This window comes from Saccopteryx bilineata, chromosome 11 (assembly GCF_036850765.1).
Source record: "Saccopteryx bilineata isolate mSacBil1 chromosome 11, mSacBil1_pri_phased_curated, whole genome shotgun sequence".
NCBI lineage: Eukaryota > Metazoa > Chordata > Mammalia > Chiroptera > Emballonuridae > Saccopteryx > Saccopteryx bilineata.
Window position 1 is genome coordinate 22,608,575 of NC_089500.1, and position 118,620 is coordinate 22,727,194.

At 40.5% G+C, this 118,620-nt stretch overlaps 1 protein-coding gene across 10 annotated transcripts; it reads left to right on the plus strand.

Annotated features, from left to right (window-relative positions):
- Positions 1-13,181: 13,181 nt before the first annotated feature.
- On the plus strand, positions 13,182-113,779 carry PIAS2 (protein inhibitor of activated STAT 2). 10 transcript variants are annotated; one of them, XM_066246423.1, is made up of 16 exons: positions 13,182-13,373; positions 26,612-26,749; positions 45,067-45,541; positions 54,868-54,952; positions 57,232-57,282; positions 57,409-57,499; positions 61,700-61,834; positions 63,608-63,713; positions 65,738-65,811; positions 67,757-67,917; positions 75,129-75,262; positions 76,777-76,945; positions 84,042-84,181; positions 90,394-90,431; positions 95,230-95,278; positions 100,916-100,995. In XM_066246423.1, exons 1-15 carry the CDS (start codon positions 13,350-13,352, stop codon positions 95,260-95,262), a joined length of 1,854 nt encoding a protein of 617 aa, XP_066102520.1. In that variant the 5' UTR covers positions 13,182-13,349; the 3' UTR covers positions 95,263-95,278; positions 100,916-100,995. The 10 variants fall into 10 exon arrangements, with proteins under 10 accessions (XP_066102520.1, XP_066102523.1, XP_066102516.1 ...); XM_066246426.1 differs by lacking the exons at positions 95,230-95,278; positions 100,916-100,995 and adding an exon at positions 113,637-113,779; XM_066246419.1 differs by lacking the exon at positions 95,230-95,278 and having other exon boundaries at positions 100,916-101,716.
- The last annotated feature ends 4,841 nt before the right edge of the window (positions 113,780-118,620 follow it).

Here is a 118,620-nt window from a genome sequence, read left to right on the forward strand (position 1 = left end):
TCCTAAACTTTTTCAGGTCATAGCACACAAAAAAAATGACAAATATATTGTGGCATGTTAATAAACTGGAGGGGATTTACAAATATCTGTATGCAGCTTGGTGAAAAAAGCATATTAATTATAGGAAAGACGGGAACACTGTAGTATTAAGGAAAATATAAAATACAGTGGTACCTTGAGATACGAGCAGACCAACACATGAATTTTTTAAGACACAAGCTGTGACTCAATCCCTATTTTTGTTCGCAATCCAAGCAAAATTCTGAGATATGAGTCGTGATTTCGGAAGCTGCTGCTAGTTGGCGCGTTGGCACAGGGTCCAGTATCGGCAGCACAACACCAGCATCTCGTTCTTTCTCATGTGTTACCCACAGAATTAAGTCGAATCTTATGCGCTGTACTCGTTCTTGCATCATTTTTGCATTTTTTATTAACTTTTTTTGTGTGCTATCATGGGGCCAAAGAACGTGAGTGTAAAGGATAGTGGTGAGAAGAAGAGAATGATGTTGATAGAAATAAAGCAAGAAATAATAGAAAAACATGAGCGTGGTGTACGGGTGATTAAACTGGCAACCACAATACATCTACAATTTGTACCATCCTTAAACAAAAGGATGCCATCAAAAGTGCAAATCCAGCGAAAGGAACTACAATTCTGTCCCAATTAAGGACAGATATCCATGAAAAAATGGAGAAGCTTCTGCTGGTGTGGGTGAAAGAGAAAGAGCTGGCAGGAGATACAGTGACGGAGACTGTAATATGCAAAAAGGCACATATTATTTATGGCAACTTGAAGAAAAAAGAACCATCAACCTCAAAAGAGGCAGCAGAAGATATGTTTAAGGCAAGTCACGGCTGGTTTGAAAATTTCAAGAAGAGATCTGCATCCACTGGGTGGTGAGGCATGGTGAAGCTGTGAGTGCTGACGTTAAGGCAGCTGATGAGTACATCGCAGGTTTTGCTGCGCTTATCGCAAAGGAAGGCTACATCCTTCAACAAGTGTTCAACTGTCACGAAACAAGATTGTTTTGGAAAAAAAATGCCCCGGAGGACTTTCATCACCGCAGAGGAGAAGAAGCTGCCAGGCCATAAACCCATGAAGGAACATCTGACCCTTGCATTGTGTGCAAATGCTAGCGGTGACTGTAAAGTAAAGCCACTGCTAGAGTATCATTCCAAAAATCCTCAAGCCTTTAAGACTCACAAGATTCTTAAAGAAAAACTTCAGGTTATGTGACGAGCCAATGCTAGGGCATGGGTTCTGCGGCAGTTTTTTATTGAATGGGTAAATCTCGTCTTTGGCCTGCAATGAAGCAATACCTTCAAGAAAAAAACTCCCAATGAAAGCATTACTAATCCTTGAAAATGCTCCAGCCCACCCACCTGGTCTTGAAGATGACATTCTTGATGAGTTCAAATTCGTGAAAATTCTCTACTTCCCACCCAACACAACTTCAATTTTGCAACCTATGGATCAGCAAGTCATTTCCAACTTTAAAAGCTATACACAAAGCACTTGTTCCACAGCTGCTTTGTGATGACTGAGAATACAAATCTAACCCTTCCAGAGTTTTGGAAAGATCACTACAGCATTGTGATATGTTTACACATTATTGACTTGGCATAGCAAGAGGTTACAAGAAGAACCTTGAACTCAGCATGGAAAAAGTTATGGCCTGATGTTGCAGACAGGGACTTTGAAGGATTCGAACCAGAGTCTGAGACCGAGGTAGAGCGTTAGAGGAGATTGTGTCCCTCAGAAAGTCGATGGGTCTGGAGGTAGATGAGGGTGATGTAAACGAGCTCCCCGAGGAACATGAGGAGGAACTCTCAGCTGAGGAGTTGAGGAACTACAGATGATGCAGCATACTGAGCTTCTGCAAGAGATTAGTAGTGAGAAGGAAGTAGAGTCTGAAAAAGCGATCTCTACAAGTGAAATTAAAGACATGCTGGCAATGTGGGAAAAGCTTTCAAGTTTCATTGAAAAGAAACACCCAGAAAAAGTTTCAACTGCTCATGCTTCAGCACTTTTTAAATGACACTTGTTTGTCACATTTCTGTAACAAAAGGTAGGCAAAAGTAAACCTCTTTGGATAGATTTTTATTCAAAAGTCCTGCGAGTGAAAGTGCCAAAAGTGCAGCCAAAGAGGCAAAAACAGGTGAACAGGTGATGATTAAGTGAAAAATACATAATGTTAAGCTTAGGTTAAGTTTAAAGTTAAGAAACTGCATTTTTTATTTTATTTATTTATTTATTTTTAATAATTTTTAAAATTTATTCATTTTAGAGGGGTGGAGAGAGAGAGAGAGAGAGAGAGAGAGAGAGAGAGAGAAGGGGGAGGAGCAGGAAGCATCTACTCCCATATGTACCTTGACCAGGCAAGCCATGGTTTTGAACCGGCAACCTCAGTGTTTCCAGGTTGATGCTTTATCCACTGCGCCACCACAGGTCAGGCGAAACTGCATTTTTTAAAAAATTGTTTCTTGTATTTTTCTGAAGCTGGAAACGGGGAGGCAGTCAGACAGACTCCCGCATGTGCCTGACCGGGTTCCACCCGGCACGCCCACCAAGGGGTGATGTTCTGCCCATCCAAGGTGTCGCTCTGTTGTGACCAGAGCCACTCTAGCGCCTGAGGCAGAAGCCACGGAGCCATCCCCAGCGCCCGGGGCCATCTTTGCTCCAATGGAGCCTCAGCTGCGGGAGGGGAAGAAAGAGACAGAGAGGAAGGAGAGGGGGAGGGGCCGAGAAGCAGATGGGTGCCTCTCCTGTGTGCCCTGGCTGGGAATCGAACCCAGGACTTCTGCACGCCAGGTCAACGCTCTACCACTGAGCCAACTAGCCAGGGCCCGAAACTGCATTTTTTTACAATTAAGTTTTTGTGGTTTCATTTTAAGTAAAGAAAGTACAGTTTTAGTTTAATTTTGTTTAAAGTAAAGAAAATGCCGTTTTAGTTTACATTTAGTGTTGAGAAAGTGCAGTTTTGGTTTACGTGTCTACAGTGCCTGCATCCCTTCTTCCCGCCCTCCTCCTCCGCCATTCACCTCCGTTAACTGAACTCGTCTGTCTCCAAGGTAAGAATACAGTACAGTACTAAATAATACTTTTTTCTTTTGTTTCACATATTTTGTTATGCATTGGTAAAGTATACATGTGTGTTCTTAATTAAAAATGTGTATTTTAGGCCCTGGCCGGTTGGCTCAGTGGTAGAGCGTCGGCCTGGCGTGTAGAAGTCCCGGGTTTGATTCCTCGCCAGGGCACACAGGAGAAGCGCCCATCTGCTTCTCCACCCCTCCCCCTCTCCTTCCTCTCTGTCTCTCTCTTCCCCTCCCGCAGCTGACGCTCCATTGGAGCAAAGATGGCCCCGGGCGCTGAGATGGCTCCATGGCCTCTGCCTCAGGCACTAGAATGGCTCTGGTCACAACAGAGCGACGCCCCGGATGGGCAGAGCATCGCCCCCTGGTGGGCATCCCTGGTGGATCCCGGTCGGGCGCATGTGGGAGTCTGTCTGACTGCCTCCCCATTTCCAGCTTCGGAAAAATAAAAAAATAAAAAATAAAAGTAAAAAACCATGTATTTTTTCGTAATTTAGGATGGTTTGGGGATGTTTCACAGGGCGGGAACGGATTAAATCTATTTCAGTTATTTTAAATGGGAGAAATTTGATATACGAGTTGACTGACTTACGAGCTCAGTTATAGAACGAATTAAACTCGTATCTTAAGATACCACTGAATTAAGTTTGTATAAAACTTCCAAATAAAATACTTCAAAAGTTTTCATGCCCTGGCCGGTTGGCTCAGCGGTAGAGCGTCGGCCTAGCGTGCAGAGGACCCGGGTTCGATTCCCGGCCAGGGCACACAGGAGAAGCGCCCATTTGCTTCTCCACCCCTCCGCCACGCTTTCCTCTCTGTCTCTCTCTTCCCCTCCCGCAGCCAAGGCTCCATTGGAGCAAAGATGGCCCGGGCGCTGGGGATGGCTCTGTGGCCTCTACCTCAGGCGCTAGAGTGGCTCTGGTCGCAACATGGCGACGCCCAGGATGGGCAGAGCATCGCCCCCTGGTGGGCAGAGCGTCGCCCCCTGGTGGGCGTGCTGGGTGGATCCTGGTCGGGCGCATGCGGGAGTCTGTCTAACTGTCTCTCTCTGTTTCCAGCTTCAGAAAAATGAAAAAAAATGAAAAAAAAAAGTTTTCATGCAAATCTTGAGAGCACTTTCATGAGTCGATCTGTTTGAAATAGCTATACCTACTGATTATGACATTTTTTTTTTTTTTTCCAAAGTTGGAAACGGGGAGGCAGTCAGACAGACACCTGCATGTGCCCAACCGGGATCCACCTGGCTTGCCCACCAGGGAGTGATGCTCTGCCCATCTGGGGCATCGCTCTGCCGCAATCAGAGCCATTCTAGCACCTGAGGCAGAGGCCACAAAGCCATCCTCAGCGCCCGGGCAAACCTTGCTCCAATGGAGCCTTGGCTGCGGGAGGGGAAGAGAGAGACAGAGAGGAAGGAGAGGGGGAGGGGTGGAGAAGCAGATGGGCGCTTCTCCTGTGTGCCCTGGCTGGGAATCAAACCTGGGACTCCTGCACACCAGGCCGACGCTCTATCACTGAGCCAACCGGCCAGGGCTCTGTTCTGTTTCTTAAAGTTGTTTAGGTCAAATAAGTGCTAGTCTTTTTTTCTTTTATAACATACATATTTAAAGGTTTTTCTTTTTTTTTTTTTTAACTACCATGATTTTATTTTTATTTTTTTTTAATTTTTTTTATTTTTTATTCATTTTAGAAAGGAGAGAGAGAGAGAGAGAAGGGGGGAGGAGCAGGAAGCATCAACTCCCATATGTGCCTTGACCAGGCAAGCCCAGGGTTTCGAACCGGCGACCTCAGCATTTCCAGGTCGACGCTTTATCCGCTGCGCCATCACAGGTCAGGCAAAGGTTTTTCTTTTTTAATTTAATTTAATTTATTTATTTTTTACAGACAGAGTGAGTCAGAGAGAGGGATAGACAAGGACAGACAGACAGGAACGGAGAGAGATGAGAAGCATCAATCATTAGTTTTTCATTGCACGTTGCAACACCTTAGTTGTTCATTGATTGCTTTCTCATATGTGCCTTGACTGCGGGCCTTCAGCAGACCTAGTAACCCTTTGCTGGAGCCAGCGACCTTGGGTCCAAGCTGGTGGGCTTTTGCTCAAATCAGATGAGCTCGTGCTCAAGCTGGCGACCTCGTGGTCTCGAACCTGGGTCCTCTGCATCCCAGTCCGACGCTCTATCCACTGTGCCACCACCTGGTCAGGCCATATTTAAAGTTTTAATTTTCTCAGTAACCATGGCTTTAGGTACAACCCACAAATTTTATTTTATTTTTTTTTAATTTTTTTTCTTTACAAGGACAGAGAGAGAGAGAGTCAGAGAAAGGGATAGACAGGGACAGACAGACAGGAACGGAGAGAGATAAGAAACATCAATCATCAGTTTTTTGTTGCAACACCTTAGTTGTTCATTGATTGCTTTCTCATATGTGCCTTGACCGCGGGCCTTCAGCAGACCGAATAACCCCTTGCTTGAGCCAGCGACCTTGGGTCTAAGCTGGTGAGCATTTTTTTTTATTTTGCTCAAGCCAGATGAGCCTGCGCTCAAGCTCGTGACCTTGGGGTCTCGAACCTTGGTCCTCGGCATCCCAGTCCAACGCTCTATCCACTGCGCCACGGCCTGGTCAGGCAACAAATTTTAAATTGTAGCATTTTTATTATTATTCAGGTAAATAGTTTTAAATTTTTCATTGTGATTTTTTTTTTAAGCCACAGATTATTTAGAAGGGCATTTCTTAATTTATAAAATTATAGTGATTTTCTAGTTATATTATTTATTTTTTGCTTAATTGTGCACAGAACATAATCTGTATGATTTTAGCCCTTTAAAATTTGTTGAAACTCAAAAACAAAACAACAAACTACTGATTAAAAAATGGGTAAAGGGCCTGACCAGGTGGTGGCTCAGTGGATAGAGCGTTGGACTGGGATGCTGAGGACCCAGGTTCGAGACCCCGAGGTTGCCAGCTTGAGCACGAGCTCATCTGGTTTGAGCAAAAGCCCACCAGCTTGAACCCAAGGTCGCTGGCTCCAGCAAGGGGTTACTCGATCTGCTGAAGGCCTGCGGTCAAGGCACATATGAGAAAGCAATCAATGAACAACTAAGGTGTTGCAACGCACAATGAAAAACTAATAATTGATGCTTCTCATCTCTCTTCGTTCTTGTCTGTCTGTCCCTGTCTATCCCTCTCTCTGACTCACTCTCTACCTCTGTAAAAAAGAGGAAAAAAATGGGTAAAGGACTTGAATAGACATTTCTTTAAAGGAGATATACGAATAGCAAATAAGCACATGAAAACATGTTCAGCATCACTAGTTTTTAAGGAAATGCAAATAAAAACCATGAGATACCACCTAACACCTATTAGGATAGCTACTGTTAAAACCAGAAAATAACAAGTGTTGATGAGGATGTGGAGAAATTGAAACTCTTGTGCTTTGTTAGTAGGACTGTCAAATAGTGCAGCCACTTTGGAAAACATTATGTTCCTGGCTTAGTGGATAGAGCATTGACCTGGCATTTAGACATCCTGGGTTTGATTCCTGGTCAGGACATACAGAGAAGCGACCATCTGCTTCTCTCCCCTCCCTATCCCCCTTCTCTCCTTCTTTCCCTCCCACAGCCAGTGGCTCGAGTGATGACTGGGGAACTGAGGATAGTTTAGTTGGTCCAAGCATGTCAGCCTCAGGCTCTAAAAATAGCTTGGTTAATTCAGGCATTGGCCCCAGACAGGGTTTGCTGGGTGGATCCCGGACAGGATGCATGTGGGAGTCTGTCTCACTATCTCCCCTCTTCTCACTTAAAAACAAAAAACAAAACAACATGAAACACTTTTCCTTAAAGAATTAAAAATGAAATAAATCAAAAATAGTATCACCATATGATCCAACAATTTTATTCCTAGGTATATACCTCAGATAATTGAAATCAGGGTCTTGAAGAGATATTTGTACACCCATGTTCATAGCAGCATTATTCACAATTGTTAAAAGGAGAAAGCAACTGTATCTCTGAGTCCCCTCAAAACCCATACAGTATTTTGAAGCCCTAATCTCCAGTGTGATGGTATTCGGAGATGGGGCTTTTGGGAGGTAATTGGGTTTAGCTGAGGTCATGAGGGTGGAAGCCCTATCAAGATTGTTTCTGTGGCCGGTTGGCTCAGCGGTAGAGCGTCGGCCTAGCGTGTGGAGGACCCGGGTTCGATTCCCGGCCAGGGCACACAGGAGAAGCGCACATTTGCTTCTCCACCCCTCCGCCGCGCCTTCCTCTCTGTCTCTCTCTTCCCCTCCCGCAGCCAAGGCTCCATTGGAGCAAAGATGGCCCGGGCGCTGGGGATGGCTCTGTGGCCTCTGCCCCAGGCGCTAGAGTGGCTCTGGTCGCAACATGGCGACACCCAGGAGGGTCGCAACATGGCGACGCCCAGGATGGGCAGAGCATCGCCCCCTGGTGGGCGTGCCGGGTGGATCCCGGTCGGGCGCATGCGGGAGTCTGTCTGACTGTCTCTCCCTGTTTCCAGCTTCAGAAAAATGCAAAAAAAAAAAAAAAAGATTGTTTCTGGCAGGAGGCTTGACTGGGAAAGAGCAGGAAGGAACTTTCTGGAGTAATGAAAGTGTTGTGTATCTTGATAAGCATTTTTCAATACAAATTGAAGAATTTACTTAAGATATGAGGATTTCACTAGATGTAAATTATGCCTTTGTAAAAATTATTGTTCAAATATTAAAATTATTGAATCTAATTGGAATGTATACTGTATAGATATGTTCATTGTATTATGCTTTCAACTTTTCTTTAAAAAACTGAAAATTTTAGAATAAAAAGTTGGGGATATAAAATTAAAAGTTAAATTCATCATTCAATTTCCTTGATATTAGTTTCAGTAAAGATTAAGTCAAACACTATCTGCAAAGTATAAAAAAGTGAAGAAATTTGATTAAAGTAGATTTCTGTTCATGCACATAGTGTGAGTGAAATATTTCTACAGAGCTTATTAAAGTCAGTTCCTTTCATTACCACTTAACCCCACTACTTCCAACCATTGTTTCCACACAAGGACAAGTACTTAAGACTTGCTTGTTTTTTTCTATTTCATTGAAAAATAATTGATATATATCACCATATAAATTTAAAATTTTTTTTAAAGATTATTATTTATTTATTTACAGAGACAGAGAGAAAGTCAGTGAGAGGGATAGACAGGGACAGACAGACAGGAACAGAGAGATGAGAAGCATCAATCATTAGTTTTTTGTTGCGCATTGCGACACTTTAGTTGTTCATTGAATGCTTTCTCATATGTGCCTTGACCGTGGGGCTACAGCAGACTGAGTAACCCCTTGCTCAAGCCAGCGACTTTGGGTCCAAGGTGGTGAGTTTTTGCTCTAACCAGATGAGCCTGCGCTCAAGTTGGTAACCTCAGGTCTTGAACCTGGGTCCTCCGCATCCCAGTCCGACGCTCTATCCACTGCGCCACTGCCTGGTCAGGCATCACCATATAAATTAAAGTACACCATGATGGTTTGATTTATATCATTGTGAAATGATTAGCACAATAGGTTTAGTTAACATTCATCATTCATACAGAAAGAAAAAAAGAGAAAAAAAATTCTCCTTGTGACAAGAACCCTTAGGATATGCCATCTTGGCCCTGGCTAGGTAGCTCTAAAATCAATTTTAAAAAAAGATATGCCCTCTTAATCCCTTTCTTTATATCATACAGCAGTGTTAACTATAATTATCATGTTGTACATTGAATCCCTAGTAGTTTTTTTGTACATTACATTCTTATGCCTTATTTATTTTATAAATGAAAGTTTGTACCTCTTGATCCCCTTTACCCATTTCTCCCACCTCCCAATCCTTCCACTGCCCCAGCAACTGTCTATTTTTTGTATCTGTGGGGGTTTTTTTTGTTTTTTTTTTTTTGTATTTTTCTGAAGCTGGAAATGGGGAGAGACAGTCAGACAGACTCCCGCATGCGCCCGACGGGGATCCACCCGGCACGCCCACCAGGGGCGACGCTCTGCCCACCAGGGGGCGATGCTCTGCCCCTCTGGGGCATCGCTCTGTTGCGACCAGAGCCACTCTAGTGCCTGGGGCAGAGGCCAAGGAGCCATCGCCAGCGCCCGGGTCATCTTTGCTCCAATGGAGCCTTCCTTGGCTGCGGGAGGGGAAGAGAGAGACAGAGAGGAAGGAGGGCGGGGGGGTGGGGGATGGAGAAGCAAATGGGCGCTTCTCCTATGTGCCCTGGCCGGGAATCGAACCCGGGTCCCCCGCATGCCAGGCCGACGCTCTACCACTGAGCCAACCGGCCAGGGCCTCTGTGTTGTTTTGATGTTCATTTGTTTTGTTTTTTAGATTCCACATGTTAGTGAAATCATATGATCCTGTCTTTCCCTGTCTGACTTGTTTCACTTAACTAATGCCCTCAAAGTTCATCCATGTTGTCATAAATTGCAGATTTCATTCTTTTTTATGGCTGAGTAGTATTCCATATATATATATGGAATATATATATATACACACACACACCCCACATTTTTATCTATTTATCCATAAAGGGAGACTGAAGTTATTTCCTTCTATTTCTTTTGGCACTTAAATTATATAATTCAATAACATATCTTTAGATTAAGCTCTTTTTTTTTTTTTTTTACAGAGACAGAGAGAGGGATATATAGGGACAGACAGGAATGGAGAGAGATGAGAAGTATTAATCATTAGTTTTCATTGCGACACCTTAGTTGTTCATTGATTGCTTTCTCATATGTGCCTTGACCGTGGGGCTACAGCAGACCCAGTAACCGCTTGCTCGAGCCAGCAACCTTGGGTCCAAGCTTGTGAGCTTTGCTCAAACCAGATGAGCCCGCGCTCAAGCTGGTGACCTCGGGTCTCAAACCTGGGTCCTCCGCATCCCAGTCCGACGCTCTATCTACTGCGCCACCACCTGGTCAGGCTTAACTTCTTGATTTTCTGTTTTCTGCATTGTCTACTGGCTTCTTTCTCTGGAAGGTGAGCAGTTAGCCTGCTCTCCCTTTTTCTGCCATCAGCCATGTTCCATCCCCAATTCTCTGTCCTCTCAATGTAGTTGTGTCATCTTTTGTCTGGATCAATATTCTGTGTTCACATTATTATGATTTAGTAAACGCTATTCACTGCTGAGGCATGGAATAAAACATGATGACTTTTCCTTGCACAACCCTTTGTGTTCTCTGGAGTTAGTAATTGTCTTGCTACTTTTCTTAGTTTTCTATATACTTATCACAGTTCCATCCCCAGATTGTCCCCAGTTGTTAAAATTTTCTGTTGATACACTCAAACACATCAGGTATTTTATCTTTTTGGATACTATTCTTTTTTTCTACTTTTTATTGAATTTATTGGGGTGACAATGGTTAACAAAACTATACAAGTTTCAGGTGCACAATTCTACAACACATTATCTGTACACTATATTGTGTGCTCACACTACAAGTCATTTTTCCTTCCATCACCATTTCCCCCCCTCCCCCTCTTCCATCCCGCCTCCCCTGTCAATCACCACACTGTTGTCTGTGTCCATAGGTTTGTTTTCCTCCTTTTTGTTTAATTTCTCCACTCTCTCACCCAGCCCCCTGGCCCCCCTCAACAGCTGTCAGCCTGCTCTCTATCTATGAGTCTGTCTCTGTTTTGTTAGTTCATTTTATTCATTAGATTCCACATATCAGTGAAATCATATGGTACTTGTCTTTCTCTGGCTGGCTTATTTCACTTAGCATAATGCTCTTCAGGTCTATCCATGCTGTCATAAAGAGTAAGATTTCCTTTCATGTGCATCAACACTTTTGATCAAAATTAAAATTAAGTTACAAAGAAAGCTTTCTAACCTGACCAGGTGGTGGCAGCGGTGCAGTGGATAGATATCGGCTTGGGACACAGAGGACCCAGGTTAGAATCCCCAAGGTCGCCGGCTTCGCTTGATTGCGGGCTCACTGGCATGAGCATGGGATCATGACAGGACCCCATGGTCACTGGGTTGAGTCCAAGGTCACTGGCTTGAGCAAGGGGTCACTCACTATGCCATAGCACCCTGATCAAGGCACATATGAGAAAGCAATCAATGAATAACTAAGGTGCTGCAACAAAAAAATGATGCTCTCATCTCTCTCCCTTCCTGTCTGTCCATCTGTTTCTCTCGCTAAAATAAAATAAAAAAATTATTCTTTAAGCAGAGTAAATCTTCATCTATCATAATAGATAAAAATCTAAAGGAATAACTATTATTTATCTAATAATATTATGAAGGAAAAATTCAGGTTCTGTGAGCAGTTATAGAGGATTTGAATTAAAATAGGGTATGTGGATTTAGGGTTTTTTTGTTTTTGTTTTTTTTTTTTTAAGAAGTAATACTTAAATTGAGACCTTAAGGATGAACAAATGTTCAAGAGGGGAAGAGGGAAAGAGTGGGAAGTTATTGTTGGCCCAGGGATCACCATTCAGAGGTCTTAACACCTGCTGCTGGTGGTGGGTCTGATGGAGGAACTGAAAGAAGTGCATTTTAGGTGGAGTGGTAAGAGGCAGTGGGTAGGAACCAGATTAAACAGGGCCTTATAGATTTTATCAAGTGTTTTAAAATCTTTTCGTGGGTGAGTTCCACCCACAACTTCAAGGAAATTTGAACTCTGTGTTCCATCCAGTGAATTTTCTGACTAGCTTGATTCAGCATCTTCTCTTATCCTTTATCAGCAAGTCAGGGATGCCATCAGACTTCCTTCCACCTTCTCAGCGCTCGCCGTCTCAGGCTTTTGGAGCTATCACATTTCCCTGACCCCTCCACTTTTTACCATCGCCCTCTAAGTGCTCTTAGTTCACTACTCCTCCAGCGTCCCCCACCCCAAAGCCTCTCAACTCTGCTGCCCGTGACTTTCAGTCTCCCTTCAAAGTCAGAATCAGCTAGGTTAGTACTGAGAATGTGGATGTAAAAGGGGCCACATACTAAACCTGACAAGCCCAGAGGAGGCCTGCATGGGGGCAGGGGGTGTGGCAGTGCTTACACACTGGAGACCCGACCACAGAGGATGGTCTGAAATTAAAGTTTACTAACTCAAAGCCAGTCCTGGTGGGCAGTCCCGGTCTAAACTGGTATCTTCCTTGACAAAGGTCAATTTTCACCTTAACTGGGCTTGTCCATTGTCTTTGCGTCCACTATAAAGTCAGGGTAACTTCCTTTTTCCACTTCAGGGCACACTCTTCCACCAGGGGAGACCACAGAACCACTCGTTGTTACCATGTTAATTGCTGTTAAGTATCCTACACCCCCCCCCCATATAAAAGAAGTATGTCAATTCCTTTTACTTTTCATCCAATCCCAGGGATATCCCCGTTTTGCTTTCTCTCGCCTCCCTAATCTATCACCAGTGGATTCCATGCAACCCCATTACATCTTCTTGGGTTTTGATGTATAAGGTGCAAAACTGTTCTTCTTCGGAGCATTTTCCCAGTCCCTTGAGACTGTCTGGCTGAAATGAACTCAAACTCTTATAGGTTTGGGGACGGTCCTACGTGGACAAGGATATTAGGAAACTCAGAGGTCCCACCAATCCTGCATCATGACATTGGAACAATAGCTTACCCAACACCCACATTCAGATTGTTCCCACACGACTACTCTGGGGGATGGTTTTATTTGCGGCTGCTTCCTCCATCCAAGCACCGTGTGGAAGGGCACCCTGAGAATATCCCGACATGTTCCTGTCAGGAGTCCCGACCAGCTCTTCCTGAGCCACTCCCCCGGGCCAGGCCTTCCTCCAGGCCCCACGGTAACGCCGCAGCGGCACGGCGCTTCGGGGGGGTCAGGCCCCGGCCTCCGCGCGGGAGGGTGGGGGAGAGGAGGCAGCGCGCGGAGCAGAGTAGAGTGGGGGCCTGGAACCGGAAAACGTGCGGGAGGCCGGCAACCCACGGAGACGATGGCAGCTGACGCGAGGATCACGCAGCGCAGGAGAGCGCGGCCGGAAGACTCACACCCAAATTGGTGGGCCAGTTGGGCGGGGGCGCCAGGTGGGCGGGGCCCCGCGTGTCTGGGGCGGGGCTTCCGTGTTAGTCACGTGAGGGGCCTAGTGGCGGCGGCGGCGGCGGCGGCTGTATCGGCCGCGGCGTCTTCGGCGGCGCCCAGTGCAGGATGGTGCTGGAGGAGGCGGCGGCGGCCCTGGTGGCGGCGGCGGCATCGTTGGCGGCGGCGGGAGGGGGTGCTGTGGCGGCAGCGGCGCCCGCGGGTGGTATAAAATGGCGGATTTCGAGGAGTTGAGGGTAAGCGGGGGCGCGGGAATGGAGAGCCGAGGCCGCGGGGGAGGGGAGAGAAGGCGGGGAAGCCGCAGCGTCGCAGCCGCCGCCACCTTCTTGCTACGCGGGGACGGGTTTGCGGAACTCCGAGTCTCGGCCCGCCTCCTAGCGGGCGCCCAGTGGTCGTGGGAGGGGAGCGAGGTGGCGGAGGGCGCAGGGGCCACGCGGAGGCGCAGGGCCCGGGGCCGGGGCGAGCGGCCGGTCCAGCCGGCCAGGGCTCCGCACACCTGACGCGGGGCGCCGGCGCGGTCTTCGGGGCAGCGGGAGGGCACGACTTCCCCGTTATTTTAGGGGCTGAGGTAAAAAGCAGGATGTGCTTTTCCACCGTCGTGAGGGGGGTCAGTGTTTATGGCGATTCAGAAGTCCACATGCTCCTCAGTCGGTGGGAGACTTGTTTTCTGAAACGTGAAGTTGCGTTTAGGAATTCTCTCACTTCTGTGGCTGATGCTCCAGTTTAGTCCGATGTGTCACGGGAAGGGTCCCTTCCTCCAGGGCTTCCTCAGCATCTTGGAGAAAAGCGTGGTCTTGGGGAAACCCTGCTTTTAGTAGTTGGCCTTGAACTTTGATATTTTCTTAGTGCCATGGTAAGAAATCTGCAAAAGTCGTGTTGTCTTGAGGGTTGTGAACTCGCCTTGCTCTTGAGGAAAAACATTTTTTCTCCTAGCCTTAGAACAGGGCCACAACTTTATTGCTGATACTTTTGTATCGTGGATGATTGAAATGGGGTCTGCTGGGGGTAGAATGGAATGGAAAGGCTATTTTCCCCGCGCTGATAACCTTCAGAGTCCTCAACGTAACGAAACTGTCATAAACGAGTCGAATATATTTTTTATAGCCCGCTAAATTGCCGGCGACATAATTGGAATACTTAAGAACGGAAACCCAACCCGGATTTTAAAAACAGTCAAAGTAGAGTTGAAAATATGAACTCGAAATTAACCGCAAAACTTTTTGCAAAACATAGACGTCTGATAGGGTTACTTAAAATAAGAAAGAAAAGGAATCAGGGAAAACATTCAGTTTTGTAAATGTTTGCTATTGCTTTTTGTTGGTCGCGAAGGATGTTGGTTGGTTACCTGGCCTATACGGTGGACATCAACTAAACAACCAATTGGTGATTCTGGTTTAAAGGGAGGTTGTTAGAGTTTGCATAATGCCTGCCAGTTTTCCTCCCTCTGTTCAAAAAGAATTATTTAATTCCCAATAAACTGAAAATTCATTAATGAATTATGCCCTGTAGTAGTTTTACAGAGAACCATGATAGTAGGTAAAAGGTGGGTCATAATGATAAAGTTTATCATTTAGTGTCTTAGAGCTTTTAACACCTGTGGAGCTTATGAAGCAACCAGGCCTGAGCCCCTCACCTGTGTAAATTCATGCGTTAGGTTTAGAAGGGGTTGAGAAGACTGAAGTTTGAGGTTACATTTATTTTTACCTGGAGGTTAAATTTATTTTTACCTGCAGTAGTGTCTTAATTTTTGTCTATAACAGATGTACATAACTTGGGCAGATGTTCGTAAAGTCTGTATTTTCTGGTTTTGCTCACTTTGTTAAAAATGGCTGCTGCTCACGTGATGGCGCCACCACGTGATACTGATAATTACCGTTCTGCGTGGGAAGTGGCTTGGTTATGCTTCTGTGTGTTGGAGGAGGGGCTTTCATGTGTTGGAGGAGGGGCTTTCATGTGTTGGAGGAGGGGCTTTCATGCAGAAAAGTTTTAAAGGAGGAGCTAGGAAGCCATTTTGGCAGAGACCATGTTGTTGCAGAGGAAGAGGCAGTCAAGATGGCGGGTGGCAGAAGGAGAAGCTAGTTTGTGCAGAGAGAAGGAGATGGGGAACAGAGGTGAATAAGGCTGGTGTGGCCTTGGATTCTAGGAAAACAGGGAGAAAGTCAGTGGCTTTGGGAACCCTGAATGGAAAGGGAAGTGTTTTCCCACTGTGTGTATGTACTCGCCTTCGGGTTGTGAACTAGAATAGATGGCTCACCAGTTCTTGGCTCCGCTATTTCATTACTGTCTGCCTGAATTCAGTGAGAACCTGTATGAATGGCCACGATGGCAGAGGCCCCTGGCCTTGCGGTAACTTTTCCTTTTTGGAGATTTTTTTGTTGATGAAAACTTTTCCATGTCTTGTATTACACTTGTATAAACGTTGTTGGTCAAAGTTTAGTAAAAAGCAGAGAATTTATTTACTGATACAGGGTAAAAGGGGTGGTCAGTCCCTAGCTTGGAGTAGAACCAGAAACTGCAAAGTGATTGGAAACCGAAGAAGCTTTTCTCTTTGTCTCCCTCCTACCCTCCTGCCTTTTGTTTTGTGGGTCAGCTTCATCATCTCTTTCTGTACATCACTTTGCTTCTCTGCGCACTGGAGCATTCTGGTGGGTTGAGGAAAAGGAAGGGGGCAAATTCTCTGTGAAGGGAAATTGTGGGTGGAACCATCAAAGATTATTATAACGCATCACGTATTAGAAGCTTCCAAGATGCTGGAGAAGAAACTATTCAGTTCATCATTTGCTTATTTACAACATTTATGTGGGTTCAACTTTGTAGATTAACTAGTTTCCAAATTAACCTGAGACAAGCTCTTAAGAGCTGATGGCCTGGACCACCCTGCTTTCTGTTCTTTAGCAGAGCCAAGCACAGAGGTGGAGAAGAGGCCGAATAGTTGGGGTTCTGACGGCTATGATCTCTAATTCAGTCAGAGTGCCTTTTTTACCCTTGTCTTTCTTCTCCAGTTGCTTAATTTCATGCCAGTGTGACCCTTCAGCTGTCCTTAAATAGGTTCCTGCTGCAATTTAACCTGGTTGATCCTCTCTTCCTACTTCTCTCCACTCAAGTGTAGGGGTGGATGGGGGATCTATTGTAAGTTTTTGTTTGTTTTTTTTTAAAGAATCTCTCTTCTGTATTCCTCACTCCTTTTGTGCATTGGAAGTTTTTATCTCTGTCAAAACAAGAACAAATGTGATGTCTGGGTGTGCATTTAGGCTAGTAAAGGAGCCAGTGATTATAACTTTCTCAATAGATAAACCAGGTACAGATAATCTTTTATACTAAGAGGCTTAAGCAATTTTATAACGGATTTCCTGTTCCAAAGGCTTTTTTTTTCTGTTTTTAAAATTTTTAAATTTATTATTTTTGTATATTTCTGAAGTGAGAAGCAGGAGGCAGAGAGACAGACTCCCACACATGCCCTACTGGGATCCACCTGGCAAACCCACTAGGGGGCAATGCTCCGGTTGCAACCGGAACCATTCTAGCGCCTGAGGTGGAGGCCATGGAGCCATCTCCAGTGCCTGGGCCAACTTTGCTCCAGTGGAGCCTTGGCTGTGGGAGGGGGAGAGAGAGAGAGAGAAATGAGAGGGGGAAGGGTGTAGAAGCAGATGGGTGCTTCTTCTGTGTGCCCTGACTGGGAATTGAACCCGGACTTCCACATGCCTGGCTGACGCTCTACCACTTAGCCAACTGGCTAGGGATGTTCGAAGGCTTAAGTGTTCAGTTCTTTACACCTACCAGGACTAGCCATCCTGGTAGCTGCAGGTGCTGTTGGGTTGCAGAGGGAGAATGAGAAGTTAAGGGGGGGAGGGTGGCAGTTAGAATTCCTTATTCTTCCTACCCCCAACTACTGGGAAAGAAAATAGTCTAATAGATATTATAGCTGTAACAGAATCTTCCATGTGATTCTGAACTGTTAGTGATGTTAAATGATAAACTGAAGCATTAAAATTTTAGTTTATTTGAGCAAAAATTAGTTTGAATCGAGCAGCAGCAAACCAGAAGTGGTTAGGACTGTGATGGTGAACCTTTTTATAAAAACCACCCACTTTTGCAGTGCTGGTCAACCTGGTCCCTGGGGTCCCAGGTTTTTATAAAAAGGTTCTCCATCATGGGGTTAGGAGCACTCAGTTGATAGTGTTATATCTGGAAAGTGAGAAAACAAACATTTTGCCACACAATTAAGTAGCCAAATTAAGGAGTCTTTATTTTAATGCCAGCATCCGCACAGGAACTATAGTTACCAAATCATGTGGCCCCGAACGAACTCAGGGGTTTGCTTTTGAAGGCAAAAAGAAGCGAAGGGAGGGGGTGAGCACCTAGCCAAAGCAGTTTTACAGAAGCGAAACAGGCTTTCGGTTATCATTGGAACAATCTAGGGAGAGAGTGTTCAGCAAAGCATTTTACAAAAAGCAAAAGAATGTGCTTGGTTATCTTGACCTTTTACAGAAGTTGTTAGGCAGCATCTTGAGGGCTCTTCCGGAATCTAGACATCAGGGAATAGTTACGGCCTTTACAGAACTAACATTATGGCTTTACACAACTCTTCATTTACTCATTGCAAATCTTGCAAAACTCATTCTGTGGTCAGGGATATGATGTTTTTACATTTCAAAAGGAGCTGGGGAAAGAGAAAAGGCAGAAGTCACCTATGGAGATCATTGGCTGTAGTTTAAACCCGAATTGGCTTAGATTTTGGTTTGCTTCTTTGGCACCACAGCATTAGAGCCACCTTAGTCTAATGGCCTCCTTGTTTAATTAATTTAACAATTTTTCCATTTTGGTTATCATGGCATACATGAGAGTTTGATTAGAAACTTGTTATTAGCACCACAGTTAGTTACTGTCAGAGTTAACTTGTAGGTTATGGTGTCATCCATGGAAGAATTGCTTTTGCTGTTTATCCCATTCTTCATCTTTCTGTTTCTGGATCATGAGGAGAACCTCGTATGGTTTAAGGCATTCATTAAAAGGCATTAATTCCTAGGTTAAAAGGCATTCATTCTTTTTTTTTTTTTAATTTTATTTATTCATTTTAGAGAGGAGAGAGAAAGGGAGAGAGAGAGACAGAGAGAGAAGGTAGGGAGGAGCTGGAAGCATCAACTCCCATATGTGCCTTGACCAGGAAAGCCCAGGGTTTCGAACCGGCAACCTCAGCATTTCCAGGTCGACGCTTTATCCACTGCGCCACCACAGGTCAGGCAAAAGGCATTCATTCTTAACTGTCGTTTCTAGAATACCTACTCTTCAGGTTCTAAGGTTTGACCATATGTTGGAGTAAGTTTTTTCATGGAAAGCTTCCTTTACCTGCTGGAAAGACACTTTGGTATAATGCATTAAAGCTTTACAGTATTGAGTTATATCATAATGAATGAGTACAGCAGATGTGGTTTTATCATCAAAGGTACAGGTCTTGTTACTATTTCATAAGGTGTCAATTTATACTTTTGTATAATTGTTGATTTAATTGCCGTCAAAACCAGTGGTAGAACTTTTGGCCAGGGCAGTCCAGTTGAGTCTGTTAATTTAGCTAGCTTTAGTTGTATGTTACCTTTTGCTTGTTGGACTTTACCAGGTGGCTGAGGACAGCAAGGACAATGGCAATGCCATTGTGTCACCAGTGTCGAATTTTTTAAAAAATTTTTTTGTATTTTTCCGAAGCTGGAAACGGGGAGAGACAGTCAGACAGACTCCCGCATGTGCCCGACCGGGATCCACCCGGCACGCCCACCAGGGGCGAAGCTCTGCCCACCAGGGGGCGATGCTCTGCCCCTCCGGGGCGTCCTTCTGCCGCAACCAGAGCCACTCCAGTACCTGGAGCAGAGGCCAAGGAGCCATCCCCAGCACCCGGGCCATCTTTGCTCCAGTGGAGCCTTGGTTGCGGGAGGGGAAGAGAGAGACAGAGAGGAAGGAGGGGGGGTGGAGAAGCAAATGGGCGCCTCTCCTATGTGCCCTGGCCGGGAACAGAACCCGGATCCTCCGCACGCCAGGCCGACGCTCTACCGCTGAGCCAACCGGCCAGGGCCCACAAGTGTCGTATTTAATTGTTTAATTATTTGTGCAGTGAAATGAGTTCCCCTATCACTAGAGAGTTCTCTGTGGATACTCCATAAAGAAAAGACATATTTTCTAAGTTTCTTAGCCACAGTTGTAGCGTCATCCTTTATCGATCCTGAGGCAATACAGTCACAAGAACATATTGATAACACATTGTGGAAAGCAGCTGAGCGAAATCCATTTGTGTGTTCAAATGGCCAAGTAGGTCACCAGTTGGAAATGCCTTTGCCTGATACCTTCGTGACCTTTCCAAGGTTATAGGCTTGAAAAATCAGACATTACTTGTAAACCAAATTTACGACCTTGAATCAGTCATCCCACTGATATTTTTTAATAAGGTCATCTTATCTGTGCCATGATGAGTTAATGAATGGAGAGCTTTTAGTAATGGCATTTTTTAAAGGACACAGGAAAAACCAGGTGGTTTTCTGGACTGTCAGTGAGTCCTTAATACTGAATTTGCACCCTAATATGAGTTTCGGCATTGTTACTCTAGCTTGGGTGCCTGATTTTGTCTTTTATATAAATTATTATAAATAATTTGGTTAGAGCTAATCATACAGAGTTTATTGCATATTGAAACAATTTAGTTCTAGTTGATATGACATCTGAGCATTTCCCTGAACTGAGTTTCTGTTTTTCTAGTATGAACTTCCAGTTTTAACAATTGCAATTTGGTTAGGCAGAAAAATGGCAGAGTTGTTCATTTACTTGGGACCTCTTTTTTTTTTGGTATTTTTTCTGAAGCTGGAAACAGGGAGAGACAGACAGACTCCCGCATGCGCCCGACCGGGATCCACCCGGCACGCCCACCAGGGGGCGACGCTCTGCCCACCAGGGGGCAATGCTCTGCCCCTCCAGGGCGTCGCTCTGTTGCGACCAGAGCCACTCTAGTGCCTGGGGCAGAGGCCAAGGAGCCATCCCCAGCGCCCGGGCCATCTTTGCTCCAATGGAGCCTCGGCTGCGGTAGGGGAAGAGAGAGACAGAGAGGAAGGAGAGGGGGAGGGGTGGAGAAGTAGATGGGTGCTTCTCCTGTGTGCCCTGGCCCGGGAATCGAACCTGAGACTTCTGCATGCCAGGCCGACACTCTACCACTGAGCCAACCGTCCAGGGCTGGGGCCTGTTTTTGATTGGCGTTCCACTAGAAGTGAGGAACCCTCCCTTTCCACCCCCCCGAAATTGGAAACGGGGAGGCAGTCAGACAGACTCCCGCAAGCGCCCAACCCCCAACCGGTATCCACCCGGCATGCCCACCGGGGGGCGATGCTCTGCTGTAACCAGAGCCATTCTAGCGCCTGAAGCAGAGGCCATGTAGAGCCGTCTCCATCGCCCAGACCAACCTTGCTCCAGTGGAGCCTTGGCTGTGGGAGGGGAAGATAGAGACAGAGAGGAAGGAGAGGGGGAGGCGTGAAGAAGCAGATGGGCGCTTACCCTGTGTGCCCTGGCTGGGAATCGGACCCGGGACTCCCGCACGCCAGGCCAACGCTCTACCACTGAGCCAACCGGCCAGGGCCCCTCTGTTTCTTTAAATTTTTTAATTTTTATTTTATTTATTTAGAAAGGAGAGAGAAGGGGGACGAGCAGGAAGCATCAACTCCCATATGTGCCTTGACCAGGCAAGCCCAGGGTTTTGAACCGGCGACCTCAGCGTTCCAGGTCGATGCTTTATCCACTGCGCCACCACAGGTCAGGCGCCTCTCTGTTTCTTTAACATTGCAAAGTCATGGACCACCCCAAAGGCATATCCACTAGCAATATAAATGTTTATTGATTTTGTCATTGGATAGCTAACAAGCTTCAGGGAGAGCGTGTAGTTCTGCTGGTTGAGCTGAGATAAACTGAGTTACAGCATATTGTGCTTGACATTTCCCTTCTGCCTTCTTAGCATAGGACGCCTGGAAGAAGAGCATTAAATCTGGGCTTTCTAATGGTATGTTTTGCAAGTCAGAGGGCTTAATAACCATGACATCACATCTACACAGTTATGGTGATTTGTTCCATAGGCAACAGTACCAGGGTTGAGCAAGTTGCAGTGCTCAAGATGGAGCTTAAGGGTGACAGGAGAAGGATCTCGAGATATTTGCTGAAAAATGTTGAGTCTAGTTGTAGCTTGATAGACTCTCAACATCATGAGGTACTTGTGAGGATATAAGTCATGTCTTAGTAACCATTCAGCTGAGGCTTCCACAAGTTCAGCGGCTGTGGCTACTGCTTTCAAACTGCTTGGATATGTTCTGATTACTGGGTCTAGTTGTTAGTATAATTTGGAAGCCCTAGGACAGGAATTTTTTGTAGGGCTAATTTTACTTGGCTCAAGTCTTGCTCGTGATTTTATTCCTAGAGTAAGGGGTCTGGAATTGAGTTCCGTGTGAGCTTATACAGAAGAGTTGCAATCTTGGAACCCAAAATCTGTAATACTCTAGATACAGGTCTGGTGAAATTTTGGATAGTGTTTGTTCTTTCAGGTGAGAGGGAAATGCCTTCAGTCAAATCATGTCCTAAGTAGTGAACCTTTTTAAAGAACTAAAGACCTTCTGACCTTTACATGCTAATTGTAATACGCAGATAATTTGAATCTATTTCTGAATCCTCTCTTGTAACAGAACATAACAAATCACCTATATATTGAATGCGTGTAGAGTTCTTAGGGAACTGTAAAGTTGCCAAGTCTTGTAAAACCTGCGTAAAATAGAATGGGGCTTCAGTGTACCCTGTGGCAGGCATTATAGTACAGGTATATGGTTAGTTTTTCTAAGTGAAGGTGAATAAATACTGATTCTTGTTGTCAACTTGGATACTAAAGAAAGAGCAGAGCAAAGATCCACCACTGTGAACCATTTTGAGTCTGTAGGTACATTAGACCAGTGTTTTTCAACCAGTGTGCCATGAGACATGGTCAGGTGTGCCGTGAGGAACATGGGTCCCCAAACTAAGGCCCGCGTGCCAGATACAGCCCGCTGCGGAGGCTATTTATCTGGCCCTCTGCCAGCCTCCAGCATCCGAACATAAACATTCCCCTCACAATCCCTCCAGCTATCAGTGACAGGAAGAGTGGAGGCACAGGGAACGCTCACTGACCAATCACCGGACCACTAGCGATGAACCAATAGTAGGCTGCCTCTCATCCACACCCAGGAAGGTCCCCGCTTGGGCTGCTATGCACTTGTCATTGTGTGGCTGCAGCAAGTGGTTGAAGCTGCTACTCCTCCCCGTGGTCCCGATTTCTAATCCTGGTCAGGACTGGAGGTAAATGTTGCCACCACTAGATGAAGCCTCAGCCTCAGCTGGTTATGTTTATCCTGATGGTGTATATAGATATTTGACTTTTTTCTTTTTAAAAGAGCCCCCCCCCCCCCCCAGAGGGGGATATACAATGCATCATGGTGCATCACAATGTTATTTAACTTTAAAGCTAGTTTGCTGATCTTCCCAAGGAGTTCCCCATTCTGGCCAACAAAGCTATTTTGACATTGCTGCTGTTTTCAACCACATATCTATGTGAGCTGAGCTTCTCAAGCTTGACTGCCATAAAAACTAAAAACAGAGAGAGACTGAGAACTGTTGAGGAAGAGCTTCGTGTGTGTGTGTGTGTGTGTGTGTGTGTGTGTGTGTGTGTGTCTACCATTTCTGCCAGGCTATCCCTTTTGTGTTCATTGAAACAGGCCCAGGTTTCACACTAAGTGAGTATAAATACATTTAGAAACTATATTACTAACTATATGTATAATATGTACTGTGTTAGAGTGTCATTTTGTGTCATTTTGGTCCTTGGTGTGCCCCAGGACTTTGTAAATGTAAAAAATGTGCCGCGGCTCAAAAAAGATTGAAAATCACTGCATTAGATAACAAGGTTTGGAATTTGGAACTACAGGGAGCCTTGGTATCACAGTTTTATTCATTGCATTCAGCAAATTACCAACCTCATCCATTTGGTTTTAAATGGGTAAAATTGGAGTGTTAGAGGGACTAGTGCGTGGAATTATAAGTCCTTGCTTAATTAAGTCTTCTACAGTTGGTGAGAGCCCTAGGATACCCTCTGGTGTTAGTTGGAATTGAGGGAATTTAGGCAAGGGTTTGGAATGATCCGTTTGGATTTTTATGGGTTCAGCTCTTAATATTACCTTTGTCAATTGAAGAAGCAGCTCATAGGCATTCAGGGACTTCTTGAGAAATTGGGGCTTTCAGACTTGCTCAATTTCCTCAGTTCCTTCTTATAGAGGAACAGAACAATTCAAGCTCAAGAAAGTTAGGAAAGTCTAAGATAATTTCTCCTTCTTAGTTAAATGTTAAATGCCTCCTCGATTTAGAAAGCATATCTCAACCTAACAGGTTAATGGGGAAGTGTCACACAGAAGAAAAGTATGTTTCCCCCAAAATGGCCCTAGTGTTTTCTGGACTGATTTAAACACAGGTACCCTTTGAATTAGTTTAGAAACTCCCACTACAGAAATATTCTCTTTACTCCTAAGAATTTGCTGTTTTATGAAAGTAGATAAAGTGGCTCTAATATCCACCAAACTGCAAGATTTTTCATTAGTTTTTATCTTAGTTTCCCCTTGCTCATTTGAGGTATCATGGGGAGCAGCTTTCTGAAGGATCCGTTGGTGCCCCATCAATGATTCTTAACTTCAGTAATCAAAATTTTTAATACCCCCCTAATGGAAGAGCAGTCTGGCAAAAGGTGGAAGTCTATTAAATGATGGGTTCAAGTAGGGGTGATTTCCTTTTCCTGTGCCCTGGTTGTTGACAATAAAGGCAGACTTTTCAGGGCACGGTATTTCTGACTGGAGAACTTTTAGGTTCTGGCTTGAAATGTGTATGTGGAAGTCCTCTCCTCTTGGCCTCTGGAGCTGTTGTAACTGCAGGGCCATACATTTACTGATTTTAAAATTTTACCTATGGCCCTGGCCGGTTTGCTCAGTGGTAGAGCATTGGCCTGGCGTGCAGCAGTCCCGGGTTCGATTCCCGGCCAGGGCACACAGGAGAAGCGCCCATCTGCTTCTCCACCCCTCTTCCTCTCTGTCTCTCTGTCTCTCTGTCTCTCTCTTCCCCTCCCACAGTGAGGCTCCATTGGAGCAAAGATGGCCCGGGCGCTGGGGATGGCTCCTTGGCCTCTGCCCCAGGCGCTGGAGTGGCTCTTGTCGCGACAGAGCGACGCCCCCTGGTGGGCGTGCCTGGTGGATCCTGGTTGGGCGCATGCGGGAGCCTGTCTATCTCCGTTTCCAGCTTCAGAAAAATACAAAAAAAAAATTTTTTTTTACCTACAAGGTTTTTTCAAAATGCTCAGCTGATTCATCAAGAGGGGCAACTTTCCAGCCCATCTGGGTCTCTCAGTCTACTTGGTTCAGACTGGAGCCTGCTAATGAATAAGGAAGTCAGGGCTTTTTTGCACTTGTGTTTAATAAAGAAAGCCCAGAATGTTCAAAGGGTTTTCAGTCTTGTGTTGTAGTCTGAGATTGGTTCTTTTTTTTGTTTGCAAGGTTGAATGATAGACTAATTAGTTTTTTTAAAGAAATACCTTGTCAATACTTTTAAGTAGGTCTTGGGCTATTTTTCTAGCAGGCTTTGGGCTACCCCTGGCAAAGTAACTTGAATGTGGGTCTTTAATATCGCTCTTGGGATCTTCCCATGTGATTTCAGCCATTCATTTCAGGTGTTGCCAGGTCCTAATGTTATATAGATAAATTGGTAGAGATCTGGGAGTTTCAGATTGTAAACTCTAATTAGAATTCTAAATATATATAATATCTAAATATATAATGTTTTTTTGTTTGTTTTACAGGGACAGAGAGAGAGTCAGAGAGAGGGACAGACAAACAGGGATGGAGAGAGATGAGAAGCATCAATCATCAGTTTTTCGCTGTGACACCTTAGTTGTTCATTGATTGCTTTTTCATATGTGCCTTGACCGTGGGCCTTCAGCAGACCGAGTAACCCCTTGCTCAAGCCAGCGACCTTGGGTCCAAGCTGGTGAGCTTTTTGCTCAAGCCAGATGAGCCCGCGCTCAAGCTGGCAACCTCGGGGTCTCGAACCTGGGTCCTCTGTATCCCAGTCCGATGCTCTATCCACTGCACCACCGCCTGGTCAGGCCTTATAATGTTTTTGAGGATTCTCTTTAGAGCTTGGAAATACAGTACTTTGAAGATGGCCCAAGTTCAATCTTTGACCATTGAGAAGCTGGTATTCCAAGCTCAGTGCAGGGCCTCATTTCAAAAGACAGTTAACTTCTGCCTCATCTTCAAAGTGAAAAGGCAATTAAGTAAAGGGATTAGTAGGTTGAGAATATTTAAGAAGAGGGTAAAATGAAGGAATCAGGGTCAAATTAGTTTATACTTCCTTTTAGATTTTGTCAGCTTGTTCCTTAAATTCTTCATTTGCCTTTTGTAAAGAATCTTTTAGAGGTAATTTTTGATTCATTTAGTTTCTTAGACATTTCTGTATACCAATAAAAAATACACTCCAATTCGGGACCCTTTTTTCTCTAGACCATTTGAGCCAGTGACCCCTTGCTCAAGCCAGTAACCATGGGGTCATGTTTATGACCCCACGCTCAAGCTGGTGAGCCTGCTCTCAAACCAGCAATCTTGGGGTTTCAAACCTGGGTTCTCAGAATCCCAGGTGGACTCTATCCTCTGCGCCACCCCTGGTCAGGTTGGGCTCATAATTCTTAAACATACTGTTAGCCAGGGGTCCCAGATGGAAGACTTGTGTGGACTCAGAGGAACCCATTTTTCTCTTTCTAAGGCCTTGCACTGGATCTTAAGTTGGACCCAGTCCAACCCTAGACCCAGTCTGGTTTCTTTTAAGTCTGCTAACCTCAGACCCATTCATGAAAAATTATCAAATAAATTTGAAGATCTCTTTTAAACACAAAAGTTGTGGAACTCTGATTTAAGAGGTACTTACTTACTACCTGTGACTTCTAGATGCGTCGAGAAAGCAGTGAATTCACCAGGTTGCTTTTGAGGGTTGTTGCGGGGGGGGGGGGTTCATTGGGTTCTGCATTTGACACCAGGTGTTAAAAGATAAACTGAGGCATATTAAAATTTTAGGAATTTATTTAAGCAAAAACCATGATGAAAATTGGGTAGTACCAAACTGGAAGTGGTTAGAAGCTGGGAAAAAACTTTCATAGAGAAAAGGTAAAAAGCAAAGTAAGGAAATTATTGCCTGGCTATAGTTTACGCCCTAGTTGGCTGTTTGTGATTGTTGTCCTTAGGTATTTACAGGCTTAGATTTTGATTTACTAACAATTAGATGCTGCAGCATTTGAGCCAGTCTAATGGATTCCTTGTTTAATTAATTTAACAGTAGATACTGGCTAAGTTAACAGATCTTTAAAAAAAAATTTTTTAAATTATTTATTTATTCATTTTAGAGAGGAGAGAGAGACAGAGAGAGGGAGGAGCAGAAGAAAGCATCAACTCCCATATGTGCCTTGAACAGGCAAGCCCAGGGTTTTGAACCAGCGACCTCAGCATTCCAGGTCGAGGCTTTATCCACTACGCCACCGCAGGTCAGGCTAAAAATTTTTTTTAAATTATTTGTTGATTTTAGAGAGAGAGGGCCAAGTGTCCCTACTAAGGATCAAACCTACAACCTTGGCATACTGGGACAGTGCTCTAACCAACTGAGCGACCTGGCCAGGGTAACAGAAGATCTGTTATATTAATTAAGAGTCTTAAGTAATTTGTAACAGGAGATTTTCTGACTAGAAGGCTTGAGTGTTCAGTTCCTTACACCTAGCAGGACTTTACATCCTGTTAGCTTCAGGTGCTGTTGGGTTACACAGGGAAATTGGGAAGGGGGGATTTGAGTTTAGAGGTCCTCGTCCCTCTTCCTGCCCACCCTCTCAAGGAAATAGTTTAATAGAAATGATAGATATAACAGAATCTACCATATGATTCAAAGCTATTAACATACAATTCAAATTTCCAGGAGGACTTCACTTGAGATTATCTCTATGAAAGCATATTCACAACGAAATACGTTTAACTCTTGAACAACACAGGGGTTAGGGGCTCTGACTCCTGCACAGTTGAAAATTTGTCTTTTTTTTGTGTTTTTTGTTTTTGTTTTTTGTATTTTTCTGAAGCTGGAAATGGGGAGGCAGTCAGACAGACTCCCACATGCACCCGACCAGGATCCACCCGGCATGCCCACCAGGGGGCAATGCTCTGCCCATCCGGGGTGTTGCTCTGTTGCGACCAGAGCCATTCTAGTGCCTGAGGCAGAGGCCATGGAGCCATCCTCAGCACCTGGGCCAACTTTGCTCCAGTGGAGCCTCGGCTGCGGGAGGGGAAGAGAGAGACCGAGAGGAAGGAGAGGGGGAGGGGTGGAGAAGCAGATGGGCGCTTTCCCTGTGTGCCTTGGCCGGAAATCGAACCCGGGACTCCTGCACGCCAGGCCGACGCTCTACCACTGAGCCAACCGGCCAGGGTGAAAATTTGTCTTTTGACTCTGCAATAGGCCCTTCAAATATACAACAGATTCAACCAACCACAGATCAAAAACAGTATTTCTTTTTTCATATATTCATTTAGTCCTTTTATCAATTAATTTTTTAACAAATATTTACTAAGCACTTTAAAATTTTATTTATTTTTTTAAGTGAAATGAGGGGAGATAGACTCCCATATGCACCCCAACCTTATTTTTAAATTACAGTTTACTTTCAATATTATTGTACAAGAAAGCCCGGCAGTCATACGAAATGACTGCTGTTCTAGAAATTAAAGTTTCTCCGTTTGAAACTGTTTTAATCTTTTTTGCGTTTTGGTCAGCATTACTGTCGTGTTTTTTTTTTGCATTTCTCTCCTGCCTTTGTTCAAGGGACTCATTTTGTCGAGACAGGCTTTTTTGTCTTGCATCTGAGGCAAGCCTTGTTTCTCTATGCTCATCAGTCTCATTTTGCCGAGAAAGACGCATTTGTTCTGTGACTGAAGCAAGCCTTGTCTTTCTCTGCTCAGTGGTTTCTTTTTGTCGAGAAAGCCGTTTTTGTGCAGCTTTAGCTCCTTTTCTCTCCTCTTCAGTGCTGTATTTTCTAGGAGCCATTCTTAAAAGAAATTACGTTAAGACGTAGTTTTTATGTAAAACAGATGATTGCCATTGCAAACAAATGTTCACCTTCCCCCGTCCCGCTCAATTTGCGTTCAGCCGTGGCAACTTCACCCCATTGGCTAGTACAGTTACGCAAGCAACCAATAAGCTATCGGCGACAAACAGACACTTAAGCCGCATATAATAAAGATACTGGTTTTAGGTGTATAGCTTAGTGGTTAGACAATCATATCTATACTTTACAGAATGTTCTTGATACTTTCAGTAGCCCAACCAGTACCATGCGTAGTTATCACATTATTATTGACTATATTCCCTAGGCTTTACTTGCATCCCCATGACTATTTTGTAATACCAGCTTGTGCTTCTTAATCCCTTTACCTCTTTCACCCAGTTCCCCCAGTCCTCCTCTCCTCTGACAACCACTAGTTTGCTCTGTGTCTGAGCGACTGTTTCAATTTTGTTTGTTCATTTATTTTGTTCTTTAGATCCCACATGTAAGTGAAATCCTATAGTATATGTCTTTCTCTGACTCACTTATTTTACTGAACATAATATTCTCTAGGTCCATCCATGTTGTCACAAATGGCCAATCAATATTTCATTTTATTTATGTACCACAGCTTTTTTATCCACTTCTATTGATTTGGCACTTGGGCTGCTTCTATATCTTGGCTATTGTAAATAATGCAATGAACATAGGGGTGCATGTATTCTTTTGAATTAGTGTTTTTGTTTCTTTTTTCTTTTTTTTTTTTTTTGAAGCTGGAAACAGGGAGAGACAGACAGACTCCCGCATGCGCCCGACCGGGATCCACCCGGCACGCCCACCAGGGGCGATGCTCTGCCCCTCCGGGGCGTCACTCTGTCGCGACCAGAGCCACTCTAGCGCCTGGGGCAGAGGCCAAGGAGCCATCCCCAGCGCCCAGGCCATCTTTGCTCCAATGGAGCCTTGGCTGCGGGAGGGGAAGAGAGAGACAGAGAGGAAGGAGGGGGGGTGGTGGAGAAGCAAATGGGTGCTTCTCCTATGTGCCCTGTCCGGGAATCGAACCCAGGTCCCCCGCACGCCAGGTCGACGCTCTACTGCTGAGCCAACTGGCCAGGGCCTTTGTTTCTTTTTTAATAATTCCCCAGAAGTGGAATCTCTGGGTCATAAGGCAGTTGCATTTTTAATTTTTTGAGGAAACTCCATACTGCAAAAACTTTTAAATCTGCATAGGAAACTGCAGTTGGGAATGAAAAAATACTGTTTTTGAACCGTGGTTGATTGAATCCACAGATGTGAAACCCATGGAAAAAAATCCATATATAAGTGGACTTGCACAGTTCAAACCTGCATTAGTCAAGGATCAACTGTATTTAAATTAAAATGAAGTAGATGATTTCTAATAGTTAACCAGATGATGTTGCTTATAGTTGACACTTTTGTGTTTGTTTGCTACTTAGGTCTGCACCTCACCTGCTATCTTTCCTATAAAACTGACATTTTTCTAAGTATATTACATTCTCGTGTTTCTTTTTTTCTCAGCATTTTTGCATTTGTATATCTGGATTGGAGCTTAGCCTTTATTTTTTTTTTTAATTTAGATATAATTTATATACCATAAAATTCAGCCTGTAAAAGTATGTATGTATGTATTTATTTATTTTGTATTTTTCTGAAGTTAGAAACGAGGAGGCAGTCAGACTCCCCGCATGTGCCCAATCAGGATCTACCCTGCATGCCCCACCAGGGGGCGATGCTCTGCTCATCTGGGGCATTGCTCCATTGTGGCTGGAGCCATTCTAGTGCCTGAGGCGGAGGCCATAGAGCCGTCCTCAGCACCTGGGCCAACTTTGCTCTAGTGAAGCCTCAGCTGTGGGAGGGGAAGAAAGAGCAAGAGAGGAAGGAAAGGGGGAAGGATGGTGAAGCAGATGGGCGCTTCTGTGTGGCTGTGCCGGGAATCAAACCCGGGACTCCACAGGGCGGGCCGACGCTCTATCGCTGAGCCAACCTGCCAGGGCTGTAAAAGTATTTAATTTGGTGATTCTGGTCCGTTCACGAAGTTGTGCAACCATCACCAATATCTGGTTCCAGAATATTTTTATCATCCCTAAAAAACGTTATGCCCATTAGCAGTGACTCCCTAGATCCTCTTTCCCTCAGCCCTCAGTATTCACTAATGTACTTTCTATCTCTTTGGATTTGCCTGTTCTGGACATTTCATGGAAATAGACTCATACAGGTGGCCTTTTGTGTCTGGCGTCTTTCATTTAACATAGCCTTTTCAAGATTAAATCATGTTGTAGCATGTATTAGTACTTGATTTCTTTATGGTTGAATAATATTCCACAAAATTTTGTTCATCCATATATGAATTTTTGTACATTTGGGTTGTTTCTACTTTTTGACTAGTATTCATCTACACAATTTTTTTTGGTGTTTTTTTTGTTTGTTTGTTTTACACAGACAGAGTCAGAGAGAGGGATAGATAGGGACAGACAGACAGGAACAGAGAGAAATGAGAGCATCAATCATCAGTGTTTCATTCCGACACTTTAGTTGTTCATTGATTGCTTTCTCATATGTGCCTTGAGTGTGGGCCTTCAGCCGACCAAGTAAACCCCTTGCTCAAGCCAGAGACCTTGAGTCCAAGCTGGTGAGCTTTGCTTAAACCAGATGAGCCCGCGGTCAAGCTGGCGACCTCGGGGTCTCGAACCTGGATCTTCCTCATCGTAGTTCAACACTCTGTCCACTGCGCCACCGCCTGGTCAGGCTCATCTACAAGTTTATAGTTTTGTGTGAACCTAGTTTTTAATTCTCTTGGGTAGTTATCTGGGAGTGGGATTCCTGGGTCATGTGGTAGCTATATGTTTAAGTTTTTGAAGAACTCCCATACTGTTTAACAAAACTGCTGCACCATTTTACATTCTCATAAACAGTATATAAGTGTTCTAATGTTTCCACATCTTTAATTCATGGGTGTGAAGTAGTGTCTCAATTGCAGTTTTGATTTGCATTTCTGTGATGACTAATGATAGTGTGCATCTTCTCATGTGCTTATTGGACATTTTATATCTTATTTAGAGAATTGTCTTTCTAACCTTTTGCCCATTTTTTAAATTGGGTTTTTTTTTTTTAAATTACGTTTTAAGTTTTTTATTCTAGATACAAGTTCTTGATCAGATATGATTTGCATGTTTTATTTTTTGTGGACTGTCTTTTCACATTCTTGCCTAGTATATTTTGAAGCACATAAGTTTTTAATTTTGACAGTTTATTTTTGTTGCTTTTGATACCATCTACGAAAGAAACCATTGCCTAATCCAGTGTCATAAAGATTGATGCCTGTTTTCATCTAAGAGCTTATATTTATATCTATAGTTTTAGCTTTTACATTTAGGTGATGAATCCATTTTGAGTTAAATGTTGTTTATGATGTAAGATAGGAATTCAACCTCTTCTTTTTTTTTTTTAATTAAATGAGAGGTGGGTGAGAGAGACAGACTCCTGCTGTGCCCTCTCACAAGCCCCCTATGGGACTCTACTCTGCCCATCTGAGGCCACTGTTTGTTGCTTGGCAACTGAGTTATTTCAGTGCCTGAGGTGAGGTGGTGGAGTCATCCTCAGTGCCCAGGGCCAACTTTGCTCAAACTTTTCCAGTTACGACTATGGGATGGGGAGAGAAAGAAAAAGAGAGAGAGAAGGGGAAGAGGAGGAGAAGCAGATGGTCGCTTCTTCTGTGAGCCCTGACTGGGAATTGAACCCAGGACTTCCACATACTGGGCCTACTCTCTAGCACTGAGCCAACCAGCCAGGGCAAGGATTCAGCTGTTTTTTCATGTAGATAATCCAGTTTTCCCAGCACTATTTTTTTTTAAAAGACAGTTCTTTTCCCATTGGGTTGTCTTGACAAATTGTCTATTTTTATTCAGGTACCTCAAAATAAGTAACTGGAAAGTTGAAGTAAAAGTGTTATGTGGAATTCATTGGTATCCTAGTCCAAACTATTGTCTACGAATATTCATTTTGAACCTCCTGGTAATGTGGCCTTTTTCCTAGACTTTTTGGAAAAATGGTTTGTTAATTTTTTTTTCTCCAGGGACAGAGAGAGAGAGAGAATCAGATAGAGGGATAGATAGGGACAGACAGACAGGAATGGAGAGAGATGAGAAGCATCAATCATCAGTTTTTCGTTGCGACACCTTAGTTGTCCATTGATTGCTTTCTCATATGTGCCATGACCGCAGACCTTCAGCAGACTGAGTAACCCCTTGCTCGAGCCAGTGACCTTGGGTCCAAGCTGGTGAGCTTTTTGCTCAAACCAGTTGAGCTGGTGCTCAAGCTGGCAACCTTCAGGTCTCGAACCTGGGTCCTTCTGCATCCCAGTCCGACGCTCTGTTCACTGCGCCACTGCCTGGTCAGGCTTTGGAAAAATGGTTTGAAACTAAGGTTTTTTGTGGGGTTTTTTTTAAATATTTTGCAGAAAACAATATAAACCTAACAAATATGCAGAGCTTTCCATGTAATTTTTCATATAGGTCAGTAAAAGCAAATCTTGATTATATCACAAAATGTATTAAATTCTTTTACAAACTTTATGGTGATCTCTTTATCTTTGGTTTGTTAAATATGTTTAGTTGTAGGCTTTTTTCATTCCTTCTGATGGGTACCTTTTCATTTCTAAACCTCTGGGTTTGGAGAATTATCTTCTGTGATAATTTTCCTCCTTTCCTGTTTTCTCTAAGACTCTTGACAGGTGAATGTTGGATTTCCTGGATTGAAGTTTTATTTATTATACTCTGTAAGCGTTCCTTGATTTTGTCTTTGAACTTTTCTATAGAACTTATTTCAGTAATTATATTTTTAATGTATAAGAGCTTTATCTTCCCTGCCTCCCTTCTTCTTTTCTGAGTATCATACATATTGTTGTACATAGTTTGTTCATTCCCTTTCACTAGCAAAATAATAGAGTTCCAGTTGCTCCATGTTATTTCTTGTCCACTCTTTTTTTTTTTTCTGTATTTTTCTGAAGTGAGAAGTAGGTAGGGAGGCAGAGAGATAGACTCCTACATGTGCCCGACCAGGATCCACCCAGCAATCTCACTAAGGGGCGATGCTCTGGCCATCTGGGGCATTGCACCATTGCAACTGGAGCCATTCTAGCGCCTGAGGTGGAGGCCATGGAGCCATCCTCAGCACCCGGGCCAACTTTGGTCCAGTGGAGCCTTGGCTACGGGAGGGGAAGAGAGAGTTAGAGAGAAAGGAGAGGGGGAAGGGTGGAAAAGCAGATGGCTGCTTCTCCTGTGTGCCCTGGCCGGGAATCAAACCCAGGACTTCCACACACTGGGCCGACACTCTACCTCTAAGCCAACTGGCCAGGGCCTCTTTTCCCCTCTTTTAATTTCAGACATTTCAGTTGATGTTTAGTGGTTTTAATTTGCATTTTATATTCCCCATAACAAGTAATGATATTAAACTCTTTTCAATATATTTTTTTTCTTTTCAATGTTCTTATTGGCCATTTGGATATCTTTTGTGATGTTGCTCCCCAAGTTTTTTGCCCATTTTTATATTGGGCCATCTGTCTGTGTTGTTTTCATACTTATTTGTAGGAGTTTATTATATATCCCAGATACCACTTGTTACAGGTTACATTTTGCAAATAACTTCTCATTTCCCCAGCCCTGTAATTTTATTCAGAGTTCCATTTGGCTTCTCAACCTCCCCATTGCCCTTTTCCAATTGGCAAATATCTCCAAGGGAAAAGAAGCATCCAGTGTTTTAGGCTTCCCTTCTTAGCCTACAGCCTTGGCCGCTCATTCAGGTCCTTGCTGCCTTTGTATTGTTGCATGCCTTCAAACAAATTAGTTTTATATTATGTTTAGTTTTTAGGTTTTCACAGCGAGGGCTGATTTGAAAAGTCTGGTCAGTGGCAGAGTCCTCCTGCATTGTAGTTCTTCAAGAAGTTGCTTGACAGTTAGTTTCTCCATATAATTTTAAAGTCACCTTTTTCAGTTATATGGATACACACACAGCCTATTGGGATTTTGGTGGGAAATGCATTGGAAAGTTAACATTTTGTTACTAAGTTTTCTTAATCATGAATTTGTGGTCATTTATAATGTCAATAAAATTTTATAATTTTCTTCAACTAAACTATTGCAGAAATTTTGTTCGATTTATTTCTAGGTACCTTATGTTTGTATCAAATCATAAATGCTATCTTTTTATAATTATATTTTCTATCTTGGTGTGTAGTAGTAAAATTTGACTTTGTTTAATAATCTGTCTGTACTCCTAATCGTGATGAATTATCTATAGAATTCTTTTGGGTTTTCTGTTTAGACAGACCTATCTGTGAATAATGACCTCTCTGTTTCCTCCTTTCCAATTCTTATGCTTTTTTTTCTTCTTTTTCTTGTCTTAATGTGCTGGCTAGGATCTCCAGTACAATGTTGAATAGAAGCGGTGATGGGGGCATCCTGATCTTGTTCCTGATTTTAAAGGAAATGCTTTCAGAGTTTCAGTTAAGTATGATGCTTGCTGTAGGTTTATTGTAGATAATCTTTCCAGGTTAAGGATGTTCCTTTCTGTTACTGGTTTAAAAAATGATGATGAATTTTATCAGAAGCCTTTTCTGTATCTTTTGAGAGGATATCTTTTTATCTGTAACCTGTTAATATTTTTCTTCTGTAATTTGTTAACATGGTGAAATACATTGATTTATTTTCTAATATTTAATTCAACCTCTGTTTACAGTATAAAGTCAACCTTGATCTCTCTGTCTCTTTCTCTATTGGACTCAGTTTGAAAATAGTTAATTCAGGATTTTTGCCTCTAATAACATGTAATGTTGACTTATAATTTAAAATAGATATACTTTTTTCTCTATTTTTCTGGAAGAATTGATGTAAGATTAGAATGATCAATTTCTTAAGTGTGTGGTAGAACCCCTTGTAAAATTGTTGCTGGTGTTTTCTTTGTGGGACACTACCACTGTTTGAATTGCTTTGGTTGTAGGATTGTTTGTATATATTTTCAATTTTCAAACTGGTTTTGGGAGGTTTTACTTTTACAGAAAGTTGTCCAATTCATCCATGTTCTTGGATTTATGGCATTAATTTGTTAGTCACTAATTTTGTAGTACCTGTAGTTGATGTTCCTTTTATCTTTTTTGTTTGTTTGTTTTTGTTTTTGCATTTTTCTGAAGCTGGAAACGGGGAGAGACAGTCAGACTCCCGCATGCGCCCGACCGGGATCCACCTGGCATGCCCACCATGGGGTGACGCTCTGGCCACCAGGGGGCGATGCTCTGCCCATCCTGGGCGTCGCCATGTTGCGACCACAGCCACTCTAGCGCCTGAGGCAGAGGCCACAGAGCCATCCCCAGCGCCTGGGCCATCTTTGCTCCAGTGGAGCCTCAGCTGCGGGAGGGGAAGAGAGAGACAGAGAGGAAGGCGCGGGGGAGGGGTGGAGAAGCAAATGGGCGCTTCTCCTATGTGCCCTGGCCGGGAACCGAACCCAGCCTTTTATCTTTTTAAAAAGCCTTCTTTTCCTTGATTTGTGTTAAAAGATGAAAGTTTGCCGATTTTTAAAGACTTCAAAGAATCCTGTTTTTGTCTTATATGCTCTTAAATGTATCCTTCCACCATTTTATTAATTTCTGCTCATTTCTTTTTTTATACTTACTTTGGGTTTGTGTTCTTTTTCTGATTTTTAAGTTGGACACCTTGCTTATTTTGAAAATTTTAACATAGGCATTGACAGCCAGGAATCCTCCACCCCCTTTTTATTGACTTTATTGGGTGACACTGGCTAACAAAATTACACAGGTTCCAGGTGCACAACTTGAGAACATATCATCTGTACACTGTATTGTGTGTTCACCACCTCAAGTAAGACTTGGAATTTCTATGTATTGCTTTCCTGTGTCACATAATTTTTGATGTGCAATATTTTCATTATTTTCACTAATGAATATTTTTTTATTTTCTTCTGTGAATTTTTTAGTTTATCATTAATTAAATAATTATTTACTTTCAGTGAGAGGAGGAGAGATAGTTTGATTCTTGCATGCGCCCTGACTGGTATCTACCTGGCAATCCCCATCTGAGGCTGATGCTCAAATCAACTGAGGTATTCTCTGTGCTGGTCCAATACTTGAACCAGTCTATCACTGGCTGAGAGAGAGAAAGAGGGAGAGAAGGGGGATCGGGAGGGGAACAGAAACAGATGGTCGCTTCTCTTGTGTGTCTGACTGGGAACCGAACCTGGGATGTCCATATGCCAGGTCAGTGCTCTAATCACTAAGCCAGCTGGCCAGGCCCAATCATTTATTTTAAAAGAAAATTTTATTTTCAAACATAGAGGAGTTTCTTTAGTTATTGATGTGTGATTGTGTTGTGGTTAGGCAAGATGATCTGTATGATACACCCCTCCTTTGAAATGTATTGAGACTGCGTTGCCAGTTTTTATAATTTTTGTTTTTATTTGAAGAGAATGTGAGCTCTCTAATTGTTGGTGTAAAGATTTTTATATGTCCAGTAGTTAGGCTTGTTAATTGTATTGTTCAAATCTTGTATCTTTGTGTATTTAGAGAGCAGAATGTTCATTTTTTTTTTTTTTTTTTTTTTTCCTTTTTCTTTCTGAAGCTGGAAACGGGGAGAGACAGTCAGACAGACTCCTGCATGCGCCCGACCGGGATCCACCCGGCACGCCCACCAGGGGGCAATGCTCTGCCCCTCCGGGGCTTCGCTCTGTTGCGACCAGAGCCACTCTAGCGCCTGGAGCAGAGGCCAAGGAGCCATCCCCAGCGCCCGGGCCATCTTTGCTCCAATGGAGCCTTGGCTGCGGGAGGGAAAGAGAGAGACAGAGAGGAAGGAGGGAGGGGGTGGGGGTGGAGAAGCAAATGGGCGCTTCTCCTATGTGCCCTGGCCGGGAATTGAACCCGTGTCCCCCGTACGCCAGGCCGACGCTCTACCGCTGAGCCAACTGGCCAGGGCCTCATCTTTTACTAGAATGGTTTTTTCCCCTATTCTGTCGATTTTTAAAGCATACTTTAAAATTGTTACTATTACGTGAAATTTTTAAACTTTATCTTTTCCCTTTGAATTGAAACTTTTACTATGTATAGTGACTTTTTTAATGCCTAGAAATGCTTTTTATATTGCATGCTACTGTTTTTACTGTACCTTCACAGGTTTGTTTTTTAATTTTTTTTTGTCAGCTAATTTTGGCTGATTTAAAATATTCTCTTACATTTTTGTGTTTTTATTTTAGTTTTGTCTCTTGTATTCATATTACTGAATTTAAGAACATCTGCCTGATAGTCTTGGTCTTTGTAATTTTAAATTAAACTTTTTATTAAATTGTCAATTCATTTACAATTTAAGAAATAATACAGAGACCTATGTACACTTTACCCAGTTTCCCCAAAGGTAGTATCTTGCAAAACTATAGTACTATATATCACAACAAGGAAGTTGACACCGACCCAGTCAAGATACAAATCATTTTCATCACCACAAGGACCCCTCATATTGTCATTTTTATAGCCACACCCACTTTCTTTTTTCCCTTCAATCTCTGGGGCCCCCTTATCTTTGTTTCTATAATTTTGTTTTTTTCAAGAATGTTATAAAAATGTAATCATATGTCACCTTTTCAGTTAGTTTTTCTTTCATTCATTATAATTCTCTGGAAATTCATGTTGTTATATATATCAGTAATTCATCCCTTTTTATTACTGAGTAGAATTTCATAGAATGGATTTATTTAACCATTCAATTCCTAAAGGCATCTAGATTGTGTTTGGCTACTACAAATGCAAGTGATATAAAGATTTGTGCATATGTATTTTGTGAATATAAGTTTTCATTTCTCTAGGATAAATTCCCAGGAGTACAATTACTGGATTGTATGGTCATTGTATATATAGTTTTTTTAAGAACTTGTCAGACTTTCCTAGAGTGGCTATACTATTTTAAATTCCTACCAACAATGTATGGAGTGATCCAATTTCCCTGTATCCTTGTCAGCATTTAGTGTTATCACTTCTTTTCATTTTAGTCATTCTGGGATGTGTCTAGTGAGGTTTTAATTTGCATTTCCTTAATGGCTAAAGATACTGGAGATATTTTAATGTGTTTATTTTTAATCTATATATCCTCACTGGTGAAATGTCTGTCTTTTGTCCTTTTTCTCAATGGACTGTTTGTTTTCTGTTGAATTTTAGAGTTTTAGATATATTCTAGAGACTAGTCCTTTGTTGGACATATGATTTGCAAATATTTTCTCCAAGCCTATTGATTCTTCTTTCATCCTTTTAACAGGGTATTGCAGAACACAAATTTTTAATTTTGGTGAAATCCAATGTGTCGTTTTTCTTTTTGTAGATCTTTTTTTTTTTTTTTTCATTTTTCTGAAGCTGGAAACAGGGAGAGACAGTCAGACAGACTCCCGCATGCGCCCGACCGGGATCCACCCGGCCCGCCCACCAGGGGCGGTGCTCTGCCCCCCAGGGGGCGATGCTCTGCCCATCCTGGGCGTCGCCATATTGTGACCAGAGCCACTCTAGCGCCTGAGGCAGAGGCCACAGAGCCATGCCCAGCGCCCGGGCCATCTCTGCTCCAATGGAGCCTTGGCTGCAGGAGGGGAAGAGAGAGACAGAGAGGAAAGCGCAGCGGAGGGGTGGAGAAGCAAATGGGCGCTTCTCCTGTGTGCCCTGGCCGGGAATCGAACCCGGGTCCTCCGCACGCTAGGCCGACGCTCTACCGCTGAGCCAACCGGCCAGGGCCTCTTTTTGTAGATCTTGCTATGTAATGTCAAGTCTCTGAACTCTTTGTCTAAAGATTTTATTTTTTGTGTTTTTTCTTCAAAAAGTTTTTTATAGCTGTATTCTAACATTTAAGTTCTTGATCAATTTGGAGTTAATTTTTTTTTTTGTATTTTTTTTCTGAAGCTGGAAACGGGGAGAGACAGACAGACTCCCGCATGCGCCCGACCGGGATCCACCTGGCACGCCCACCAGGGGGCGTTGCTCTGCCGCGACCAGAGGCACTCTAGTGCCTGGGGCAGAGGCCAAGGAGCCATCCCCAGCGCCCGGGCCATCTTTGCTCCAATGGAGCCTTGGCTGCAGGAGGGGAAGAGAGAGACAAAGAGGAAGGAGGGGGGGTGGAGAAGCAAATGGGCGTTTCTCCTATGTGCCCTGGCTGGGAATCGAACCCGGGGCCCCCGCACGCCAGGCCGACGCTCTACCGCTGAGCCAACCGGCCAGGGCCTGGAGTTAATTTTTATATAAAATTTTAGACTAAGGTGCAAGTTTATTTTTTTGTCTGTTGGTGTGCACTTGCTCCAGCATCATTTGTTGAAATACTGTCTTTCCTTCATTTAGTTACTTTTTTACCTTTGTCAAAAACTGTTTAGGCATATTGGGCATATTTCTGGGTTCTTGATTCTGTTCCATTGACCTATGTGCCTTGTCTTTGCTAATACCACAAAGTCTTGATTACTGAGCTAAGTTGTGAAATGAGATAGACTGATCCTCTCTTCTTTTTCATAATTGTTGTAGTGCTTTTTTAGTTCCTTTGCCATTCCTTGTAAATTTTTTTTATTTAGAAAATTAAATTTAATGGGAGTGACATTGATCAAAAAGAGTACATCGGTTCCATATAAACTTCAGAATAATCTTAGCTATATCTATAAAAGGTCTTGGTAGGAATGGTCTTAAATATATATATATATATATATATATATATATATATGCGCGCTTAGGGAAAATTGGTGATGTTACATTGTTGAATCTTCCAATCCATGAAGAATACATTTATTTAGATATTATACTTTTTTCTTTTTCTTTTTATTTATTTTATTTTTCTGCAGTTGGAAATAGGGAGGCAGACAGACTCCCACATGCGCCCACCTGGCATGCCCACCAGGGGGCGATGCTCTGTTGCATCCAGAGCCATTCTAGCACCTGAGGCAGAGGCCATAGAGCCATCCTCAGAGCCCGGGCCAACTTTATTCCAATGGAGCCTTGGCTGCGGGAGGGGAAGTGAGAGACAGAGAGGAAGGAGAGGGGGAGGAGTGGAGAAGCAGATGGGCGCTTCTCCTGTGTGCCCTGGCCGGAAATCGAACCCAGGACTCCTGCACGCCAGGCTGACTGACGCTCTACCACTGAGCCAACTGGCCAGAGCCTAGATATTAGACTTTTTTTCATTAGTGTTTTGTAGTTTTCAGAATATAAGCCCTGTACATGTTTTCTTATGTTTAACAATATGTATTTTCATTTTCTTCAGAGAGATTATAAATGGTATTGTGTTTTTAACTTCCTTCTATATGTTCTTAGTATATAGAGGTGTGGTTGGTATTTCTGTGTTGTTCTTGTATCCTGAGAGCTTACTGAACTCATTTCCTAGTTGTAGGAGTTTTGTAGATTCCTTGGGATCTGCAAATACAGGCAGTTTTATTTTTTTCTTTCTAACTGTATGCCTTCTATTTCTATTTCTTGTCCTTTTCCACCAGCTAGAACTTACAGCACTATGCTGATTGAGAGTGGTAAGAAGACATCCTTGCCTCATTCTCAATCTTAGAGGGAATTAAGTATGTTAGCTCTAGGTGTTTTTGTGGGTTCTATGAAGTGGAGGAAGTTCTCTATTCCTACTATTTTTTTTTGAGAATTTTTATTATGAGTGGCATGCCTTTTCTGCATTGGTTAACGTGATCATGTGATTACCTTTTTTTTAGCTATTAAATTAGGTGTACTACATTGATTTTCTTTTTTTTTTTAAACCATTTATTTTATTTTAATTTTATTTATTCATTTTAGAAAGGAGAGAGAGAGGGAGAGAGAGAGGAGAGAGATAGAGAAGGGGGGAGGAGCAGGAAGCATCAACTCCCATATGTGCCTTGACCAGGGAAGCCCAGTGTTTCGAACCGGCGACCTCAGCATTTCCAGGTCAACACTTTATCCACTGCGCCACCACAGGTCAGGCTACATTGATTTTCAAACATCATACCAGCCTTGCTTTCTCACACCCTTGCAGTTTCCATGAGTTATTTTTCTTGAAGTTTTAATGCATGTTTGCAAGTCTAAAATTACTATCCTTTTCTTTCTCACCTATAGCATACTTTATAAACTGTTCACCACTCTGCCGACTCATATGCATGCCATTGTTGCCTAGCGTTTTTTTCCTATCTTTTCATAGTCTTACAGGTTTGATATTATAGTTCTATATGGTAAATGTGTGTTTAGGGTAATCATTTCACTCAGGTTTATCATTTTATTTGCTCATCCTTCTGTCTTAATAGTCATTCCTTTAGGTTACTTTCTTCAGCAATGATGGACTTTTCACTTTCCCTTTAATTTTTTAAGCATGCATTCTTCATCAGGACTTATGTACCTGCTGTGTCCTATGCCTTGGAATGCTTTTCTTCCTCCACTATCCATTGGGTACTTTTTCATATTTCAGTTACTTATTGTCCTTCCCTCCATTAAATTGCAATCTACATCTTACTAGCTGTTTTCTTTTTCTCCTTTGTTTTTGCCAATTCTGTTCATCACCACATGTCATATTACATACTTTGTTTAGTAACATGTTCCTTAATCCTTGTTATTTCTAGTCTTTCTGTTACCTCACAGGTGTGTGGTAATATCTCATTGTGGTTTTTGTTGTGGTGGTGGGTTTTTTTTTGTTTTTTTTTTTACAGAGTCAGAGAGAGGGATAGATAGGGACAGACAGACAGGAACAGAGAGAGATGAGAAGCATCAATCATCAGTTTTTCATTCCGACACCTTAGTTGTTCATTGATTGCTTTCTCATATGTGCCTTGACCGTGGGCCTTCAGCAGACCGAGTAACCCCTTGCTCAAGCTAGTGACCGTGATTCCAAGCTGGTGAGCTTTGCTCAAACCAGATGAGCCCACGCTCAAGCTGGTGACCTCAGGGTCTCGAACCTGGGTCCTCTGCATCCCAGTCCGAGGCTCTATCCACTGCGCCATGTCTGGTCAGGCTCATTGTGGTTTTGATTTGCATTTCCCTAATGATTAGTGATGCTGGCCATCTTTTTATGTTCCTTTTGGCCATCTGTGTATTCAGATCCTCCTATTCTTTAAATCATGTATGTAGTTTTTTTTGTTTTTTGTTTTGTTTTTTGCCTTTGGGTTGTGTGAGTACTTTATTCATACCTCAGGTCTATATCTGTTACATCTTATCAGATATGATTTACAGATACTTTCTCTCATTCAGTAGGTTGCCTTTTTATTTTGTTGATGGTTTTATTTCCTTTGCTGAGCAGAAGGAAAGAAGGAAACAAAGTAGTGAATTCCAAGTTAGTTATATATTTTTTTTAATTTTTTTTTTCCCCCACAGAGACAGAGTCAGAGAGAGGGATAGACAGGGACAGACAGGAACGGAGAAATGAGAAGCATCAATCATTAGTTTTTCGTTGCACATTGCAACACCTTAGTTGTTCGTTGATTGCTTTCTCATACGTGCCTTGACTGTGGGCCTTCACCAGACTGTGTAACCCCTTGCTGGAGCCAGCGACCTTGGGCTCAACCTGGTGAGCTTTTGCTCAAACCAGATGAGCCCTCCCTCAAGCTGGCGACCTTGGGGTCTCGAACCTGGGTCTTCCGCATCCCAGTCTGACGCTCTATCCACTGCGTCACTGCCTGGTCAGGCTTCCAAGTTAGTTATATTTCTTTAGGAAGAATCATGGATATCTTGTTTTCACATGACTGCCATTGTTGGTGTTAGTGTTCTCCATGATTTAATGTTCTTTACTGTAATATGAGCAAACTTTAATTAGGATTGGGGACTTTTGGGAGGATGCATTGTATTTTTTGGGAAGACACTTTCTGAAAAGCTGTCATAGTCCTTTTTATGTATGAAACATTGATTAAATGTTAAAACTAACAGGTGTGTTGTGTGAGATAGGCCAAGAACTTACTTGTTTTCCATTTTTGTTATTTTTAATCTTTATTGTCCATAACATTAGGGGTAAGATAAATAAAATCATCTTAACAAATGGAAGAAATAAAGTGAGTTCAAGTATAATGATCATAATATGTTGATATGCAAGAGTCGTTTAGAGAGCTGCATTTTCCAGTGTGGTAGCTACTTAGCCACATGTGGCTTTTAAGCACTTGACATGTGGTTACTCAGAATTGAGATGTGCTGTAAGTGCAAAATACACCCTGGATATTGAAGAGTTAGTATGGGGGGAAATCTCATTGACACTTTAAACAAAGAGATTATTTTTAAATCACAAAAATTGATTTCATTTTGAAAAATACTTTTGATATGTTGGATAGAGCTTATTAGAATTATTTTAATATTGCTACTAAAAGAATTAGAATTATGTATGTGGTTCCTACTTCTGTTGGTCAGTGGTGATCAAGAGTATAAAAAATGGTTGCTAGGATTACAATTTAATAATTCTCTTACCTGTACAATATGGAGACATAGCAGATGAAGTAATTACGCTACAGCTTTTATATGCAGCTGTATTTGATGCATTTAAATTTGTTTGCAGTTCAGAAAAGTAGCAAATATTATTCCCAACAGTTATTTAAAAGCCAAGAAGAGTTTTTAAACAATTGCTTCTGGGCTGTCAATGAGACCTAAAAGTATAGAACAGTGGAATTTCCCTATTATGAATCAGTGCCAGCTGCAGGTATTGCCCCTGCATACCTACCAGGTTGAGAAGGAGTCCCAGGTAGCTGTGGGGTGTGCAGCGCTGAGGAGGAGAGGTGGGGGAAAGTTTCCTTAGGGTCAGTCTCTGAAAGCGTAGTCTTCTTCTGAAAGGGCATTTGGTCACCTCCATGTTTTACTCTTCTTTCTGGAGCGGGTGTGCACATGTTTACAACTAAATCTGACCCACACATGGGTTACCTCTTGAGTTCAGAATTGATTGAAAATCACTGAGTAAATGGATTTATGAGGGTAGCAACTGACTAAAAGTACATTCTAGATTGTTGTTGAATAAATAGATAGTAAGATCTGAAGCAGGAACTACCTGTTAGCTTCATTTTACACTCAAAAACAAGTCAATAAAGAGTGGCTTGGAGGGGAATCTTGCATTTGAGATTTGTGACCACTCATTCCATTGTTCTTCAAAGGTCTTTTCCTCATTGGATATTCACTTGGGAACTTTAGTCATTCTAGATGTTTGTCTGCAAAATAAGTTATATGGATTTTTAGCTTTAATTTTTAAAAATCATTTTCTTATATTGTCTGTTCCTCAATATTTGAGTTGGGGTAAAATATTCATTGGATTTTGGATCACCAATCTGTCTTGATTTTATAGATTTACAACTTAACATCAGAAATTATCTATATAGTGTTGTAAAAATCTAATTGCTTGGTTAATTGGTTATAATACTATAACAAACATGTATTAGTAGGGCTTAGTTTTAAAAAGAAACATTTTTATTGGTTGTAAATTTCATAATCATAAAGCAAATACAAATTTTTACTTGATAATAAACAGATAACGAGGATGTTAATAGAAACCAATAGACTATCAAAATTAAGAGTATAACAAAATGTAATGAACAACATAAGTTGAATGTAACTTGGTGGGATGGGGCTAGCAGAATAAACAGGAATGATTCTAACCTGTTATTTGGAAATATTGGTTAGTAGACCATGCTACTTAATAGAATGTTGGGAAAATAAGATTTTATAATATATATTTTAAATTTTTTTATTTTTAGTCTATTTTAAATAGGGGTTTTATATGCTGTGGGTGACTATTAGCTTACGTCTTTTTTTTTTCCCCCCCTTTTAGAATATGGTTTCTAGTTTTAGGGTTTCTGAACTACAAGTGTTACTAGGCTTTGCTGGACGGAATAAAAGTGGACGCAAGCATGACCTCCTGATGAGGGCGTTGCATTTATTGAAGAGCGGCTGCAGCCCTGCGGTTCAGATTAAAATCCGAGAATTGTATAGACGTCGATACCCACGGACTCTCGAAGGACTTCCTGATTTATCCACAATCAAATCATCAGTTTTCAGTTTGGATGGTAGCTCCTCACCTGTAGAATCTGACTTGGCTGTGGCTGGAATCCACACGTTGCCTTCCACTTCAATTACACCTCACTCACCGTCCTCCCCTGTAGGTTCTGTGTTGCTTCAAGATACTAAGCCCACGTTTGAGATGCAGCAGCCATCTCCCCCAATTCCTCCTGTCCATCCTGATGTGCAATTAAAAAACTTGCCCTTTTATGATGTTCTTGATGTTCTCATCAAGCCCACAAGTTTAGGTAAGTGTTAGACAAATGCATTTCTTCTGGACAAGAAATAAAGCAAGAAACCTTCAGCTATTGATTCAAGATTTGTTGTTAATATAATAAAATTGAGGATTAATGCTAAATGTTTAAATGTATGGATAAAAAAAGCATTGGCAATCACATGACTAAATTCTAATATAAAACTGTTGATGCATATAGTTCGCATTTTTATAGCTTAGAACTCAAATTGCTTTGTGTATATATGTATGGCAACAGACACAAATCTTATTGCCTGTGATTCCGTGTTTTTTTGATATTTTTACAACGGGACTTAATTTCTATTTAACATAGCTTTTAAAAGACTTTCCCTATGAAATAAACCTTTTATATTTAATTTTTTTCTAAAGTGGCACAGGGAGTTTGACATACTTTTTTTAGCTTTTTGTTTAATATTCATCAACTGCTCAGAATATTTAATAAATTTTATCATATTACTTAGAGTTGATGTGTGTGTTTTTAACAAATTTTTACCTAAGTTGCTAACTTCTCTGTTGTAATGGCATAAATTCTTACTGCCTAGTGAAATTATAGATATATAGAGGTATTAGGTTTTAATGATGAAATAAATTGTTTGAGAAGTGGTATTTCATAGTTAACCCTGGGAGATTATTTTCCTTTTCTTTGCTTTTTTCCTTTGTGTAGGATTATACTGTAGTATATCTTGGTTGCACCAGAAGGAAATTTTGAGGGGCAGAGCTGTTTAATGGGGTCCATGTCGCATGATCAGTTGGCAGGCCAAAGTGGCTATGCTTTTCCCAGACCCTTTCTCCTTGTTTTGTTTTTATTTAATAATACTGAGCCAGGCAGGTATAATAATGCTTTTTATCCCTTCATTACATTCATTTTGAAATAAAGATTCTGTATTTGTTTGCCTTATATTATTTGTATAAGGTCCTGTTGTAGGATTATTGCATCAAAGAGTAAGAACATTGTAGACTCTTGATAACATTGCTAAATTAGTTTCCAGAAGAGCTGTGCTAGTTTAAATTACACAAAGTGTGAGAGAATGTCTCTCATTTCACATTACTTCCTGCCTCTAGTGGATGTTATTAAAAAATCTTTTTCCTTTTTATGGATAAAAACTTGTGTCTTTAGATTATTTTTATTTCTAGAATTAATAACAAGCAAAAATTTTAAATGTTTATTACTTAGTTTCTCACTTTTTGGGAAGATTTTTATTTTCATCTTTAAACATTTTTACAGCTTCATTTATCTAGTTAAAATGTTTCCATAATTAATTTTTTCTTCCTTTGTCATAGATTTTTGGTTTATACCAGTGCTCCCAGTACATAATGACATGGCTTATAAATACGTTTTTTGCTCAACAATTATTGCAGATTTATTTCTTTGTATGTGTTTTGAGAAAGATTCAAACTAGTGATATGCTTAGGTGACGCTACCTCCGGAATATGGTCAAGGTGAGGACTGAGAAGATAAGAGATTCTGTGGGGTTGTGGTTACAGTGCAGGGTGTTTCAGAGACAGGGTAGAATGCGGGGGAAAAGACGGAAGACGGAGAAGATGCAGTAATGTGTCTTCTATGCATATTAGCTTCTATGGTACACCTAGGGGTGAACTCCGGGGAGTCTTCTGCTTTCTCTCCTTACTTTCCTGCTTTGTTCAGAAATAGAAATATTCTTGCTTTTCTATATTCTTCATAGTTTCTCTTATTAAATTCAATAAGGTTAAAGAAAACTAGTAGGCTTTTTATAAGTTTACTTAAATAAAACTTTTGTGTCTTATTTGGCTTAGGTAAAATAATGGCAGAAGTATTTTGTGTTGAGTGGCTTAGAAAAATCTGCCTTTCCTCATAGTTACTATGTAAGAAATATATGTAACCCCAGGGCTTATATAACATTTTACCTCTGAGCCAAAAATATATGTTTTCCAGGAGCCCTATCATTGTTTTTATAAACATTATAAATTGATTCTTATTTTAAAACAAGGATTAAACATTTTATTCTGCCTTCCTTAAAGAGAAAAAATAATTTTCTTAATGTATTTAGTCTTACTATGTCTGATGGATAAAACATTGATCGAAGAAATGTTCTTTTAGACTTGAAGGTAGAAAATTTAAGAAAAACAGCATAGTACCATAGTCTGCCAAATAAAAATGGAAAATATTTAATACTTTCCAATAATGACCTTCAGTTGAAAGTTTTAATATCACATTTCTAAGGCAATGTAATCTGGCATGTTTTATGATGTTGAAACTACTTATAAGAATAAAAATTTTTTGAAAACTTATTTGAATACTGCTGTGGAGATACTGTTTACATTTGGGAACCAAGAATTAAAAGTCTTCAGGAGTCAAAAGAGATATCAAATCCAAATTTCAAAGTGCATATTTTTGACAATGACAAGCCAGTTTCTGTGTTTTTAATTTTATATACAATTGGTTAGATGATTTCTAAGCCATCAACATACTGTTGAATAGGAAATGACAACATGGGAGAGACTGGAAGAGCCATGGTAGAAAAAAAACAGATACAGGAGGTCAAAAATGTCATTCCAGAATCCCTTGGGATATTGAAACCAAAAGCCTTTTAGTATTGAAGGAATTGCTGTTACAGCATGGCATATGTATTTATGCTAAAAAACAACTATAATGAATATATTCTATTTAAGATGATACATTATTATATAGTTTGCAGTTTGGAATTATTTTTCCTCAAAATTATTAAACTAAAAATATTTTAGCATTTAAAATGACAGACTGGCATCTAGAAAACCTGAATGTTACACAGTACTAAATGAGGTTTTCTGTACTGTAACCAATGCATAATCCCTAAACTAAAAACAAACCAACAAGAATCTCTGTTCTCCTCTCTCAAATAGCTATTCTGATTTGCTTTCACAGGCAGTCTTTCTCTCTCTCTCTTTTTTTTTGTATTTTTCTGAAGTTGGAAACAGGGAGGCAGTCAGACTCCCACACGTGCCTGACCGGGATCCACTGGGCACGCCCACCGGGGGCGATGCTCTGCCCATCTGGGACGTTGCTCTGTTGCAACCAGAGCCATTCTAGCGCCTGAGGCAGAGGCCATAGAGTTATCCCCAGTGCCTGGGCCAACTTTGCTCCAATTGAGCCTTGGCTGCGGGAGGGGAAGAGAGAGACAGAGGGGAAGGAGAGGGGGAGGGGTGGAGAAGCAGATGGGCGCTTCTCCTGTGTTCCCTGGTCAGGAATCAAACCCAGGACTCCTGCATGCCAGGCCGACGCTCTACCACTGAGCCATCCGGCCAGGGCCTCAATTTTTTTTTTTTTTTGTGACAGACAGAAAGGGACAGATAGGAAGGGAGAGAGGTGAGAAGCATCAGTTCTTTTTTGCGGCTCCTTAGTTGTTCATCGATTGCTTTCTCATATGTGCCTTGACTGGGGGGCTACAGCAGAGTGAATGACCCTTGCTCAAGCCCACAACCATGGGGTCATGTCTATGATTCCATGCTCAAGCCAGTGACCCCACGCTCAAGCCAGATGAGCCTGCGCTCAAGCCAGTGACTACGGGGTTTTGAACCTGGGTCCTCTGCATCCCAGCCCAACACTACCCACTTTACCACCACTGCCTGGTCAAACTCAATTTTCTTTTTTCTTAAGATAATTTCTTCTGAGGATGAATACTCTTAGAAATACTATTTATATTTTAAATTTTTGTTTTTATTAATTAAATCTGTAAAGAAGAATATATATAAAACATTCAGTTGTAAGGAATACCAGTGAACTAAACACCTGTGAAGCCACTACTCACTTTTTTAAAAAGAAATACTGTCAGTATTTTTGAAGCCATATCCTTGCCTTTTCTGAGTTAAATCACTATCCTGAGTTTTGTATTATTTTCCTTTGCTTTTTTTTACCATATGTGTATGTATACATAAATAAAAATAATGTTTAATTTCCTTGGTTTTAAAATTTATATAATAGTCTACAGCAGGGGTAGTTAACCTTTTTATACCTACCGCCCACTTTTGTATCTGTTAGTAAAATTTTTTAACTGCCCACTGGTTCCACAGTAATGGTGATTTATAAAGTAGGGAAGTAACTTTACTTTATAAAATTTATAAAACAGAGCTACACCAAGTTAAAGCATATAATAATTACTTACCAAGTACTTTATGTCGGATTTTCGCTAAGTTTGGCAGAATAAATCTTTATAAAACAACTTGCTATAGTTAAATCTTTTATATTTATACTTTGGTTGCTCTGCTTCTGCCCACCATGAAAGCTGGAACGCCCACTAATGGGCAGTAGGGACCAGGTTGACTACCACTGGTCTACAGTCTCCTGTGACTATAGCGGATTTTTTTGTTTTGTTTATATTTTTCTGAAGTTAGAAGCTGGGAGGCAGTCAGACTCTTGCATGTGCCCAACCAGGATCCACCTGGCATGCCCACCAGGGGGCAATGCTCTGTTGTGGCCAGAGCCATTCTAGTGCCTGAGTCGGAGGCCTTGGAGCCCTCCTCAGCACCTGAGCCAACTCTGCTCCAATGGAGCCTTGGCTGCAGGAGGGGAAGAAGAGAGGGAAGGGTGGAGAAGCAAATGGGTACTTCTCCTGTGTGCCCTGACCGGGAATCGAACCCAGGACTTCCTGGCGCTCTACCGCTGAGCCAACTGGCCAGGGCCTGACTAGCATTTTGTTCACTCTTGCTACCTCTAGTTGTTTGGTATTTTGAGTCTTCATGTTTTTCAAGTTACAAAAGTAATTATGCTAGTAATTGAAAATTCAGACATAGAAATAGTATAACAGAATGGGAAAGTCCCACGTAATCTCATGTATTATCAGTTAGCATCATATCAGTAGTTAGTTAACTGTTTTTCTGTATACATTCTGTCATCTTTGCTGACTTGTCTGGGATGTCTAAGGTGGGACCTTAGCTGAGAAGACTTAAAGGCTCAGGGAGACCTGAAAGTAGGATCATCTTGAGGCATTTTCACTCAGCATGTTTGGCAGTTATGTTGTGTGTATGCTTGCACACAGCATGGCTGTTGTGTTACTGTCTGGAATACCTCTATGTGTGTCTTTTCAGGTGGTCTAGTTTGGACTTTTTTATATCATGATAACTGAGTTTCAGGGCTAAGTGTTCCTAGAGAGCAAAGAAGAAGTATATGGCACTTTTATGATATAGCCTTGCAAGTTGTTTAGCATCATATACGTAATTGGTTGAAGGATTAGCAAACTGCTCTTTGAGTGATACAGACTTCACTATGCAATTGGAAGAGTATCAAGGTTACATTATTTGAAGGGCATGATGGAAGATATTGTACCTATCTTTGAAAAACAGAATCTATATTGTGAAGGATTGTTGAAAAGAAAGGGTTTGAACAAAGTCATCAGATTCATGTCCCTGAGTTAAGGTCTGTTTTCATTTGTTGTCGACATAAAAGCATCCATGGAATCTATATAGAATTGTTTTTCTGATCCCATATTGGAGAAACTAGGGAAAAAACCCACAAAACCTGCATGCTTCTACTTTACAGTCTGCCATTCCTTTTTGTGATCTGATTTAAAATGACAGTCTAGCTCAGGGGTAGTCAACTTTTTATACCTACCGCCCACTTTTATCTGTTAGTAAAATTCTCTAACCGCCCACCGGTTGGTTCCACAGTAATGGTGATTGATAAAGTAGGGAAGTAACTTAACTTTATAAAATTTACAAAGCAGAGTTACAGCAAGTTAAAGCATATAATTACTTACCGAGTACTTTATGTCGGATTTTTGCTAAGTTTAGCAGAATAAATCTTTATTAAACAACTTAAATCTATCTTTTATATTTATACTTTGGTTGCTCTGCTTCTGCCCACCATGAAAGCTGGAACGCCCACTAGTGGGCGGTAGGGACCAGGTTGAGTACCACTGGTCTAGCTAATAGACTTACCTCATGGCATATTTAATGTGATTTTGACTGCTGTTCTCTCATAAAATTGTCCTACCTAAAAACTGTTATTAAGTATTGATACAAATTAGACTTTATTAGCATATGCACTAATAGTTGTAAATTCCTGGAATCCAATTATAATACATAGTGATGAGATCCACTTTTCCCATAGAAACGGTAGTTATTTGGGAATATATTTTGGACTGAAAATGTGGCAACAAATAATTGATAAATCCAAAGCTATTTCAGAAAAAAAGGCACAGCAAAGGTATGTCTATTGTGATATAAACTATTAACAGTAAGCTGCAAGTTCTGTAAATTGTACATACATAATTGGCACATACTGACTATGGAAGCATTCTAGTTTCAAGGTAGGGTTCATAGTTTATGGATTCTTTTCCAGGCTAGTTGACTTCTGTCATACAGACAGGGCCTCAAATACTGGCATTAACATTGGTGAATTTACTGAAGGTCTTACACCCAGCTTTGCATTTGGATGCCAGTAAGAGTGGCTCTGTCTCTGGAGCATTATGTTGATCAGGCTTATCAGACTGAAGCAAAAATTACAGATGTTGGGTAATTTCATATCTCTATCCTTTTGGATCCTGCCTTTCAATGCCATTATTTTACTTTAAAGTTATCTTTTTAAGGAAATTATAAGAAAAAACAGCATGTCATTTTACCTTTACTACTTGTATACTATTGTGTGGTTTTCATTCCTGAAAATTTGGTTTTAAAATTGGTGTCTTTTTTATTTTTATAATTTTCTTTATTATTTTTTATAGTGTATATCTGATTTCAACAAAATCTCTTAGCTTTTATTTATCTAAAAGCCATTTAAGCCCTGGCCGGTTGGCTCAGTGGTAGAGCGTCGGCCTGGCGTGCAGGAGTCCCAGGTTCAATTCCCAGCCAGGGCACACAGGAGAAGTGCCCATCTGCTTCTCCACCCCTGTCCCTCTCCTTCCTCTCTGTCTCTCTCTTCCCCTCTGTCTCTCTCTTCCCCTCCCGCACCAAGGCTCCATTGGAGCAAAGTTGGCCTAGGCGCTGAGGATGGCTCTATGGCCTCTGCCTCAGGTGCTAGAATGGCTCTGGTTGCAACAGAGCAGTGCCCCAGATGGGCAGAGCATCACCCCTGGTGAACATGCTGGGTGGTTCCCGGTCGGGCGCATGCGGAAATCTGACTGCCTCCCCGTTTCCAACTTCAGGGGGGAAAAAAGCCATTTTACCCTGTTTTTGAAGTTTCACTTGACAGTTTTTCCTTTCACCACTTTGAAGATGACTTCTGGCCTATATTGTTTCTGATATGAAGTCAGCCTTTAGTCATATTGTTTCCTTGTATGTATGGTTTATTTTTTCTCTTGACTCCTTTCAAGATTTTACAATCATCATTGGTTTTCAGTAGTTTAATTTTAATGTGATAAGATAGTTTTCTTTGTGTTTATTTTGCTTGGTTTTCCCCCCTTCCATATAAATTGAGGATAGTTTACCATTAATTCTGTAAATTTAAAATAAGTATTTCTCTTTTCCTTCTGGGACTTCATTTGTACCTGTGATCCATGTGAGGTTTCTGGCGGGAGAGACTGGTTGTTCATACCATTAACTAAGATTGGAAATGCAGTGTTTATCTCTAATCTCCAAATATAGGTTCTTAAATTTGATAGCTAAGAGGTCATTCATGACCTTAGCCATGGATAGAGAGTGGGAAGTAGAATCTGCACAAGAAAGACTTGAAGAGTAAATAGTAATTGAAGAAATGGAGACTTCTTACTGCAGTTTTGTGTTTGTTTTATGCCCATCGTTATGTTTATGACTTATAGTTTTGTTTCATTTTTAGACCCGCATCATAAATAGCCTCCCTGTCTTTCCTTTTTTTTTTTTTTTTTTTACAGAGACAGAGAGGGATAGATAGGGACAGAGAGGAACAGAGAGAGATGAGAAGCATCTAATCATTAGTTTTTCATTGCGACACCTTAGTTTTTCATTGATTGTTTTCTCATATGTGCCTTGACTGTGGGGCTACAGCAAACTGAGTAGTAACCCCTTGCTCTAGCCAGAGACCTTGGGTTCAAGCTGGTGAGCTTTGCTGGAACCAGATGAGCCCGCGCTCAAACTGGCGACCTTAGGGTCTCAAACCTGGGTCCTCCACATTCTGGTCCTACGCTCTAGCCACTGCGCACCGCCTGTTCAAACTCTCCCTTCATTTTAAAATGGTCTGGGAGAAAGGTATGAGACACTTTATGATGTCATTTTAGGAACATAATTGCTACAGTAAACTACCTATGTTTAAAGAAAAGATTGTTTTATCCAAGGAGTTAATATTTTTCTTGATTTGGTATGACTTGTGGATTGAAGGGTTCTGGTGTTAGATATTCAGCTGGCATATTATTTATCTGCATGAACACACAAGAACCATTTTTCCTTTTCTTGTAAGTTGTAACAGTAGTTTTGGGGAAGCAGAAGACTTGAGGTCTCTATATTAGCTTTTTAATTTTAATGAATACCAGAACATCATTGAATAATTCATCAGTATAAATCTAAGTTCTTTGTGAAGTTAATACATTATAATTTTTAATAACATAGTTAATAACTTTAATGTTATCCTTTTTAACTAATGTTTTATATGCAAATAATTATGTATCTTAATAACTATCAACTTAGAATAAAGTGGGGTTTTTGGGTTTTTGGGGGGTTTTTTGAGACAGAGAGTCAGAAAGAGGGATAGATAGGGACAGACAGACAGGAACAGAGAGAGATGAGAAGCATCAATCATCAGTTTTTCATTGCTACATTTTGATTGCTTTCTCATATGTGCCTGACCTGATCCTTCAGCAGACCGATAACCCCTTGCTCAAGCCAGCGACTATGGGTCCAAGCTGGTGAGCTTTGCTCAAACCAGATGAGCCCGCGCTCAAGCTGGCAACCTCGGGGGTCTCGAACCTGGGTCCTCCGCATCCCAGTCCAATGCTTTATCCACTGTGCCACCGCCTGGTCAGGAAGAATAAAGTTTTAAATTTTCTCTTATATGAATAATATGTATATTGAATATAAAGTATCAAAAACAAAATAGAAAAAACTCTAAAAGATATCTGGATTTTGGATAGAGTTTTCTTGATGGGAATTACTGACATGATCAGATGTTCATTAGATGATATTATATAGTCAAAGATGAAATTAATTTTGAAGGGGTGTGTTATATTTTGATTATATTATAATTAGTGTTAAAATTTAAAATATATATATACTTAAAATTGAATCTGCTGTATGACTTGCATGATTCCAAGATGAATTCAGTTTAGTACTTATTTATTTTTATGTATTTTAACCATAAAAATTTTGGAACTTGGCCAACTCTTTATCACAATTACCTGGTTGTTGTGGGTGCTAGTATCCTTGAATTTGTTATTTTAATATTATTTCTTTTCTCCTTCCCAGCTCAAAGCAGTATTCAACGATTTCAAGAGAAGTTTTTTATTTTTGCTCTGACACCTCAGCAAGTTAGAGAGATATGCATATCCAGGTAAGAAGAATGTTTGGAATAGATTTCTCCATGAATATTGATGTAGCAGTCTGCTAAGACTGCTGTAACGAAGTACCACAGTCTGGGTGTCTTAAACAGCAGAAATTTATTTTCTCACCTTTTAAGAGGCTTGAAGTCTAAGGTTAAGGTGTTGACAGATTTGCTTTTACCTGAGGCCTTTGTTTTGGACTTGTAGATGATTCTCTTTTTGCTATGTGTATTCACACGGCCTTTCCTCTGTACACCTGTGCATTTCTGGTTTCTCTTTGCCTTTTTATGTGGATACCAGTCATATGAATTAAGGTCCCAACCTTATGACTTCATTTAATCTTACTTACCTTTATAAAGTCCCCATTTCCACTTAAGTCATATTGAGGATTAGGGCTTTGATATGAATTTTGGGATGATACAGTTCAGTCTATAACCAAAAAAAAAAAGTAATTACCTACCCTTTTTTGCTCCAAAGTGACTTTTTAAAAAAATCAAGTGCCTATATTTGTGTATGATAATTTTTGTGTAAAACATTTACCAATCAGATGCAGTCTTATTATGTTATGTGACCAATAAGATGCAACTCTATCATAACCTATATATCTGTGGTTCAAGACAGGGCATTCACACTGGACAGCTAATGTATCGGCTATTGTTAAATTTTTATTTGACAATCTAAGAAAAATGAGGTCAGTGCCCCTGACTAAATAGTCAGGTATTGCATGTTTTTAAAATTCTTGTGCACACCAGTTGAAAATCGCTGGTATAGAGATATTGAGACTCTTGGCACCAGTTCTTTGTTTGATTCTTACTAGAATCACCCTAGTAGCTGTAAAAATTACTAATGCTCACACTGTACTCCGGGCCAGTAAGAATTATTTGAATAATAGGTGAATGGACCTTTATATTAAAAAATTAGGAAGTGATTAGAATTTGTAGCCAAGGTTAAGAACCACCATAAGCAAACAAATTAATTTATTAACCTCTTTTAGAACCTAGGATGCTCCTTTTCAGGTTAATCGTGACCCACAGGTTGAAATGCCTACTGCATTGTAAAAGTTCCTGTGAAGTGAAAATACCCTAAAATTACTCTAAAGACATGATTAAATATTAAGTAAATGAGGGTTATTATTACATTTTTTGTTTTGTTTTGTTTTGTTTTGTATTTTTCTGAAGCTGGAAATGGGGAGAGACAGTCAGGCAGACTCCCGCATGGCATGCGCCGACCGGGATCCACCCGGCACGCCCACCAGGGGCGAGGCTCTGCCCACCAGGGGGTGATGCTCTGCCCCTCGGGGCGTCGCTCTGCCGCTACCAGAGCCACTCTAGCGCCTGGGGCAGAGGCCAAGGAGCCATCCCCAGCGCCCGGGCCATCTTTGCTCCAATGGAGCCTTCCTTGGCTGCGGGAGGGGAAGATAGAGACAGAGAGGAAGGAGGGGGGGGGGTGGAGAAGCAAATAGGCGCTTCTCCTATGTGCCCTGGCCGGGAATCGAACCCGGGTCCCCCGCATGCCAGGCCGACACTCTACCGCTAAGCCAACCGGCCAGGGCCTATTACATTGTTTTGATTAAGGCTTGTGCTATTGGTAGGGTAGTGTTCATCTTTTAAAGAATAAGAATAAAAATACTAATGATGGTTTTTTTTCTGGTGAGACTGTTCCTATGAATTCTTGTTGTGCTTTTTTTTTTTTTTTTGTATTTTTCTGAAGTTGGAAATGGGGCAGTCAGACAAACTCCTCCCACATGCGCCCGACCGTATTCCACCCAGCAAGCCCATCTGGGGCATTGCTCTGTTGCAACCAGAGCCACTCCAGTGCCTGAGGCAGAGGCAATAGAGCAGCGGTTCTCAACCTGTGGGTTGCAACCCCAGCGGGGGTCAAACAACCAAAACACAGGGGTCACCTAAAGCCATCAGAAAATACATATTTATTATACAATACATTTTTAAATAAAATATGTATTTCTGATGGCTTTAGGCGACCTCTCTGTTTTGGTCATTCTACCCCCGCCGGGGTCACGACCCACAGGTTGAGAACTGCTGCCATAGAGCCATCCTCAGCGCCCGGGCGAACTTTGCTCCAATGGAGCCTTGGCTGCAGGAGGGGAAGAGAGACAGAGAGGAAGGAGAGGGGGGGGGGTGGAGAAGCAGATGGGTGCTTCTCCTGTGTGCCCTGGCTGGGAATTGACCCCAGGACTCCTGCACGCCAGGCCAACGCTCTGCCACTGAGTCAACCAGCCAGGGCCTCTTGTTGTGCTTTCTTAACCCAATTTATTTTCTCTTTTCAACAGGGATTTTTTGCCAGGTGGTAGGAGAGATTATACAGTCCAAGTTCAGCTGAGGTGAGTTTGAAATTTTCTGTTACTTCAATAACACTTGCTAACTGTGTGCATATAGTCAAGAATTGGAAAATACGTAAGCATATTTGAGTATACTATTTGAAAATAATTTTCTTTTCTTCAATGCAGACTTTGCTTGGCAGAGACAAGTTGCCCTCAAGAAGATAACTATCCCAATAGTCTATGCATAAAAGTAAATGGGAAGCTTTTTCCTTTGCCTGTAAGTTGCTTTATATTCACCAGGAGTTGGGGTATAGAGTAGGTAAAGACTAATTATGAGTAAAGAAATTATTGATTGAATGATAGATACATGGGAGTTCATTATACTTTTTTTCTTTTTGTGTTTGAAATTACCAATAATAAAAAGATAAAGACCAAAGATGTTGGTCTTGAAGCAGTTGGGATATTTGAATATAATCTGTATATTAGATAATTTTTTAAAACTATGGCTAATTTTGTAAGGTGATACTTTATTTTAAAGGTCTTAATAAAGATGCATCTAGAGGTATCTGTGGGTCAAATGGCATGTCTAGACTTTGCATTTAAATACTTAGGGCAAAACTACATGTAGATTTGTGTAAAGTGTGTTTTGGTTTGGGCTGATGGGGTCAGAGACAAAGCACAATTAGCAACATGTTTATAATAATTGAATCTGGTTGGTAGTTACTTAAAGTTCTCTCTACTTTTATATGTGGAAATTTTTATAATATGAAGTGAAAAAGTAAATCTTTGATAGTAATATGAAAGCAGTAGCAGTAGTTAGAAAATGTGAAAAGAACAGTACTCAACTTTTGTCAGAATTACAAACAAGGTACAGTGTTATCAGCAGGCAACAAAAGGTTCTGAATATATCTTTTATGGAAATGTTAAGACTGAAACAAAGGCTTTCATGGGCTCTTCAGCGACCTTTAGTTAGAAAGCTTTTAGATTTGAGTGAGAGGTCCCCTGCTAAGTGAACTTCATTTTATTTTGCTTAAAATGTGGGAAATTGTTAGAAATATGTGAACATTAAATATTTATATCTTATAAAATTCCAGCTATATCCTATTCTTAATAATGAATGTTGAATTAAGGTAATCCTGATGATCACAGGGAGAGCATAAGTTAACACATAACTCAGAATTACCAATGAAATCAAATTAGTCAAGTGAGGCAGAGAATATGTGAGGTGATTAAAAGTAGTGTCATAATGGCCCTGGCTGGTTGGCGTAGTGGTAGAGCATCAGCCAAGCATATAGACGTCCAGGGTTTGATTTCCGGTCAGGGCACACAGGAGAAGCAACCATCTGTTTTTCCGTCACTCCCCCCCCCCTCTCTGTCTCTCTCCCCTACCCCCCACCCCTAGCAGACATGGCTCGGTTGGAGCAAGTTGGCCCAGGGCACTGAGGATGGCTCCTTGGCCTCACCTCAGGCGCTAAAATAGCTTGGTAGCTGGGCAGCAGTGCAACAGCCCCAAATGGGCAGAGCATCCCCTGGTAGGGTGTTCTCTGGGTGGGTCCCGGTTGGGGCGCAAGCAGGAGTCTGTCTCTGCCTTCACGGCTCGCTTAAGGGGAAAAAAAGAGCAGTACCATACTTGATTTTGAATTTTTTTTTTAAATTTTTTTTTAAATTTTCTTTTACAGAGACAGAGTGATAGACAGGGACAGACAGGAACGGAGAGATGAGAAGCATCATTAGTTTTTCATTGCTCGTTGCAACACCTTAGTTGTTCATTGATTGCTTTCTCATATGTGCCTTGATAGTGGGCCTTCAGCAGGCCGAGTAACCCCTTGCTTGAGCCAGCAACCTTGGGCTCAAGCTGGTGAGCTTTTGCTCAAACCAGATGAGCCCGCACTCAAGCTGGCGACCTCGGAGTCTCGAACCTGGGTCTTCCGCATCCCAGTCCAACGCTTTACCCACTGAGCCACTGCCTGGTCAGGCTTGATATTGAATTTGCTAAAGCCTTATTCTTAGTGCCACTGTTGTTATTCTTCTACCTCCTATTATTGCTCTTTCTCTGTCAGTCTAGCTTAAAAAATTGTCGCATAGTGTTTCAAATTCCAATATATAGAATTAATTCATTGTTTAGCTAGTTCATGAGTTGTTATTATCTTGACAGACCCTGTGCCATTGAGTTCATTTGGCTAACCTACTAGTAGACATACCAGAAGACAGAATTATCTTGCAGGCCAAATAGAGGCAAAACAAAAAAAAAAATTTTTATAGATTTTTTTTTTTTCCTGAAGCTGGAAACGGGGAGGCAGTCAGACAGACTCCTGCATGTGCCCGACCGGGATCCACCCGGCACGCCCACCAGGGGGTGATGCTCTACCCATCCGGGGCGGCGCTCTGTCGCCAGAGCCACTCTAGCGCCTGGGGCAGAGGCCAAGGAGTCATCCCCAGCGACCCGGGCCGTCTTTTGCTCCAATGGAGCCTCGGCTGTGGGAGGGGAAGAGAGAGACAGAGAGGAAGGAGAGGGGGAGGGGTGGAAAGCAGATGGGCGCCTCTTCTATGTGCCCTGCCCGGAAATCGAACCCGGGACTTCCGCACGCCAGGCCGATGCTCTACCACTACCACTGAGCCAACCGGCCAGGGCCTGATTTCCAAAGTCTTATTGCAAGTTGTAGATGATAAGTAATCATGTGAATTCCCACTGAGTAATTACTGCCCTACCTCCTGTACAGCAGTGAGGAATGTTCCCTACTTGTGATACAGTATGTTCCTTAGCATAACATTCCTTTGTAATACTACCAATATGGTATTTCATTTTTTCCTAGGGTACATTGTGTGCGTGTGCGTGTGCATGTGTGTGTGTGTGTGTGTGTGAGAGAGAGAGAGAGAGAGAGAGAGAGAGAGAGTGTGTGACAGAGAGAGAGAGAGACAGACAGGAAGGGAGAGAGATGAGATGTATCAATTCTTCATTGTGGCACCTTAGTTGTTCATTGATTGCTTTCTCATATGTGCCTGACGGAGGGCAGGGCTACAGCAGACTGAGTGACCCCCTTGCTCAAACCAGTGACCTTGGGCTCAAGCTGGTGAGTTGTGCTCAAACCAGATGAGCTTGCGCTCAAGCTGGTGACCTTGGGGTTTTGAACCTGGGTCCTCTGCATCCCAGTCCGATGCTCTATCCACTGCACGACTGCCTGGTCAGGCCTAGGGTACATATTTTTAATATTCCTAAAATCCAGAGTTGTCTTACAGTTGCTGATGACCAGTGGCAGCTGTAATGTATTGTCACTGCCCTCATTGTACAACCTTGATGTTTTTTCCTGGTATGACTGGTTAGGTGCAGTCCCTTGGTTTTTCAGTCAACACATGATTTAAGTACATTTTGTGGAAGGTTTAAGAATCCAGGGTGTTTGATACATTCTTATAAGATTCAGAGTGTATCAGCAACTCAGGCAGTTAATGTTGTGAGGGTGTCGGTGACTTGGCAAGGGAATCTGAGAGATGTTAGTGGAGGTATAGTTTTATATTGAAGTAAAATAAGTAGTATATATAGTAGAATACTTTTTATCTCCAGAGCTTATGGTGGCATATATTAGGAGGTATTCTGTGAAAAACGTGTCCACTGCTGACTTAGTCACAAGTAATTTGGAAGATTATTATGTATCTCTAAAAGGAACAAGTTAGCCAATTCATTTTGCTTTTTTTCCTTGCAATATTTGCAGAAATAAGTAACGATACACTCAGTTTTATTATTAACTTAGAGTTTTTCACTTATCGTTGGCATATAGCTAACATCAGTGACATCTTATTTAGTAAAATATGATACCTACTTTTGAATATGTAGATATATTTACGGCTTAGGATTTTGAATATTCTAAAAAATAAATTATTTTGGTTTTGAAAATCACAAACTAAAAAGCCCTGTGATAATTGAAAATGAGATGTACTATAAATCAAAAATGAGTGCATTTGCTACTTAAATACTTAATGACTAGAGAGGTAGAATACAAGCATAAATATTATAACCATCAAGTTAATTTAATACCAATTATCACGAGATTTTAATAATTCCTTTGAGATTCGTTCGTTTTTTATTAAATTCTTAAAGCTTATTTTCCCTCTTTGCCACCCTCAGAATTTGAATGCAAGCTCCAAAGATGAAGCAATACAAAGAGGTGCAACTTTATTGTTTGTAAAGAGGAAAAAAATTCATAGCCCGTGTGACAGGATGTCAGCATCTTTCATTTCAATGGTGGAGCATGGAATATTTTTGTGGGGGGGGGCACTTTTCTGAACTTGTGAAATATTTTATATCTTTATAAAAAGGTCTTTCTCCTCTTTCACATTGGTGACCTTAGGGTGAGGAATATGTGATTTCCAGTGTAAAATAAAAATAATTAGTGTAACTGAAATTAGACAAGATCCTGTTTCTGTTTTGGGGGAAATGTTTGTCTACAGAGAATTTAATTTAATTTCTTTCTTATGGTTATAGGGCTACGCACCACCACCTAAAAATGGGATTGAACAGAAGCGCCCTGGACGCCCTTTGAATATTACATCTTTAGTTAGGTTATCTTCAGCTGTGCCAAACCAGATTTCCATTTCTTGGGCATCAGAAATTGGAAAGGTAAAGATTCTCTTAATCCCACTAGGAGCTGATTGATTTGTTTATTTTTTCCTTAGGCTACTAGCTCCAGCTTGTTTTGTTTTCTGATTGTAATCTCTAAAAGGCAGTGATTTCCAATTCAGAGATGTAGATGTGGAGATTCTTAAGGTTAAAAAGGTTATTTAATACTTATTAAGGTTTCCTGAGTATCATGTCATTTTCCTGAAAAGGAAATAAGTATAATTACAATATTTCTTAAGGTAATGGTTTAATCACATTTGTGTTTAGTATGTTAAACTGGAAACTGGGTGATGTTATGTATTTATGAAGGAGGAACAAAGAAGCTTATGTAGCTTTGGGGGAAGTCGTCAAATGTACTCATATTGGGATGAGAAATCATCTATTCCAGCCTTTACATAAACAACTGATACTTCAGATAACGTGGATATTATGCAAATATTTACTTAAAATTATATTATTGTCTACCTTTAGGTTGATGAACTGGCTTTTTACTGATTGAGTCTTAAAATACATTATGTCAGTTATGAGTTACTGATTAGTATAAGGGATTTTCATTTTAGAACTATTTGTTCATGTAACTGAAATAATAGAATGGTATAAATTTTCAGTTAATTTCCAAATATAAACTTTAATGTTGCTATTTCATAAGAAAAAAGAGATACTATTTTCTATTTTTATGGAAAGAGAAGTTGAGTCATGTTTGTAACAAGAATGTTTGGTTTTATTACCAAAGTAATTGCAGATCCGGACATAAAGAAGAGTACTTTTGTATTAATTTTTGGACTATAAAGATATTACTGTCTCTTTAATGAGTGTTCTCTTGAGCACTCATTTCTGAATTTTTACTGTAAATTCTTAGTATTATTGTAGAGTGCTGATTTCTGCTATATTTCACTTGCATGAACTGCATGTGCAGTGGTAAATCTTGGCTTAGTCCCAAGTTGGCCGATTTTTTATTTTGGCGCAATTCCTTAATTCTCTGAGACCTACTTACTGTAAAGAGTAAGTAGGTTCTTGAGAATGGGTGTTGTATACAAATGTAAGGGATATTATTAAATGAGCAAGTATTAAATAATTAAAGAAGGTTCCTTTGTGCCAGATCTAAGAGAAATGGAACTGGATGCTATTATGTTTTGGCCTTGTCTTTTTTATTTTTATTATTTCTTTCTATGTCTTACATACTCTAGTAGCAGCTCCTTTCCTAATAAAATGCCCATTTCAGAACAGGAGTTAAATTATCAGTTTCTCTCAGAAGAAAGCTGATTTTGGGTTCATTTAAATAATTGCTCAAAGTTATGAAGCAAGTGGCCTCTTCTGCCAGAATCAAAACTTGGACCTCTGGATTTGAAGAGTTAATTAAGACTACTGGGGTTTGAACTTTCTGCTGTGAAACCCATTTTTCATTGAAAATATTATGAGAGCCCATTACATAAAAACAGAACAATTCTAGTTAGAAGTCAGCACGGGAGGTAGATTTTCATTCATACCATGATGGTTTCTATGGTACCACTTTTGCTAAATTAGAAACAATTTGAAAGCCAGTGATCTAAACTATGTTACCTTTCACTTGAATGTTTTAAAGTGATAGATTGAGATTGAGTTTTTATCTTCCCTAAAGGAGCTGAGTTGATTTTATCCTTAGCAGTCATCGACCTTCCTGTGGAAGTTATTTTAAATGTCATTTTTAAAAGCCAGAGGTTCTTAGACTAGTATTTTATGTAAATAAATACACTATTATCTCTCATCTTTAATACAGATTATCTTTCTTTGTAGAATTACTCCATGTCTGTATATCTTGTACGACAGCTCACATCAGCCATGCTATTACAGAGATTAAAAATGAAAGGTATTAGAAACCCTGACCATTCCAGAGCACTAAGTAAGTAATGTTTCTAAGACTGAACATATGAGATGCTTTAATGGAAAGAAAAGCCTCACATATTCATCCATACAGGAATAATTCAGGAACAGTTATTAGGAACCTAAAATGAATATTGAATTAAAAATACTTTAAGAACATGGCACTATAAATTGGGGGGAAAAAAACCTCTTAGAAATTACTCCCAAGTGGATCAATTTTAAATCCCAACTAGTCTGATTTTCTCATGAAAATTTTTTTAAATAAACATAATTTTATGGTAGCTTTGATGTATAGATTAACTTGAGAATAGGAATGCAAGTTTTCAAAACTTCCAGTGTTTAATAGAATGTACATTTTACAAAATTTTAGCCTGACCAGACGACGATTTAGTGGATAGAGCATCGGACTGGAATGCAAAGGACCCAGGTTTGAAACTGGTCACCGGCTTGAGTGCAGGCTCATCTGGCTTGAGTGCGGTCTCACCAGCTTGAGCATGGGTCGCTGGCTCAATCGTGGGTTCATAGACATGACCCCATGGTTGCTGCCTTGAGCCCTAAGGTCGCTGGCTCGAAGCCCAAGGTTACTGGCTTGAACAAGGGGTCACTCACTCTGCTGGAGCCCCCTGGTCAAGGCACGTGTGAAAAAGCAATCAGTGAACAACTAAGGTGCCGCAATGAAGAATTGATGCTTCTCATCTTTCTCTATCTGTCCCTATCTGTTCCTCTCTCTCTGTGTCACCAAAAAAAAAAAAAAAAAAAGGTTGATGTCCACCAACCATAATATTTCCCTTTGGAGGTTTTTTACTTTGTACTTTGCTTTCATAATGTATTATATAATGGCTGTGGGGGAAAATCTAACCAAAACTGTAAATAATTCAGTTCAGTAACTAAATTTAATTGAACAAGACATTTTTCTGGGAAAGAGAATGTTGTTCCCCCAATTACCTCCTGTATCACAGAATGAAGTGGAAAGGAAAAAAAGATCTGTAGGTTGAAAATGAAGCCAAGTAGGGCTTTTGAAATGGTACTTTGTTTCTTATAACTCAAACCATTTCTCATCTCCTCAAACAGCACAGTATTGATTTTGCCTAGACCTGGATGATAGGGAAGCTCCATTGTCTCCAGTTACAGTCCCATTCTCCCTATAATGGTGTTGAGAATTAGGCATCTGAAGGTGATACACATATTTATTAGCTTCTATATGCAGTAGTATACATTGCCTGGTGAATGGAATCACAGAGACATTACCACATCCATAGTAGTTTTCAGTTGTCAAAGGAAGTATAAGAATATTTCACCTTTCTGTTTACAAATTTAGTAATTGGTGGAAGCAACCAATACTCCATAGTAAAAACAGTCATGTGTGTTAGAATAGCATTGAAGCTCAGAGTACTGCTGCTTTCCAAGTTCCTTTTCTAATTGTCTTGTTTTTAAATCTTAAATAGCTTTCTATTTTGAAACTTACCTTCAATTTTACTTTTAAATATTCAAGCAAACGTGATAAAGAGTTTGTAATTCTTTATTACTGGAGGTATGATTGTGTTTTCAGTACATTAATACTTTTTTTAATTAAAAAAGTTTTTATTATTAAGTGAGATGGGGAGAAAGAGATAGATCCACCTGGCAAGCCCCCTGTGGGGTGATTCTCTGCCCATCTGGGATTGTTGCCCCATTGCTCAGCAACTGAGCTATTTTAGTGCCTGAGGCAAAGCCATGGTGCCATCCTCAGCACTTGGGGCCAACTTGTTCTAATGATCCATAGCTGCAGGAAGGGTGGGGGGGGGGGGTTGTAGAGAAGCAGTGTTGCTTCTCCTGTGTGCCCTGACTGGGAATCGAATCTGGGACTTCCACACATCGGGCCAATGCTCTACCGCTGAGCCAACTGGGCTAATACATTAATTCTTAACATATTGTTTTGTTTTTGTGGTTTCTTGACCTATTTAAAGTGTTTGGGAAACTTTTTTTTGAGATGATATATATTTCTATAATTCTGTTCATATGTCACAATTAATTTTAAAAAGTTATTTTTTCTTGTTTTTATAGTTAAAGAAAAACTTACTGCAGATCCTGATAGTGAAATTGCTACAACTAGCCTTCGGGTGTCCTTGATGTGCCCTGTAAGTAAAGCAATAAAACATTGTGAGGTATTTTAGTTTTTATAAATTACTAATTTTTTTATAAAAGTAAGTGTGGAAATGAATGGCATGTGATAGAATTTTGAAATTTTGTCATTTTCCTACTCAGATCTTCATGATTCAGCATTATAATCCCAAAGAATGCAAATGTTCTTTAGGCAGTGACTAAGCAAGAAGAGACCTAAAAGGATATATCAAAGAGGGAAACGAGCTTTAGGTTCAGAATAATCCGTTAGAATTAATGCTATAGATAATTTACAGTTAATAAGAAACGTAAAGTTGCCTCTTTTATCAAAATATAAATGATAATAAAATTGCTAGGACATAATTTCTGATTGTTGAGATGTTTTAATTCATTTGTAATGTACTTATAAATTAAACAATTTTTATTTTATATATTCTAACATAGAAACTAGGGGGCAAATCAGTCAGCAACTCAAGATCTTCTATGTGCTTGGTACTGAGCTAATTGTGAGACAAAATACTGAAGACTTGATAAAAAGTTTTCAGAAAGTTAATAATCTAGTTTGAGAGAACCAATTTACACGAAAAAGTAGAAGACTGTACCAGTTTACTACATGTAATTGTGCTGTTGTAGTACCAGAGAAGAAATAGGAAAGGTCAAGAATAGTGGGTGAAGTCTTCTTTAAAATCAGTACTGTGGAAGGGGACCCTTTCCATATGAGAAGGACTTTATATGGAGTCAGGACTTTATCAGGTAGTTTAGGGGGGCATTTGGTGACCAGCCACCATTGGAAGAAATGTACAGGGTGGGGAAAAGTAGGTTTACAATTGTGAGTATTTGAAACACAGAGTTTATTCTTGTATTATTATTATTGGGTTATTTTCCATACAAACAGCTGTAGACCTCTCTCTGCCCCACCATATATAATTTTTTAAATGGAGAGAGAATTGTTTCCACAAGAGAGAAAAAGAGAATAATTGCCTAGTTCCTATTATGTGCTTATTTAACTGCTTTAGCAAACCTGTTTGGAAATTGTACCTATTTTACAGTTAAGGAAACTGAGGCTGAAAGATTGGTTAACCCAAATCACATAGTAGTACCTAGTAGAACAAGGATAAAAATTTTGATCTCCAGTTCTCTTAACAATATATATGACCATATTGGGCTTTACCACCCTGGAAAGCAGTGTTTGCATATATCTTTTTTCTGAAACTTTGTATTTTTTTTATTATTATTATTATTAGCCTAAACTAACTTTACCTTTATTATAAAGAGATAGAATTACAGGAAATTGGGATTGCTTAGAAATTGAGAACCTTTGGTTGTCAAACCCAGAGAGAAGATCTGTAGCGCCAGCAGGGGAGGACACTAATGCCTTTAGTTGGTGGCAGGGGCCCTAGAGGGCCTCTACTCATAAGCTTTGTGCAAACCTTCAGCCATACATTCTTTCTTCATATCATGTACTTCATATCAGTTGCGACATCTTTATATTGTGGTAGCTTTTTTTTTTGTACTGATACATGTGGAACAGTCACCAAAGTATATTATGAGAGAGAAGATTCAAGATTGTGTGGATTGCATGCTGCCATTTGTGTGAATGTTTTTTAAAACACATGCTTGGTTATGTATAGAACATCTATGAAAGAATGTGCACGAGATGGTCACAGTGGTTCTCTAAATAGGGAACAGGTGAGAGACATGTTCTCATTGTATAACAAATCTTTTCCTGCCTTTGAATTTACAAGTTACCTATTTTCAAAAACAAATTATCTTTTAAAAATTGTAGGGCATTTAGTGGACACTAGTAAAACATAAGCAAACTTGATGGAAATATCAGTTCTGGTGTGAATTTCTTTCATTTTGATCTTCTTGTATGACTTCTTCAGACTTTTATGACTGTTCTCTTTGAGGCTTTGTTCTCCTTTCTGAAATGGTTTCCCATGTTTTCTTTCCTGCCTGTAGTTAGGGAAAATGAGGCTGACAATCCCATGCCGAGCAGTGACTTGTACACATCTACAGTGTTTTGATGCTGCTCTTTACCTGCAAATGAATGAGAAGAAGCCCACCTGGATTTGTCCTGTGTGTGACAAAAAAGCTGCCTACGAAAGCCTAATTTTAGATGGGTAAGTATGTGCCAACATAACTATTAGCTTTGTCTTGATTGAATACAGCATCATATAAATTCTCCACTATCATAAAGTCTGGATTTTTGTGTGTTTTCTGCTTTATACTTAATTATACTCTCTTATATTTAAACTAGTTACTGGCCCTTGTATCTTTATGATTTCTTTTGGAGGCAAGGAGGATAGTTTCCTTTTTTTTTTGCTTCCCAAGGTCATATTTCATAGCCTATACAAAAGAAAGAAATGGGCAGTTAGTGATGTCATTTTTCTTCTTAGAACTTCTTGAAGAGCACCTAGGGTTAATGCAGAAACCCAGTGCATGCAATAGGGTAGATAGAATTGTGTTACTTAGCTGCTAAGGTCAAAACTGGGATTCATGCCCAGGTTATTTTTTGTTTGTTTTTATTGATTTTAGAGAGAAAGGAAGTATGGGGGGGTGAGCGAGAGAGAGACATTGATTTGTTGTTCCACTTATTTATGCATTCGTTAGTTGATTCTGGTACGTGCCCTGACCAGAGATTGAACATGCAACTTGGGCATATCAGGAGGATGCTCTAACTGAGCTACTTGGTCAGGGCTGCAGTCCCAGGTTTTTCTGACTCTGGAGTTCAAACTCTTAAGCATTATCTCTCATATGTTGCATATGTCAGAATTAAGAAAAATAACATTAATTAATAATGAGGTACCCCCTTTTTAAATAACTTTTAAAAATTCATTTATCATGATATTTAATATATTCATATATCATCCATGTACCAGTATAAGATTTAGAAAATACAATTAATGAAAAGAGTAAAATCACTAGCATCCCATCCTATGGTGATGATTTTTGTTATTGATGTATTAAAAAGATTGAAATTACAATTTACATAGTAACTTGTATATAAGATTTTCACTCACTGTACAGTAAAATATATCCTAGATCTTTAAAAGTACTTGTAAGTACTTTTTTTAAGTTGTAAGAGTATTACAGTAGAGATGAATGAGGCAATGACAAGCAAATGGGACTTTACATTTTTTCTCTAAACTTTTACTTGATTTTTACTTTAAAAAAATTTTTTTTATTTTTATTTATTTATTTACTTATTTTTTTGTATTTTTCCGAAGCTGGAAATGGGGAGAGACAGTCAGACAGACTCCCGCATGCGCCCAACCGGGATCCACCCGGCACGCCCACCAGGGGGTGATGCTCTGCCCATCTGGGGCGTCCCTCTGTTGCGACCAGAGTCACTCCAGCGCCTGGGGCAGAGGCCGAGGAGCCATCCCCAGCACCCAAGCCTCCCTGCGGGAGGGGAAGAGAGAGACAGAGAGGAAGGAGAGGGGGAGGGGTGGAGAAGCAGATGGGCGCTTCTCCTGTGTGCCCTAGCCGGGAATTGAACCCGGGACCCCTTGCACACCAGGCTGACGCTCTACCACTGAGCCAACCGGCCAGGGCCTTTTAAAATTTTTTTTAAACTTATTTTGAACTTAAAAAGAAGTTGCAATGGTAGCACAAAGAATCTCCCGTATAACTTTGACTGCTATGTGTCAGTCAGTTAACATTCTGCCATATTTGTTTTATCACATTCCCTTTTAATATATGTGTATATACACATTTTAGCTGTGTGCATGTAGAAAGAAAGAGATGATTATTAATGCTTTCAGAATTCTTTTGAAGCATTTGAGAATTAGTAGAATACGTTGTGCCTCCTTGCCCATTAATATTTTAGGATGTGTTTCTTAAATACTTGATATTCCATTATATAGGTATACTACTAATCATTTAACATTTTTTTCTATTATTGACTATATTATTTACTTCTACATTTTCTAGTTTAAGTTGCCTTGTGATATGAACATTTTTGAAGCTTTTGTATGTACAGGGGATCCTCTGGTTACAACACAGTTCTGTTCCTACAACAGTGACATAACCGGAATTTTGGTGTAAGTTGAAACACTCTTTAGCCTAAGTCACTTACCTATCCTAACATAGTTGTAAAATCATAACCTAGAACATAAAAACACAACTAAGCCATGAAAAAAGGAAAAGGTCCTAAATATATTATACTGTAGTAACAGAAAAAATGAGTATAAAAAAATTCTTTACCTTTTATTCCTGTGGTTGGCTTGCACACTGGAAGGGCATTGCAAGGTGGGAAAGAGTGACCCATTGGGGAGAGGAAGCTGGAGAGGCAGGAGAACCTGCAGAAGGTGCTGGAGATGCTGGGTCAGGTGAATCAGGATTGCCTGAGGAACATGCAGGAGACGCCGGAGATGATTCTACCTGTATTACAGGTGTTTCATCTGGAGAAGCAGCTGATATAAAGGGCACAGGATCTATGCAGGCTTCTTTTTTTTGGGGGGGGGGGATGGATAGGGACAGACAGGAAGGGAGAGAGATGAGAATCATCAATTCTTCGTTGAAGCACCTTATTTGTTCATTGCTTCTCTACCTTCTTAAAGAATTGTTCCAGGCTAGTCTTGGAGGTTGATGACTTTTCTCCCAAAATCTGCCTATAGCATTGCAAAGTATCCGTAACAACTCCCTTACTAAATCTGTGATGCTGTACAATGCTAATGGCGTAAGCTGAAACACGTCTCAAATTTTTTAAAGTTTTTATGGGAGTGAGCATTGTAAACTCTAAACGTTGTATGTAGAGACTTGTAAGCCAAGGACCCCCTATATGTTTATGGATTTTTCCTAGAAATTGAAATGCTGAATCAAACAATATATAATTTTAAGGCATTTACTATTTATTATTAGAGTGACTCCCAGAAGGAGTAAACTATTTTACTCTCTAGCCAGTAGTATATGAGAAGCCTACTACTACTCAGTTTTCTTACTAATCTAACTGTATTAATTTTAGTTTTGAAATGCCATTGCTAATTTCTTAGTGAAAATATACCTTATTTTGATTTCTATTTCTTATACTCTAAGAATTACCAGACATTTCTTTCATCAAATCACTATATTAGTTGCTATAATATCTTTTATGAATTGCCTTTTAATGTTTCTCTTTTTATTTTCTTCTTTTCCAAGTGACAGGAAGGGAGATAGTGAGAGAAATTCCCACTTATGCCCCGACTAGGTTCCACCCGGCAATCTCCATCTGGGGTCTGTGCTCTGCCTATCTGGGGCCATGCTCGTACTGAAGTTATTTTTAGTGCCTGAGGTTGAGGCTCCATGGAGTCATCCTCGGCACCTGGGGCTGATGCACTTGAACCAGTCAAGCCATAACTGTGGGAGGGAAGAGAGAGAAAATAGGGAGGGAGGGAGGACGAGAATCAGATGCTTGCTTCTCCTGTGTGCCCTGACAGGGAATTGAACCTGGAATATCCACACACCAGGCTGACGCTCTATCATTGAGCCAACTGGCCAGGGCCTAATGTTTCTCTTTTTTTTCCCATTTGTTATGTGGTTGTTTGTCATTTTCTTACTGATTTATAAGTGTTCATTATATTTGGCGGATATTAGTTTCTCTGTCCACGTCTGCCATATATATTTTTCCAGTTTCCCTTCTAGTTATATTTATTGTGGTATTTGTGTCATTCAAAACATTGAGTTTTTATTTCATCAAATCTTTCTTATCGTTTTGAATGTGTCTTTAATATGTTTAGAAAGTCCCAGAGATTTTATATGAACATTCACTGTTTTTTTTGTCAGGTACTTTTAAGATTTTGGTGTTTTATTTCCTTTCAGTTGTGCAGTTCTTCATTTTATCATGTGTTCCTTCATTAATTTATTTAACACAGTATTTTTTAAATACCTGCTATTTATTAGATACTGGTCTAGTGTGGAAGACAGTGAGGAATTGTATATTAAGTATTAAGTGCTTCGAAGGTAAAGAATGGAACTACCAGTATATAAGGAAACTTAAGAGATGGGACAAAATTTTAGGGTAGGGAGTAGGTCAGTGATTTTCAACCTTTTTTGAGCCACGGCACATTTTTTACATTTACAAAATCCTGGGGCACACCACTTACCGAAATGACACTCTGTTAGAATTTATTTAAAGTTTAAATAAATTACATTTATTTTTTAAAAAAGTTAAAAAAGGATAACTTTTTCATATATACAGTCCCAGGTAACATCCTCTTATAAATACAGTTCCACGTAACATCCCCTCATATACAGTCCCACGTAACATCCCCTCATATACAGTCCCATGTAACCCCTCATATATACAGTCCCATGTATCCCCTCATATATACAGTCCCGCTAATAGATACTGGAGCTTTCATCAAGGTTGTGGGTTCAAGTCAATTTGGCAAATACTCTCTCTATATAGAGACTGGACAAAATCAATTTTAGAAAATGTTGGGTACTTGTGTAACATCATAAGTCCTCAAAGCATCTCTGTCAGATTGAGAAGTTTGCTTTCTAGGTAAGGATTCTGATAAATACTAGAGTTCTCCCTGAGGTTGTGGGTTCAAATCCCATGGTCAGCTGGGTGCAGGGGCCTTGGTTCTATCTGTTTTGATGGTGTATATAGAGATTTGAGCTCTTTAAGAAGTTGACCCTTCAGGAGGCCGTATACAATATAGATAACATTGTGATGCATTGTATATCACCCTCTGCAGGGGCCTCTTTTAAAAAGAAAAAGGTCAAATATCTATATATACCATCAGGATAGACATAACCAGCTGAGGCTGAGGCTTCATCTTGTGGTGGCAACATTTATCTCCAGTCCTGACCAGGATTAGAAATCGGGACCATGGGGGGGAGTAGCAGCTTCAACTACTTCCTGCAGCCACACTATGACAAGTGCTCGGCAGCCCGAGCGGGGACCTTCCTGAGTGTGGATGAGAGGCGACCTACTATTGGTTCATCACTAGTGGTAGGGATGAATCCTAGAAGGTGATTGGTCAGTGAGCATTCCCTGTGCCTCCACTCTTCCTGTCGCTGATAGCTGGAGGGATTGTGAAGGGAATGTTTATGTTCGGATGCTGGCGGCTGGCCGGATAAATAGCCTGGATAAATAGCCTCCGCGGGCTGTATCTGGCACGCAGCGGTAGTTTGGGGACCCATGTTTAATTTCCCCACCTGACCATGTTTCGCAGCACACTAGTGTGCTGCGGCACACTGGTTGGAAAACACTGGAGTAGGTGATCCCATTGAGGTAGGATCGGTTCGCTCCACCGTACCACCCTGATTGTTAGTCTCACCAACATTTATTGAATAATCTCTCCCATGGACTTAAGATATTGCTTTCACCATTTAATGCATTCTTATGTACACTAGTGTTAATTTCTGAACTGCTGTTTGCTTCATTGATCAAAGTATTAACAGGCCAGTATAAACCTATTTTAATTATTGGATATCGGTTATATGTTAATAAATCTTTGCCATACATTTTAGAATTTTCTTGACTATTGTCACAATTTGTTCAGATTTGCTATTACCACAAAAATCTTCTCAAATTACACAAAGCAGTCATGTTTGGATTTTGATTTGAGTTATGTTTTCTGTATAATTGAGGGAAATAAACATGTTTATCTTTTAATGAAAGATGTATTTTTTCCTTTTTATTGTTTTTTTTTTTCAGCTTTATTGGGGTATAAGAACTGCCCATATATAAAGTATATAACTTGATAAATTTTGACCTATACATAAACCTGTGTAATCATGAGCATCAAAATAATGAACTTAATCTATCACACCCAGAGTTTTGTCTTGTAGCTTTCTAATCTCTCATTATACACTCTGGCAAACACTTTATGTGCTTTTTGTTTCTACAGATTAGTTTATTTGTTTAGAGTTTTATTGAATGTAATCATGTAGTATGTGCTTATTCAACATGCTTATTAGCATTTTTCCATGTTGCTTCATGTACCAGTGGTTTGTTTGTTTTGCTGAGTAGCATTCCATTATATAGATATGCCACTTTATATCAGTTCACTTGCTGATGGGTTTTTCTGGTTTGGGGCTATTTCAGATAATGCCACTGTGAATGAACATTTACAGGGTGAGGCAAAGTAGGTTTACAATTGTTCGTATAGAAAATAATACAAGATAAATAATACAAGAATAAACTCCGTGTTTCAAGTACACACAACTGTAAACACACTTTTGCCCGACTCTGTATGTCATAAGTATTTGTGTGGACTTAAAATTCCATTTACCTAGAAGTGGACTCCCTGATCATATGCTACATATATGCTTAACTTTTAGTTAACAGTTTTTTTTTAACTGGTTATAGTTTTTTATATTTCTACTAGCAGTGGATTCCAGTTGCTCATAAGTATGTTCTCAGATGTGATTTTGTGATTTACAGATGTTTTATGCTATTTTATCTTTTCAGTCTTTTAACAGTGTCTTTTAGTTAACAGTTGTCTTAATTTGGATGAAGGCCAGTCTGTTGAGATTTTCTTTTATGTATTGTGCTTCTGATATTAAAAGACATTTTCCCCTATACAAGGTCACAAAGATTTTTTTCTGCTTTTGTTAGTTTTATAATCAAATTTTACATTGAGATCTATTACCCATATCAAGTTAATTTTTACTTTCATTTTAATTTGTCTTTTTTTCCCTAGTCTTATTTAGGTAGAAGCTGAGCTTATCAATTTTAATTCTTTTCTAATATAGGAAGATTAATGCTATACATTTTTCTCTAAGTACTGCTTTAGCTACATTTCACAAATTTTATTATATTTTCACTTTCACAAAGTTTAAAATACTTTATAATTTGTTTTTATGTTTTGTCTCATGGGTTGTTTTGTTTAATTTCCAAATATTTGGGGATTTTCTAGATATTTTTCTGATTTCAAATTTTATTTTGGTCATAGAACATTTGGATGCTGAGGTATTTTAAATTTATTGAAACATATCCCTTCTTCATCCTTATGATCTTTTTTCCGTAATAATAAGCTTATAAATTATTTTTTCATATAATATCCTCTGTTTGCTTATGTGTATTTTATGTGTTGTGTTGAAGGGTTTTTTTTTTTTATTGCTAATCTCAGTTAAGAAACCCTAAGTTTCTGTTTCTTTTTAGCCACTAATTTTTTAGATGACTCAGTAAGTCATTTAATTCTTTTATTGCCCATTAAAGATATAAAACCTAGGAGGAAGGGAGTATAATAGTTGCCCTAATGTCTGAAGTATTGAAATACCAAGACAAACAAAGTCAGATAGCACTACATTTGTCTCCAAGATAATAAATATTTTTTTGTTACAGTTTCACCTTTGAACAAAGACACTCATTACATTTATATACTTAATTGGTTTGTAGGCTTTTTATGGAAATTCTCAATGACTGTTCTGATGTGGATGAGATCAAATTCCAAGAAGATGGCTCTTGGTGTCCAATGAGACCGAAGAAAGAAGCTATGAAAGTATCCAGCCAGCCGTGTACAAAAATAGAAAGTATGTGCAGAATGGCAGCAAAGAGCAAAGTAGTGAGATTCCTGTAGCATTATCCTTCTCGCTAATGTTGGCCAGTAGAAATACATTTGGAGCTCAGTTTACTAACTTTGTCTTTCATCATCTCTTACATACGTAATTTTCCCCAACTGATTTTTATTCTTTTCTTTAGAAATGTGCCAAAGTTTATACCATCTTATAATCAGTCTTTATTGTTATTTTTCATATGTAAATGAAACAATCATCTAAAATTGTTTTAATATATGTTTTAGTTTTTTACAAAGTGAAAATTTATAAATGACATTTCTATAGACAGTTTTTCAGAATTGTTTTTAGAGTATCTGTTGAGGGAACCCCAAGTGGAAGTATGGTTAGAGAAGCTACGTCACCCATTAATGGAGGGTAGAGGGAGGTGGTCACAGGTTAATTGCTAAAAACTGGGAAGGTATTTTACCATTGCCTTGGTTACTTAGGATATGTACTCAGCCTTCAGCTCTCTGCATCTATCCACACTGAGTTAGGGGGGAAACTAAGGGCCCTTTGAGTAATTGAAACCCATAGGTGAACTTAGGTTCTTTTTGTCTGACATAGTCTGCTCACTGCTTTGAGTTTTGTGTTGACTTTATTTGATGTTGTAACAATGTACTGGATAATAGGTATTCGAGTAAGAAGAGAGGAAAAGTAAAGGATTAATGTCAGTGTTAATTATTCTCCTGTGATTGTTTAGTGAACCTACGGGTGGAATGATCAAAGTTTCCTGCATCTCTGAGAAAAATAGTGATTTAGTTGGTTAGTTGCGGCTGCTTTTGCATTATCAACCAGCATTCATTTGCTGCTAAATAGATCGAAAAACATAATACGCATTCTGTGAAATGGTGCACTAACATACGGTGTATGAGACTATCATTGTGGACAGAAAGGAGAAACTAGGTGATTAGAAGATATCGATAAGAAAAATTTAAGTGTCTGAATAATGAGTGAAAAGTTTGGAGTTTTTTTATGGTGAACATTTTTGTCAAGTTCTGGCTTATGGTGAAGAGCCTATATAGATAATCTTTGACAAGAGTACCATTGCTTCCAGAATGGAAGTATCTGCTTCTGACTGAACTCTACCACATGTCTGTAAATTCAGTCATTGAAACCATGTATTCTTGTTCATGGTTGGAAATCAGCTTCTTAACTCCAGACGTCTGTCTGTAAAATGACTGCTGGCGGAGACAGCATGAGCAGCAGGATGTGCACAAATCCGTTGGTCTTAAAAGGGAGATAACTAAGAGCATGCTTGAAGGAGGCTTTTGGCTCTCTCTCAAGGCATAGAGCTCATCTTGTCTCCCCAGGTTAGTAGTCATTTTACAGACAAGATGTCTGGGGTTAGGGAGTTGGTCTCTTTCCATTGGATGGAGTATGTGGCTTTACTGGCTGTGTGTTCTCCTAGGGGTGCTGCACAGTTAAGACTCCTTTGGCTAGAGTTTCTGTCACATCTTTGAGTTTCTTTTTTTCCTGTTTCCTACATGCAGGTTCAAGTGTCGTCAGTAAGCCTTGTTCAGTGACTGTAGCCAATGAGGCATGCAAGAAGAAAATCGATGTTATTGACCTAACAATAGAAAGCTCTTCTGATGAAGAAGGCCCTCCTGCCAAACGGAAGTGCATCTTTATGTCAGAAACACAAAGCAGCCCAACCAAAGGGTTTGTTATTTTATAGTTCACTACTGTTCATTACACTTGGAACTGTTACTGAGATAGGTTTGTACAATAAATGTCTCTTTGAGAGTTGCATAATCATAGAAGGCTATTTTAATTTGCCTTTTGTTCAGTTGAAATATTTTCAATATTTTAATGAAAATATTCCCATCTTTGGGAAGTGAGAGTTGAAATTTTCTCATCTGTAAGGATTTCATATAAGTAGCAAATTTGGCATCTCAGACCAACAGACTGAGAATTAGAAATCTGACGTGTGGATTCCAGTTTTGATACCATTGTTTACTCATTCTGTGATATTGGATGAAAAACTTAACTTACTTGAGCCTTCTTTTACTGTTCTGTAAAATGAAGTTAAAAAATGCCTACCTCATGAGGTTATTTTCAGGTTTCCCATCCAAGTACTAACCAGGCCCGACCCTGTGTAGCTTACAAGATCAGACAAGATCGGGCGCATTCAGGGTGGTATGGCCATAGACTATTTTCAGGTTTCAATACAGTAATGAAAGAGTGTCAGGCACATGGTAGTTTTTCAATAAACATTGATTGTTTTCCCTTCTCACCCTCTCCAGGGCAAAATATGAGCAAGTTAAATGCCTTCTGGCATGTATACTTTATGATTCATCTGGCAGAAGCCATTGCTGACTATTATAAGTGACAGGTTTGAGTATTTTGCAATAGGTATTTCTTAGAGATTTTGAAACCTGCAAGAGAGAAGCAGAAGGTCCTTTTTTTTTTTCTCTTTGTATTTTTCTGAAATGGGAAGCGAGGAGGCAGAGAGACAGACTCCCACATGTGCCCGACCAGGATCCCCTTGCAAGCCCGCTAGGGGGCGATGCTCTGCCCATCTGGGGCATTGTTCCATTGCAACCAGAGCCATTCTAGCGCCTGAGGCAGAGGCCACGGAGCCATCCTCAGTGCCTGGGCCAACTTTGCTCCAGTGTAGCCTTGGCTGCAGGAGGGGAAGAGAGAGACAGAAAGGAGAAGGGGAAAGGTGGAGAAGCAGATGGGTGCTTCTCCTGTGTGCCTTGGCCAGGAATTGAACCCGGAACTTCCACATGCTGGGCCTGCGCTCTACCACTGAGCCAACTGACCAGGGCAAGCAGAAGGTTCTTTTGACATCCCATGAACACATTCTTTCAAACTTGAGTGTTCTAGTGTTGTCTGTTTGGTCTCTCAGGGTACTTATTTTTTCTAATGGCTTTATTGGGGGTATAATTTACATAACATAAAATGCTTCCATCTTGCCTGACCAGGCAGTGGTGCAGTGGATGGAGCGTCGGACTGGGATGTAGAGGACCCAGGTTTGAGACCCTGAGGTTGCCAGCTTGAATGTGGGCTCATCTGGTTTGAGCAAAAAAAAGCCCACCAGCTTGAGCCCAAGGTCACTGGCTCGAGCAAGGGGTCACTCAGTCTGCTGAAGGCCCACGGTCAAGGCACATATGAGAAAGCAATCAATGAACAACTAAGGTGTTGCCAAGCTCAATGAAAAACTAATCATTGATGCTTCTCATCTCTCTCTGTTCCTGTCTGTCTGTCCCTGTCTATCCCTCTCTCTGACTCACTCTCTGTCTCTGTAAAAAATAAATTAAAAAAAATGCTTCCATCTTTAGTATTCAGTTGCACAATTCACTGATTTTAGTAGCTTCCATAGAGTTGTAAGATAATCATCACAGTTCACTTACAGGATATTTCTAATACCCATTAAACTCCTTTTATGTGCATTTGCAGTTAATCCCCATTCACACCTCAGATCTAAGCAACCATTGATCGTCTTTTCACCTCTATAAATTTGCCTGCTCTAGACATTTTATATAAATGAGATTATTCTCAGTGTACTTTCACAACATTCTTGTTTTATAGTTTCTTTTGAAACAAGGAAAATGAAATGAAACCTTTGGTGCTGCCTTTTTCACTACCGAAATTCTTCTATTTCCAGATATTTTTTACACATCTTAGGGTGTATATATTTTTTATCTATTTAATCAGATTTTTTTTTAAGTGGGACAAAAGACGAAAAAGTATTTCAGTTGAGTTTTATCTGGATGTTGATCATTTCTTTTTTCAATTTGGGTTGGCATTTCTATTATTTAAATTAAACAAAAAATGAAAAATGTAGTACCTGTCAGAAGAGACTGGCACCTTAATTTAAGATTTTTAGAAAATCTCTTTTTTTTTTTTACATTAAAAGATAATTTACTCTGTCTCTCTCCTCTCTTTCTCTCTCTCTAAAAAAAAAATAAGAAAAAATAATTTTAAATATTATGCCCCTGCCTGACCAGGTGGTGGCGCAGTGGATAGAGCGTCAGACTGGGATGAGGAAGACCCAGGTTCGAGTCCCCAAGGTCACCAGCTTGAGCGTGGACTCATCTGGTTTGAGCAAAGCTCACAAGGTTGGACCCAAGGTCACTGGCTCAAGCAAGGGGTTACTCAGTCTGCTGAAAGCCCACAGTCAAGGCACATATGAGAAAGCAATCAATGAACAACTAAGGCGTTGGAATGCGCAATGAAAAACTAATGATTGATGCTTCTCATCTCTCCGTTCCTGTCTGTCTGTCCCTGTCTATCTGTCTCTCTGACTCTTTGTCTCTGAAAAAAATATATATATTCCCCTATTTCCCTGGAAATTGAATGTCGATTTGTCATTAATGTGGAAGTATTTTAAAAATGGGGAAAAAGAATAGACACAAATAAGTATTTCTGTGGATTAAGGATCATTAGGAATTGGTTGCAAAAATTAGTCTTTATAAAATATTTTTATGATCATAGAGTGGGAGAGAGTACACAGTGAATTTTGGGCTTATGGATAAAAATTCAAATTATTGCCTGACCTGTAGTAGGTCAGTGGAAGTTGCCAGTTCAAAACCCTAAGCTTGGCTAGTTAAAGCAGATAATGAGAAGCAAATACTACTACTACAAGTTGATGCTTCTTCCTCCTTCCTCCCAACCCCTTCTCTTTTCTCACTAAGACCAAGAAATTAAAAACTAAAAAAAATTCAAGTTATTGAATTGGTAACCTATTTTTAGGTATTTAAGTCTGGACCCTGTAGGATAAATTCAAAGATCTAATACCTAGTCTAGAATACTAATATTCACAGTTTAGCAGCATTCTAGCAATTTAACTTTGTGCTGTAATATTATACATAAAGTTTAAAAATTTAAAAATATGTGTCTACACATTAATAGTGTATAGATAAATATGCCTGTGTGTTTTGCCAGTTCTATGAGTAGGCAGTAATAAATGGTAAAAGGTTTTAAAGAATTGTTATTACTTTATAGCATCACACTTCTATACGCATAATTTCACTAGGCATTATTAGCTGTTTACATTTCTCCAAATACTGTTATTTTGTATCTATAAATACATCTATATTTTTGCATAGGCATTAGAATCATTCACCTTTTTTAATGTAGTCCTTATGATGATTATGAATAAAACAAAAAAATTTACTATATCAATACATAATTTGATAATCCTAACAAATGACTTTTCACTCATTCTTTATACAGTTGAATTTGTGTTAATGGTTGCAAATTCAGGTAGGTAATAGGAATTAACCTATACAAATGGTTTAGCTTTTCAGATGTTTGCTGAGGTTTCAGATGTTGATTTAATTATTTAATTTTTTCTTTTTTGTATTTTTCTGGAGAAGCGAGGAGGCAGAGAGACAGACTCCCGCATATACTGGACCAGGATCCACCTGGCAAGCCTACTAGGGGGCAATGCTCTGCACATCTGGGGCGTTGCTCTGTTTCAACTAGAGCCATTCTAGTGCCTGAGGTGGAGGCCATGGAGCCATCCCCAGCGCCCGGGGCTAACTTGGTCCAATGGAGCCTTGACTGCAAGAGGGGAAGAGAGAGAGAAAGAGGAAGAAGAGGGGGAAGGGTGGGGAAGCAGATGGGCGCTTCTTCTGTGTGCCCTGACTGGTAATCGAACCCACATGCTGGGCCTATGCTCTACCACTGAGCCAACCGGCCAGGGCCTGATTTAATAATTTTTCCCTCACTGAATTCTGACATTTTCACATGATTGTGCCAGTCAATATTTTGTGTTAGAAAAAGAAGGAAAGTTAACTAATCATTTGAAGTAAGGTTTCCTGTTAAGGAGCAACACATATGCAATAATTAGACATGACTATGGTGACAGTGTGTTGGGACATTGATCTGACATCTCTACAGATATAAGTCAAGGGATGGCGGAAGTAAAGTGAGTTTTGTTCTTGTTTACTGTAAATATGATCCAAGTTGAGTGGTCAATTCAGGTTCAAGACTAAAGAAAATCTCTAGTGTGAGGGAGGCAGGAAGAAGGCAGGCATGGTTTTTTCTTATGAACCTAAATATTTTCTTTTAGTTTCTTTCTGTCAGAGAAAAAGTGATACAGTAAAATGTGCTTTTAACTAGGAACTTTTTAAAAATAAATTTATTCATATATGTGTATATACAGGGTGAGGCAAAAAAAGATTTATAGTCTCAAGCATATCATATTTCTTGTGTCTCCTAAATGGATGTTTTTAAGATTTCTGAACTCTGACCTATGTTACTCATTTTTTTTTTTTAGAATAACTCATTTGCAAGCAGTCATGTATGTACTTGGATGACTCCATTTTTCACATTTTGCAATGACATCCATGTTTTTATATACTACAGAATAAAAAACTATGCTTTCAGGGATCATTTCTATAGTTTATTACTACAGAATAACCACTAGACTGGATCCTTATATAATAATACATATTAATTTTAGAAGGATTCCAGTGTCTAAATAGGTTGTGATTGTTTTAAGTGATTTGAGATTTAAATTAAGGTTATAAAAGTTTTGTTGTTTATAAAGTATGAAGAATATCATGCAACTATGTCATCATTTATTGTTAACTAATATTTAATAATCTGAGCAATAACAGGAAGTGTTTCAACCAAGAGAAAGGATATCTAGATGTCTTAGTTGTCGTCTCAGTGTAGCTTTGTGACCATTGTCCTACTTCTCAGTTTCTGTCGATTTTACTTTCTTCATCTCTGCTGTGGTCCCTTCCAGTTACAGACTTCTGAGCCTCTCATTAAGCTTGCCACTTTCTGGCAGTGTTGTGGGATGCTAACCTAATGTCTTCGTGTCCCCAGTTCCCTGGCCCTTTTATTTAATAAAGTTTTATTTTTCAAAATGTGCAGTTGGTGAGATCTGTGAGTACATTTTTACTAGCAGCTAGCACTTCCCTACTCTTGGTGTTTCTAATGAACATTTTTGAACTCTCCACCTTGAAACCAGTTTAAAAAGTCTTTTACTAAGGAGTTTCTTTACTAAGGAGTTTCTGTAGGGTTGGGTTGCCCTGGCCAGGGAACTGCGAATCTTCAGTCTCAGAGACAGCATCTTGGGTTATAAGCTTATAGTTGGGAACTTCCGTGCAGAATTGTCATGTATGGCTTTGTCAAACAAGACTAGATTATTGTGTTTGTTCCAAACTTTGCCTTTGGACCAGCTCTTTTTGACCTTGCCTCTAGACTTCTTCACTAAGTCTTCATGTTTCTTGGCCGATTGGACTTATCTTTTTTTCATCCTTGGGTGACATTGCGAAGTTCATAGAGCAGCTGTTATCAGTGCAATTACCCTAAGATGTCAGACAGAAAGCTGGCCACCATCAGCCATAGGGTCCATAATGGTGCTTAGTTTCTTATGTGCATTAAAGATGTTTTTCTTGTGAAGTTCTAAATGTTTACCCTGAGCAAAAATGAAGGTTAAATAGGAGAAGGCAAAATTGTCTGAACTTTTTAAAAAATATGTTTAATTATACTGCTTCTTGAAATTATAAAGTCACTCTGTGTGTCACTGCAGTTTACACAGGAGGCAGCTATCGTAGTCTCTTCCTGGTCCCTCAGTTGCTCCTTCAGCCTGTAGGCTGAGTCCCTGCACGAGAGGACAAGGGGCATTGTTTGCAGGGTGCATCAGTCCCTGGAGTTTAGCCGTCACCGCTGGTGGGTGCCGGGTCATACCTGGCAGACCAAGTCCATGCTGCGATGGTCATGAGGAACTAGCCCGATGGAATACAGACATGACATAGGTCAGTGCATGGTAGAGTGAGTGCTGGGGCAATGCCACAATCAAGTGCTCATCGCTAGTCTGCCTGATGATTCTGCAACTTCCTCCCTCTGTAGTTTTATAACTTCACTTTTCATATAATATTTTAAATAAAATCTTAAGAGTTCCATTAAACTCTAATAGTAATTAAAAAGAAATTGTATAATTATATGTTCATGTTGTGTGTATATAATACCATTTATAAAATTAAGTGTTTAATTTCAAAATCATAAACCCTCTTAGAAGAGTAGATGGTATCATGGTACCCAACATTTTTATTTTTAGATCCTATATCTTAATTCCTGAATAGTTATTTTTTTTATTGGTTTTGTGTGTGTGTGTGTGTGTGTGTGTGTGAGAGAGAGAGAGAGAGAGAGAGAGAATAAAAGCTTTATTTAGCACAGCGCATCCTGCCCAACGATGATCTCTGATCCCAAGGACAAAGGCCAGGGAAGTCACTGAATAGTCATTTTTAATTCTGAATGCAGCATATTGTTGTCATCAGGTTGGCAGGCTTTAGGACTGGCTTTCTTTGCTTAGGTGATTCCTAGATACTAGTGCTAATAATTAACACAATTCAAATTAGAATGGAAGAAATTCTGGTCGAACTATAGAAAGTAGCTTTATTCATAAAGTTGCCCTGATTTATATCAATTCTTAGGACTCCTCTATTTTTATTTCTAAATTTCTTTATAGATAAAACTAATTATATCCACATGTTACATTAATAAATGCATATGCAAAGGATATTTCTCTTTGTCACTGAACATTTTCTGTACTACTTCAGCACTGTACCTTATGCTTTAATGTTGACTTACTCTTATGTCCCAGCTTCTGTTGACAGCCCACCACATGCGTGGCGTGCATGTTAAAATGAAGACTGTTAATGAAAGAGGAGAGTAGAGTGGAGTGCTAAAACTTAGTGAACTTACCGCTGAGAATGCCCAGTAGTACAGCCCTTCTCTCTTGTGAACTAACAGCCAGATTGTTTGTAATTTCCCATGCTATTTAAAACAGGGTTCTCATGTATCAGCCATCTTCTGTAAGGGTGCCCAGTGTGACTTCGGTTGATCCCGCTGCTATTCAGCCTTCATTAACAGACTACTCAGTACCATTCCACCACACGCCAATATCAAGCATGTCATCAGATTTGCCAGGTATGTGAAGAGTTATTTTGTTTTGTTTTTTTTTTAATCAAGTTTTATCATTTATTTTTAATCTTAATTTGTGGAGCAAATAGAGTCCTAAAATGTTAAGTAGAAATGCTAAGGAAATTTGAAAACCTTATGTAAAGATAGTATCTGTTTTAATATCATATTTAATTACTATCATTTTAACTATAGAGCAATCTATATATAGATTCCTGATGATAGAAAATATAGTAGGATAGTAAGAAATTTTTGTAGAATTTATTTTCCTTCATAGAGAATTGGTACTCAAAGATTTTTATTATTATTATGCAAGCTTCACAAGTTACAGGGAGAGAGTATTTTTCACAAGTTAGGGAGAGAGAATATTTTATCATACTCTTCTTGCAAGTCCATCACAACTTCAGAATATACTGGTTAACTCTGGGTGAGTGTTTGCTTACAGCTTTACCCTGTGGGGTTTTTTCTCCTTGAAAAATAGGATCTACCAGCTGTTTCCCTGGAGCACTGCTTAACATTTGGGGATATCTTTTATATGTATGTTAACTCATCATTTAAAAACTTTAAGGCTACTTGAATTACCTTAGTATCAAGACTTGTGCAACTAAAGCCATATTATAAGTTTAAACTCTCTCCCCCAACTCTTCTTTCTTTTCTAAGAGCAGTTGATTTTGCAGGTATATTTTGTCTATCAAATATGTGCAAGTTAGAGCCCAGTGCCTCTTATATAATTTCCCTTCTCCCTGAAGGATGCTTTTAGTGTAATACAATTCCCTCCTCTGTTCCCCCCCCCCCCTCTGGTTTTTAATTTTCTTTTCTAGATTTCTGAGATTAATTTTGTTTTATGATTTATTCTTATTCCTCTTAGTGAAGTCTTATTTTAAGAACAATATATATTCTATTGCACAAAATTAGTGTTGTTTGAAACAGTTGATCATTGTATAATCTGGATCAAACCAAATTAAGTTTAATGGAAAAGAATAGACTAAAAATAGTAGCCTTTAAAAAAACTTTAAATACTTTTTGCTCATTAAATATTGGGTTGGCAAGAAAGTATTTTCGGTTGTCACAGCGTAATTGTTTTTGAAGGACTTCTGTCAGTGTGATGGTATTTTCCTTTGGACATTGATATCAGTCACATTTAGGTTACTTTAGAAGCAGGTTGTGTGTAATTTTGTTGTAGTTTTAGTTTACGGTCTGTTTTAACACGGAGTGCAGAAAGGAACATTTTTGGCATATTTTACTTTTTTACTTTCGTTAAGGAAAGAAAGCTGCTGAGGCTCACAAAAGGGTATGTGAAGTTTGTGGTGTTCATTGCATAACAAATGTACGTGTCAGAATTGGTTTAAAAAAATCTGTTCTGGAGATTTTTCACTCAAAGATGGCCAACATTCTGGTCAACCTACTGAGGTTGATGATGACCAAATCTAAGCCCTAATTGAAGAGAATTGTCATATAACTGTACGAGGGATTGCAGAGAGGTTCAATGTGTCGCACACAACAATTGAAAATTACTTAAAATGTCTTGGACTTGCCAAAAAGTTTGATATTTGAGTTCCACATGACTTGAAAGAGATTCACTTAACACAATGAATCAATAATTGCGATACGCATCTCAAGCACAATGAAAGCGACCCTTTTATGAAAAGAATCATCACTGGTGATGAAAAATGGGTCATCTACAGTAACATCATTTGAAAACGATCATGGTTCAAGTGTTAGGAACTAGCATAAACCACATCTATAGCTGAATTGCATAAAAAGGTCATGCTGTCAATTTGGTGGGACTACAAAAGTGCTGTGTGTTTTGAGCTGCTTCCAAGAAACCAATCAATTCAGATGTTTACTGTCAACAACTAATGAAACTGGATGAATCAAAGAAAAATGGCCAGAATTGGCAAATCACCAAGGAATTGTATTCCATCATGATAATGCAAAGCCTCACACATCTTTAGTAACTTGTGGGAAATTATTGGAGCTTGGTTGGGAAGTGATGTTGCACTTCCACACAGCCCTGACCTGGCACCATCTGATTACCATTTATTTTGAAGTTTGCAAAACTCTTTGGTAAAATTTGCACAAATGATGATGACCTTAAATCGCACTCGGTTCATTTTTTTGCTGATAAGGACCAAATTTCTATGAGCACGGAATCATGAAGCTTTAAGAAAGATGGCAAAAGGTCATTGAACAAAGTGGAAAATATATAATTGATTAAATTTTATTCTTTGAATAAAAAAGTTTTATTTTACACTACAAAACCGAGATTACTTTCTTGCCAACACAATATGTTTAGTCCATATGTACTTTGGGGATTGTATTAAAAAAAAATTTTAAGCCCAGCTCTCTCAGCTGTTATAAAGTATTTGCTGTATGCAAAACTTAATACTCAGGTCCATTAGAAAAACAGACACTTGGAAATTCTTAATTCCTAACTGCTGTGTTTGAAGTTTTAGAATGTCCACGTCTTAGTGTATGTTTTAAACAAGCCTTCCAGAAGGATTTTTTTCTGAAAATTTTGAATAAAGCCCGACCAGGCAGTGGCTCAGTGGATAGAGCATCAGACTCATCAGACTAGGGTGCAGAGGACCCAGGTTCGAAACCTCGAGGTCGCTGGCTTGAGCCCATGGTTGCTAGCTTGAACAAGGGGTCATACACTGTGCTGTAGACCCCAGTCAAGGCACATATGAGAAAGCAATTAATGAACAAGTAAAGAGCTGCAACGAAGAATTGATGCTTCTCATCTCTCTCCCTTCCTGACTGTCCCTGTCTATCCCTTTCTCTGTCTCTGACTCTCAGAAAACAAAAAAAAAAGACTGTATTAAAAAATGATCCTGTAAAAAGATGATAAATGTTCTGCTTACTACGAGACCATTTAGCAGTAGAATAGACACAACTCACAAATCATTTGCTCTGTTTTCAAATTATGTGATTCTGGGTGAGTTTTTAATTGGAGAATTTATAGCTTTTTAAAATTTGGGTATAAATTGAGACTTTCATAAAATGTGCAGATTTGAGAAAAATTCAATATAATATGTTAACTGTCTTTCATAAAATGCACTTCAAGCTGGTATTAAGGAACTAACACTTAATATTCAGGCTTGATATTTAGCCAGTATAAACTAATAAAGTGATACTGGTTATTAAAAACTTGAAATGCATTCTACCGATTGATAAACAGAGTAGTATCTATTGTACATTACAAGAATGACCAATTTAGCGTCATCTGTGAATCACATAGCAGTTAGTACATCTAAATAGCTTAGTTTTTATTTTAGTTTTATTGTTAATGTGCTCTTTCATAATTAGTTTGGTTTTATTTTTGTGCATAATTTTTATGTAATTAGTCATACTGTACAGAGTTGATATTTATAAATTTAATAATATAATAAAATATTAACTAGAACACCGAGAATGGAGAGATGACAAAGTTTTAATACATTTCTTAACATTTTTTTAAAACGTCATAAACATGAATCTTCTGAATCTGCAGGAGAACAAAGAAGAAATATTAATAATGAACTGCAGCTTGGACCATCTTCTGATACTGTGCAACAGTGAATTCAAAATAAATATAAGTTGTGTTTATGGAATGGAAAACAGCTTGATTATTTCAAGAAAAAATATGACTGCCTTATTACTAGTGATATAATGTCAGGTGTGAATGGTGCTCAAAAGCGGTGTTACTAATATTTAAAAGTGCTAAACATTTAAATATTTAATCATGTAGCAATCATGTTTTGTTAAAGTTCATGGCTCAAGTAAGGAAAATGTATTGTTATTAATAAGGCATGTGGAGTTAGTTACACATAAAGATGCATTTGAAATCTAAAAGGTACAATTTTATCAGTGTTAATAAAACAAACACTTAGACTGTACCATCAGAATTTTTAACATTACCTTCTTTTTAGTTAAAAATAATTGAGTCCACTTTCAACCGTGAAATACTTAGGAGTGCATAAATATATATCATATAACGTATTGCAATTGAAATTTATGGTGAAATAAGAAAACAGCATTTTGATAAAGATAAAACAAGGAAGTAGCATTAGTCACTATCTATGAAACTTCAACTGTTTCATACGAGTTTTAATAGTCTACTTAAATGCAACACTGATAATGAAGTTTATTAGAAGGAATAGCATCAGGAGTATGAGATCTAATTTAGTGATAGCATTGGGGGGAAAAATAGTTTCAGTGCGAAATACATTAAAACATTATTGGATTTTGTATAGACAGCATTTATGTAATGCTGGGGAGACAGCCTAGAATTTCAACGAAAATTTTAGAAAAATGGCTAGTATTTTACTATGTATTGTATATGTCACCATATTCAGTGGTTCCTGGATAATGTATTAAAAGATAGAGATCAAGGTTGTGTGTGTGGGTGTGCACACACGCGCATGTGAAATAAGAATTACAGCACATCTGAAGAGCTGGGAATTGAAATAGCGAAAATAGGAAGAGTCTTGGCACCTAAGTGGGCAGCCTTCAGTGCTGGGGCTGCAAAAACAGTTTGAAAATTACGTCAAGTCTGTGTGCTTATTTAAATTGAAGTTATGAAATGGGAATAGTTAAACATTAGAAAAATTAGCGTTTTTGAGTGATTTGATTTCGATACAAATATTCCAACACTTATCGATTATTTCTTAGCTTAATAAAAAGTTTGTTATTCAAGTGGACTGAGTTGTTTACAAAACATTAAAAATAATTGAACATATAAAATTAAATAAACTAAAAAGCAGGAGCTAGTATAAAAAGAAAAATGTTACACCATTTAAGCAAAATAAAATTAATAAAGTTAAGCCAATTAAATGACACACTGATAAAGTATTTTTGTGACTTAATAAAAGGGATGTTAATATATAAAACTCTTGAAAGATATTTTAAGGGTTAGACAGATTTTGAGTTAGTGTTCAACAAAAGTAGATAATTTACTGAACATGATCATTAATGTGAAAAGAAATTGCTTGTCAAAATATGTCGCCTGCTGATTACCAATTTAACGGGGAAGTTGTTGGAAAAGTTTGTTGTGATTTTCTTTGTGCATTGTTGGCTCAAATCTAGCTGTATCATATTGCTTGCGACAGACATACAAAATGGAAAATCACAATTTTTACATGCTTTATAAATGGAATAATTGATTTCTTTTAAATGGTTGATGCCACAGCTTCTTATCACTTGATAAACATGTTTATTATACCTTATTTAGACATTATAAGGTACTAAATATACTTTAAAACTTTGAGTTATAAATTATTCTGGTTATTAAATTATTTAAATACTGTTTTCAGTAAGTTTCTATTTTGAGTAATAGTTTAGTATCATTTCACTCTGTATGATTGTTATTTAAGGTGACATTGAATGTCAGCAAATAAAAATTTATAGAGTTGAATAGAAATGGACCTGTCTTAGTGACTTAAACTTAGTGCGCTTTTTTTTAATGTTGTAAACTAAGAAATCTAAGGGAACTGACTTGGAGATTTATTGCTAGACCTTGCAGACCTGAAATTTTTTATTATTAATTGTTCTTTTAATGCTTCAAATGGTATTGATATTACTGGGCAGCCTTTTCAACTTTCCTGTTTCTAAAGTTTAATTAGAGAATCTCACATCTTTGGTTTAGGAAATAGCATTGGCTTATAACCCAGTAAGCCTTGGTAAGATTTAGCTTGTTAGTAAGCAGAAATTACCAAGTGCTTGCTTGGTGCAGAGCATGGAACTGTGTACTGCTTTTGATGTAGAGATGGGGACAGAGAATGCTTCATGAAATAGACATATGTTTAAGAAGTGGTATTTTAGATGAAGCTCATTGTGGTATATTTCTAAAAAAATAAATGTGAAGTCTCTTAAGAACCTATGTTGTTGTTTTTTTAATGGTCTGTATCCAGATCATTATTTACCATTTTTATTCCCATTCTATTAATTGAGGAAATGAAATGTTTGCTTTGACTAGTTCTACTTCAACAGAAATTTTTGGGGTCTTCCCTTTAAGTCTCTGGGAAGTGATTTTTCCAAATGTTTTGTCAAGGAATATGTTCATTTTAGGGTTTGTTGTACACATTAAATATCAGTGCTTCTGGTATAGGACTTTCCTATTGCAGAATGGTAAGCACTTACCCCAAGTGTTTTATAGCTTATGATAAATATAAAATGGTTTTGGGAAATAATTCTTGTCTCCAAAATATGAGACAACTATTAACAAAGCATTTTTGTTTTAGGTTTGGATTTTCTTTCCCTTATTCCAGTTGATCCCCAGGTATGTATCCTGAATTTAAGCAACTAATTTGTATTTGATTATTGCTTATGTCATATAACTAAAAATGATCAGTTGCATAAAATCAGGACAGTCAACTCTCAGGTACTTAAATTGATGAAAAGAAAGTTCCTTATAATTCACAGTTTTATTTGGAGAAATAAAATTGGTATTTTTTTATTTACGATGTTTTGCCCTTAATACCTGAATTTTAAATATTTTACTTAGTTTAATAATCAATTGACATTTATTACAAGCATCTCCGTGATTAAAATGAGGGGAAGTAGTGCTAGATCACTGGAGATTTAACTGTACAGATTATAAAAACACTTGTTCTATACAGAGAAAAAGTTAAAGCTGATTAAAATGATTTGAATCATTATGTTGGTTCTTCCTTGTTTTTAAAGGCAATCATATTCAGACTTAGGAGGTGCCCACCCTAAAGTTGTTATAAACCAATTATTGCTGTTTTCTCAGTCAGAGATAAGGAATTCTAGTATCCCAGAGTACCAACATGAAGACCTGACTGTGAGCATAGACTCCACTGACAGGCTTATTGCAGAGAAGGGAAGGGGCAAGTGAAACAGAGGAGGCTGCTTTGAGAGATGTGGAGAAAGTAGGAAAGGAATAGAGGAACAACATGGACCACCACTTCATAGGCTGCTCAGAATCAGCTAACTACAGGTCTCTGTATCTGATCACACAAACAACTCTGGAAATTTGGGCCCAAGGTAACTTGTATAAAATTTCTTCTTCTCATCAGAGTTGGCTTTGTGACATCAGTAAATTGTATCTTTAGCAAAAGTATCTCTATTTTCCTAAGAAGTGGGTTCTTCATGCTTAAAATATTACTGATTTTTTTAAAAATGAGAAGCATCCTTTTTAAAAAGTTATCTTGGAACCTAGAGGATTCTGATTTCATAGTGCTGTTTAGCATACGCAGTGTCAGGGTAACTTAATTGATGAGCCAGTAAAGGCTGAGGTTATGCCTTCAGTTTTTCTTAGAATCTTTAGATTTGTTCTACTTTACCTCTGTATGCCCCCATTGTTCTTGTGCAGAAATGTGCTGATTACACTTACAGGATGCAGAGTTACAAGTAAATGGCTGCAACTCGAAGATTAGAAAAGGTCAAGGCAGAGAGCCTATTGCTAGCAGGACTGTATGTAGCATTAGCGTTTATTTTACAGTGAAGAAGAGTACCATTTTACTGATAGGCAGTCAAAGACTGCCTGAGAGGTAGGAAAAATAAAATGTAAATTTCTGCCGTTTTTTTCCCCAGAATTCCCCCCCCCCCCCCGGTTTTAGTAAAAAGTAGAAGATTCACTTGCTTTTAAAGAAGTTTAATACTTGAGTTTAACTTTCTTTAGAACTCTCTAAGAACTGTTCCTTTTCCCTCTTAACCAATATCCTTTGAATCTCTTAGTGCATGGCATTCATTTTACTGATGAACCCACACACTTATCCATCCTAAACATTAGATTACTTTTTTTGAAAGGTAGGTAGCCTGAATTTTAGTTGTTTTACTGACTTGAGCGGCTTAAACCTGTGGCTGTCTTTCATGTATCTTTTTGAAGATCATGTAAAAAAAATGTTGGCCGGACAGGTGGTTGAAAACCACTGGTCTAAATAACCTCAGTTTTAAATACCTGTTCTGTAATTTAGTATGTCTAATGATAGTTGACTATAGAATTGATAATATTGATCAGCTATCTTGATCTTCTTTTATACAATCTGAAGGTAAACTTAGGACATCTCTTGTATACACTGGACCTCACTTATTTTACTAAAAGCAGTGCAGTTGTTTCTCATAAAATATTTTATCATGATATAGTTCTTGTCTCTATCCCTCTTGGTCACTATTAGAGTATTAAACTCAGGTTTTAATTTAAGGATCAGTAACCAAGCTGGTAAGGGAACAAAATATGAACTCTTGGGGAGGGGTGCCAAGGAAGTATCACAAGGAAGCTTTGATTAGCCTTCCTTTAAGATTTATTCTAAAATTTTTTTATTATATGAGATAATTCTGTTCTGAACACTCTATGGTAGTTAACTACTATCTAGTCTTTATTTGAGAATGAGTGACATCCTTGTAATTACACAAGTATTGTTACATGTATGTACAAAAGACTCAGGTGCTGCTGTTTAGCTGATCAATCTTAACATTATTCCTAAACAGTTTGATTGATACTTAATTTGAAAGAATTCCTGAATTTTATATTAATATTTTTGCTTAATTAGTATTTTTCCTTAATACCATTAAAAATAAGTATTTACTAGCTTTTTGCAGTGTATTTTAAAACTAGTGTAAATACATTTAGTGAACAAAATTTTTAGACTAATTTTGAGTCATTGTGGGACCAATATTTACTATTAAAGATTGTTGACATTTTCATAATTGTTCTTATATATTTGGATAATAAACAAATTGTACAAGTTTTGAGAGAATCAGGAATATGCTACATTTGCTAAGTAATGTAAACTAGCTAAATTCAAGCCACCTTCCATCCAAAGATGAGAAAGTTTGAGAAATTTTAGAATCCCATTGGGATTGAAACATGTGGCTCTCACTTATGCATATCTAACAATTTTTAGTCTCTGTTTGAAGTCAATGTAGCCTCTTCCTCATCGGCATCATTGTTTGTTTCAAGCAGTACTGTCCTCCTATGTTTTTGGATAGTCTCACCTCACCCTTAACAGCAAGCAGTACGTCTGTCACCACCACCAGCCCCCATGAAAGCAGTACTCACGTTAGTTCATCCAGCAGCAGGAGTGAGACAGGGGTCATAACCAGCAGTGGAAGTAACATTCCTGACATCATCTCATTGGACTAAACGAGGACTCACTTGATTCTAGGAATCATTCGGTAAAACTGCTCTTTCTTGGATCTCTGGTCCATGGAAGCAATTTTTTGGTAACAGTTACTTTGATATTTATTGAAACGTCAAATGGATTCTTTCGCTTTCTGAGAGGTGAACACAAATGAATGCAGCAAGAACCAAGTGACACACAGGATTTTTCTTATTCCTGCTGACTCTGAGCATCAGATGCATTCAGCCACAACTGTATCTTCTTGAGAGATGGATTACAATTTCATGTTACTGGATGGATTCTACAAATCAGTTAAACATTTTTTGTTGTAATAAACAGCAATAAAGTTATGTAAATGTTCAAGTAAACTTTTTTCTAATTAAAAAAAATGTAATCAATGATTTTAAAATGACAGCAATTTTGTTTAACCTAATGTGAAGGAAAAATATAAGGAAAGTTACGTTTGCCAAGTGAGTCCTTACCATGAAGACTTCTTCTATTTCGTCGAAGTGACGAAGTCTTGATAAGTGGCCTGAGCTTCACTTGATCTTAGCCAAAAGCCCAGAAGACCAAAGCTTGGGTTCCACTTTCCTTCTGCAGGCCCACCTTCCTTCCTGAGTCCATCAAAGAAAAATGGCCTTTGTGTTACGTGTTTTTCTTTGGTTGTCACTTTCACTTTGAAATTGTTTGCTTCTGGATACAGAGAGAACTAGGATCTGGCTGCCTTTTCTTAGCGAGTATGTTGAAAAACACTATGCAAATTTGACCATGACATAATGTGTTATTTTTGGTAATTGAACATTCTCATTCTAGAGATTTCTTTAAATTTGGGGCTTGCTTTCTCAAAAAAGAAATTCTGTGCAGCTGTAGAAGGAAATGTTTTTGGGGTAAGGTAGCTGGAATGTTTGTAAGAATTTTGTTCATACTGTCCAGAAATATTGAAAGCTTGGAGGCAGTGGAAGAACCGATTTAGGGGGAGGTGGAAATAACAAAGTTTAGTTTATTCCTGAGAACTTCTTTTGCTTATTTACTTTATAGACTAATATTCAACCCTTTGTTGAAACTTTTCAAATTTTAGTATTACTGACCATGAAAATAAGTTTTAGATCTCTGATCATATTTAAACAAAAAGCAAATAGCAAGAGATAGGGACGGCATCAGATTTCCTTTTCCTTGTTAAAGAGAAAGCTTTCCTGAAACCACAAAAGACAAAACGGAATTAAAAATGTTTGAGTTGAAGTGAGGAAGAGGTTAAGAGGGTGGGCCTGAACCCCACTTTGAAATCACTTTTATAGTATGTGATTTTAAATCCCTCAGGCAACTGACTTTTACCCTTAGAGAAGCATTTTCATCCAAATTTTATATTTTCTTTTGCTTCATGGAATGGCTTCGTAAATAATTTTTGAGTTCTCAAGTGGTTAAAACTTTCCCATTGTTTAGCTTTCTCTTCCTAAGCTGTCTCTACTTTAAAGAAAACCTTTTAGTAAAATGACTAATCTGATTCTCAGGCTGAGTGCCCAGATGAAGAGTACCACTTTCAGTTAGAATAGGGACACATCACTTCAGGGTTGGTGCGGCTACAGGGGGCTGATTGGTCAGTGCTTGGCTTTTACAGCTTCTCAAGTTTTCATGGCCTCTGTGTACCTTTTGTACTATTTAAGTTCATGTGATTTTCTCTGTCATCCCTTCTTTGGCTACATCATCACCTTAATGTATCACCCATCTTGGAGAGCTGCTTATTATTAAAAACGTGGAAAATAAACTTCTTGCAGTAGTTGCGCCATAGTTGCCAGGTCTGTCTTGTCATTTCCAATCCATGTTACAGTCCTTTGGTCCAGATACAGTATTTATAGTAAAAACTTATTTTTTGCTGCTTTAAATATAGTTGTAATTTCTGTTAACTCTGTAATCAGATAGAAAAAGTAACCTGATTTGTGTGGTATAATTTGTTAATAAATGATGTATATTTGTTTCCATTTTGTTACCCTTCAGATTCTCAGAGACTACTGCCCCTTCCCAATTTAACCGACACTTTTATAAGGTAAATGAAAAGATGACTAGAAATCAGTTGATTTACTTGGTTCTTGTAATGGATATCTCAGTGCTTTAATAGTGATTTGTTTCCTTTTTAGTATTTTGGGTTTTTTGTTGTTTGTGGGGTTTTTTTGTTTTTTTTGTTTTTTGTTTGTTTGTTTTTCATTTTTCTGAAGCTGGAAACAGGGAGAGACAGTCAGACAGACTCCCGCATGCACCGGACCGGGATCCACCCGGCACGCCCACCAGGGGCGATGCTCTGCCCACCAGGGGGCGATGCTCTGCCCACCAGGGGGTCGCCATGTTGCTACCAGAGCCACTCTAGCGCCTGGGGCAGAAGCCACAGAGCCATCCCCAGCGCCCGGGCCATCTTTGCTCCAATGGAGCCTTGGCTGCGGGAGGGGAAGAGAGAGACAGAGAGGAAAGCGCGGCGGAGGAGTGGAGAAGCAAATGGGCACTTCTGTGTGCCCTGGCCGGGAATCGAACCCGGGTCCTCTGCACGCTAGGCCGACGCTCTACCGCTGAGCCAACCGGCCAGGGCTGTTGTTTGTTTTTTTAACAGAGTCAGAGAGAGGGATAGATAGGGACAGACAGACAGGAACAGAGAGAGATGAGAAGCATCAATCATCAGTTTTTCGTTGTGACACCTTAGTTGTTCATTGATTGCTCTCTCATATGTGCCTTGACCGTGGGCCTTCAGCAGACTGAGTAACCCCTTGCTCAAGCCAGCGACCTTGGGTCCAAGCTGGTGAGCTTTTGCTCAAACCAGATGAGCCCGCTCTCAAGCTGGTGACCTCGGGGTCTTGAACCTGGGTCCCCCGTATCCCAGTCCGACGCTCTATTCACTGCGCCGCGGCCTGGTCAGGCCTTTTCAGTATTTTATATGAACAGTTGTGTTCATTTTTTGGTGCTTTCCACTTAAATTACTTAAAATTTTTTAATTTATCTCATGCAGGTGACTTAACATTTTTAAAAAATCACTTTTAAGTTTATAATCTTAAAATTGGGGGTTTTCTGTATGTATCTTTGAAGGTGAGTACTTTTCTTTATGCCTTAGGCCCAATGACAACTGCGTGGTTAGTAAGCCATTCTTTTTCTTCAGTATGGTTACTCGGTATTTTTACCAAGACCTTGACTTTTTAGGAGCTGATTTTGCTAGCCCAGATTTTATGTTTAACCAGGTATAGTACAGTTTCAGAGGAGGCTGACTTAGCTGTTGTTTAGATGTCAACCCACTGGTGATTATATGGATGGATTGTCTTGTTTAAGGAAAGGATCTGCAGATACTAGTCTCTTACAAACACCTGTCATCCTTTTTTTTTTTATCTTTATTCCTACAGAAATGGTAGCGATGTTTCTTGCTTTAGTAACTCCTGTCATTGGTGCTGAATACATTTCACATCTACGGTCTGCTTACATTCACTGACTTTGTGACACTAGGATTTTACTGTCACTTCTGCCCAGAAGGTATAAATATCTTGGCACCTGTCCTAGGACAAGTATAAAGGCCTAATGAAACAGTAGAGGTGAATTTATATAGCATTTATCTAATGTTGAAGGAAAGCTAGAGTGAAAAACCATGATTAGAGCTTGTGAGTATAAATAAGTTGGTCCATAACTCAGAATAAAACAAGATTTTCCTAGGGTAGAATCTTAAGGAATTTGAATACTGCCTTTCAGATGAAGTGTTCCACAGAGACAGTTCTGACTTTGAGATGCACACCTTTCAGGCATTCTGCTTTCAGACCAATCCCAACACTCCGATTTAGTGTCTATTTCTCTTCTGCCAATAAAGTCTTTAGTTCCATTTTGACTTTAAATAAGTCGATTTTTACAAAGCACTAGTTTAATTCTCAGGTATGGTGTTCATTTTTCTCTAGTCCCCATTAGTAAAAAGGCTGTTTATTGTGTTGGAGGGTTTCTTTTTTTAGTAAACACTTTATTTTCCTAATTTTTTCATCTTGAAAAATATAGAGCAGTGTGCCATTTAAACTTGGGTTTGACATTGTGTTTTAGTGACGCTGGATCTATGTGGTGGGAGAACTTGGAGTTATCATTTAGATGGGTGATTGATGATTCAGTCTCACTCTGATTCACCATCATTTTGCTACAGTCTTACATAAAGCATGATGAAACTTGTGGAAAAAGACTTCAAGAATTTCTCTGCTTTTTTAGGAGTCTAATGCAACTGTCAAGTAAATGACTGGTTTGTAAGCTTTTTGTGTTGTTGCTAGGAACCACACCAATTCCTAGCAGAAACAAATAAAGCTATATAAAAATGCCTATTCTTTAATGCTTGCCTGACACTAATGTTTTTGTTTCTGTTTATGTCAGTATTCATCTCATAATGGAAAATTTAGATAACAAAAAAGTATAAAGAAATATAATAATTGCCCATAATTCTATGGGGAGGGGAAGCACTTTAGTATTTTTGTATATTTCTTTCCAGTCGTACCTACTTTGTGCTTGTTTTTACATATAGTTTTATTCATTCTCAGTGTAATTTATATCTTGGTCTTTTTCTCATTCTGAAGACATTATTCCATATCATTAAAAGCTGTGTCAGTTTTTATTAATTGCATGATATTTTATACTATGTATATGCCACAATCCATATTACTTTCCCCCATTGGACATTTTTAAACATTTTATTTATTCATTGATTTTGTTGATTCTTATATGTGCCCTGACTGGAGATCAAACCCACAACCTTGGTGCATTGGGACACACTAACCAACTGAGCTACCCAGCCAGGTCACTTTGTGCATAAATTTTTCCTTAGGAAAAATTTCTAGAGGTGAATTTCTGGGTCAGGGATATGAACACTTTTGTAGGTCTTGCTTCATGTCACCTTTTCAAGTGGATATACTAATTTATATTCCAACCATGTGACATGTGAAGAGCTCTCTGACTGTATTCTCCAAGAACATGCACGATTTATCTCTGTGCAGGTATTGAACTGAGACCCTCTTCCGTTCTGACCCTGCTGGGGTGAGGTAACTGATTTGTAGGTAATTAGCAGAGATTTTCCTGGGCTGTCTCAGTTTCAAGTATGTCTGACATCTTCCACAGAAACCTGTTTATAGATACTCCAGTGATTTTTCACATAGCTTTATTTGCACTGTGAAGTAGCCTATTGCCATGCTACATTTTCCAGTCTTAGTTAGAAAATATTGACACTCTAAAAAAATTTTTTTGTGCCTAGGCCCAGCCCTCAGTAGCCAGCTCTCTTTTTCCTCTTCCTGTAAGGCTCCATTTTGGCCTTCCTGGGCTCCCTGAAGCCAGTAGGATCTGAGCCAAAGGCAGTCCAACCCAGATGAAATGTGGTAAGGCTAATGCAACAGCTGGGCCAAACTTGCATATTTCACTTTTTATTCTTTAAGTTTACAGTCAGATCTTGGTGTTCTAAAGGCAACTGTGGGAAAGAAAGATAGCTATGTTCAGATGTTGAAGGTGTGTCATTTTTTTGATTGGCATATCACATTATTTCCCAACTACTTTTTATTCCTGAGTGGCTTTTAAAACATAACCTTGAATTCTAAAAGCTTAACTCTTTTAAATGAAGAAGAGTATTGTGTTAGAAAATAGAATATCCTCTTATTTTGACCATCAAACTATTCAACAAATATTTATTCAGTATGTTTTATAAGTGTGTGTGGAATACAGTAGTATAAATTATCTGTTCCCAGACTTCAAAGGGCTTATTAACCAAGTTATCAAAATTCAAGAATTCTTACCTAACAGTGTACTAAGAACTTCACAAAAACATCTCATTCCTTACAATAGCACTTCAAAGGAAAGTGGTATTGTCCCCGTTTTATGAATGAAACATATTTAAGTAATTAGTTTAGCAGTGAACTTGGGAGTCTGCAGTAAACTGAACCTAAAATCCTTTTGACTAAGCTGAAGTGGCATTAATTAGGTGTGCTATTTAGGCGACTGATATTAGGATTTAGACATAAAACTGAAAATTGATTGCAGACATGGCCACAGTAGTCAAGAAACAAATGAAGACTAGCCATTTTAAAGGATACCAGTATGTTATGGGCTGAGCTTATTTCTCAAGCCTGAGCAACCAGGGTAATTGTGTTATTGACAGAGACGGGAGCCAGTTAGAATAGACATGAGTCTTTCAGGGGAGACAATGGTGAATTTGATAGTAACCATGAAGTTTCAGAAAGGAGGTATCCATGAAACATCTTTTTGCTGCAGTGTGTGTGTGTGTGTGAGAGAGAGAGAGACGGAGACGGAGACAGGGACAGATAGGAAGGAAGAGAGATGAGAAGCATCAATTCATTGCAGCACCGTAGTAGTTCATTGATTGTTTTCACATATGTGCCTTGATTGGGGGACTAGAGCAGACAAGTGACCCTTTGCTCAAACCAGATGAGCCTGCACTCAAGCCAGCAACCTTGGTGTTTCGAACCTGGGGCCTCTGCGTCCCAGTCCGATGCTCTATCCGCTGTGCCACTGCCTCTCGGGCTGCTGCAGTCTTTTAAGAAGTGCAAAGTTTCATTGTCCATTTTCACCTTCACTTGTCTCCATTCTGTGTATATTCTGGTCACTCCCAGTTGACCACCCATCGTCTCTTCTCCCTAAACCATGTGCAACGGCATCTCACCTTTTTCATTTTTCTCTTTCTTGCCTTGCCATAACAAATTTGGTTGTCACCTGAAGTGCCACCATGTCCTGCAGCTCTGTACAGTGTGGTCTGTGTTCACATTCCACTATCTCAAGAGGTGGTAATTGCTGCCCTTTCTATCATAATTTCTAAATTTCTCCCAAAGCTGATGAAAGTCTGCCCCATTTGCAGCCCATGCCAAGAGGTTACACTATCAGCTGCTCTTAACAAGTAACCCGCTCACTCCCTTTGACTTGCTGAAGTCTTCACTTCCTGACTCGTGGTGGTATTGTCAGTGTCTTTGTTCTTATGAAGGTCCGCTTACCAGTTTGGCTGTGAAATTGTTGGTTATCCTACCTCCAACATTTTCTTCCACCAAAACTCCCTACCATCATTTTTACCACTGGTTTTTTTTTTGTGTGTTTTTTTTTGTACTTCTTGTCCAACTTAGACTGCTCCTTCATCATCACAGCCTTGAATATATATATCCTCGGACCCCACCCTCAGAGTCACCTGACAGTCCTTTCACTTGACATTGTATGGCAGTGGTCCCCAACCCCTGGGCTGTGGACCGGTACCGGTCCACAGAGAAAGAATAAATAACTTACAATTTTTCCATTTTATTTATATTTAAGTCTGAACGATGTATTATTTTTAAAGAAATGACCAGATTCCCTCTGTTATATCCATCTAAGATTCACTCTTGATGCTTGTCTTGGTCACGTGATACATTTATCTGTCCCACCCTAAAGGCCGGTCTGTGAAAATAATTTCTGACATTAACCGGTCCGTGGCCCAAAAAAGATTGGGGACCACTGTTGTATGGTACTTTTGCCCATTCTCACCAATTATTACATATCCCACTTTTTCCATAAGGAGGCCCAGTGTGTCAGCATGATTTCTCTCCACCCATGCTCACCTTCATCCTTTATTCCAATTTCAGAGGATGGTGTAGGTCTTTGACTCTTCAGGACCTTTCTGATCTGATTTTTTTCCTTTCCTCCATGTCTTTCACCTCTACAGCTGTTTGTTAAAAAAGTCTCAGTCATCAAGTTTTTGAGATCTGTTATGTGCCAGGCATTGAATCGGGCACTTGGAACACTGGTTGGGTAGGTACTTCCCATCAAAGTTGTTCTCCAGGAGAATATGTGGAGGAGTGAAATAGGACATTAAAATGCCACAGTAGAAGGCTACGTGGAGGGTGCAACACTAGCACAGAGATGAAGCAACTAATGGATTTCATGGAAGTAACAGACAAGAGGAAACAGCTGATTGGAAGTTTGTCAAGGGGGGACTGAAAATTTTCACAATGGCTGGGAATTTGCTCAGGAGTATTAAGTATGTAAGAAGAAGAACAACCTTGTAAAGCAGAAAGCATTGAAGAGTTCTCAGTCATTAACAGTAATGAACATTTGGGTTTGGTATGATCATCTTCATTTTATAAATGCGGAAACATTCTGAGGGTAAGTTATTTGCGTAAATGGGGAGCCAGGCTTCAAACCCAGTTCATAACCACAAAAGAGGCCTTTTTTGATCAATCTATTTTAAAACTAGGCATTTCCTAACAATCCCCGTCTCATCACTTTTTATATCCTATATGGCACTAATTACAACCTGTGTTTATTTTATGTATTGGTTCATTGTGTACTGTTTCCCCTTCTAGATTGTAAGCTCCATGAAGGCAGGAGTGTTATCTTATTTCACTTGTGCATCCCAGAGCCTAACATGGTGTGGTGCATAGTAGGTGCTCAATAAATATTTGTGAATGAAAAAATGATGGGGAACTGTATTTAACTCATGCTGTCTGTGGAAGTCATTTACTACTTGAGTAGCAAGTTTTCACCAAAGAGAGCAAAACAACAGACATGTTTGGGGCAGATGATGGTAAAAGGTGTTAGGGAGTTGGGAGGAAGTCAGTGGAATGACCTAGACCAAGATTGTGAAGGGCAAGGGCTGGCAGTGGGGAATTGGTAGGGCAGTACACACGGGGGTTGATGGGTGAGTACGTGTTAAACCTGAAAGCTGCTGACCCCTTTTAGACCCAGCTTACTGCATATATAAGGCTGGGGAGATTCTGCATGTAGTCTGAATACCAAAGACCACTCGATAAGGTCAGGTACTCTACACCGAGTCACACAATACAGTTGTAGATATAAAGCAGGGGTCCCCAAACTTTTTACACAGGGGGCCAGTTCACTGTCCCTCAGACCATTGGAGGGCCAGACTATAAAAAAACTATAAACAAATCCTTATGCACACTGCACATATCTTATTTTAAAGTAAGAAAACAAAATGGGAACAAATACAATATTTAAAATAAAGAACAGGCCCTGGCTGGTTGGCTCAGTGGTAGAGCGTCAGCCCGGCGTGCGGGGACCCGGGTTCGATTCCCGGCCAGGGCACATAGGGGAAGCGCCCATTTGTTTCTCCACCCCCCCCTTCCTCTCTGTCTCTTCCCCTCCCGCAGCCATGGCTCCTTGGCCTCTGCCCCAGGCGCTAGAGTGGCTCTGGTCATGGCGTAGCGACGCCCCGGAGGGCATGCCGGGTGGATCCCGGTCGGGCGCATGTGGGAGTCTGTCTCTCCCCGTTTCCAGCTTCAGAAAAATACAGAAAAAAATAACAAGTAAATTTAAATCAACAAGCTGACCAGTATTTCAATGGGAACTATGCTCCTGTCACTGACCACCAATGAAAGAGATGCCCCTTCCGGAAGTGCAGCAGGGGCCCGCGGGCTGTAGTTTGGGGACCCCTGGTATAAAGATTCTAATTTATCACTAGTCTCAAGGCTAACTGCTTGACCCGAGTTGTTACTGGACACAGTATTTTGGATCTGGAACAAGAATTGAAACTGATGTTTCTGAAAGTCATGCCATGTGCCATTAGATGATCTAGACTTGTCCTGCGACACGTGTACAGTACTGAAACCATGAAGTACAACAGCTAATCCAGAGAGATTGGCAAGTAAGGAATGGTGAGTTAGAAAGTGAACACAGGCCCTGGCCGGTTGGCTCAGCGGTAGAGCGTCGGCCTGGCGTGCGGGGGACCGGGGTTCGATTCCCGGCCAGGGCACATAGGAGAAGCGCCCATTTGCTTCTCCACCCCCCACCCCCCTTCCTCTCTGTCTCTCTCTTCCCCTCCCGCAGCCGAGGCTCCATTGGAGCAAAGATGGCCCGGGCGCTGGGGATGGCTCCTTGGCCTCTGCCCCAGGCGCTAGAGTGGCTCTGGTCGCGGCAGAGCGACGCCCCAGAGGGGCAGAGCATCGCCCCTGGTGGGCGTGCCGGGTGGATCCCAGTCGGGCGCATGCGGGAGTCTGTCTGACTGTCTCTCCCCGTTTCCAGCTTCAGATAAAAAAAAAAAAAAAAAGAAAGTGAACACAGAGATGAGAAGTGTGTGTATCACAGAGGCCAAGAGTAGAGTATTTCAGGAGAGTAGTCAGTGAAGCTTCTAATATGAAATAAAAGTTTAAAAGATTTTAATGAAACACCATTATTTGAGTGAATCTAAACAACCTATGACCCATTGCTTTTCATCCCATTGATTTAAGATGTAGCCCATTAAAGCATAGAAGAGTGAATATATGTCTTAGAATTTAACAATTACGGTAATCTAGATCTTCCTTTGGCTTTCCTAACCATGCTATACCTTGTAATTTTCTCAAGAACAATTTCTTAGAAGTGAAGGTTGCGTCCAGGTTGTAATGGGATGAGAACTGCAAAGTAATGGAGTGGGCAGATAAGGACAACTCAGACTGGCTGTGATGAAGGGAAGGGTTGTAACAATGAAACTGGTTGAGAGACTAGTTAAGGACCGGAGCACATTGAGCCTCGTGTTTAGATGCTAGTTAGATAGTGGGAAGGAATCAGTGGGAGAGGTGAAAATGCAGGGAGTGTGGGAGGGGCTGGCCGAGATCATTGTCACACTTAGGTTCTTGAGCAGGAGGGTGCAGTTGGGGTCCATATCAGAGGCAGATGAAGGAATGGGTATGGACACAGATGAGTGTTATTTGCATAGCAAAAGTTAAAGTTTTCATCTAAGGGTTTTGCTTTCATTTCTGACAACCAAGTGATGTGGCCAGTTCCAGAAGTCAGGAGGGGGTGAGGACAGAGGTACAAAGACAGCAGAGATAGTTTGAAGTAGTGGCCCTAGAGAATGGGAAGGAGAATGGACTAGAAAAGGGCAGCAGTGAGTTGGACACCATAAGTGGCATCCATTTATCTGGGGACTTTTCTTCAGCAATGCTCAATATTAAAGCCTTTTTATTCAGAGTTAGGACTTTGTCAAGTGGATGCAACAAGAATGTGCTGGCAAGGGGAAGCTGGCAAGTGGTTGACATGATGGAATCACACTCCTGAAATTATTCTTGCTGAAGTAAAAATGTGCATATAATTGTCAAGTTCCATGGACTTGACTTTTACTAACTTGAAAATTTACATTTGACATACTCCCTTTCATTTCTTGTTTTTTGTGACAGTTTTTTCCGACTTCTTCAGGAGCTTCTTTTTTCATTTCTTCCTGAAAATGTAAATGTAGGAGTACCTGCTTGGTTAGCTGCTTTGCGCCAGCCACTGGACCCACGTTCCATGGTACACACAGCCAATTATCAAACATAGATAAATCTTCAGATTTAGCTGTGATTTAGGATCAGAGGGGAAAATTGGAGGACAATTAATAAAGCAACAAATCAAGAAACTTTGTTAGTACTAAGAGAATGAATTTTATAAAATTTCTATTTCATTTAGCATATATAGTGTTATTTTGTTGGTGTTTTTAAGAGGAGGGGAAAGAGAAGCATCAACTCATTGTTCCACTTAGTCATGCAGCTTTTGATTGCTTATGTGCCTTGACTGGGCCTTGAACCAGTGACCTAGGGTCCAGCAGTGCCCCCAGGGTGGAGCTGGTACCCACAGGATCAAGCTGGTGACCTTGGCACTCCCAGACACTGCACCACTGGGCCTAGCATATATAGTGTTTATTTTTTTAAGTGAGAGACAAGAAGGGAGAGAGATAAACAACTCTTCGTTGGGGCACTTTGCTCATTGCTTTCTTGTGTGTGCCTTCATTGGGGGGGGGGGGGCATAGGGGGACTCCAGCCACCAGTAACCTCTTGCTCAGACCAGTGATTTTTGGGCTTAAGCCAGTGACCACGGGGTCATGTCTACGATCCCACACTCAAGTTGAATGAGCCCCTGCTCAAGCCAGCGACCTCAGGGTTTTGAACTTTGGTCATTAGCATCCCAGGTTCATGCGCTATCCACTGCGCCACCACCTGGTCAGGCTATGTAGTGTTTTTTTACCAAAATTATTTAGTAATTAGGATTGAAACATAAAATGCAGTGTCTAATTGGGCTAATTTATTTGTATTTAATGAGTAAAGAAAGTAAGGATACTAAAGTCTATTGTGATAAAGCTACTTTTTTGAATAATTTTTTTTTCTTTTACAGAGACAGAGTCAGAGAGGAATAGACAGGGATGGAGAGATGAGAAGAATCAATCATTAGTTTTTCGTTGCGTGTTGCAACACCTTAGTTGTTCATTGATTGCTTTCTCCTATGTTTCTTGACCATGGGCCTTCAGCAGACCGAGTAACCTCTTGCTTGAGCCAGTGACCTCAGGTCCAAGCTGGTGAGCTTTTGCTCAAACCAGATGAGCCCGCGCTCAAGCTGGTGACCTCAGGGTTTCGAACCTGGGTCCTTTGGCATCCCAGTTCAACGCTCTATCCACTGCACCACCGCCTGGTCAGGCTGATAAAGCTACTTAAAATAAAAAGTGAACTAATGAATAAAAAGGGTGCTTATATTTTAAACTAATAAAAAGTGTAGAAAATTCCCAAAATATTACAAAATTGGCTACAAAAATATATTTTTTAAAAGTGACTCACAAGGCCATGTAAACAGCTATGCAGTGTGTTTAACATTAGGGTACAGCCTGGCCTGTGGTGGCTCAGTGGAAAAAGCATCGACCTGGAATGGTGAGGTTGCCGGTTCAAAACCCTGGGCTTGAAGGCACATATGGGAGTTGAGGCTTCCTGCTCCTTCCCCCTCCCCCCCCTCCTCCCTCTCTAAAATGAACAAATAAGTAAAAAAAACATTAAGATGCAAAAATGTAATAGGTGGTCATTCACAAACTGTCTCCCTGTGCCTTCCAGGGAGAGAAGGAGGCAGAGAAAATAGCAAGCCTCAGATTCAGGCTGGGCAGCAGGGATGTTTTGCTCATAAAACCTGCTCACCTAAGAATACCTAGGAGGGACCAATGACTTAGGTATTTTCCAGCACTAGAGCTGTTAGAAAAGAAACGTGGAGGAGGTAGGTCAATCTAAAATCAGCATTTGCCACAGAAGGCCTCAACCTGCCCCTGAGCACAAAAGTAAACCTCCCCGGAGACTGAGACCACATTCACCTTGCTGTCCCTGCCCTGAAGGTTCTGATGACACTAATAATGGATAACATTTAGGCAGCGCTGCAGCTAAAAAGTACTTTTATATGCTATTTATTCACGCATCATCAGAATGATTTACCAAAGTTTATGGAAAGAAAGAATATCTTACAATTTAAAGTGGGCATTCTCACCCTTAGCTGCAACATTGGAAGCACTGGGGGATTTTTCCAAATCACAATGTCCAAGACTCATCCCGAGCCAACCAGAATTCAGGGGCCAGGAGCCAAATGCAGCAGTAGCCACACGCAGCTGCTTTCCGCTTTATGTCTGTCCAGGCCTTGGCCTGGGTAGGGGTTGGGAAGAGCCTCTGACCTCTACAGCATTGCTCGGGAACAGCTGGCCCTGCGGTGGGAGGCACACAGAGCAGCCAGGGCAGAAGGGCAGAGTGGTGCAGGCGTGGCTCTGAAGAGCTTTTTGGTGAACAGAAGCTTAGTGAAGCAGAAAATTGGCCTGCTGTCCAGCTGCCCCACATTATCTGAACTTAGAAAGGAACACACAATTACAGTGAGTGCTATATTGTATTTTCACTTGGCAGACCCTAAATTCTGGGTAGAAGGAGAGAGTAAGGTCCCTATTCAGAGCCTGCCTTCTCCAAGAATTTGGGCAATTTCTTGTTTGCCTCCCTGTCAAGGAGCATTTCATAATCCAGGGCAGCTGTTTTTATCTTCTCAGCCCCCTTCACTGCTTGCCAAGTTTCTGTCTGTGTTTTGGTCTACTTTTGTACTTCCTATTCCATTAGTAATCAATCCAAGTATCACTATCATACTGTTTTAATGATTGGGGCTTTATAATATGTTTTATTATCTGGTCAAGTGATTTACCTCATATTGTGCTTCCTTTTCAGTGTTGGAGAAAAAAAGATTTAATCAAAGTCACAGATTTATCGAACCTAGACTTAATTTCTCATGTCCATGGTTGTAATCCATCCCCACCACCCCGGCCTTGCCCCATGGCCCTGTTCTCTTTATCTTAGGTGGAACTTTTCCCAACTAAACCTTATAAGTAGATGAAGAAGAGTACCCAAGTGGAATGTGATGGGCACCGGAGCCTGGAAAAACCTATGGTTTTGAAGGAGGGTTTGAAAGTCACTGTCTCATGTATTATGCTATGTCATGATTTGCTAGAACTGGCAAGCTGTTCTTTTAAATGGCTGAAATTAATATTAGTTTTATATTGACAGCATTAAAAATTTTTCTCTTCTCTGTAAACATTCTAATTAGTGACTGTTAATAGTATTCTGTTATCTGGTGTTTCTCTTGTTTCTTCTCTCTCTCCCATGCACACGCACACACACACACACACACACACACACACTGCCTCAGATTTCTCAGGTCACAAAACAGACCTTGCCCTATACTCCCTCAGGACTAGTGTTAGGCATGGCAATATTTCAGAGCAAGATCCCCTTAAGACCTTCTTCATCCACTTATTAATGACTCTCAGTTCTTTGTTACAAGAGAAAAAAGTCCTTTCACATAAAAGGAACTGGCAAGCATTAGTGTGAATAAGCTTTACTCCAAGCATATCTGAATGCTTTTTTCTTTGGAAGCAAAATGATAAAGAAACCGGAGTTCTACTGAGGGGGTCATGATCATAGAGAAATGAGGGTAGGTATACAGAAGACTCTGGGGATGTCACAGTTTTGTAGTATCGTATTATTATCTCTACCTAAGTGTGGACAGAGAGAACTGTGGGCTGCTGTGTCCTCTTGATTGTGGAAGCTTTATTTTTACCTGAGGGTAAACTGGCCTGCTTAACCATTATTTTATTGAGCATCTACTGTATGCAAGATGCTATGGGGAATGCAGAGATTTTTACAAAAGGATACTACCCTGAAGGTTTTTATGATTTCTTGGAGAAATAGGCACAAGCTTACAAAGAACAAAATGAATGGTACATTCACTAGAAGATAACATAGGTGAAAAGCTGAATGGCCTTGGGTATGATGATGACTTTTAACATACAACACCAAAGGTATAATACATGAAAGAAATGATTGATAAACTGGGTTTCATTAAGATAAAAAACCTCTGTTCTGTGAAAGAAGTTCTCAAGAAAATGAGAAGACAAAGACTGGGAGAAAAGATTTGCAAAAGACATCTGATAAAGGATTGTTTTAAATGTGCAAAGAGCTCTTAAAAACACAGCAAATAAACCCATCTAATTTTTAAAAAGGCCAAAGGCCTGAACAGACACCTCACCAAAGAAGATATACAGATGTCAAATAAGCATATGAAAAGATTTTCAATATCATTTGTTATTATGGAATTGCAAAGTAAAATAACCTATTGAAATGGCCAACAAGTCACTGTCAACACCAAATGCTGCCCAGGATGTGGAGCAATAGGAGCTCCCGTTCACTGCTGCTTAGCCACTTTGGCAGACAGTTTTGATTTTCTTACAAAATTAAACATGCTCTTAACATACGATCCAGCAACCATGTTCCTTGGTATTTACCCAAAGGTGTTGAAAATGTATGTCCAGACACAAACCTACACATGGACATTTATAGCAGCCTTATGGTGATTGTGGAAACTTGGAAGCAACCAAGGTGTCTTTCAATGGGTGAATGGATAAGGAAACTGGTACATTTAAACAATGGAATATTATTCAGCACTAAAAAGAAATGAGCTCTCCAGCCATGAACAGACCTGGAGGAACCTTAGATACATGTTAGTAAGTGAAAGAAACCAATCTGAAAAGGCTACAAACTGTATGAATCCAACTGTATGACATTCTGGAAAAGGGAAAACTATGAAGACAGTAGTAAGATCAGTGGTTGATCAGGGTTAGGGGCAAGGCAGAGCACAGTGTATGTTTAGGGCAGTGAAACTACTTTGTAGAATACTGTAATGGTGGATATATGTCATACATTTGTCAAAACTAAGAGAAGGTACAATACCAAGAGTGAACCCTAATGTGAACTGTGGACTTTGGGTGGTAATAATGTGTCATTATAAGTTCATTGATTAGACCACATGCATCACTCTGGAGGGAGAGTTGATCTTGGGGCAAGTTGTGCACGTGGGGAGCAGTTGGCCAGGACATATATTGGAAGTTTGTGTACGTTCAGCTCAATTTTGCTGTGACCCTGAAACTGCTTTGAAAAGTATTTTTTTAAAAACAACATACACAAGCAAATTGTTCAAACTTTATCACCTTGAAAAGTTGCATGGAAATATGTCAACTATCAATAGTTGCCTCTAAAGAAAGGAATATTGGCTAAGAAAAAGTCAGACCTAAGTGCAATACCAAAAACAGTGACTTACAAACGAAAACAGGAAAACTGTCTTTACAATCTGTGTTAGGCAAACATTTTTTAGATCAACACCATATATTGAATACATTCAATAATAAACATACATTGAGCTTCATCAAAATAAAGTTGTTTTTAAAACATGTTGCTGAAAAATGAAAAGAGTTATAAACTGAGAAAATATTTGTAAGAGATATAGACATACCAAAACATTTTCAATATGTGTGTGTATAAGATGTGTGTATATAAGATAAGGATAAGAAAACAAACCACTCAATTTTAAAGTGGGCAAAATAATCTGAATAGAAATTTTACCAAAGAATAGATATAGATGGTAAATGGTCGCATGAAAAGATGCTCAACCTCATTAGTTATTAAAAATGCAAGTTAAGCCCTGGCCGGTTGGCTCAGCGGTAGAGCGTCGGCCTAGCGTGCGGAGGACCCGGGTTCGATTCCCGGCCAGGGCACACAGGAGAAGCGCCCATTTGCTTCTCCACCCCTCCGCCGCGCTTTCCTCTCTGTCTCTCTCTTCCCCTCCCGCAGCCAAGGCTCCATTGGAGCAAAGATGGCCCGGGCGCTGGGGATGGCTCTGTGGCCTCTCCCTCAGGCGCTAGAGTGGCTCTGGTCGCAACATGGCGACGCCCAGGATGGGCAGAGCATCGCCCCCTGGTGGGCAGATTGTTGCCCCTGGTGGGCGTGCCAGGTGGATCCCAGTCGGGCGCATGCGGGAGTCTGTCTGACTGTCTCTCCCTGTTTCCAGCTTCAGAAAAATGAAAATAAAATAAAATAAAATAAAAAAATGCAAGTTAAAGCTTCCCTGAGACATCATTATACATGTGTTAGAATAGCCAGGAAAAAAAAAATGATAATACTGTGCTGGCAGGTTCAATGCTCATGCATTTCTAGAGAGAAAGCAAAATTGTACAGCCACTTTGGAAAACAGTTTGGGAGTTTCTTCTAACATTAAACATACAATACAATCCAGCAATCTCACTCCTAAGTATATACATAAGAGAAATGAACATTTGTGTTTCTACTAAAACCTATACATGAATAGCTATAGCATTTTTATTCATAATTACCCTAAACTCAAAACAATAGAAATGTCTTTCAACTGCGGAATGGACCAGTAAACTGTGATAAATCTGTACAACAGAATACTTAGCAATAAAAAGGAAGTACTGCTGATGCAATAATATGGATGAATCACAAATGCATTGTTAAAGTGAAAGAAACTAGACTCAAAAGGTTACATAATTGTATAATGTAGTTTACGTGACATTCTGGAAAGGGTAAAACTACCGGGGAAGAAAGCAGATCCGTGGTTTTCAGGGGACAGGGTGGCAGGAAGGATTGACTACAGAGGGCCATTTGGAATTTGGAGAACTTGATTTTAATTTTTATGGTGGGTTACACAACTCTACTTTTGTTTCATCTCACAGAACTGTATAACTAAAAGAGTAAATCTTAGTGTAAATGTGATGATTAATTTTATGTGTCAACTGGGCTAAGGAGTGTGGGTGTAGAGCAGGGGTCAGGAACCTATGGCTCGCAAGCCAGATGTGGCTCTTTTGATGGCTGTATCTGGCTTGCAGACAAATATTTAATAAAAATAATAATAACGTTAAAAATATAAAACATTCTAATGTATTACAATCCATTCATTTCCTACCACTCATGTTCATGGTTGTGGGTGGCTGAAGCTAATCACAGCTGTCCTCCGGGACACCACCAAATTTTTATTGGATAATGCATAATGTACATGGGTCGTTGTATGGCTCTCATGGAATTACATTTTAAAATATGTGGCGTTCATGACTCTCTAAGCAAAAAGGTTCCCGACCCCTGGTGTAGAGAGAGAATTAAGGAACTGACCCTGGCAGTTGCTGGGTTGGCAAGTCAACATCTGCAGGTATGCTGGCACCCTGGAGACCCAGGGAAGAGTTAATGTTGCTGTTCAAGTTTGAAGGCATTCTGGAGGTAGAATTTCCTTTCCTTGGAAGGTCAGTCTTTTTTTTCTCCGAGGGCCTTCAACTGATTGAAGGAGGATCACTCACATTATGAAGAGTAATCTGCTTTATTCAAAGTCTACTGATTTAAATGTTAACCTCATCTTTAAAAATCCCTTCACTGGGCCTGACCCAGTGGTGGTGCAGTGGATAAAGCATTGACCTGGAATGCTGAGGTTGCCGGTTCAAAACCCTGGGTCTGCCCGGTCAAGGCACATATGGGAGTTGATGCTTCTTGCTCCTCCCCCCCTTCTCTCTCTCTCTCTCTCTCTCTCTCTTCTCTAAAATGAATAAATAATTTTTAAAAAAAAATCCCTTCACTGAAACATCTTGAATAACATTTGACCAAATATCTGGGTACTATGGCTTAGCTAAATTGACATATAAAATTAACCATCACATTCAGCAAATGTTAATTGAACATGACTTCCCTGACGGCAGTGAAGGAGGAAAAGGTTCCTGCTCTCAGCTGTCTCACAATCTGGTCAGGTATCGCACCTTACACACACAGGAGGAGGTGATGAGTTCACCCTGCAGGTGGGCATGAGGGAGTGGAGTAGGGGAAGGCTTTTCAGGGAGGTGACAATTGACCGAGTCTAGAAGGCTTATTGCTTTATTCTTAGCTTCTAGAGCCTGCTTGGTGTATAGCAGGTGCTTAACAAATATTTGTGAATGAATTTGGGAGCTATGGAAAGAGAGGCCAAGTGAGATGGTGATAATCCTTGCTAAGGAGTCGAGTGCAGTGGAGAGTGACTGGTTGATTTTAAACAGTACATGAGACCAGTGTTGAGAAGGCGGTGACAGTGTGCAGAACAGACTGGGGAAGCTGGAGGGAGGCTGGAAGAATAGTCAGAGACTACCACCTTTGACCAGGCAAGACATAAATAGGCAGCTAGCTAAGCCACTGGCAAGCCTAATTGGTGAGGGATGGATGGGAGAGGGGTTGAGGAGGTGGGACTGAATATTGAAGAGGCTCTAGGCATAGAAAGGGCCTTCACACCGCCTTATTTACCAATGAGGACTCACTCAGACCCAGAGGAGGGAAGCAAGTTGCCCTTGGCCACACAGCACTCTGACAGAATATACTGGACCAGAACCCAGGTCCTGTTTGGCCAGGTGCTGTTCCAAGGCTAGGTAGTCTGTGTTCTCCCTCTTGTTCTCCTAACCAACCTTGTCCTCAGGAAAGTCTCCAATGTCATCCCAGCCTCTACAGTGGGAGACGTGTCCCCGGGGCCTCCGCACTCAGCGCCACCTTTGGCCGCAGAAGGAAAGGCCGCGGTGCTGCGAACAAGCTGCTGAGCCCGTGCGGATTGCGAGCGGGGCAGGGGTCACCCGAGGCTGCTGCTGGGCGCGGTACTCACTTTGGAGCAGCTGCCTGCTCTGCGTGGTTGGGAGGCTGACCCCGGGTGGCGTGTTGTTATTTTAAGTAATTCACGTTGGAGGGAGGAAGTGACTGCGGAAAATGTGAAAATGAGTAGCTCTTGCGAGATGTACATGATAAAGGAAACGGAACATAAAGACTGAGAGGCACAGCTGTTATTTCTGCTCCTTTTTATAGCACCCTCTAAGTCAGACTTCTCGCACGACATAGGAACCCTTTGCTCCTGAGTGGCTTCTTGGCTGAGCCCTCACCAGTCCCGAGGGGACGCAGGAGGGAGGGTCCTGGCGGGCCCTGAGATCCAGCGTGAGCTATTGGAGCAGCGCCCCCACCACCCCGCTCTGTTCAGGGTGGGCTTTGAATGCCAGCCCTTCTCTCACCTCCTCTTACTGAAGAATGGGGTGGCCAACCTCAACCAGTCCATAAATCCGGGAACGTCCACACTCAGACTGTTCTTCACAAGCAGCCAGGAAGGCAAAAGGGGCATTTTTATAAGAATATGAATACTGTCCCCTGAACGTGGTGAAGCACTGGCATTCTCTCCCCAGTCGTTTTTCTGCTTTTTGGAGGCGCATGCTGTGCCCAGTTGCCGTGGGCCAGTGGGGACTGGCCTGTGTTGGAAAGGGGTGGGGCTGGCGGAGCCAAATGATTCCGATCTTTTTTCAGGGGAACTGGTCTCTATTCTGAGGCCCATCAGCTGCCGTGAGGAAGGACTGAAGGGCTCCTGGGGTCCACTGTCCCTGAAATAGCCCCCAGCCATCCTGCTCTGGACATCGGCTTCCTCCAGGTGCCTCCTTTGGAGTGAAGCATCGAAGGTTCTGGTTGAAAACAAACCATGGTGGAAAGTGTATAGATTAAACTGTTAGCTATTAGTGCCTTGGCTCTCGTCAGTTTATTCATGTTGATGTGCTCTCAGCTCTGCTTTATTGTGGGATTCAAGGAAAAAGATGCCAGCTCTTGTCAGGGCGGCAGTCACCCCCTGGTTGGAGCTGGAGCAGCTTCAGAGGAAGGAAAGAAAAGCCTAACGACGGATGAGAGGGAGGATGGAGGCAAGACCTTCTGCCAGATACATGGTTAGGTAGAGAGTTTCAGGAAAGTGATTGAACACTTGGAATAACTGCCGTGAGGCATGCAGCAGAGAGGAAACTGGCCCATCCAGGAATGTGGGGGTTCAGTGGGCTGGAAGCCACCTGTCTGCAGGGTTGCCAGCATGGTTGTGTTATTTTCTCCAGCAGTGGTGACAGCCTGGAAGTAGTAGCGGATGGTGAAGTCATCTGTGGCTGTGGAGTGGCCAGGCAGGTACAGCGGTAGGACTCCGCTTCTCCCTTTTATTTGGGACAGGAAGTAAGGAGGGACTGGGTGTGGCTGTAGGAATGGATTCTGGCTGATAAAAGGTGTTGGGTGGGAAAGCTCTAGAATAGGAGGATAGACTGCTGGGGCTCTCCCATTTGTTCTTCCCTCCTCTTCCTTCCTCCATGTGCTATCTGGAATGTAGAAACCATGACTGGATTCCAGGCAGCCATCTTGGGCTATGAGACAATGTGCTAAAAATGAGTGAACAGCAAGAGAAGAGGAGCATGTGTCCCTGATGCACTGACCATCACCATCTCACCTATGGGCTAACCTTTTTTTTTATATGTTGGATAAATAGGCCCTATGATTTAAGGCAGGGGTCCCCAAACTACGGCCCGCAGGCCGCATGTGGCCCCCTGAGGCCATTTATCTGGCCCCTGCCGCACTTCCAGAAGGAGCACTTCTTTCATTGGTGGTCAGTGAGAGGAGCATAGTTCCCATTGAAATACTGGTCAGTTTGTTGATTTAAATTTACTTGTTCTTTATTTTAAATATTGTATTTGTTCCCGTTTTGTTTTTTTTACTTTAAAATAAGATATGTGCAGTGTGCATAGGGATTTGTTCATAGTTTTTTTGTGTGTTTTTTTTTTTAAATTTTATTTATTTATTTATTCATTTCTAGAGAGGAGAGGGAGAGACAGAGAGAGAGAGAGAGAGAGAGAGAGAGAGAGAGAGAAGGGGGGGAGGGGCTGGAAGCATCAACTCCCATATGTGCCTTGACAAGGCAAGCCCAGGGTTTCGAACCGGCGACCTCAGCACCTCCAGGTCAACGCTCTATCCACTGTGCCACCACAGGTCAGGCCATAGTTTTTTTTATAGTCCGGCCCTCCAACAGTCTGAGGGACAGCGAACTGGCCCCCTGTGTAAAAAGTTTGGGGACCCCTGATTTAAGGGCTGTTATTTTGGGTTTTCTTTCTTTCTTTTGTGTGTGTGTGTGTGTGTGTGTGTGTGTGTGTGTGTGACAGAGATAGAGAGAAGGAGACAGACAGGAAGAGGGAGAGATGAGTAGCATCAGTTTTTCATTGTGGCACCTTAGGTGTTCATTGATTGCTTTCTCATATGTGTCTTGCCAGGGGTGGTGGGTTGGGGGGAGTGGCTACAGCATAGCAAGTGATCCCTTGATCAAGCCAGTGACCTTTGGGCTCAGCAACCATGGGGTCATGTCTGTGATCCCACAATCAAGCCAGTGACCCTGCACTCAAGTCAAATGAGCCTGTGCTCAAGTCGGCAACCTCGAGGTTTTGAACCTGGGTCCTCTGCATCCCAGTCCAATGCTCTATCCACTGCACCACCGCTTGATCAGGCTTGGGTTTTCTATTATATACCACTAAACCTAATCCTAACAGAAAAAGACCAAATATGGGGCAATTGTGGGTAATTATAAGAATGTCAGTAAAAAAAAATAATAATAATAAAATAAATAAATTTAAAAAAAAAATAAGAGGCCCTGGCCGGTTGGCTCAGCGGTAGAGCGTCGGCCTGGCGTGTGGGGGACCCGGGTTCGATTCCCGGCCAGGGCACATAGGAGAAGCGCCCATTTGCTTCTCCACCCCCCACCACCTCCTTCCTCTCTGTCTCTCTCTTCCCCTCCCGCAGCCAAGGCTCCATTGGAGCAAAGATGGCCCGGGCGCTGGGGATGGCTCCTCGGCCTCTGCCCCAGGCGCAAGAGTGGCTCTGGTCGCGGCAGAGCGACGCCCCGTGGGCAGAGTGTCACCCCTGGTGGGCGTGCCGGGTGGATCCCGGTCGGGCGCATGCGGGAGTCTGTCTATCTCTCCCCGTTTCCAGCTTCAGAAAAAAAAAATACAAAAAAAAAAAAAAAAAAAAAAAGAATGTCAGTAAAGTGACCATGGAGTCTTAACAAAATAGAAAAGGGCGTGAAGCCAGTACGCTGGAGAGGGGGTGCACCACTCCCTGGGGCACTAACAGCAGAGCAGCCTGGTGAGGGGCAGAAGGGCTTTAAAAATGGAAAACAGAGCATTGTGGTTAGAAAGTAACATTTCTGATTTTACAATTTTCGTTTGCTTGACAAGACGTGGTTGCAGTAAGTGCTAACATTTTCTACATGGTTTCTATACAGTAATTGGCATGCCTGACCTCACTCTTCATCCTAACTCTGGAATGTAGTTTCTTTTATTAGCCTATTTTATAAAATAAAGAAATGGAGACCCAGAGAGGATAAGAACCTTAACTGACAGAACAAAACTGGTAACTAGCTGGGTTGGCATTGGGACGCAGGCACGTGACTCAGAGCCCAAGCTGGTAGCCATGCCCACTCTTCTGCCTTGCACCGCACTGGGGACCACAGCCCAGCAAGCACAGAGAGGTGAGTCCCGTGAGGTGCTGCCGGCTGCGTCTTCTGGGTGGACGTTCACACCTGCCAGCATGGTGGCCCGAGGTCAGGTGGAGGGAAAGGCAGTGGGCCACAGTTCCAGACATTGAGCTGATAGACCAGGGCAAGGAGACAGTGTGGCAACGGTGGGGGGAGCCTTGATAGGGTGTGAAGGAGTGAGATCTGGCCACGCAGGTGCACCAGGCCTGCCCCCGAGCCCTGGCGTTCAGAGGCTGGGAAGACAACACAGGAGTCTTGGGAACCAGCACCCCACAGTGTGAGTTTGGTTGTGGCTGACGCAGAAGAAGGGACACCCTAGGCTTAGATCCCATTTCCACCTCTTATGCTGTGTCACCTCAGACAAGTTACCTGTTTGAGCCTCAGTGTCCCCATGTGTATGGGCATAGTCATAGTTCTTACTCTGTAAGACCTTGCACAGTGCCTGGTGCCCTGTGAGCCCTGGGCACTGTTGGGGCTGCCGTTTCAGAGCTTCGTGGAGAAGGTAGGGATATGTGACATGGCAGAGCAAGGTGAGGAGAGGCTTCTAGACTGGACAAGAAGAAACCACGGGGCTTGGCCAAACCACCTCCCAGGGAAGGCTTATACCCTTGTCCTTTGGACATCACTCTGGACACGTCCCTAGGCCTCTCTTCTCAGGTTACTAGCTTGTCAGTCTCATATTCCTAATATAGGAAAAGATCCAGCCCCTTTTTATGAAGTATCTGAACATCTAGAGCAGGGGAAGTTTTTGTCTGAGCCCCCAAACCACACCTGCCCTGTATCAGCCAGCACCTGTACCGGGTCATTGTCTAATAGTGTTTGCTAGATGATGGATGATGGTAGGAACGGCCCCAGCTTTGCCAGCATGGCTAGGATAGGGCCCGATGGTGGTTCACTGCCCTCCTCATCTTGCCAGGTGCCCTGTTTGCCAGCTCTAGGCCTGTCCCTGCCCTGGCTGCAGACGCTGCCTTGGCTCTGATCGCTTCACATTCTGTCTGCTCCTGAAGGGCCCCACCCACTCTTTGCATGGCCAGCAGTTTACTCTTTTGGGCATGCAATTATTATTAGACACCACTGGAACCCAATCCTGCTGAGGCGGTTGTTTTTCTTAACAAGTGTCCTAAGGTTGGCATCTGTATGTCTGTTTAGGAAAACTTCTGGTGAGGCTAAAGCAAGTATTAGTGAGGATGACAGTGAATCTATTAAAGAACCAGGCACCCCTGGGCCAAATAAACATCTGGATGGCCAAATAAACATCTGGCCAAATAAACATCAGGACTGTGGGCAGGTCTGCCCCCCCCCCCCCAGTGTCAACACCTCTGGACTAGGAGGGTGCAGCTCTAGGTCAGGCATTGGCAAGTCATTTCGTCTCGGTGGGCATCATGGCGTCAGTCTGTGAAATGAAACAAATGAGTGTTGGCTCAGAGGACTTTTAAGAGGCCTGAGTGAGAGCTAAAATGAAAATGCAGTGACATATACAGAGTGTCCAGCATGCCGCAGGTTCTGTGGGAAGTACAAGAACCAGTGGGTTTGATCTTCAGGACAGTGCTTGGGTCAGTATTGGAGAAGCTACATTTCTTGCCTAGTCACAGCTGGTGAGCAGAGGAGCTGAGATCTAGGTCTTGGTCAGTCTAGCTCCAAAGGTCATGCTATTTTCTCTGTGCCAAAGGCAAAATAGCCTCAAAAAATTACCACCTCCCAGCCTCCCCTCAACGCCCAGGTAGCTGTGAGGCCTGGGAAGTGAGGTGAGCAGAAGAGGAGATGGAGATGGGGCTAAGGCAGAGTTGGGAGAAAAGTGGAGAGAAGGACAGTATTCCAGATGGGATATTAGCTTGGGAGGAGCACCAGGCGGGTTCTGGGGGCTGGTGGTTTCTTTTTTAATTAGTGGTAGGTACATGGGTGTCCTCACTTTGTCATAATTCATGGAGCCGCACACCATGATTTCTGTACTTTTCTGTACATATGTTA

What these genes read in the sequence shown, in the direction of transcription:
- PIAS2 (XM_066246417.1), top strand. Translation starts at nt 13,350, where the DNA reads ATGGCGGATTTCGAGGAGTTGAGG. An exon ending in GGAAGCTTTTTCCTTTGCCT is followed by an intron (nt 57,500 to 61,699) that starts GTAAGTTGCTTT and finishes TTATGGTTATAG; the next exon opens with GGCTACGCACCACCACCTAA. An exon ending in GGGTGTCCTTGATGTGCCCT is followed by an intron (nt 65,812 to 67,756) that starts GTAAGTAAAGCA and finishes TCCTGCCTGTAG; the next exon opens with TTAGGGAAAATGAGGCTGAC.